This window comes from Oncorhynchus clarkii, chromosome 31 (genome assembly GCF_045791955.1).
Source record: "Oncorhynchus clarkii lewisi isolate Uvic-CL-2024 chromosome 31, UVic_Ocla_1.0, whole genome shotgun sequence".
NCBI classification, from domain to species: domain Eukaryota; kingdom Metazoa; phylum Chordata; class Actinopteri; order Salmoniformes; family Salmonidae; genus Oncorhynchus; species Oncorhynchus clarkii.
Window position 1 is genome coordinate 32,072,032 of NC_092177.1, and position 124,108 is coordinate 32,196,139.

The window sequence follows — 124,108 nt, forward strand, 5'->3', positions numbered from 1 at the left end:
CATTTACTGCACCTTTCCCCGCATTTGTTGATAATGAAATCTGATAGATGCCGTAACACGATAAGAATATTCCTAGAAAATGTGGGGTAGGTGCAAACATAAGACAAAACAATGACAAGGGTCTGAGTGAGGGGACTAACTGGTGTCTCCAAGTGGCCACACCCTCTCCAGAGTGTGCAGTTCCTGAGTCATTTCAATGCCCTTTTATGACTCAAAGAAGAGTCTTCAACTATAAGGTTATTTTTTTTAGTTTTCCTCGATGTGCCGTTGAGAAACTAGAACAAGTACACTTGCATCCCCGCCATCCCACAATTACCGTTGCCGTTTACGCAATCCAAACACGGTCCATAATAAATCACTATCTGAGTCAGCTGGGTATAACTTGGAAGCTCGTTCTATTGTCAACATGACTAGCGAGGTTATAAAATATGAGATATTACAGTGTTAGGCTTTCACAACGCAGTTCAGAGAAACGGGTCATCATTCGGTGTGCATAGAATGGAGTCATGAGTGCATTCAGGTGTGTGTGCCGCGGAAAAATGTTCTTCACAACGGGCAAGCATAGGCTCCTTCTGTTCAGAACAACCCAGGGTACGATAGCATGTCATCTTGTAACTGTGCATCAAACATAGTGATCACAAACGTTGACACGGTATATGACATGAGTTTTATGATAAGGAAATGTGAATTGCACATTTGGACTCACGGGGTGTTTGGATAGCTTGTATGACATCGACGTCTCATCTTTCAAAATACTCTGAGTCCTGTTCATTTACAGGCACTTCCCTCACTCAGACAACAAAACATTCGCTAAAGTTGCCCAATTAGCGGGAGGGATGTCGGCAACTTCTTGTCGCACGAGGTGCTGAAGTTCAGAGCGGCTGTCAGTCAAAACCCATACAGCGCTGTGAAGCACAGAGCCTGAGCACGTTACTGTACAGCCTCTGCCGTGAAGCACAGAGCCTGAGCACGTTACTGTACAGCCTCTGCGTTCCAATTTAGCCGCGTATCATTGCCCAAATCTGTCATTTTCAACCCGTGTACTGGTACGAGTGTAAAGGGCTACTCTACAGCTTACATTAGTATCTCTTTACAGTTGCTACATTTACACTGAGTGTCGTGTCAACCCCAGTGTGAGATGCAAACATGTTATCATGATACATTTATGAGAATGATGTTAAAGTCACATGGCCATGTCTGTACAGAAACCATATTCAAAATCAGCATCATAAATCATGCATAATATATATATATATATATATATATATATATATATATATATATATATATATATATATATATATATATATGTCGTATATACAGTATAACCTGAGCCAGGAGTATTTCCTATAGAGTTGTTCCTGGTAAGGAGATACTCCTAGCCGTAAGCATAGCACAGGATTGAAGGTATTACAGATGTATATCATCCACAGATCAGTAGACTACAGTATCATAACATGTCGAGTAAGAAAGAGGCATCATCGAGTTACTCCTTCACTCAGCCACTGACCACATACAGCACAGAGCTACAGATTCTAGAACGAGAACCAACTTCTCTACTGGCATAATAAATGGGTAGTAATGGCGATAGCAATGCAGTGGTCCCAGCAACAGGGCCTCACAGTACATCAATGGTTACAATGAGGTTTGTTTTATAAATTGGACTGCTGTCTTTTTCATAGTTTGCCTGCTTTCGGGACCGGAAGACAGTAGATGCCAGTAGAATGGGCAATAAGTAACGGAAGCGAGAGGGAGAGAATGTTAAAAAGAAAAAATGAAGATTGGTGAGAATGAGAGGACAACGGAGACAGAACGACAACAAAGGAGAAAAAGTAGTGGTTCATGTGAAGAAGCTGATGAGAGGCTGAAGAAACAGTCCCAGAGTTCCAGTGATACACACAGTCACAAACACCCACAGGAAGATCCTGTCAATCACCATGGCTACGTACTTCCAGTCATCTTCCACCTGGAGAGAGAGAGAGAGAGAGAGAGAGAGAGAGAGAGAGAGAGAGAGAGAGAGAGAGAGAGAGAGAGAGAGAGAGAGAGAGAGAGAGAGAGAGAGGGAGAGAGAGGGATAGAGAGAATAGAGCGAGAGAGAGAGAATAGAGTGAGAGAGAGAATATATATATATATAGAGAGAGAGAGAAGAGAGAGAGAGAAAGAGAATAGAGAGAGAGAGAGAGAGAGAGAGAGAGAGAGAGAGAGAGAGAGAGAATAGCGAAAGAATAGTGAAATAATAGAGAGAGAATACATATATAGAGAGAGAATATAGAGAATATATATATATATAGAGAGAGAGAGAGAGAGAATATAGAGTGAGAGAGAGAGAATATAGAGAAAATAGAGAGAGAGAGAATATAGAGAGTATATATAGAGAGAGAGAATAGAGAGAGAGAGGAGAGAATAGAGAGAGAATATAGAGAAAATAGAGAGAGAGAGAGAGAGAATATAGAGAGTATATATATAGAGAGAGAATAGAGAGAGAGGAGAGAATAGAGAGAGAATAGAGAGAGAGAGAGAGAGAATAGAGAGAGAGAGAGAGAGAGAGAGAGAGAGAATAGAGCGAGAGAGAGAGAGAGAGAGAGAGAGAATAGAGCGAGAGAGAGAGAATAGAGCGAGAGAGAGAATATATATATATATAGAGAGAGAGAGAGAGAGAAGAGAGAGAGATAAAGATAATAGAGAGAAGAGAGAGAGAGAGAGGGAGAGAGAGAGAGAATAGCGAAAGAATAGCGAAAGAATAGAGAGAGAATACATATATAGAGAGATAATATAGAGAATATATATATATATATATATATATATATATATATATATAGAGAGAGAGAGAGAGAGAGAGAGAATATAGAGTGAGAGAGAGAGAATATAGAGAAAATAGAGAGAGAGAGAGAATATAGAGAGTATATATATAGAGAGAGAATAGAGAGAGAGAGGAGAGAATAGAGAGAGAGAGAGAGAATAGAGAGAGAGAGAATAGAGAGAGAGAATAGAGCACGAGAGAGAGAGAGAGAGAATATATATATATATAGAGAGAGAGAGAAGAGAGAGAGAGAAAGAGAATAGAGAGAAGAGAGAGAGAGAGAGAGAGAGAGGAAGAGAGAGAGAGGAGAGATAGAGAGAGAGAGAGAGAATAGAGAGAGAGAGAGAGAGAGAGAGAGAGAGAGAGAGAGAGAGAGAGAGGAGAGAATAGAGAGGGGAGAAGGAGCTCGTCAGAAGACAGGGAAGCACACAGGTCATTGAAGTCTATTGGAAATATCGTAAGACAAAGAAGGAAAGTGATCTGAGGAAAGGGTTGAAGGTTCAAACGGGTATTAATAAATGCACTCTCTCTCTCCTCTCTCTTTGTCTTCGACTTATTGTGAAAACACATCATTGACCTTCCTGAAAAGGCTGCGAGGACCACCATAAGATGTCGACACTCACCACGATGTGCATTCCACAAGAGAACGAGAGAGACCGAGGGAGACAGAGAGAGAGAAAAAGACCAGTATTCCTTGAGCCCCTAATAGCGTATTTACTGGGTCAGGCCAGGTATGTGTGTTACTTGACATGCATGTGTGTTCCAGGCGTGTGTTTTTTCCTGAAGCAACCTGCTGTGGTAATGCCATTGGGTGTACGGCTATTCTGTGTGCATCATTTCAATACTGAACTCAGGCCTTACTAAGAAAATGTATGACCATATTAGAGACACATATTTCCCTCAGATTTTACAGACCCACAAAGAACTTGAAAACAAACCCAATTTGGATAAACTCCCATATCTACTGGGAGAAATACCAGTGTGACATCACAGCAGCAAGATTTGTGACCTGTTGCCACAAGAAAAGGGCAACCAGTGAAGAACAAACACCATTGTAAATACAACCCATATTTATGTACATTTATTTTCCCTTTTGTAATTTAAATATTTGCACATCGTTACAACACTGTATATATGCATAATACAACCTTTGTAATGTCTTTATTCTTTTGGAACTTCTGTGAGTGTAATATTTACTGTTCATTTCTATTGTTTATTTCACTTTTGTTTATTATATATTTCACTTGCCGTGGCAATGTAAACATATGTTTTCCATGCCAATGAACTCCTTCAGTTGAAGTTGAAATTGAGAGAAGAGTACTAAAGCTTTTCTCACAAACAGCTTTACACTCCATGTACAAAGGGTTTGACAGTTTAGATGAAACCAGGTTGAAACCAGAACTAACTCCCCATGGAGGCTCTCTATCAGAGAATACACTGCCTCAGTTGGGTCTGTTTGTGTCACGCCTGCTCCCGCTCTCCCTCCCTGGCGCTCGAGGGCGCCAGGCTGCCCAGCACTACGCACACCTGCTTCCCTCGTCACGCTCATCAGCGCTTCATTGCACTCACTTGTGAGTCACTCACTGTTGTGCAGCGTGCGCCAGGTGATCTAGTTACAGTATGGAATCCTGCTAGATATCTTACAACTATTAAGTTAACTGTCTAAAATGTGTTAAATGCTCTGTAGTTGTGCATTTGGTTAGCTATCTAGCTAAGTGGTTAGCTTCTTCCAAAATCAAGCATTCACTTGGTCACAGCAGAGATTTCCCTCCTGAAGATCCTTGCTGGGTAATTTTACACTGCATAGCATTTCTCTGTAGTTACTATGTAATAACTTGGTAATAACCAATAACTGAAGAACAGATAACTCTGTAATAACTATGTAATAACAATAATTGAAGAACAGGTAACTGTAATAACTATGTAATAACCAATAGCTGAAGAACAGATAACTCTGTAATAACTATGTAATAGCAATATTTGAAGAACAGATAACTCTGTAAAAACTATGTAATAGCAATAATTGAAGAACAGGTAACTCTGTAATAACTATGTAATAACCAATAGCTGAAGAACAGATAAATCTAATAACGAGGTAATAACCAATAACTTTAATTGCTGTTTGATCTGGCTTTGGAATTTAGCGTTTTTACCAGCATCTTGGTTTTGTTTTCGCCCAATGTTTTTCGTTCAGCTTTTCGCGTTGGACTTTTTTACCTGCTTCACCATGCACCTGTCTGGTAAGGTTGAACACCACCTCTGCTACTCAGCTTCCCAACAAAAGATTCTCCCATTGGAAGCTGCACTGCTCCTTGGTTCCCACCTGGTGATCTGCTCCCTGTCTGCTCTGGCTTGTCTCCTGCTGTCTGGTACAGGTACCCCTGCCACAGAGTGTTCTGAACACTGATGTTAAACCTTCTGGTTATAAGCTTTTTCGGCAAGACAGATCTTCCAAAGGTGGTGGAGTAGCAATCTTTACCAAGGAGCACCTTCAGTGCTCGGTTGTCTCCACCAAGTCTATTAGATTTTCTGGCTTTAAGCATTAAGCTTTCAAATAGCTCTTTGTTGACTGTTGCTGGGTGCTATTGTCCTCCATCAGCACCGGCCTGTACTCTACCTACCCTAAACTCTCTCCTGACCCCTTACACTAAGTCTGAATTTGTCCTACTTGGTGACCTAAACTGGGACATGCTTAAAACCACCTAACCAAGTCTAAAAACAATGGGACTCCCTAAATCTCTCCCAGATGATTAATATTCCCACAAAGTAAAACTCCAAACACCCAGAAAAAGCTACTCTCCTTGATGTTATCCTCACAAATAATCCTGATAGGTATCAGTCTGTTGTTTTCTATAATGACCTTTCTGTTCGACCGTGATCTGGCAGAGTTAGTCCACCTCAAGGACACCATTAGGTGAATGGCTTGGCACACAAATATTCAGGTTTACTAGCTATCGTCCAGGGAAATGAGAAATAAGTGCACTCAGGCTATCTGGAAGGGAAAAGTTAGTTACTTTAAGAAGCAGTTCTCTCTCTGTGGGTCTAACCCCATGAAGTTCTGGAAAACGTTTTAAAGACCTGGAGAATAAACCCTCCTCCTCACAGCTGCCCATGTCCCTTAATGTTGATGATGTGGTTGTTATTGACAAGGAGCGTATGGCTGAGCTCTTTAATTACCACTTCATTAAGTCAGGATTTATATTTGGCTCAGCCATGCCTCCTTGCCCGTCCAACACTTCCTCATCTCCCACCCCTTCTAATGCGACTAGCCCTGATGCTCCTCCCTCTTTCCCCCCTGCCCGCTACACAGCTTCTCCCTACAGGTGGTCACTGAGTCTGAGGCCCTAAAGGAGCTCCTTAAACTTGACCCCCAAAAAACATATCTGGGTCAGATGCTTTATTTCCTTTCTTCTTTAAGGTTGCAGCCCCTATCTCTGGCCTTTTTAACTCTGCCTCTCCTCTCTGGGGAGGTTCCCAGTGCTTGGAAGGGAGCCATGGTGCATCAAGCTGTTATAGGCCAATTTCTATCTTGCCCTGTTTATCAAAAGTGTTGGAAAAACTTGACTGGCTTTCTTGATGTCTATAGTATTCTCTCTGGTATGCAATCTGGTTTCTGATCAGGTTGTGGATGTGTCACTGCAACCTTAAGGGTCCTAAATGATGTCACCGCTGCCCTTGATTCTAAGCAATGGTCTGCTGCTATTTTGATAGACTTTGCCAAAGCTTTTGGGTGGCTAAAGACTATTGGTGTCTCTGACGGGTTTTTGGCCTGGTTTGCTCTCAAAGACTGCAGTGTATGAAGTGTATGAAGTCAGAACACCTGCTTTCTCAGCCACTGCCTGTCACCAAAGGAGCACCCCAAGGCTTGATCCTAGGTCCCACACTTCTCAAATTACATCAACAACATAGCTCAGGCAATAGGAGGCTCTCTCATCCATTTATATGCAGATGATACAGTCTTATGCTCAGCTGGCCCCTCCCTGGATTTTGTGTTAGATGCTCTACAACAAATCTTTCTTACTGCCCAACAAGCTTTCTCTGCCCTTAACCTTGTTCTGAACACCTCAATGTGGTTCGGTAAGAAGAATCCTGTTAAAGGTCGCCAAAGCACACACATCCCTGGGTATTTCCTCTTTTCAGTTTGCTGCAGCTAGTGACTGGAAAGAGCTGCAAAACACAGTCGAACTGGACAGTTTTATCTCCATCTCTGCATTCAAAGACTCAATCATGGACACTCTTACTGACACTTGTGGCTGCTTCGAGTGACATTTCGTTGTCTCTACCTGTTCGTACCATGTTTGTGTTGCTACCAAGTTGTGCTGCTGCCATGTTGTGCTGCTACCATGTTGGGCTGCTACCGTGTTGTTTTCATGTTGTGTTGCTGCCATGCTGTGTTGTCATGTGTTGCTGCCATGCTGTGTTGTTGTCTTAGGACTCTCTTTATGTATTGTAGTGGTGTCTCTCTTGTCGTGATGTGTGTTTTGCCCTACTTTTAAATGTTTTATCCCAGCCCCCGCCCCCGCAGGAGACCTTTTGCCTCTTGGTAGGCCATCATTGTAGATAAGAATTTCTTCTTAATTGGCTTGCCTAGTTAAATAAATGTTAAATAAAAATGGACCAAATTTAAATAATAGGTAACTCTGTAATAACGATGTAATAACCACAAGGAAGAGAATTGAACTCTGTAAAACAATGTAATAACCCAAAGCGTCCTACCTCTTTGGCCTTGTTGCGTGTTCTCATGTTCTCAGCGATGTACTTGACACTCTCGATGGCCTGTTTGATCTCTGGTGACACCACGGAGAAGGCCACCACTGCGTTGACTTTGGGCGGGCTGCTGAGCGCTCGGGGCAGTTTGGATAGGTCCGGATCAGAGGGGGCAGGAGGGGGCACCACCGGGGGTATGGTGGGGATGGGCACCTCTTTCCCCTTACAGGCTAAATTCGGCTTGTTCTGCACTTCGCCGTACTCCACACAGTTCATCTCCCCCGCCTGCCCTGTTTCAGCGGTGACCGCACCCCTGTCCACCTGCACACACCCGCCCCCTATTCCTCCCCCAATGCTGTTCTTCCTCTTCTTCCCCGTTCCACTCGCCCCTCCTCCTACACCCCCATCTCCAATACTCCCACCTCCTGTTCCGTCTCCTCTCCCACTCCCCAAGGAGGAGGGGCAGCCCTGGTCTACAGGCCTCCTCATGAGCAGCACCTTGGGCAGCAACCCCAGGAACACAGACCGGACCCAGGCCGGCATGGTGTGGGTCATAGGCGTACGGTAGTGGACGTTCAGCACAAACACGGTGATGACGATGGAGAGGGTGACGAAGATCATGGTGAAGAGGAGGTACTCCCCGATGAGAGGGATGACCAGAGATGTAGACGGGATGGTCTCAGTGATGACCAGGAGGAACACAGTGAGGGACAGGAGGACAGAGATACAGAGGGTCACCTTCTCTCCACAGTCAGAGGGGAGGTAGAAGACGAGGACGGTGAGGAAGGAGATGAGGAGACAGGGGATGATGAGGTTGATGGTGTAGAAGAGAGGCAGGCGTCTGATGTAGAAAGAGTAGGTGATGTCTGGGTAGATCTCCTCACAGCAATTGTACTTGATGTCGTGCTTGTAGCCCGGCGCGTCGATGATCTCCCACTCGCCACTCTCCCAGAAGTCCTTGAGGTTCACCTATGGGGAGATAATAGAATGTCAACCATAAAGCAGAGCCAAAGGAGTTATATCCTAGAAGGAGATAAAGAAGGCTTCGACTGAGATTACGTCGTAAAAAACACCAGGAAGTAATTACGGTTGAAATTGACTAAGAAAACCATAAAGCCACATTGAATTAGCCAACAAATATAACCCATTAATTTAATGTGGCTAACTAGCTAGCAAACGAGTTAGTAAACTAACTAACCAGTGGGATTACTGACCTTTGACCCTATGAGCACTAGGTCAATCTTGGCCTTGTCGTAGGTCCAGGAGCCAAACTTCATGGAGCAGTTTTGGTAGTCGAAGGGGAAGTAGGTGATGTCCATGGGGCAGGAGGATTTAAAGATGGCGGGGGGGATCCAGGTGATGGTGCCGTCAAACTTCAGCAGAGCTTTGGTCTTGTCCTCAACCAGGAAATCTCCCACAGCACTGAAGAGAGATGAGATATGATAGCGTAGCATTTAGCACTGATGGTAAACAAAAAAAAAAACTGAAGAGGAGAAAATAGTTGATGGTTGGCATAGCATGTAGCAGCGAAGGCAAAAAAAAACACCCCCACAACTGGAGAGGAGATAATGGGTGATGGTTAGCCTAGCATTTAGCACTGATGGCTAAAAAGCAACAAGAGATCATAACATAACATGGGCTCAACTTTGATTTTAGAAGTGGGGGGGCATAATTAATATTATTCATATTTATTTTAATCCAGTTAAATAAACACTCCAAAAAGCCTACCCGACCACTTGAAGGCGTCTGCATGGTCCTAAAGCACACCGTTGCCTCGTTTTCTATCACATTACAATTATAAAACTGGTGGGGACAAAAATGCCCCCGTCCGTCCATCCCCCACCCGTCCCCAGTGATTGTTGTGCCCCTGCAAAATAATGTACAGAGTTAAGAGATTGAGCTCACTTGTTGTAGAGGACGATGTCCGGCCTCCATATCTTATTGGAGGGCACACGAATGAACTCAAGTCCGTCATACTCGATGGGAACCCATTTCAGTTTGTAGTCATTCCAGACCTGCAACAAAACATTTAACAGTGCTTCAACTGGGGTACTAAGGGGTATAGACTGAACTTCCTAGATCAGATAACTTGACTTACATGTCTCAGCCATAAATTGGTCTCCATAATCTGATTGACTTCATCCTGACAAGAGATTGAAAGAGTATGTACGTGATGTCATAGCCTGTAAGTAATTAGGTCAAATAAATAGGCAAAGTGATGTCCTTATTTGCTCCAGTAATGATGCAATAATGAGTCGTGAGTCTCACCACTTTGACCAGCTGGGATATGGAGACCTCAAACTCCACGGTGACAGGGTCAGAGACATTCTCCACGGGTCTGATGAACTGGTTGTATCGCCTGAATAAATTCCTGAACAGCCTGTCTTCCCCCTTAGATGACAGACAGCCTGAGAGGAGAGGGGGGAGGGAGTGAGAGTGGAAGTGAGAGAGAGAGAGAGAGAGAGAGAGAGAGAGAGAGAGAGAGAGAGAGAGAGAGACAGGGAGGAGAGGACAAAGATAATCTTCACTGGAGCCGTCCTTTTACAAAATAGTAGGGTGGCTTTTAAAATCATTACCATAAAGAGATTCTCCCTTGTCTGGCTTTAACGAAGAGGACTTTGAGGTGAACTTGAGTTTTTCATCACTTTGTCCACATTAAGGTTTTAATCAATGGCTCTTTGCTGCGGATGGAGAGAAACTAGAAGGTTGTGGCTGATTGAACTATGGTGTGTGAAGAGTCTCACATTGGAGCTGTTTCTACGTAGGAAGGCATGTGGAAGCTTTTAGCAAATCCCGCCAGACTGGAACGCAGTGTGTGTGTGTGTGTGTGTGTGTGTGTGTGTGTGTGTGTGTGTGTGTGTGTGTGCGTGTGTGCGTGTGTGCGTGCGTGCGTGCGTGCGTGCGTGTGTTGTCTACCCGACTCTATTAAATTCTGAGTGTACCTGGCAAAATAGGACTGAAGGTCATTTAGTGACCTGCAAAAAAAACTCACCCGCTGGTGACTTGGCTGCCGGGACGATGCATGGAACCCACGCCTGTCCGAGCAGAAAATCATGCCTCACTTGGGACATCCCTCCACCCCTCTCCACCCCCGCCTCGGCCCCGGCTTCAAAGGACACCAGTCTCTTAATTCCCCCCTCTCTCTCTCTCTCTCTGACCTTCACTCTTACTCTCTTCTTCTCAATTTCCTCTTCTTGCCCACCCACTCTCTTCCTTCATTCTTTTCCCTCTCTCTCTCTCCTTCCTTTCCGTCCATCTCTCTCATGGTTAATTGAACACAGCCTTTGAAAGATCACCAGTCTCTCTTCTCTCGCCCCAGTCTGCACACTCCAGAGTCAGCTGTCCGTCAGTCTGTCTTTCTGTTGCTGCACCAGTAGACAACTAACACCAGTAGAGCCTAGATACTGGGACCAGTGGACGTGAGCATCAGTGCATCACCCCTCCATTCTGTGACCAGAGAGTAGAGTGAAAACCAAATGGCTGAAAGCATTTATCGACTGAAAGTGAAAACAGGGCAAAAACAACACCAAGACATTTCCTGGTGTTAATTAATAAAATATGGTCTTTTAGGGGAACGCTTTTATCCAAGTCTTGCAGTAAACATGTATTTAGTGGGTTATATAATACAAGATCATTATAATACAGACAGGTATTGAACCCACAATGCTGCTTGTAGTGTTCCAACCAAATGAGAGCCAGATGTCTACTTTATCCAAACCAGTCAGATGTTCAGATCGCTCCTGAATGCCTCCTATTTAACTTAGAACCTTATTGACTAAGGAGTCCGTGGGAAATTCAGCTCAAAACAGTTGGTTTGAGAAGGGAGACCTAGAAGAGAACCGCCAGTTAAAACACACACCCACACACACTAACACACACACACACTCACCGTTCTGTACTCTACTGACTGAGCCAGTTACATACATTGCGTGGCCAAAAGTATGTGGACACCTGCTCGTCGAACATCTCGTTCCAAAACCATGGACATTAATATGGAGTTGGTCCCCCCCTTTGCTGCTATAACAGCCTCCACTCTTCTGGGAAGGCTTTCCACTAGATGTCGGAACATTGCTGCGGGGACTTGCTTCTATTCAGCCACAAGAGCATTAGTGAGGTCGGGCACTGATGTTGGGCGATAAGGCCTGGCTCGCAGTCGGTGTTCTAATTCATCCCAAAGGTGCTCAACAGGGTTGTGGTCAGGGCTCTGTGCAGGCCTTTCAAACCGATCTCAACAGACCATTTCTGTATGGACCTTGCTTTGTGCACACGGGGGCATTGTCATGCTGAAACAGGAAAGGGCCTTCCCCAAACTTTTGCCACAACGTTGGAAGCACAGATACGTCTAGAATGTCATTGTATGCTGTATCGTTAAGATTTTATTTCACTGGAACGAAGAGGCCTAGTATGAACCATGAAAAACAGCCCCAGACCATTATTCCTCCTCTACCAAACTTTACAGTTGGCACTATGCATTGGAGTAGGTAGCGTTCCCCTGGCATCCACCAAACCCAGATTTGTTCGTCGGACAGCCAGATGTTGAAGCGTGATTCATCACTCCAGAGAACGCATTTCCACTGATCCAGAGTCCAATGGCGGTGAGTTTTACACCACACCAGCCGACGCTTGTGGCTGCTCGGTCATGGAAACCCATTTCATGAAGCTCCCGACAAACAGTTATTGTGTTGACGTTGCTTCCAGAGGTAGTTTGGAACTCGGTGAGGACAGACAATGTTTACGCACTACGCGCGTCAGCACTTGGCGGTCCCGCTTTGTGGGCTTGTGTGGCCTACCACTTTGCGGCTGAGCTGTTGTTGCTCTTAGACATTTCCACTTCACAACAACAGCACTTACAGTTGACTGGGGCAGCTCTAGCAGGGCAGAAATTTGATGAACTGCCTTGTTGGGAAAGGTGGCATCCTATGATGGTGCCACGTTGAAAGTCACTGAGCTCTTCAGTAAGGCCATTCTACTGCCAATGTTTGTCTATGGAGATTGCATGGCTGTGTACTCGATTTTATACACCTGTCAGCAACGGGTGTGGCTGAAATAGCCGGATCCACTCAATTGAAGGGGTGTCCACATACTTTTATATATATAGTGTACCACTCAACATCTGCCGTACATTATCACACACACACGGGCCTGGAATTCGGATACACAACACACGATCCTTCAAACATGACCTGGCTCAAAACTGTCTTGACTTCTTGTACATCTTGAAAGGATGTTGAAGACGGTAGCAGATGACTTGGGGATTTCTCTTTGGCCAATGTGACTCTGGTGTGCTCAATGGTAACATGATGAGTAGAATTTCAACATGAGTCATCTCACTGATATCATTTTTACTCAAGATCTATTCCGTCCTTTTAGGTCATACAGTCCTCGTGCCAATGTCCATTAACAGATCACTTAATGGTTTTTTTAATGCATTTTTATATATGCCAAGCATACAGTGCCTTGCGAAAGAATTCGGCCCCCTTGAACTTTGCGAAGCCAGAAGAGGACTGGCCACCCCACATAGCCTGGTTCATCTCTAGGTTTCTTCCTAGGTTTTGGCCTTTCTAGGGAGTTTTTCCTAGCCACCGTGCTTCTACACCTGCATTGCTTGCTGTTTGGGGTTTTAGGCTGGGTTTCTGTACAGCACTTTGAGATATCAGCTGAGGTACGAAGGGCTATATAAATACATTTGATTTGATTTTGACTGTAAGTCACTCTAGATAAGAGCGTCTGCTAAACGACCAAAATGAAAATAGGCTCAAATGTCAAATGTGGCCAAATGTGGCTCAAACGTCTCCTCAAAACTTCTAACATTTTCCACAGCAGCCAGTCCCTAAAGCTCCATGTAAAAGTAATAAAGTCTGAAGAAGTTTGTACGGTCACAAAGTTTCCTGAGGTCACTTGAAGCGGCGCCGAGCGCTGCCGAGTCTTAGAGCTTAATGAAAAAGCCGCTCTCCAGAGAGAGCAAAGTGGACGGCTGTAATTTCTGCTTTCGCTACCTGCCGACGTTAAAACACAGCACTGGTCCCTGATTGGCTAAGCTCTGAGAACCTCGTTTAAATCCCTAATTGGGTAGGGGAAACGAGGGCAATTATAATCTGTTCATTAATTGGACCTTTTGTTCGCACTGAACAATAAAATTAATATATTTCCTCCGCTTCTTCCTTTCTCCCGCCCCCTTCATCCTTCTTCCTTTCTACCCCCCCCCCTTCATCCTTCTTCCTTTCTCCCCCCCCCCCCTCATCCTTCTTCCTTTCTCCCCCCCCTTCATCCTTCTTCCTTTCTCCCCCCCCTTCATCCTTCTTCCTTTCTCCCCCCCTTCATACTTCTTCCTTTCCCCCCCCCTCATCCTTCTTCCTTTCTCCCCCCCTTCATCCTTCTTCCTTTCTCCCCCCCTTCATCCTTCTTCCTTTCTCCCCCCCCCCCTCATACTTCTTCCTTCCCCCCCCCCTCATCCTTCTTCCTTTCTCCTCCCCTTCATCCTTCTTCCTCCCCCCCCCCCCCTCATCCTTCTTCCTTCCCCTCCCCCCCCCTCATCCTTCTTCCTTTCTCCCCCCATTCATCCTTCCTTCCTTAATCTCTGTGTGGATTGGAAGGTTTCTTACATCACGTAGACTTAACAATAGCCTCTCACTTGTTAACTTCTGGTAAAAATCACTGTGATAGAAACGGGCAGCCTTCCTATTAAACGTGGGTCAGTCAAGACGCAAGGGTGTGTGTTTGTGTGCTGTATGGAAACAGAAACACTCAGAAACAGAAGTGTAGATATGATTGAGGAAGAGCACTCCGAATCTCAGTCCAGATAAACTAAGACTAACCCTCAGAGGCAGCTCTTAGAAAACACTAAGTGGACACATAAAGGTCCGTTCAAACGGAGCACATAGATTTGCCGTTAAGAAGCCAAACAGTGTTCAACAATGTGTTAACAGAGCAGAGAGCTCTAGAGACCTGAAGCCTCATTGGCTGAGAGCCCTTTGATCAAGAGAGCGCTTGACAATGATCGACCACGAGGCATGAGACTGCGTATTGCACGCTCCCAAGGAACTAATTACGTCCAATAATAAGCTGAAGGCTGTGACTGGTCTGAGAGAGAGAGAGAGAGAGTTTGTGTGTGTGTGTGTGTGTGTGTGTGTGTGTGTGTGTGTGTGTGTGTGTGTGTGTGTGTGTGTGTGTGTGTGTGTGTGTGTGTGTGTGTGTGTGTGTGTGTGTGTGCGCTTGTGAGCGAGAGAGAGAGTGAGAGGGAGGGAGGGGATGGGAGAAAGACAGAGGGAGAGAGAGAGAGAAAGAAGAGAGGAGATAGCGTTTGTTGTCTTCAGAGTGTTACATTGGGTCTGTCTGGGACATGCTTTATGATTCACTAGAAGAATGAGTGTGACTAGTGGATGTTCGACCATCCAATCGAGCATAGTGTGCGCCTGCGTGTGTGTCTCAGCAAACGTGCGTGCGCACATTCACGCGTGTGGCCTCTCTGTCCATCCACACCCCTATATACCATACTCCCCATTCTGATCTCTGTTGCATGCAGAATGTCACAGTGAGGAACTGTTGCTGATGTCTGCTAGCCAACTATTTAGCAACCCTGCTAACTGAGGTCACCGGGAGTTTATAGCGTATCTCTAACAACAACAAAAACGCCATTTCCTGTCCCAAAACATTTTCACAGAACCTCTCACACTCCAACTGCCCCACGCCAGGGACACACACACTCAGAGACACGGACACAGCAGTTTACTTGGATGGGATTCCACAGGTACACTCTTAGAGAAAAAGGGTTCCAAAAGGGTTCGCTGTCCCCATAAGAGAACTCTTTTTGGTTCCAGGAAGAACCCTTTTGACTTCCATGTAGAACCCTCAGTGGGAAGGGTTCCACCTGTAACCAAAAAGGGTTCTTCAAAGGGTTCTCCTATGGGGACAGCCGAAGAATCCCTTTCAGGTTCTAGATAGCATATTTTTTTTTCTAAGAGTGTAATCTGGATAGTCTGAACTGCCCACACACAACAGCATCTACAGATTCCTTAAATGTGTGTAACATGAACGCACGCAGTGAGTATTGTTGAGTTGAATACACAGTGGCGTATGCATCATGATTCATAAATGTACGTATGCAGCCAAGTCGCGGTGATGCAGTTAGGAGTGGAGGTCGAGGTTGAGTTTCTCCGAACGTACTAAACATTCTGAATATGGAGTGAACTGAAGTAACATCCATAAAGGCATGCTGTGTCTATAAGCACCGAGGCCAGTATTGGCCACTTAGCTAAATGCATGGCTGCTAATGTTGGCCACAGTACAACTAGAAAGGACATTTGCACAATATGCATGAGATTTAACCGTTGGTCCACTTAACATTGCCCGTGCGTGTGTGTCTGCGTGTGTACGTGTGTGTGTGTGCATGTGTGTGCGTGTGTCTAAGACCAAAGGGTCGCTAATACACACACACACATAAACGCACACACAAACACACGTAGACACACACACACCATGAAAAGGCAGATTGGGCGGCAGTTTTACTGTAGGGGTTGTGGGAGAGGCACCACTGAGAAGCGCAGCACTGCTTTGCAAGTGTCCAGACATAGGACTGGGGCTGGATGTAAGGGTTTGGAGAAGGGTTGGTGAAGATGGACTGGGGCTGGATGTAAGGGTTTGGAGAAGGGTTGGTGAAGATGGACTGGGGCTGGATGTAAGGGTTTGGAGAAGGGTTGGTGAAGATGGACTGGGGCTGGATGTAAGGGTTTGGAGAAGGGTTGGTGAAGATGAAGCTATTTGATTTGGCCCATTGGAACCAACAGGCAGAACTTGCATCTGTGTATAGGCACTGTACTGCTTAAAATGCTACTATCAGGAGATTGCATGCACCTGCGTGTTAAAACAAAACTTGCTAGCAACCAAAAACCCACAAGAATAAACCAGCAGATCAGTTGATCTCATGTTACCGTGTCAAGCAAGTTTAATTCCAGACTGATTAATTCCACACACACACACATACACACACACACACACACACACACACAGCCAACACTGCTGTTCCATGTAAATAGAGACATTAAACACTGGACACTTCCCTTGACATTTTCTACAGTTATTCACATTGGTTATTCATATAGTGTATTCTCACATAGCTCATTCTATTATATATACTAATGTACATTCCATTTTTGTTACACTATTTATACCCACCACATATTTACCTACTGGATTCTTCATGGTAATAAATCTACTGCTGTATATATCAAAATAAAACAAAAACCTTATTTTTCAGACCCTCTACTATGAGACTTGAAATTGAGCTCAGGTGCATCCTGTTTACATTGATCATCCTTGAGACGTTTCTACAACTTGATTGGAGTCCACCTGTGGTAAATTCCATTGATTGGATATGATTTGGAAAGGAACACACATGACTATATGAGGTCCAACAGTTGACAGTGCATGTCAGAGCAAAAACCAAGCCATGAGGTCAAAGGGATTGTCCCTAGAGCTCCGAGACAGGATTGTGTCGAGGCACAGATCTGGGGAAGGGTACCAAAACATTTCTGCAGCATTGAGGTCCCCAAGAACACAGTGGCCTCCATAATTCTTAAATGGAAGAAGTTTGGAACCACCAAGACTCTTCTTGGAGCTGGCCGCCCGGCCAAACTCAACAATCGGGGGAGAAAGGTCTTGGTCAGGGAGGTGACCAAGAACCCGATGGTCACTCTGACAGCTTCAGAGTTCCTCTGTGGAGATGGAAGAACCTTCCAGAAGGACAACCATCTCTGCAGCACTCCACCAATCAGGCCTTTATGGTAGAGTGGCCAGACAGAAGCCACTCCTCATTAAAAAAGCACATGAGAGCCAAAGGCACCTAAAGAACTAAAGAACTCTCAGACATGAGAAACAAGATTCTCTGGTCTGATGAAACCAAGATTGAACTCTTTGGCCTGAATGCCAAGTGTCACGTCTGGAAGAAGCCTGGCACCATCCTTATGGTGGAGCATGGTGGTGGCAGCATCATGCTGTGGGGATGTTTTTCAGTAGCAGAAACTGGGAGACTAGTCAGGATCAAGGGAAAGATGAACGGCGCAAAGTACAGAGATCCTTGATGAAAACCTGCTCCAGAGCGTTCAGGACCTCAGACTGGGGCAAAGATTCACCTTCCAACAGGACAACGATTCTAAGCAGACAGCCAAGACAACACAGGAGCTTCGGGACTAGTCTCTGAATGTCCTTGAGTGGCCCAGCCAGAGCCCGAACTTGAACCTTATCAAACATCTCTGGAGAGACCTGAAAATAGCTGTGCAGCGACGCTCCCCATCCAATCTCGCAGAGCTTTAGAGGATCTGCAGAGATCCTGGGAGAAAGAATGGGAGAAACTCCCCAAATACAGGTGTGCCAAGCTTGTAGTGTCATACCCAAGAGGACTTGAGGCTGCAAAGTACTGAGTAAATGGTCTGAATACTTATATAAAATGTAATATTTCCATTTTTTATTATTAATAAATTTGCAAACATTTCTAGAAACCTGTTATTGCTTTGTCATTATGGGATATTTTGTATAGATTGATGAAGGAAAAAAAAGATTGAATACATTTTAGAATAAGGCTGTAATGTAACAAAATGTTGAAAAAGTCAAGGGGTCTGAATACTTTCCAAATGCACTGTATGTTGGTCTTTATATGCATACCTTGCATTAAGATCGAATATAGTGTTATTTGGGTTGTTAATTGGATTCATTCTGACATTCTTGATTTCTTGTTTCTAGTTTTTGAATCTTTATTACTTGTTTACTTGTTTGAAATGTTACTGCGCTGTTAGGAGCTAGTAACACAAGCACAAGCTGCACCTGTTATAACATCTGCTAAACTGTGTATGTGACCAATAAACTTAGATTTGATTTAATATCGATCTATAAGGAACATTGAGAATCACAAGGCTGGTAATTCATCTGAAATAGTTCATACCTAAAATACCAAAAATGAATTAATTCCTGAGAAATAACTTTACTTCCGTAGTACTGAAGGATTAACAAATAGTTAAATCACTCCTTAGTCTGCTTGATTACTATGTTTATTTCCACAGAGAGAGAGGCAGTCAGAGGGGAGAGGAAGAGAGAGAGAGGAGGGGAGAGGTAGGCAGAGGGGGGAGGAAGAGAGATAGAGGAGGGGAGAGGTAGTCAGAGGGGAGAGGAAGAAAAAGGGGAGAGGTAGGCAGAGGGGGAGGAAGAGAGAGAGGGGAGAGGAGAGGTAGGCAGAGGGGGAGGAAGAGAGAGAGGACAGGAGAGGTAGGCAGAGGGGGAAGAAGAGAGAGAGGAGGGGAGAGTTAGGCAGAGGGGGAAGAAGAGAGAGAGGAGGGGAGAGGTAGGCAGAGGGGGGAGGAAGAGAGAGAGAGGAGGGGAGAGGTAGGCAGAGTGGGGAGGAAGAGAGAGAGGAGGGGAGAGGTAGGCAGAGGGGGAAGAAGAGCGAGAGGAGGGGAGAGGTAGGCAGAGGGGGAAGAAGAGAGAGAGGAGGAGAGAGGTAGGCAGAGGGGGAAGAAGAGAGAGAGGAGGGGAGAGGTAGGCAGAGGGGGGAGGAAGAGAGAGAGAGGAGGGGAGCGGTAGGCAGAGTGGGGAGGAAGAGAGAGAGGAGGGGAGAGGTAGGCAGAGGGGGAGGAAGAGAGAGAGGAGAGGAGAGGTAGGCAGAGGGGGGGGGGAGAGAGGAGGGGAGAGGTAGTCAGAGGGGAGAGAAAGAGAGAGAGGAGGGGAGAGGTAGGCAGCGGGGGGAGAGAGAGAGAGAGGAGGGGAGAGGAAGAGAGAGAGGAGGGGAGAGGTAGGCAGCGCAGGGAGAACGAGAGAGAGGAGGGGAGAGGTAGTCAGAGGGGACAGGAAAAGAGAGAGGAGAGGTAGGCAGCGGGGGGAGAAAGAGAGAGGGAGCGGGGAGAGGAAGAGAGAGACGAGGGGAGAGGTAGGCAGCGGGGGGGAGAAAGAGAGAGAGGAGGGGAGAGGTAGTCAGAGGGGAGAGAAAGAGAGAGAGGAGGGGAGAGGTAGGCAGCGGGGGGAGAGAGAGAGAGAGGACGGGAGAGGTAGTCAGAGGGGACAGGAAGAGAGAGAGGAGGGGAGAGGTAGTCAGAGGGGACAGGAAGAGAGAGAGGAGGGGAGAGGTAGTCAGAGGGGAGAGAAAGAGAGAGAGGAGGGGAGAGGTAGGCAGCGGGGAGAGAAAGAGAGAGAGGAGGGGAGAGGTAGTCAGAGGGGAGAGAAAGAGAGAGAGGAGGGGAGAGGTAGGCAGCGGGGGGAGAGAAAGAGAGAGAGGAGGGGAGAGGTAGGCAGCGGGGGGAGAGAGAGAGAGAGGAGGGGAGAGGTAGGCAGCGGGGGGAGGAAGAGAGAGAGGAGGGGAGAGGTAGTCAGAGGGGACAGGAAGAGAGAGAGGAGGGGAGAGGTAGGCAGCGGGGGGAGAGAGAGAGAGAGGAGGGGAGAGGTAGTCAGAGGGGACAGGAAGAGAGAGAGGAGGGGAGAGGTAGTCAGAGGGGACAGGAAGAGAGAGGAGAGGGGAGAGGTAGTCAGAGGGGACAGGAAGAGAGAGAGGAGAGGTAGGCAGTGGGGGGAGAGAGAGAGAGGAGGGGAGAGGTAGGGAGCGGGGAGAGGAAGAGAGAGAGAGGAGGGGAGAGGTAGGCAGCGGGGGGAGGAAGAGAGAGAGGAGGGGAGAGGTAGTCAGAGGGGAGAGGAAGAGAGAGAGGAGAGGTAGGCAGTGGGGGGAGAAAGAGAGAGAGAAGAGGGGAGAGGAAGAGAGAGAGGAGTGGAGAGGTAGTCAGAGGGGAGAGGAAGAGAGAGAGGAGGGGAAAGCCAGGCAGAGGGGAGAGGAAGAGAAAGAGAGGAGGGGAGAGGTAGGCAGCGCGGGGAGAAAGAGAGAGAGGAGGGGAGAGGTAGTCAGAGGGGACAGGAAGAGAGAGAGGAGAGGTAGGCAGTGGGGGGAGAAAGAGAGAGAGAGGAGGGGAGAGCCAGGCAGAGGGGAGAGGAAGAGAGAGAGGAGGGGAGACGTAGTCAGAAGGGAGAGGAAGAGAGAGGGGAGAGGTAGGCAGCGGGGGGAGAAAGAGAGAGAGAGGAGGGAAGAGGAAGAGAGAGAGAGGAGGGGAGAGGTAGGCAGAGGGGAGAGGAAGAGAGAGAGAGGAGGGGAGAGGTAGGCAGAGGGGAGAGGAAGAGAGAGAGAGGAGGGGAGAGGTAGGCAGCGGGGGGAGAAAGAGAGAGGTGGGGAGAGGTAGGCAGAGGGGAGAGGAAGAGAGAGAAAGGAGGGGAGAGGTGGGCAGAGGGGGGAGAAAGAGAGAGGTGGGGAGAGGTAGGCAGAGGGGAGAGGAAGAGAGAGAGAGGAGGGAAGAGGAAGAGAGAGAGAGGAGGGGAGAGGTAGGCAGAAGGGAGAGGAAGAGAGAGAGAGGAGGGGAGAGGTAGGCAGAGGGGGGAGAAAGAGAGAGGTGGGGAGAGGTAGGCAGCGGGGGGAGAAAGAGAGAGGAGGGGAGAGGTAGGCAGCGGGGGGAGAAAGAGAGAGAGAGGAGGGGAGAGGAAGAGAGAGAGAGGAGGGGAGAGGTAGTCAGAGGGGACAGGAAGAGAGAGAGGAGGGGAGAGGTAGGCAGCGGGGGGAGAGAGAGAGAGAGGAGGGGAGAGGTAGTCAGAGGGGACAGGAAGAGAGAGAGGAGGGGAGAGGTAGTCAGAGGGGACAGGAAGAGAGAGGAGAGGGGAGAGGTAGTCAGAGGGGACAGGAAGAGAGAGAGGAGAGGTAGGCAGTGGGGGGAGAGAGAGAGAGGAGGGGAGAGGTAGGGAGCGGGGAGAGGAAGAGAGAGAGAGGAGGGGAGAGGTAGGCAGCGGGGGGAGGAAGAGAGAGAGGAGGGGAGAGGTAGTCAGAGGGGAGAGGAAGAGAGAGAGGAGAGGTAGGCAGTGGGGGGAGAAAGAGAGAGAGAGGAGGGGAGAGGAAGAGAGAGAGGAGTGGAGAGGTAGTCAGAGGGGAGAGGAAGAGAGAGAGGAGGGGAAAGCCAGGCAGAGGGGAGAGGAAGAGAAGGAGGGGAGAGGTAGGCAGCGCGGGGAGAAAGAGAAAGAGGAGGGGAGAGGTAGTCAGAGGGGACAGGAAGAGAGAGAGGAGAGGTAGGCAGTGGGGGGAGAAAGAGAGAGAGAGGAGGGGAGAGCCAGGCAGAGGGGAGAGGAAGAGAGAGAGGAGGGGAGACGTAGTCAGAAGGGAGAGGAAGAGAGAGGGGAGAGGTAGGCAGCGGGGGGAGAAAGAGAGAGAGAGGAGGGAAGAGGAAGAGAGAGAGAGGAGGGGAGAGGTAGGCAGAGGGGAGAGGAAGAGAGAGAGAGGAGGGGAGAGGTAGGCAGAGGGGAGAGGAAGAGAGAGAGAGGAGGGGAGAGGTAGGCAGCGGGGGGAGAAAGAGAGAGGTGGGGAGAGGTAGGCAGAGGGGAGAGGAAGAGAGAGAAAGGAGGGGAGAGGTGGGCAGAGGGGGGAGAAAGAGAGAGGTGGGGAGAGGTAGGCAGAGGGGAGAGGAAGAGAGAGAGAGGAGGGAAGAGGAAGAGAGAGAGAGGAGGGGAGAGGTAGGCAGAAGGGAGAGGAAGAGAGAGAGAGGAGGGGAGAGGTAGGCAGAGGGGGGAGAAAGAGAGAGGTGGGGAGAGGTAGGCAGCGGGGGGAGAAAGAGAGAGGAGGGGAGAGGTAGGCAGCGGGGGGAGAAAGAGAGAGAGAGGAGGGGAGAGGAAGAGAGAGAGAGGAGGGGAGCGGTAGTCAGAGGGGACAGGAAGAGAGAGAGGAGGGGAGAGGTAGTCAGAGGGGACAGGAAGAGAGAGAGGAGGCGAGAGGTAGTCAGAGGGGACAGGAAGAGAGAGAGGAGAGGTAGGCAGTGGGGGGAGAGAGAGAGAGAGAGGAGGGGAGAGGTAGGGAGCGGGGAGAGGAAGAGAGAGAGGAGGGGAGAGGCAGGCAGCGGGGGGAGGAAGAGAGAGAGGAGGGGAGAGGTAGTCAGAGGGGAGAGGAAGAGAGAGAGGAGAGGTAGGCAGTGGGGGGAGAAAGAGAGAGAGAGGAGGGGAGAGGAAGAGAGAGAGGAGGGGAGAGGTAGTCAGAGGGGAGAGGAAGAGAGAGAGAGGAGGGGAGAGGTAGGCAGCGCGGGGAGAAAGAGAAAGAGGAGGGGAGAGGTAGTCAGAGGGGACAGGAAGAGAGAGAGGAGAGGTAGGCAGTGGGGGGAGAAAGAGAGAGAGAGAGGAGGGGAGAGCCAGGCAGAGGGGAGAGGAAGAGAGAGAGGAGGGGAGACGTAGTCAGAAGGGAGAGGAAGAGAGAGGGGAGAGGTAGGCAGCGGGGAGAGGAAGAGAGAGAGAGGAGGGGAGAGGTAGGCAGATGGGAGAGGAAGAGAGAGAGAGGATGGGAGAGGTAGGCAGCGGGGGGAGAAAGAGAGAGGTGGGGAGAGGTAGGCAGAGGGGAGAGGAAGAGAGAGAGGGGAGGGAAGAGGAAGCGAGAGAAAGGAGGGGAGAGGTAGGCAGAGGGGAGAGGAAGAGAGAGAAAGGAGGGGAGAGGTGGGCAGAGGGGGGAGAAAGAGAGAGGTGGGGAGAGGTAGGCAGAGGGGAGAGGAAGAGAGAGAGAGGAGGGAAGAGGAAGAGAGAGAGAGGAGGGGAGAGGTAGGCAGAGGGGAGAGGAAGAGAGAGAGAGGAGGGGAGAGGTAGGCAGAGGGGGGAGAAAGAGAGAGGTGGGGAGAGGTAGGCAGCGGGGGGAGAAAGAGAGAGGAGGGGAGAGGTAGGCAGCGGGGGGAGAAAGAGAGAGAGAGGAGGGGAGAGGAAGAGAGAGAGAGGAGGGGAGAGGTAGGCAGCAGGGGGAGAAAGAGAGAGGAGGAGAGAGGTAGGTACAGGGGAGAGGAAGAGAGAGAGGAGGGGAGAGGTAGACAGCAGGGGAGAAAGAGAGAGAGAGGAGAGGAGAGGAAGAGAGAGAGGAGGGGAGAGGTAGTCAGAGGGGAGAGGAAGAGAGAGAGGAGGGGAGAGGAAGAGAGAGAGAGGAGGGGAGAGGTAGTCAGAGGGGAGAGGAAGAGAGAGAGAGGAGGGGAGAGGTAGTCAGAGGGGAGAGGAAGAGAGAGAGAGGAGGGGAGAGGTAGGCAGAGGGGGGAGAAAGAGAGAGGAGGGGAGAGGTAGGCAGCGGGGGAGAAAGAGAGAGAGAGGAGGGGAGAGGAAGAGAGAGAGGAGGGGAGAGGTAGTCAGAGGGGAGAGGAAGAGAGAGAGGAGGGGACAGGTTGTCAGAGGGGACAGGAAGAGAGAGGAGAGGGGAGAGGTAGTCAGAGGGGACAGGAAGAGAGAGGAGAGGGGAGAGGTAGTCAGAGGGGACAGGAAGAGAGAGAGGAGAGGTAGGCAGTGGCGGGAGAGAGAGAGAGAGAGGAGGGGAGAGGTAGGGAGTGGGGAGAGGAAGAGAGAGAGAGGAGGGGAGAGGTAGGCAGCGGGGGGAGGAAGAGAGAGAGGAGGGGAGAGGTAGTCAGAGGGGAGAGGAAGAGAGAGAGGAGAGGTAGGCAGTGGGGGGAGAAAGAGAGAGAGAGGAGGGGAGAGGAAGAGAGAGAGGAGGGGAGAGGTAGTCAGAGGGGAGAGGAAGAGAGAGAGGAGGGGAAAGCCAGGCAGAGGGGAGAGGAAGAGAGAGAGAGGAGGGGAGAGGTAGGCAGCGCGGGGAGAAAGAGAAAGAGGAGGGGAGAGGTAGTCAGAGGGGACAGGAAGAGAGAGAGGAGAGGTAGGCAGTGGGGGGAGAAAGAGAGAGAGAGGAGGGGAGAGCCAGGCAGAGGGGAGAGGAAGAGAGAGAGGAGGGGAGACGTAGTCAGAAGGGAGAGGAAGAGAGAGGGGAGAGGTAGGCAGCGGGGGGAGAAAGAGAGAGAGAGGAGGGAAGAGGAAGAGAGAGAGAGGAGGGGAGAGGTAGGCAGAGAGGAGAGGAAGAGAGAGAGGAGGGGAGAGGTAGGCAGAGGGGAGAGGAAGAGAGAGAGAGGAGGGGAGAGGTAGGCAGCGGGGGGAGAAAGAGAGAGGTGGGGAGAGGTAGGCAGAGGGGAGAGGAAGAGAGAGAGAGGAGGGAAGAGGAAGCGAGAGAGAGGAGGGGAGAGGTAGGCAGAGGGGAGAGGAAGAGAGAGAAAGGAGGGGAGAGGTGGGCAGAGGGGGGAGAAAGAGAGAGGTGGGGAGAGGTAGGCAGAGGGGAGAGGAAGAGAGAGAGAGGAGGGAAGGGGAAGAGAGAGAGAGGAGGGGAGAGGTAGGCAGAGGGGAGAGGAAGAGAGAGAGAGGAGGGGAGAGGTAGGCAGAGGGGGGAGAAAGAGAGAGGTGGGGAGAGGTAGGCAGCGGGGGGAGAAAGAGAGAGAGAGGAGGGGAGAGGTAGGCAGCGGGGGGAGAAAGAGAGAGAGAGGAGGGGAGAGGAAGAGAGAGAGAGGAGGGGAGAGGTAGGCAGCAGGGGGAGAAAGAGAGAGGAGGAGAGAGGTAGGTAGAGGGGAGAGGAAGAGAGAGAGGAGGGGAGAGGTAGACAGCAGGGGAGAAAGAGAGAGAGAGGAGAGGAGAGGAAGAGAGAGAGGAGGGGAGAGGTAGTCAGAGGGGAGAGGAAGAGAGAGAGGAGGGGAGAGGTAGTCAGAGGGGAGAGGAAGAGAGAGAGAGAGGAGGGGAGAGGTAGTCAGAGGGGAGAGGAAGAGAGAGAGAGGAGGGGAGAGGTAGGTGTCCATGTTAATGTCAAACAGCACAAGTCACCCATACAGCACTGAAGATGAAAACCTACTCAAAAAGACTCATGAACACTTTCTCCTACTTTTACTTGTATTTACACTCCTCCAAAAGGGCTCTTCAGCTGTCCCCATATGATAACCCTTTTTGGTTCCAGGTAGAACCCTTTCGGAACCTTTTTCTAAGAGTGTATCTAAAAGTAAAAGCAGGAGACTTTTATTTTATTATTTTCAAAGGGTTCTCCTATAGGGACACCCGAATAGCCCTTTTAGTTTCGAGCACCTTCTTTGTAAGAGTGTAATCTGGATAATCTGATGCCAGGTGGATAGCCTAGAAACAGTATATTACCGTAAACCACTTGGCAAAGTTTAGAATAACACCATATCTGGCTTGCGCCCGCCCGTCTCACTAGAGAGAGTTGTGAGTCCCAGTCTCTCACAGGCTGCTACAGTGGGACCACAGACAGAAGGGGAAACCCAGACAAGCCACACGGGCTATAAAGCTGAAGCATCCGTTTAGAACGTTTTCTCATCACCAAATATGGTAGTGAGAGGAAGTCCAGTCACTGTTAGTGGGAGAGGATGGAACTAGGTAAAACTGGTCCGACATTCTACACATTCTTTCGATGAAACATCTGATCTCAATGCATTGTTATGTTCCCAAAACTAGAATCTGTTACAAACACAGCACTAAGTTTTATAGACTTGACGCTTTGCCAAAATGTCAAAATATTGCGTTGTTTAGGAGTGCAAGGTCGAATGCACAAGCCCACTACGCCAATACATGCTACAACGCGCCAATAGCATCTCGCAAGCTTGAGCTTGGCTTTGTCCATCTCCGTGCTTGTTCTGCCCACTATACGTAATTTGCTCCCACTGTAAACGACACAGATGAACTACGGTATCTTGAGTTAATTATAAATATCCTTGGTGGGACTGTAAAGCACTTAGCCCCTGTCCCCTGGGAAGTCTGCAGGGAGCCGGTTCGGGAACAGACACACACAGGATCAGAACGCCCTTAACCAACCCACGAGGATGAGGGCCTTGCAGGAAGGGTCTTACACACACACGCAGGGAGAAAGACACACAAACAACACAGTGAGAGATGGATAGAACCAGAACCAGCCCTGGGCACCGAGATGAGAACAAAGGACAGAACGCCGTGGCACGGGACAGAAGAGAACAGAGTGGAACAGCAGAATGACTAAACAGAACAGCAGAACACGATGGAACAACAAAGTTAGGGTAGAAGAGAACAGAACAGACATAGACCGATGGAATGCAGAGAGATCAAATGAGATGTAGGAGTACCTCACCCCAAACAGTCCAGATTACATGCACGTGTGAGTCCAACCACAGCTCTGAAATGGACCGTTATATTTAATTCAGGTATAGACAAACCCGTGTGTATGATGCACAATGTTCAAGGCTAGGGTCGACTACGTGCAACTTAGTTCGGTTTGGAAACATAACGCGTGAATGCGCGCGGTGCGGATGGGTTGTCTATGGTAGTTAGAGGGCTGACGTTGGCCTACTGTATAGTATATTAATGATGTGACATGTCACCAGCACTGCTCATCCCCTGGGACGACGATCCGTAGCCTTCACATACCGTTATATTATGCTTATCTGAATAGACTTTTGTAGCTTTTGTAGCCTATAACAAAATATATATTTAAGAGGTTTCAGTTTATTCTACAAGTTAGGCTATCACAGAATCGCACGCAAAGACAATTACTTCGTTTGAAAAGATAAAACATGCCAACACAGCCATCTTTACAATGTCCTATGGGACATGCTGCGGATTGAAAGACGGGGTTTCTAGTGCGTCGCACAATCAGAAAGAACACTCCAGCAACAACTTCAACTGTTTACAACAAGACAGAACACGCATAAATAGAATAAACAATCGATGTATCTGTGTACTGAATAGCCTATATTATACTGTGCGAAGTCTGCAGTGGCGCTCAGCTCTCTTCTGTTGCGAGTTGGTTCCGCTCTCTCCAAACTCTCCGACATCCCCACGTCTTCATAAAGCTTGTCTTACCTTGCGCTGTCAGGACCACCAGCAGAAGCACCACGGGGACTATTCCGGAAGGATTCATCTACACCTCGGTGCTCTGGGAATGTCTCGTATATAAAAAGTAGGACAATTTGGTAAACAGACTGCTGGAGTCGATTGGTAAAATTTAGAGCCGATATTTTTCTGGGCGCTGCGCGTGGGGAGGTTGATGTCAGCGCGCGCTCTCCGACATTGAGAACTTCGGTTGTCCCGCCCCCACCTCCGGCGCAACCTCACGCGCCCGTGTGTTTTATTCACGAGGTAGTAAGTATATATATAAACAGGTTATACAAACATGAAAAATAAAACCTACTATTGTTATCACAGGAGAGACCTAAGAAAAGTTACAACGGATCCAAACCCATTGTAGGCTACGGTTTAGGCTACTTGTCGTGCGGTGCGTTCCGACCGGATGGTTTTTCATCACTCAGTTAGGATGAACTGTTTCACTTATTCATGTTGTCTCGTGCCCGTTACCATGTCTCGGCAGGTACTCACTGCTCGACCTGGTTGATTCCCTCTATCTGAATCCAGGCTTCATCAGGACACCTGATCCGTGGAAACCAGGACACAGCCAAGGTAGGTCATGTCAGGTAACCTCCCTCTCTCTCGCTCTCTTTCTCTTTCTTGCCCTCTCATTGGTATAACACGGAGCGAGTAACCGAGAGGTATGGTCTCTGTGTTCGTCATGACTTGGCTGGTTAATTGGACAGTATAAATGTGCCTTCTAATTCTCCTGTTCCTCCTGCCAGCTAAATCAGATGACCTGGCCACAGAAAACATACCATAGAGTAAAGGGCACCATCATGTCGTCGTCGTCATCGTCCCCCCCCCCCCCCCCCCCCACTCTCTATGGTTTTTGTCTTAATCAGAGAGTAGATCTTTATATAGGTCTATGGATTAGATACAAACTCACTCATAGTATACTACATATTCACTCACATTACACACACACACACGCACACACAACTGACTGCTGGGCTGTAAATTACCTATTTAGACACGTAATTGATTTTGCACGCATAACAATGATCAGATAGCTAAATATATTACCTTGTAACTACTGACTAGTAGAGTACTGGAGGCTAACGCGGCTGCGCCGTATCTATCTCACTACTTACAGAGGCAAGGTGCAGTATATGCTGAATATGAGCTCCACTTTATACAGTCATACATATAAGCTTTAGTATTTCATACCACCTAATACACTACATGGCCAAAAGTATATGGACACCCATTCAGCTATTTCAGCCCCAACCGTTACTGACAGGTGTATAAAATTGAGCGCACAATCATGCAATCTCCATAAACAAACTTTAGCAGTAGAATGGTCCGTACTGAAGAGCTCAGTGACTTTCAGCGTGGCACCTTCATGCCAACTTTCCAGCAAGTCAGTTTGCCAAATTTCTGCCCTGCTAGAGCTGCCCTGGTCAACTGTAAGTGCTGTTATTGTGAAGTGGAAACGTCTAAGAGCAACAACGACTCAGCCGCGAAGTGGTAGGCCACACAAGCTTGCAGAACGGGACCTCCAAGTTCTGAAGAGCAAGGTGCGTGAAAAACATCTGTCCTCGGTTGCAACACCCGCTACCAAATTTAAAACTGTCTCTGGAGGCAACGTCAGCAAAATAACTGTTCGTCGGGAGCTTCATGAAATGGGTTTCCATGGCTGAGCAGCCACACACAAGACTAAGATCACCAGGCGCAATCCCAAGCATCGACTGGAGTGGTGTAAAGCTCGCCGCCATTGGACTCTGGAGCAGTGGAAACACCTTCTCTGGAGTGATGAATCACACTTCACCATCTGGCAGGCCGACGGACAAATCTGGGTTTGGCAGATGCCAGGAAAACGTTACCTGCCCGAATGCATAGTGCCAACTGTAAAGTTTGGTGGATTTCCTGTTTCACCATGACAATGCCCCCGTACACAAATCTAGGTCCATACAGAAATGGTTTGTTGAAATCGGTGTGGAAGAACTTGACTGGACTGCACAGAGCCCTGACCTCAACCCCATCAAACACCTTTGAGATGAATTGCAATGCCGACTGTGAGCCAGGTCTAATAGCCCAACATCAGTGCCCAACCTCACTAATTCTCGTGTGGCTGAATGGAAGCGAATCCCTGCAACACTTCCAACATTAGTGGAAAGCCTCCCAGAAGAGTGGATGGAGGCTGTTATAGCAGCAAAGGGGAAGGTTCAACTCCATATTAATGCCCATGATTTTGGAATGAGATTTTTGACGAGCCAGTGTTCACATACTTTTGGCCATGTGGCGTCTTCAATACGTAATCCTTTCACTCGGATGTATTTAGCCAGACTTTTAGCCAGACATTTTGAATTGTTTAGTTTTGTAGATGGTGGAGTAGTGGGGTATGTGTGCCTGTACTGACCTGCACTGTTGGAGGCAGCTAGCAGCAGGGTTGTTCCACAAAATGAGTTCCTTTTGCTTCCCTTTGATATTTTAAGTAGAAAAATTTAATTTTAAAAGCCTGTTTTATTAAATGAAGTGACATTTAATATAGATCACATGGAGAATTCAATAAATCCGATTGTTTTATATAAATAAAGACTTGCTAACGTGCCAAAATCCAGCATTTTGACAAATTTGTTTACATCCCTGTTAGTGAGCATTTCTCCTTTGCCAAGATAATTAATCCACCTGACAGGTGGGGCATATCAAGAAGCTGATTAAACAGCATGATCATTACACAGGTGCACCTTGTGCTGGGGACAATAAAAGGCCACTCTAAAATGTGCCGTTTTGTCACACAACACAATGCCACAGATGTCTCAGGTTTTGAGGGAGTATGCAATTGGCATGCTGAGTGCAGGAATGTCCACCAGAGCTGTTGCCAGATAATGTAAGGCTAATTTCTCTATCATAAGCCACCTCCAGTGTCATTTCAGAGAATATGGTAGTACCTCCAACCGGCCTCACAACCACAGACCACGTGTAACCATTCCTGCCCAGGATCTTCACATCCGGCTTCTTCACCTGCGGGATCGTCTGAGACCAGCCACCCAGACAGCTGATGAAACTGTGGGTTAGCACAACCAAAGAATTTCTGCACAAACTGTCAGAAACCATCTCTGGGAAGCTCATCTCCATGCTCGTCGTCCTCACCAGGGTCTGGACTAGACTGCAGTTTGGCGTCATAACGCACATCAGTGGGGAAATGCTTACCTTCGTTGGCCACTGGCACGCTGGAGAAGTGTGCTCTTCACGGATGGATCCTGGATTCATCTGTACCGGGCAGATGGTAGACGTATGGCGTCGTGTGGGGGAGCATTTTTCTGAGTGTCCCATGGTGGCAGTGGGGTTATGGTATGGGCAGGCATAAGCTACGGACAACGAACACAATTGCATTTTATCGATGGCAATTTTAATGCACAGAGATACCGTGATGAGATCCTGAGGCCCATTATCGTGCCATTCATCTGCCGCCATAACCTTATGTTTTAGCATGATAATGCACGGCCCCATGTCCCCAAGGATCTGTACATAATTCCTGGAAACTGAACATTTCCCAGCTCTTCCATGGCCTGTTGTCACGCCCTGACCATAGAGAGCCTTTTATTCTATGTTGGTTAGGTCAGGGTGTGACTAGGGTGGGTTATCTAGGTTATTGTATGTTTATGTTGGCCTGGTATGGTTCACGATCAGAGGCATCTGTTTATCATTGTCTCTGATTGGGGATCATATTTAGGCAGCCATTTCCGCCACTGTGTTTTGTGGGATCTTGTTTTTGGTTAGTTGCCTGTGAGCTTGCCATTTGCTGCACGTTTTGTTTGCTGTTTATTGTTTTTTGTGAGTTTCATCTGAATAAACATGTGGAACTCTACGTATGCTGCGCCTTGGTCCGACATTCATTATAACGATCGTGACACCTGTATCCAACTGCAACATGTCACCTATTGAGCATGTTTGTGATGCTCTGGATATACGTGTATGACAGTGTGTTCCAGTTCCCGACAATATCCAGCAACTTTGCACAGACATTGAAGAGGAGTAGGATAACTTTCCACAGGTCACAATCAACAGCCTGATCAACTCTATGAGAAGGGGATGTGTCGCGCTGCATGAGGCAAATGGTGGTCACACCAGATATGACTAGTTTTCTGATCCACGCCCCTAGCCTTTTTTTTAAAAGGTATCTGTGACCAACAGATGCATATCCCAGTCATGTGAAATCCATAGATTAAGGCCTAATGAATGTATTTAAATTGACTGATTTCCTTATATGAACTGTATCTTAGTGAAATATTAGAAATTGTTGCATATTGGGTTTATATTTAGATTTTAACCCACTCAACCCTAACATTTCTCCAAGTTTTCACTATAATTCTAAATCACTATTTATTTTGTTACTTTGACAAAGTAATTTCTGAAGATTATGATTTATGTCATGTTATTAGTGATTCATTTAAAAAAGAGACCTGTCCCTCATTAAGGCCAACCCTGTTATGTGAACTGAACTCTCCTTTTAATATGGTGAAACTATCCCTTTTGAGATATATTTTTCAAAAGAGACATTGTACATCTAATAGTCAGTCAAATCAGGTTAGCTGCTTCTACTCTTTTTGTCAATTATCTATGTTCACCAAGTTACACCTGATTGGTGGAATGACCCAGCAGCTGGGAGAGCAGAGGAAGTTTGTGTAAAGGAGGAGGTTTGTGTGAGTATATCTCCCCCACCATGCTGTCCTTTCCTCTCTAATCAGCTTACCTTTGCATAAATTCCTGCTATTACCCTGAGCTTGTAAATAAACTCAGTACACACACACACACACACACACACACACACACACACACACACACACACACACACACACACACACACACACACACACACACACACAACCACCGTGCACACACACAAACACACACAGCATGTCTACTCACAATAATATGTTAGGCTTATAAGATATTTATATATACAGTGCCTTGCGAAAGTATTCGGCCCCCTTGAACTTTGCAACCTTTTGCCACATTTCAGGCTTCAAACATAAAGATATTAAACTGTATTTTTTTGTGAAGAATCAACAACAAGTGGGACACAATCATGAAGTGGAACGACATTTATTGGATATTTCAAACGTTTTTAACAAATCAAAAACTGAAAAATTGGGCGTGCAAAATTATTCAGCCCCCTTAAGTTAATACTTTGTAGCGCCACCTTTTGCTGCGATTACAGCTGTAAGTCGCTTGGGGTATGTCTCTATCAGTTTTGCACATCGAAAGACTGACATTTTTTCCCATTCCTCCTTGCAAAACAGCTCGAGCTCAGTGAGGTTGAATGGAGAGCATTTATGAACAGCAGTTTTCAGTTCTTTCCACAGATTCTCGATTGGATTCAGGTCTGGACTTTGACTTGGCCATTCTAACACCTGGATATGTTTATTTTTGAACCATTCCATTGTAGATTTTGCTTTATGTTTTGGATCATTGTGTTGTTGGAAGACAAATCTCCGTCCCAGTCTCAGGTCTTTTGCAGACTCCATCAGGTTTTCTTCCAGAATGGTCCTGTATTTGGCTCCATCCATCTTCCCATCAATTTTAACCATCTTCCCTGTCCCTGCTGAAGAAAAGCAGGCCCAAACCATGATGCTGCCACCACCATGTTTGACAGTGGGGATGGTGTGTTCAGAGTGATGAGCTGTGTTGCTTTTACGCCAAACATAACGTTTTGCATTGTTGCCAAAAAGTTCAATTTTGGTTTCATCTGACCAGAGCACCTTCTTCCACATGTTTGGTGTGTCTCCCAGGTGGCTTGTGGCAAACTTTAAACAACACTTTTTATGGATATCTTTAAGAAATGGCTTTCTTCTTGCCACTCTTCCATAAAGGCCAGATTTGTGCAATATACGACTGATTGTTGTCCTATGGACAGAGTCTCCCACCTCAGCTGTAGATCTCTGCAGTTCATCCAGAGTGATCATGGGCCTCTTGGCTGCATCTCTGATCAGTCTTCTCCTTGTATGAGCTGAAAGTTTAGAGGGACGGCCAGGTCTTGGTAGATTTGCATTTCAATATTATCGCTTGCACAGTGCTCCTTGGGATGTTTAAAGCTTGGGAAATCTTTTTGTATCCAAATCCGGCTTTAAACCTCTTCACACCAGTATCTCGGACCTGCCTGGTGTGTTCCTTGTTCTTCATGATGCTCTCTGCGCTTTTAATGGACCTCTGAGACTATCACAGTGCAGGTGCATTTATACGGAGACTTGATTACACACAGGTGGATTGTATTTATCATCATTAGTCATTTAGGTCAACATTGGATCATTCAGAGATCCTCACTGAACTTCTGGAGAGAGTTTGCTGCACTGAAAGTAAAGGGGCTGAATAATTTTGCACGCCCAATTTTTCAGTTTTTAATTTGTTAAAAAAGTTTGAAATATCCAATAAATGTCATTCCACTTCATGATTGTGTTCCACGTTGTTGATTCTTCACAAAAAAATACAGTTTTATATCTTTATGTTTGAAGCCTGAAATGTGGCAAAAGGTCGCAAAGTTCAAGGGGGCCGAATACTTTCGCAAGGCACTGTACATGTATGTATTTGCTTATAAACATCAATGATTATATATCCTTGATTATTATAACAGTCAAGGATAATACTGAGGTTTATCTCTGACCTGTGCTGGAGTGGGTGTTCTGGACCCATGTGATGTTTGAATTGGTCATGGTCATAAGGTTCTGTTGGTCGGGTGGATTTGATGATAGACGATGGGTACGGAGCAGGGCTTCCTTGTGAACAACTGTTCCCCAGTCAGTGAGGGGCTCCACAACGAGGGGTTGAGACGCTGCTGGAATACAGCCCGTCAGTGTGCACTTCAAGACAACACACCCTGTTTTGAATTACAGTACAGCCAAGTCCTGACATGTGTACTGACTTCCCTCATCACTTCCGGTGAGGTTAGATGTAATACCAGACAACAGTCCATCTTTTCTTCCCAAATGGCACCCTGTTTCCTATAATAGTAGCGCACTACGTAGGGAATACGGTGCCATTTGGGGCGCACCCCTCCTCTATAATCCCTGTCTCCTCCTCCTCCTCCTCCTCATTCTCTCCATCTTTCCAACTCTCTGTGGGCTCTTGTGTGTCATTTACCAAGTACACTCTGTCAGCCTCTGTCCAGCCCGCCTCGGGCTGCCGTCTGTTTTTATCTACCATACATTTCAGAGTAAACACATTTCACGTCACATAAGTAACATGAAGGATGAACGACGCCTTTGCCAGGTAGTGATCAGACACACAGAGTTATTTACACTGTGGGTGGAAATGGAGAAGGCAAAGCGTTAGTCCTCTTCACAGTTTGTAGGGCATGCTCCTAAGCTTAAAGACAGAGAAAGTGCTCAATTCTTTGCGCTCAATAAGTTTCATTGTTGGGCGTTGTGTCAACTCTGGCCTTCACGGTTGGAGTCCTAAAGGGGTAAGGGATAAAGTGCTGTAGAGAAAATGAGAGAGAGAGAGGGGTAGACAGAGAGAGACTGAGACAGCGAGAGAAAGAGGGGGGGTAGACAGAGAGAGTGAGAAAGAAAGAAGCAGAGAGAGAGAGAGAAAGAGGGGGGTAGATAGAGAGTGAGAAAGAGCGAGAGAGAGAGAGACAGAGAGAGAGAAAGAGAGAGAGAGAGGGAGAGAGCGAGAGAGACCACCCACCCCACCATCAAATGTTAAAATGGATCCGAAAAGACTACACTTCCAGTACAAGAGAAAAAAAAAGAAAAAATAATAAAAACGTCTCAATGATTTTCTTCAATGTGACAGAGCGTCTATTTGTGGAGAGTTTCCTTGTATTCAGGCAGACTACAGAGTAACACTGAGAACTCTCTCTCTCCCACGGGCACTCTAACTGAGGATAAACACTGTCATCTCTCTTTCTCTCCCTCATGCTTGCTCTCTCACACAGCCACTCTCCATTTCTCCGCCTCTCATTCTGTAACTCTCTCCTTCTCTACCTCTCACTATTCTGCAACTCTCCATCTTTCACCTTCTTTTCCTTCTCATTTTCACCCCATCATTTAAGACAGCCCTGTGAGAGCTATCGCCACACAAGTATCCCATGTCTGTTTCATCTCCGTACTGAGCACAGGCACCAGGCAGAATGTACTGGAAGAGTCAAATTTCTTCAGTTCTATACGTTGAGATTATGTTCTTCAAAATCTCCCAGAAGGTTTAAATTAGAGCCCAACGTTACGGTTTTAGACCTGAATCTCATGTTCTGCTTAATGATCAACCTTAGAAAGAACCTTTCGTATCACTGACCATTAAATGCCTCGTGACAGTCATTGGCAATGAGAGGAACAGAATGTGTGTGTGTGTGTGTGTGTGTGTGTGTTTGCGTGCCAACATCAGATTGCTCTGTCTTTCTAAGACGAGGGTCAGCCTGTATTTACCCTATACACATTAGCTAAAGTACAACTCAGCGCTCCGAGCAGGCGAAAGAGACAGACACAAACAGAGACCAGGAACAAGAGTGTAGTGAGATGGAAAAGTACACAGGAAGATGGGTTAGTCAGGTTAGAGGAGCAGGACTGAGACCTTCCATAGAGGAAGTATAGTGGGTTTCCAATATCATCAGTATTCAACCCCCCCCCCGGGATTTTTTTCTCATTTTTTGTTGTGACAAAGTGGGATTGAAATGGATTTAGTTGGGATTTTTAGTCATTGAGATCTACACAAAATACTCTATAATGTCAAAGTGGGAAAGAAGTTCTACAAATTTGAGCAAATTAATAAAAATGTTCTAACTAAAATATACAGTAGTTGTTTCAAAAGTATTCACCCTTTTTGTTTAGGCCTAAATGAGTTCAGGAGTAAAATGCTGCCTAACAAATCACATAATAAGTTACATGGACTCACTCTGTGTGAAGTAATAGGGGCTGACGTGATTTCTGAATGACTGACCCTTCCTCTGTCCCCCGTATGGACAATATCTGTAAGGTCCCTCAGTCAAGTACTGCATTTTGAGCCCAGATTCAAGACGAAGGAGCTTTTCGAAAGCCTAATAAAGCAGGACAGTGATTGGTAGAACCGCTTTTGGAAGAAAGAGTTGTGTCACGCCCTGACTTTGGAGATCCTTTTTACGTCTCTATTTTGGTTTGGTCAGGGCGTGAGTTGGGGTGGGCATTTCTATGTTTTGTGTTTCTACGATTTTCTCTCTCTATGTTTTTGCCGGGTATGGTTCTCAATCAGGGACAGCTGTCTATCGTTGTCTCTGATTGGGAACCATACTTAGGTAGCCTTTTTCCCACCTGTGTTTTGTAGGAAGTTGACTTTCTTTATGGCACTTAGCCTTAAGCGTCAGCGGTTTTGTTTTGTAGTGTGGATTGTTTTGTTCGGCGTCTTTTTCTTCATTAAAGAACATGTACGCTGACCACGCTGCACCTTGGTCCGCTCCTTTCATCAGCCGTGACAAGTTCTTGGATTATTCTTTGAAAAGCAAGAGGGGTTCTACATAGAACCTTATGTAATATTTCCCAGCATGCTCTATTGCAGAATTATTTTCAGAATTGTTGTTTTAATGTTTTTTTTTTTTTTTTACATGTACATTGATTGGTTGATAGATTTCATGCTACACAAATATACATAACAATGTGTTTTTAACTAAACTAATCTGTTAGGAAATGCACCTGTTACTTATTACACCCAGTACTGAGACAGTTGTTCCAATTTGAATACTGAGTCCAACCAATGACCACTTCCCTACCCTGGTTGGAAATCCTGACTCTGTCTGGATTTGAATTACACCTAACTTTACACATCACTTTTATGGAGGTTTCTAGGTGAACCATATAATGAGGGTTCTATGAAGAAACTTACATGGATGGTTCTAGATAGAGCCCTCTCCAAAGGGTTCTACCTGGCACCAAAAAGGGTTCCCCAATGGGAGAAAAACCAAAGAACCATTTATGGTTAGAACTTTTCTTTTTCTAAGTGTACAATGTATATTCAGTGTGGGTCCGTGCGCGTCCGTGTGGTTCAGTGTGGGTCCGTGTGGGGCAGCTGGTATCAGGATACTACGCGAGGTGACATCCCAATGCTTATATTTTCATGCGGCGAAACCGAGAAAACACACACTCTACCTCTCCCTCTGCACACACAGCCGGGCCCACACTCCACTATTGAAAAATAGACAGCTCAGACGCAGCAGAAGGACCCCGAGGGAAAGGGTGCGAGGGTGGGCAGAGATGGATAGAGAGGGAAAAGGGCAAAGGCATTTAGAGCAAGGAGCCTCACTGACAGGACTGTCCACACAAATATACACATCAGCACTCTGTCACACCCTGACCTTAGAGAGCTTTTTATGATTCGGGTGGGCATTCTATGTTCCTTTTTCTATGTTTTTGTATTTCTTTGTTTTGTGGTTCTCAATCAGGGACAGTTGTCTATCGTTGTCTCTGATTGGGAACCATACTTAGGTAGCTTTTTCCCACATGGTTTTTGTGGGTAGTTGTTTTCTGTTTAGTGTTTTGCACCTGACAGAACTGTTTCGGTTTCGGTTATTCACTTTGTTATTTTTGTCTAGTGTTCAGTTTAAATAATAAGTCATGAACACTTACCACGCTGAGCTTTGGTCCGGTTCCTCTTCATCTGACGACGAAATGAAAAATGGAAATAGAAATCCCTGTCCTACACAGGAAAATACACAGAGTGCACAAAACATGAACACAAAATATTGAAGTGCCTTTGAACGGGGTATGGTAGTAGGTGCCAGGCGCACCGGTTTGTGTCAAGGACTGCAGTTTTTCACGCTCAACAGGTTTCAATGTGTATCAAGACTTGTCCACCACCCTAAGGACATAAAGCCAACATGACACAACTGTGGGAAGCATCGGAGTCAACATGTAATATTAGGAAGGTGTTCCTAATGTTTTGTACACTCAGTGTAGTCTCCATGTTTATTCTCTAGAAGTACACTGGGAACCTCAAGACTCATTACTTTATTATACACAGTGAGTGGACAGCAAAGAGACAGAAGAGTGGCACAAAACAAAGAATAGAAAGAAGAAGGGAAGAGATTAAAAAGCAGAAGATGGGGTGAGGTTAAATAGCAGAAGATGGGGTGAGGTTAGCGGAAGACGGTTGGGAGAAGACAAAGGGAATAGAATTCCCCTGCAGCTGAAATATTCATACTCTTCCTATAATCTTGTAATGGGTATTATCTTCTATTTCCGTTACACCTACAATCACACACACACACACACACACACACACACACACACACACACACACACACACACACGTTTCCTGTCCCTCCTTACATCCAAGCCCAGTATCGGCTAAATTTGGACTCCTTCTTAAATAAGGCAATAACCGGGGGGAAAAATCGAGTTGCCCAGCGATACGCTTCCAGGCTGCTTCTCTCCAAAAATATCCCTCCATCTTTGGAGCGTTGTAACTATCTGCAGCCTAGTGCTGCCTAGTAATGTTAGCACATGAATAATATCTACAGCCTAGTGCTGCTGGGATCCAGCTAGGGTCCGCTCTAATCACACTCAAAAGACGCAACACAACTTACAAACATCAAGGCCGACATCGTAATGAAAGAAATCGGCTAAACAGCTGACCTGTAAATGCAAACACCGACAGACACATCAACAGAATACATTGAGATGAAAGGCATAAATCAGGTGTGATATTGCGTACATTCAACAAGGACGCATGGCAAATAAAAGCAAACTCGACCAAACGATGGCAAAATGAGGAAGTACAAAGTACTCTCTCCCACCCCCTTGGCCTCCCCTGCCACCCCACAGCCCAACCAGCCAACCTGTCACTCACATGCAGACCAGAGACCAGTGTTTATTCCCCAGTTATAATGCCTATAATGCTGAGCCATGCTGTTATGCGGCCTGCCTGTTGCCCACCAGCAAACAATGCAAATCCCTGGCTGTTCAAACCAGAGTTACCTGATAAAAGCCATCACTGCTAATTATACTGCTTTTTTCCTCTCTTTCACACACAACCCTCCTCCTCTTCCCTCGCTCCTCTCCTTTTCTCTTTCTCTGTTGCCTCTCTCTCGTTCTATCATCTCTATCTCGCTCACTCACCCTTTTCTCTCCCAACACTCCTCCAGCCTGTCTTTGCCCTTCTCTTCATGGCACTTACCCTCTCTCTCCCTCCTTCTCTCGTGGTGTGTTGTGTATCCTCTCAGTCCCCCAGTCTCACCTCCGGGACGATGTCAATGGCTGATGTGACCACTAGTTGGCAGTAGTAGATGTTCAATCTGTTAAAAAGTCAAAGTGCACCCTATGTATATTTGGTCGGTGCTATAGGATTGCACAGAACACGCCTTACCAGCAATAAAAATGTATTTGTGTTTGAGGCCATGGAGCGATCCCTCTCTCCCTCTCTCCCCAGGTTTCACCGTGATGGGAGATGGCAGGAAGGCAGAGGTAGATCGATGCCTTATGGCCCCAGCCGCTCAGCAGTTACACATGCAGTAATGCAGTAATGCACTTCATAAATATCGTCTCGAGAGCCGGAATGGCGGATATAAATTACCCAACCATGTCTAGTAGAGGAGGAGGAGTTCAACGAGGGTCGTTGGGGCCCATCGTTGTGGCTGTGAGTTACTCTTTACAGCAGGGGTGTCAAAACTCATTCCATGGAGGGCCTAGTGTCTGCCTTTTTTTGGTTGTTCCTTTCAATTGAGACAGACCACCAGGTGAGGGGAGTTCTTTACTAATTAGTGACCTTAATTCATCAGTCAAGTAGAAGGGAGCAACGAAAAGCTGCAGGCACTCGGCCCTCCGTGGAATGAGTTTGACACGTGTTCTACAGGGTTCAAGACGGGACATTTTGGTGTCAAGGTAAGAGAACTCTGTGCCCTAAATAAAATGGATAGAACCAAATACAATGCAATAAGAGTGTGTGTGCCTGAGTGAGTGTTTGTGTGTGTGTGTGTGTGTGTGTGTGTGTGTGTGTGTGCCTGAGTGAGTGTTTGTGTGTTTGTGAACCTACAGCTGTGGAGTATTGATCTCTGAGCAGTGTGAAATGGCCTGTGATGCTCATTGGTTGGTTGGAGATGCAGTGTGCTAAGGGCCTCTAGTCTTTATGACTCTTCTCATCTCCGCCGTCACGCTTACTGCTCATCTCTAGGCTCCAGACCGTAAAGTGTGTGTGTGTGTGTGTGTGTGTGTGTGTGTGTGTGTGTGTGTGTGTGTGTGTGTGTGTGTGTGTGTGTGTGTGTGTGTGTGTGTGTGTGTGTGTGTGTGTGTGTGTGTGTGTGTGTGTGTGCGTGCATGTGTGTGAGTGTGTGGGTACCCTGTCCCTGTCCTACCCTACCCTGCAGGGTACCCTGCAGATCTATTTTATATGTAATTTTGAATAGGTTCAGATTTCAAATGGAAGGCTGTAAGCTTACTGTCAGCTAATGCACAAACTGCAATTACTGATTCAAATATTTGGAGTATGTGTTTTGGATAACCCATTAGATAACCCATTAGATAACCCATTAGATAACCCATTGATCCCCCCAGCCACTCAGTTTATGGGAAGGCATGTAGACGTCACTCGGTTTCATTTATGAGTCGTACTAATGTGTGTGGTATTTATGGTAACAGGCCAACTTCATACAGAGACATAGGAAGAGACAGAGGCGTATCGAGGCCTACATACAAATGTCATCTACATCTGCATTGCTTGCTGTTTGGGGTTTTAGGCTGGGTTTCTGTATAAGCACTTTGTGACATCGGCTGATGAAAAAAGGGCTTTATAAATACATTTGATTGAGTGATTGAAATAGTTAAGCACTGGCCTCCCGAGTGGCGCAGTGGTCTATGGCACTGCATCGCAGTGCTAGCTGTGACGTTAGAGACTCTGGGTTCGAGTCCAGGCTCTGTCGCAGCCGGCCGCAACCGGGAGACCAATGGGGTGGTGGTCAATTGGCCCAGCGTCGTCTGGGTTAGAGAGGGTTTGGCCGGCAGGGATATCCTTGTCTCATCGTGCACTAGCGACTCCTGTGGCGGGCCGGGCGCCGTGCACGCTGACACGGTCGCCAGGTGTATGGTGTTTCCTCCAACCCATTGGTGCGGCTGTCTTTTGGTTTGGATGCGTTGGTTGGGTTGTGTTTCGGGGGACGCATGGCTCTCGACCTTTGCCTCTCCTGAGTCCATAGGGGAGTTGCAGTGATGAGACAAGACCGTAACTACTACCAATTGGGGAGAGAAAAAGGGGTGACTTTTTAAAAATGAAAATAAATAGTTAAGCACTGAATTAGTGACTTCCTCTCCAGAACAGAGAAACTTTGACAGATCCTTTAAAGACCAAATCTAACATTACACCAGCTGCTGCTTCCAAGTGCTGTGCTCCCGGAAGGGGGATTTTGAGTTGTTCCTCATTGTTAAGCGATTTTAAGGTAAAGAGTATTGTTTGTTGTGTGGTGTGGCAACATGGTGGCCAACACATTGTGTTTGGAATGCATTTCGTGCTGTGTACTCTTAAAGCGGAAGGCTACGTTTTATATTTGCCTAGAGCTTTAGTATTTAATAGTTGTACTTATTGTGATTAACTTTACAACTTTTGTGACGCTTCCTCACGTTTGTTGTGTTAGTTTGCTGTGTATCCACTGAACCTAAACTGAGTGCTGGGTATTCACTGAACCTAACCTGAGTGCTGTGTATCCACTGAACCTAACCTGAGTGCTGTGTATTCACTGAACCTAACCTGAGTGCTGTGTATTCACTGAACCTAACCTGAGTGCTGTGTATTCACTGAACCTAACCTGAGTGCTGTGTATTCACTGAACCTAACCTGAGTGCTGTGTATTCACTGAACCTAACCTGAGTGCTGTGTATTCACTGGAACTCTAGAAGTGTGCTGTGTATTCACTGGAACTCTATAAGTGTGCTTTGTATTCACTGGAACTCTAGAAGTGTGCTGTGTATTCACTGGAACTCTAGAAGTGTGCTGTGTATTCACTGAACCTAACCTGAGTGCTGTGTATTCACTGAACCTAACCTGAGTGCTGTGTATTCACTGGAACTCTAGAAGTGTGCTGTGTATTCACTGAACCTAACCTGAGTGCTGTGTATTCACTGAGCCTAACCTGAGTGCTGTGTATTCACTGAACCTAACCTGAGTGCTGTGTATTCACTGGAACTCTAGAAGTGTGCTGTGTATTCACTGAACCTAACCTGAGTGCTGTGTATTCACTGAACCTAACCTGAGTGCTGTGTATTCACTGGAACTCTAGAAGTGTGCTGTGTATTCACTGGAACTCTAGAAGTGTGCTGTGTATTCACTGGAACTCTAGAAGTGTGCTGTGTATTCACTGGAACTCTAGAAGTGTGCTGTGTATTCACTGGAACTCTAGAAGTGTGCTGTGTATTCACTGGAACTCTAGAAGTGTGCTGTGTATTCACTGGAACTCTAGAATTGTGCTGTGTATTCACTGAACCTAACCTGAGTGCTGTGTATTCACTGGAACTCTAGAAGTGTGCTGTGTTATACCTATTTTATTTTGTGTATTTGACCCACGCGACTTAAATGCAATATGTCTACTTGTGCATAGTAATTTTGGGCTCCTGCTTCCTTTTTATTAAAACTGTAATAACCGTGTAATAACGTGTAATAGCCGTGTAATAAACTACATATTTCGTAATTGTGTGATTCCATGGCCTCGTGCCCAGTTCAAGTCTACATTGGCTCTTGCAACCTGTGGGCATAACGTGTGTAAGCATGAGTTAGGCAGAGAGTCTCATCCCTGCCATCTTAACCAAACATGAAGGGTCGTGACCCCAGAGAATACTTTCTAATGAAGTCTTTATCCCAAGCCCCGGACAATTCAGAGAAGAGACAAGCCACCCACAGCTATGCATTCCAGAAACGTACTACCTTCCGTCTGACGACATCGAAGATGCCAACTGCTCTGACAATTTGCTTAATTCTGTGAGTCATCAATCGGAAAATAAAGCCACTGAGGTTCATTTCGGAGAAAGAAATACCTCAAGGATATTGTTTGTCATATGGTCTGTCAGCTTCAATGAGGTTGTAAGTCCAATGCATGTTAACAAACTAGCCATATCTTTGGTCTTAGTGTTATGTAAAAACCCTGGTGAGAAAAGGGTAAACAGCAGTATGTGACGTTATGTGAAACAGAATTATTATTGTCTTTAAATAGGCCAGGGGTACTCAAATACTATTTATTTTTTTATTTAACCTTTATTTAACCTTTATTTAACCTTTATTTAACTAGGCAAGTCTATTTGAGAAGGTCCGGTCACACAAATGTCCTAGGAGGCAAAGGTCTGGATGGATAATGCCATTTATCGGCGTAGCAACAAACCCCCATCTCGCAACCCATGCGACACCAAACTGTTCACACCTCTCTTGTTGGCAGAGTGAGAACAAAAATCCCACAAATGCCACGGAGCAACGGGAGACGTTGGCCGTTTTGAAGCTCATTTCCTGCTAGTCGACACATTGTCCATGTCTTACGTGTGTTCATATGATCGTAGGAGCCGAATCCCGACCCCGAGCGCCATGCTTGCCATGCTCTACCAACTGAGCCACACAGAACCACATCCCAGAATCTCATCCCGTTATTTCCTTTTATTGATCTCTTTGACATGACATCAGCATCGTCACTTCCTGTAATTAAGCGAAACAGGTCACATCACTGGCCAGTGGGAATGAAAATACATGTCCCCTTCTTTTCACTGATGAAAATAAATACATGAAATGAGAACGAAACCTGCGCTTAACTTGAAATGTGTAAAGTACGCCTTCCATTGGCTAGCAGTGACAGAGTGGGCATACTGTATGACCGTGACAACAAAGAGTTTCACAGACTTGGGTAAAAGATTTCTGAAAAATACAAAGCAATGTTTACACCGCTCTGGAAGATTGCTAGTGCAGAGCCAAACGCTGTTCAGTTTGACCGGTTTGTTTATGGGGTATCTGTGTATAAAATACTGTACATATTGCTGCTGGTTCCCTGGCAACCGTTGTGCGATTGAACACTGCTTTGACAAAACCAGCGTACTGTACCTTTAAGAGATGCAAACCTGAGGGACAACAATTGTATGGTCATTTTGGGTTTACTTTACAGCTAGCTTTCCATTGGTCCCTCCCTCCTTCCAAACATAAGAACAACCATTTTGAACATAACATAAACCGGACAGCTTAAAAGGAAATTAATTGCTTTGAAAGTCCAAGTGACTGACCACCTGGGGCCAGAAACAGTCCCAAATACTGTACAGTAGTACTCACTCAACACCTTGTAGCGTGACGGGAGACAGTCAAGGCTTCCCCTTTCACAGCAAACTAACAAGCCTGCTGGCGTTCCTGTCTAAAGAAATGCGTCTCTCCGTCTCTGTCTGAAGGCAAGCGTTATGTACGTGTGTCTGTCTGTGCTGGATGAGGACACACGGAGAGACTAGCGGCTTTGTTGTCGTCTTCGTGCCAGTGTCAGACTCGTCGTGTGTGTGTGTGTGTGTGTGTGTGTGTGTGTGTGTGTGTGTGTGTGTGTGTGTGTGTGTGTGTGTGTGTGTGTGTGTGTGTGTGCGTGTGTGTGTGTGCGTATCTTTGGGCTCAGCAAATGATTCAGGAACAGTGCAGAAAATATTGTCTCCTCTCCTTATCAAATGAAATACAGATAGAAAATAAAAAAACAAATACCCTTATTCGGCATGCGAGGCCCGACACCGTCTGGTTGCAACAACCAATGAGTTGTGAATTAATTAAACTCAGGCTGAACTAGAAAAGAGTTGAACGAGTTGTAACAGGAGTTGAATCAAAGCAGTTGAATCAAAGCAGGGTGGAGGAGAATCAATACAGAGGAAGAAGGAGAGTCCTATCCTGAGTGGTTCCTGTCCTTTTGACCTTCTGTGGGTGACAGAGGGGGAGGAGAGGATAGAGGGATGGACTGATGTGGGGATGACAGTTATGAGGGGTGGGGTCGCTTTGTTTCATGGACAATGTTATAGTTCATTCAATTTACAAAATGACATATTGATGTCCTTACCCTGTAAACAGTCTATGGACAAGGTATGACAGCAATCCATGATTTGGTTTAATTCCAATGGCACTGTTTCTAAAGGCTAATGTTTTAGCATTTGTAGCACAAATCCTAATATCGGTACCATGACTTGAATGGGATTTGTGCTACAAATGCTAAATTATTAGCATTTAGAAACAGTGCCAGTGAAACTAAACCAAAGAATGGATTGCTGTCATACCTTGTCCATAGACTGTTTACAGGGTAAGGAAACCAACGTGTAATTTTGTAATTTGGATGAACTATCCCTTTAAGAGGGAGGATGAGGGGCGTTGGTTGGTGTTGTGGGGCGGGTGTGCTGTGTGTGCGTACAGTATGTGAGTGTGTCAAAATGACACAGTTCTGTTTCAAGGTGTTGGTAAGTAGCTGTTTCCCTCGAGGTGTTTTTTCCCCATGAGGGTGTTGGGGGGGGGGGCGTCAGGGTCATGTTTCAGGTCAAAGGTCGTAGGTCAGTTCTGCTCCAGGTCATCTGCAGTGGGTGTGTTGTAGCTCTGAAAGAGGGGCTGCATGAACAGCCCCAACGTCCCGGTGATGCACACAAACACAAATATCCACAGGAACAGCCGGTCTATCACCATGGCAACGTACTTCCAGTCCTCGATGACCTGTGGCAGGAAACAAAAAGAGCGGTCCACGATTTCAGATTTGGAAGACAACAGAAGCACAACAATATTGTGTCAAAACTATTGAAAGGGCTCCGAGTGAATAGACATACAAACTGTCAGAGATACAACGTGATGTACTATATCCGCTGTAAATGTCACCTCAGCTCATATCATCTCAAGGCTATTGCTCCTCACACACACACACACACACACACTCACCCCCTCATCGTTATCCTCGATCTTCATCTTCTCGGCGACGTAGCGCACCCCGTCCACTGCCTCCTCCACATCTGCGTGACACTTCACCGTCATCCTCTTCCTGAACTCTGTATTCTCTGACAGGTCACTGATCTTCCAGCCGTAGCGCTTGGCCGACTCCTCGTTCACATAGAAGGAGTCAGCGCTGCCCATCCCAGACCCCCCTGCCACCCCCATCCCCCCCGCGGCCACCGCCACCGCCCCGTCTCTCAGCTTCAGGTCGGAGTAGGAACGCCGCTGATGCTTCTGGCGGAACCTCTCCCGGATGTTGGAGCTGCCCGGCCGACGCATGAACAGGAAGGAGGGGAGGCGGTGCAGGAAGAGGCGTTTAACCCAGCGGGGCATGGTGTGTGTGGAGGGCGTGCGGTGGTGCACGTTGAGCACACACACACTGGTGACGATGGAGAAGGTGACCAGCACCATGGCAAACATCAGATACTTCCCTATGAGAGGGACAGCCAGGGACGTAGGCGGAACGATCTTGGAGATCAGCAGCAGGAACACAGTGAGGGCCAGGAGGACCGAGATACAGAGAGTCATCTTCTCTCCACAGTCAGACGGCAGGTAGAACACCAGGATGGCCAGAGAGGTGATCAGCACACAGGGGATGATGAGGTTGATGGTGTAGAACAGTGGCTTGCGCTTGATGATGAAGTCATAGGTGATGTCCAGGTAGGTGATGTCAGAGGGGTCTTCGTTCTTGCGTCCCGGCAGAGACACGATGTCCCACTCGCCGCTGGGCTTGAAGTCGTCGCGGCTGGCGAAGTCGCTGAGCAGGATCAGGTCGATCTCCGTGTGGTCGTAGGTCCAGGACCGGAATTTGAGCGTGCAGTTCTGCTGGTCGAAGGGGAAGTCGCGGACCTCGATCTTGCAGGCCGACTTGTAGATGGCGGGGGGCAGCCAGTACACCTCTCCATTGTTGGAGACCAACGCGTTGGAGTAGAATGACACCTCGTAGTTCCCATCCGCACTGAGGTGAAGACAAGACAGAAAGGAGTCAGAAGCAGCACATGTACACAGACACATATTAGAAGGATACTTTTTTTTTTTAAATACACTTAACTTGCACTTGACCCCCCCACCTCCCCTCCTAGCTCTGACTCTACTGACAGCTACGTTATTGAGGAAAAATGTACTTTCTATGCGGTTGTCCCACCTAGCTATCTTAAGATGAACGCACCAACCATAAGTCGCTCTGGATACGAGCGTCTGCTAAATGACTAAAGTGTCAATGTGAAATGAGACCTGGTAGTTCCTATCAGCGTTTACAAGACAGGAGAGCACGGGGAGAGAGAGAGGAGAGGGGTCAGAGACACCGCACAGATACATGCGTAGAAGTCGTCTGTTCAACACACACGATGAAACACACGTGAACAGTACCCACTATAACACAGACCACTCAAAAAGACAAAGGAACACAAAGTTGAGAGACAACGGGTGGGAGGGTGGATGCCAGCGTTAGATTAAGACACACACAGGAAGAGAGAGAGAGAGATGTTAAGTGGTGTTGTCGACTGGGCATTTGGGTTGTTGTGCTTGGGGACAAGGGACACAGGCGGTGACAGGGGGGGGGAACTGCGTCAGACAGGCCTGAATCTGCGGAGGTTTCGATTTTAGATTCTCACCAGGCTGCAGGTGTTTTGCATTATACATTAAAGTGTTGTCAATTATAGAGCAGGTCAGGAGGAATCCAGCCATCACACTGCTCTGCTCCTAACAACACACACACACACAAACCAAATACTCCTCTATAGTCTCCTCGTGTTCTAAATATACAGCTGCTTAAAAGTCTCTATATAGCTCTATATACAAACAACTATAGCTCTATACCAAAACAACAACAGCTCTCTACTCAAACAACTATAGCTGTATAAACAAACAACTATAGCTCTATACCAAAACAACTATAGCTCTATAAACACACAACTATAGCTGTATACACAAACAACTATAGCTGTATAAACAAACAACTATAGCTCTATACCAAAACAACTATAGCTCTATAAACACACAACTATAGCTGTATACACAAACAACTATAGCGCTATACCAAAACAACTATAGCTCTATAAACAAATAACTATAGCTCTATACCAAAACAACTATAGCTCTATACCAAAACAACAACAGCTCTCTACTCAAACAACTATAGCTCTATACACAAACAACTATAGCTCTATACACAAACAACTATAGCTCTATACACAAACAACTATAGCTCTACACCGAAACAACTATAGCTCTACACCGAAACAACTATAGCTCTACACCGAAACAACTATAGCTCTACACCGAAACAACTATAGCTCTATACACAAACAACTATAGCTCTTTACCCAAACAACTAACAACTATTTAGCCAGCGCTGTACCAACTTGCATACCACTGCTGGTTTGCTTCTGAAGCTAAGCAGGGTTGGTTCTGGTCAGTCCCTGGATGGGAGACCCGATGCTGCTGGAAGTGGTGTTGGAGGGCCAGTAGGAGGCACTCTTTCCTCTGGTCTAAAAAATGCCCCAGGGCAGTGATTGGGGACACTGCCCTGTGTAGGGTGCTGTCTTTCTGATGGGATGTTAAATGGGTGTTCTGACTCTCTGAGGTCATTAAAAGATCCCATGGCACTTATCGTAAGAGTAGGGGTGTTAACCCTCATGTCCTGGCTAAATTCCCAATCTGGTCACCTAAGAATCCTCAGTTTACAATTGGCTCATTCTCCCCTGTAACCAATCCCCAGGTCATTGCTGTAAATGAGAATGCGTTCTCAGTCAACTTACCTGGAAAAGTAACGGATATTTAAAAAAAATATAGCTCTATACCCAAACAACTATAGCTCTACTCACAAAGCTCTATATGAAAACAACTACAGCTCTATGCCCAAATAACAAGCTCTTTAAACAAACAGCTATAGCTCTATTCCCAAAAAACTAGCTAGATACACAAACAACTATAGCGCTCTATCCAAAAAACTACAGCTCTATACCCAAACAACTACAGCTCTACACTCAAATAACTATAGCTCTGTACACAAACAACTATAGCTCTATACCCAAATAACAAGCTCTATTCCCAAAAAACAAATATAGCTCTTTACCTAAACAACTATAGATCTAGAAATATATACCGAAACAACTATAGAGCTACAAATATATATCTCTATACCTAAACAACTATAGATCTAGAAATGTACATCTCTATACCTAAACAACTATAGCTCTACACCCAAACAACTAGCTCTACACCCAGACAACTATAGCTCTATACCCAAACAACTATAGCTCTATACCAAAACAACTATAGCTCGACACCCAAACAACTATAGCTCGACACCCAAACAAATACAGCTCTCTACTCAAATAACTATAGCTCTATACCAAAACAACTACAGCTCTATACCAAAACAACTATAGCTCTAAACCAAAACAACTATAGCTCGACACCCAAACAACTAGCTCTACACCCAGACAACTATAGCTCTATACCCAAACAACTATAGCTCTATACCAAAACAACTATAGCTCGACACCCAAACAACTACAGCTCTCTACTCAAATAACTATGGCTCTATACCAAAACAACTACAGCTCTATACCAAAACAACTATAGCTCTAAACCAAAACAACTATAGCTCTATACCCAAACAACTACAGCTCTATACCCAAACAACTATCTCTATACCCAAATAACTGTAGCTCTACACCCAAATAACTATCGCTCTACACCCAAACAACTGTAGCTCTACTCCCAAACAACTATAGCTCTACACCCAAACAACTATAGCTCTACACCCAAATAACTATAGCTCTACACCCAAACAACTGTAGCTCTATACCCAAATAACTATAGCTCTACACCCAAACAACTGTAGCTCTACTCCCAAACAACTATAGCTCTACACCCAAACAACTGTAGCTCTACTCCCAAACAACTGTAGCTCTACTCCCAAACAACTGTAACTCTACACCCAAACCACCTGACCTGGCCCGTGATCACACTCATCACACAGGCATTTCATAATCCAAATCTCCTTTCTACAGATTTCACAGTGCACATCTGTCCCCTCTCTCTAAGCCCTCATATCTGTCTCCTGTTCCCGCCCTTCAAATTGTTATAGTAAGCACATCTTTACTTTAGCTGCTGCTATTACCACCTCCACCTTTCTCATGATGGGACTGTAAGCCCACACTTCAATCAAGGTGTTACCAAGCTTTTCCTTTCACTCATTATCCTGATGCCAAGTGACAAGTATGAGGAGATTATTCAGGGACGACATCACTTCAATGATTGCTAGATAGTTTGTGCCTGTATTTATATGTAGACTACGTGTGCCTTTTTCAAATGGATGTGGTTCTGTCCTTGAGCTGTCCTTGTCTATTAACGTTCTGTATTTGTCACACCCTGATCTGTTTCACTTGTCTTTGTGCTTGTCTGCACCCCCCTCCAGGTGTCGACAATCTTCCCCATTATCCCCTGTGTATTTATACCTGTGTTCTCTGTTTGTCTGTTGCCAGTTTCATTTTGTTTCGTGAAACCTACCAGCATTTGGTCCCCTGCTCCTGTCTGTTCTTGCTCCTGTTTTCTAGTCCTTCCCGGTTTTGACCGTCCTGCCTGCCCTGACCCTGCCTGCCGTTCTATACCTTGCCCCACCTCACTGGATTATTGACCCCTGCCTGCCCTGACCCTCAGACTGCCTGCCATTCTGGACCTTTTGCACACTCTCTGGATTACTGACCTCTGCCTGCCTTTGACCTGTCTTTTGCCTGTCCCTGTACTAGAAATAAATGTTTGTTTCTTCGACACTATCTGCATTTGGGTCATACCTGAAACCTGATAGTACGAACTGGCCCTGATGGACCCAGCACACTTGGACCAGCTCCGCAACGCACTCTCCTCCCAAGGAGCCACCATTGAAAGGCACGGGGAGTTGCTTCGTGGTCTCATGGAAGGGTTCCAGACCTTGGCCAAACGATATGACCGAGCGTTTAACACATTGCTGGAGCAATTCCGTGGGTTGTCGGTTGTGGTCTCCCAGCCTACCCCAGTGTCCCGAGAATCCCGCTTACCTCCTCCGGTACGCTACGCTGGGGATTACAGAACCTGCCAGGATTTTCTCTCCCAGTGCTCCCTCATTTTTGAGCTGCAGCCCTCTTCGTTCCCCTCGGACCACTCGAGGATAGCGTACATCATAATGCTGATGTCCGGGAGGGCACTCGCATGGGCCACGGCAGTATGGGAGCAACAATCCACCATCTGCCTCAGTCTGGAGGAGTTTGTGGAGGAGGTTTGGAAGGTGTTTGATTTTCCATTGTCCGGGAGATAGGCTGCTCGCAAGCTGCTCCAGCTACGTCAAGACTCCCATAGTGTGGCAGACTACGCAGTGGATTTCCGCATGTTGGCAGCTGAGAGTGCTTGGAACCCAGAAGCGCTATTCTACATGTTCCTACGCGGAGTATCGGTGGAAGTAAAGGACGAGCTTGCAGCCAGGGAACTACCGACGGATCTCGACTCGCTCATCACCTTTACCGGATCGATGGGCGACTATGGGAACGAAGGAAAGAGAGGAGATTCGATTTCACTTGCTCATCCAAGGATTCCACCTCACCTCCGAGGTATACCGGAAGTCCCTGACGGCTCCGTTGCCGAAAGTTTCACACTAAGAGCTGACTGTACTGAGCGACTACTGGTCATTTCGTCTCCACCTGTCCACTAAAAGACCAGGCTCACCGGTAGGAGCGAGTACTCTGGTGGGCCATACAGAGAACTTTTCCTCTCCCCTTACTTGCATCCCTTTTCATGCCATGTTGCTGTGTTGGAACCAGTAGAAATCTCTGGGGGGGGATCTGATCTGTTTCACCTGTCTTTGTGCTTGTCTCCACCCCCCTCCAGGTGTCGCCCATCTTCCCCATTATCCCCTGTGTATTTATACCTGTGTTCTCTGTTTGTCTGTTGCCAGTTCATTTTGTTTCGTGAAACCTACCAGCGTTAGGTCCCTCTCTCCTGTCTGTTCTTGCTCCTGTTTTCTAGTCCTTCCCGGTTTTGACCGTCCTGCCTGCCCTGACCCTGCCTGCCGTTCTATACCTTGCCTCTCCCCTTACTCGCATCCCTTTTCATGCCATGTTGCTGTGTTGGAACCAGTAGAAATCTCTTCAGGGACTCATCGACTCTGGGGCCGATGAGAGCTTTATGGATGCTACTCTGGCTTCCGAGCTGGATATCCCCACTCAGCCACTCTCCATTCCCATGGACATTAGAGCACTGGACGGGCGCTCTATAGGCCGGGTCACCCACAATACCATCCCTATCAACCTACGCCTGTCAGGGAACCACAGCGAGACGATCCAGTTCCTGCTCATTAAGTCTCCTCAGGTTCCTGTGGAATTGGCATTCTCCTGGCTCCAGCAATACAATCCCCCCATTGACTGGTCTGCCGGTGCCATCATGGGCTGGAGCCCATTCTGCCACGCCCATTGCCTGAAGTCAGTGTAGCCTGCCCCGGGACTTCTTCCTGGGGGCTCGGAAGTTTCCCCGGACCCATCCGCCATTCCGGCGAAGTACCAGGACCTCCACGAGATGTTCAGTAAGGCCCGGGTCACCGCCGCACTGACCATATGACTGTGGGATTGACCTTCTCCCAGGCACCACTCCGCCCCGGGGACAACTGTACTCTCTGTCGGGTCCGGAGACCAAGGCTATGGAGACCTACATTGAGGACTCCGCTGGCGAAGGGGTCTTCTTTATGGAGAAGAAGGACAAAACCCTGCGCCTGTGCATCAACTACCGAGGTCTGAACGACATTACAGTGAAGAACCGCTACCCGCTACCTCTCATCTCCTCACCCTCAAGCCACTCCAGGGGGCCACCGTGTGTTCTAAGCTGGACCTACGGAATGCCTACCACCTGGTGCGGATACGGGAAGGGGACGAGTGGAAGACTGCCTTCAACACGGCCAGCGTCCACAACGAGTATCTGGTCATGCCATTTGGCCTTACCAACGCCCCTGCTGTGTTCCAGGCTCGGGTTAATGATGTTCTCCATGACATGTTGAACCGGTTTGTCTTCATCTACCTTGATGACATCCTCATCTTCTCCTACTCCACCCAAGAACACATGCTCCACGTCCGTCAGGTTCTCCAATTTCTCCTGGAGAACCAGCTTTTTGTAAAAGCAGAGAAGTGCGAATTCCATTGCTCCACCATCCCCTTTCTCGGTCACATCATCGCTGCAGGGAGTGTACAGATGGATCCCGGGAAGATGAGAGCGGTGGATTGGCCCCAGCCTACGTCCAGAGTGCAGCTGCAATGTTTCCTGGGCTTCTCCAACTTTTATTGCCGCCTTAACTGGAGCTACAGCACCCTGGCTTCCCCCCTGTCTGCACTCACCTCTCCCAAAGTTCCGTTCACATGGTCCCCAGCTGCTGACCGGGCATTTCGGGATCTCAAACACCGCTTCACCACTGCACCCATCTTGGTTTCTTCCTGACCCGTCCCACCAGTTTGTGGTGGAGGCCGATGCTTCGGATGTCGGAGTGGCGGCTGTCCAGTCCCAGCGATCTGCCCTGGACCTCAAGTTACATCCCTGTGCCTTCTTCTCCCCCCGCCTCAACACTACGGAGAGGAACTACAATGTGGGGAATCGTGAGCTTCTCACGGTGAAGGAGTGGGGAGTGGGGGCACTGGCTGGAGAGGGCGGAACATCCTTTCATTGTGTAGACCGACCACAAGAACCTGGAATATCGCACCGCCACGCGCCTCAATTCCAAGCAAGCTAGGTGGGCCCTAGTGTTCACCCAGTTCAACTTCTCCCTCTCATATTGGCTGGGATCCAAGCATTTCAAGCTGGATGCACTGTCACGCCGCTATAGCCCCACGGCTACTACCCCGGAACCTGAGACCATCCTTCCCACCTCGTGCCTGGCGACGGCACTCAGCTGGGGAATAGGGAAGTAGGTTCATGAGGCACAGCTTTCTCAGCAGAACCGCAGGGAGGGCCCAGATAACCGGATGTTCGTTCCTGATGCGGTCCGCTCCTCAGTCCTGGAGTAGGCCCACTCCTCCAGGCTTGCCTGCCACCCATGCTCCCTTGGACCTTGGCTTTTGTGCGACACCGCTTTTGGTGGCCAACCATGGTTCCTGATGTCTCAGCATTTGTTGCCACTTGCACGGTCTGTGCACAGAACAAGACTCTTCTGCAAGCTCCGGCTGGTCTCCTCCAACATCTGCCTGTCCCTCACCGTCCCTGGTCTCACATCTCCCTGGACGTTGTCACGTGTCTCCCCCCGTCTGATGGCAACACCGCCATCCTTACCGTAGTGGATCGGTTTTCCAAAGCCGCCCACTTCATTCCTCTCCCCAAGCTACCCTCTGTCAAAGAGACGGCCCAGCTCATGGTTCAGCATGTCGTCCGGATCCATGGACTGCCAGTGGACATGGTCTCTGACCGGGGTCCTCAGTTCTCATCCCGGATCTGGAAGGCGTTCTGCACACTCATTAGGTCGTCGCCAGCCTGTCCTCCGGGTTCCACCCCCAGTCCATGGCCAGTCGGAGTGAGCCAACCAGAACCTAGAAACTACTCTGCGCTACCTGGTCTCCACCAAACCCAACCACCCGGAGCCAGTAGCTTGTGTGGGTCGAATACGCCCGCAACACTGTTCCGACCCTCCTCAAGACCACCTCCAGGTATCGACGACAAGCAGACTGCCATCCCAACTTCCGTGCGTCCAGAGTTAAACCCATGTCTCACAGCCCTTTGTCTCCTGTTTCTAGCTCATACCCGAAACCTGATAGTATTATGTCATGTTTTGTGTGGACCCCAGGAAGAGTAGCTCCTGCTTTCCCAACAGCTAATGGGGATCCTAATAAAATACCAAAAAACAACACTTGTATTGAGCAATTATATAGTTTGAAATGAATATAAACACACCCATAGTGTCTGAGCTATCGATATGGATCATATTCACATAGCACACTGCTCACTCACTTGTTGTAGAGGACGATGTCAGGCAGCCAGATGTGTTGAGACGGGAGGCGAACCTTCTTAATGCCCTCATACTCTTCTGGGTCCCACACCAACCTGTAGTCATTCCATACCTGAGTCAGCCAGCAGTTGGTGGTCATGATCTGTTCTCTTTCATTCTGTAACAGACACACAGACATGGAGAGAAAAGCATGAGAGAGAATGAGAGAGTGTGTGGTGTGTGTGTGTGTGTGTGTGTGTGTGTGTGTGTGTGTGTGTGTGTGTGTGTGTGTGTGTGTGTGTGTGTGTGTGTGTGTGTGTGTGTGTGTGTGTGTGTGTGTGTGTGTGTGTGCTCACCACATTAATGAGCTGGGCTAGGGACACCTGTATATGGATGGTGACCTGTTGGCTCTTGTTGACAGCAGGTCTGATCAGTTTGTTGTAGCGCTCTGGAGACAGCAGGTGGGTCACCAGTCGCTCCTCTATCTCCGCACCCAAGGCAGCTACACACACACACACAGAGAGGGAGAGAGAGATAAAACGATGTAACAACTGGCAGATAAGGCGTGCAAAAATTAAAATGAACCTTTATTAAGACAACATACCATGTTGTTGCCCCACACCCACATTTGATGCTCAGTGATTCAAGTGTCCCAGTCTGTGTCTGCCGGGTGAACTTTCCAAGTGGACTCTAAGCCAAATACATAGAGAGCAGCACCCCAAAACACCATTGACAGTATATATCCCTACTGGCCTAATGTCATCATCACTGGTTTGTGTACAACTCATCAGATCCCCATTATAGTACATCATCATATTGAACTAATGACCTCTCTATAAATTCATACTGAAGACTTATTACCGTTTCATTTTGCCCTATAAAACAAACCCTGCTAGTTCATATTCATACTCATAGTACATATTTAAACTGAGTGGACAAAACACTAGGAACACCTGCTCTTTCTATGACATAGACTGACCAGGTGAATACAGAAGAAAGCTATGATCCCTTATTGATCAGTGTAGATGAAGGGGAGGAGCATTTCTAAGCCTTGAGACAATTGAGACATGGACTGTGTATATTGAACTTTAAAAACTCTTATATAGTTCATTCTACAACTACCCTTCTACTTGATATTTGTACTACACTGAACTAAAATATAAACGCAACATGTAAAGTGTTGGTCCCATGTTTCATGTGCTGAAATAAAATATTCCAGAAATGTTCCATTCGCACAAAAAGCTTGTTTCTCTCAAATGTTGCCCACAAATTTGTTTACTTCCCTGTTAGTGAGCAGCATGATCATTACACAGGTGCACCTTGTGCTGGGGACAATAAAAGGCCACTCTAAAATGTGAAGTTTTGTCACACAACACAATACCAAACATGTCTCAAGTTTTGAAGGAGCATGCAATTAGAATGCTGACTGCAGGAATATCCAGCAGAGCTGTTGCCAGAGAATTGAATGTAACTTCTCTACCAAGAGCCGTCTCCAACGTAATTTTGAGAATTTGGCAGTACGTCCAACCGACCTCACAACCGCAGACCATGTGTAACCACGCCAGCCCAGGACCTCCACATCCGGCTTCTTCACCTGCGTGATAGTCTGAGACCAGCCACCAGGACAGATTATGAAACTGAGGAGTATTTCAGTGTGTAATAAAGCCCTTTTGTACGGCCTCCCGGGTGGTGCAGTTGTCTACGGCACTGCATCGCAGTGCTAGCTGTGCCACCAGAGATTCTGGGTTAGAGCCCAGGCTCTGTCGCAGCTGCCGCGACCGGGAGGCCCATGGGGCGGCGCACAATTGGCCCAGCGGTGTCCGGGTTAGGGAAGGTTTGGCCGGCAGGGATATCCTTGTCTCATTGTGCACTAGCGACTCCTGTGGCGGACCGGGCGCAGTGCACACTGACACGGTCGCCAGGTGTACAGTGTTTCCTCCGACACATTGGTGCGGCTGGCTTCTGGGTTGGATGGGCATTGTATCAAGAAGTAGTGCGGCTTGGTTGGGTTGTGTTTCGGAGGACGCATGGCTCTTCACCTTCACCTCTCCCGAGTTCGTACGGGAGTTGCAGCGATGAGACAAGACCGTAACTACTACCACGAAATTAGGTGAAAAAAATACAAAATAAAGCCCTTTTGTGAGGAAAAAAATAATTCTGATTGGCAGGGCCTAGCTCCCCAGTGGGTGGGCCTATGCCCTCCCAGGCCCACCCATGGCTGAACCCCTGCCCAGTCATGTGAAATCCATAGATTATGGCCTAATGAATTTATTTCAATGAACTGATTTCCTTATGAACTGTAACTCGTTGAAATAGTAAAATCGTTGAAATAGTTGCATGTTGCGTTTATATTTTTGTTCATATCACCAAGTCCATATTCATAATGCCCTGGTATCATCCTCACTGTGCATATCTTTACATAACACAGCCTAACAGAGTCTAAGCCTTCCACAGAGGACTGTCATTTAGCAGTGAGCCAGTGAGCCACAACATTAGACGATGCAGTCCACAGCTGACTCACAGGGTTTCATGGGTTTCTGAACTAACTGCCTCTTGATTAGCATAATTGGATGCTTGATTAGTGGACACACACACACAAACGCACCCTCGTACACAAAAACACACATCAGACACGCACACATATACACACGCAGTGTTTAGTGAAGTGAGATTTCAATCTTGCACAGAGCGAAGATCCTTCTAATTTGGACTGCAGGGTCGTGGGATGTTCTCATCGCCTGTTGCCGCTGCAATGAGTATGCAATATGCAACATCCCTCCAGAGATGTGTGTGTACATTATATAGTCTCTGATCTGACAAACATTTGTGACGTGACTGTGTCTTTACTGACGGTCCGATACACCCACCTACACACACACACACACACACACACACACACACACACACCGTCTAAACCCCCACAGTCCAGTGGCTGCCGTATGATGGGGAGTTGAGGTTATGGTTTTCTCCAGTTGACTGGATTAGCCACATGGTTCACGTCAGCTCACTGTGTTCCACTCACCCGTTCCCCTCCATTAGGCTATTCTCACCCCTGTAATGCACTTCAAATGATAGCACCGTTTACATTTTTGTGATTTACAGTAGCAGACGCTCTTATCCAGAGTGACTTGCAGTTAGTGCATTCTTCTTAAGGTAGCTAGTTGAAACAGTCACGTCACAGTACTAGTGAGCAATTAGTGAGGTTTAAAAAAAAGACAAGTGTGGGGCGGGGCGGAGGAGGCATCTGAGAGGTATTGACATGATGCTGATACACACAGGAGGCATCTGAGAGGTGTTCACATGATGCTGATACACACAGGAGGCATCTGAGAGGTGTTGACATGATGCTGATACACACAGGAGGCATCTGAGAGGTGTTCACATGATGCTGATACACACAGGAGGCATCTGAGAGGTGTTCACATGATGCTGATACACACAGGAGGCATCTGAGAGGTGTTGACATGATGCTGATACACACAGGAGGCATCTGAGAGGTGTTCACATGATGCTGATACACACAGGAGGCATCTGAGAGGTGTTGATATGATGCTGATACACACAGGAGGCATCTGAGAGGTGTTCACATGATGCTGATACACACAGGAGGCATCTGAGAGGTGTTGACATGATGCTGATACACACAGGAGGCATCTGAGAGGTGTTGACATGATGCTGATACACACAGGAGGCATCTGAGAGGTGTTGACATGATGCTGATACACACAGGAGGCATCTGAGAGGTGTTGACATGATGCTGATACACACAGGAGGCATCTGAGAGGTGTTCACATGATGCTGATACACACAGGAGGCATCTGAGAGGTGTTGACATGATGCTGATACACACAGGAGGCATCTGAGAGGTGTTGACATGATGCTGATACACACAGGAGGCATCTGAGAGGTGTTGACATGATGCTGATACACACAGGAGGCATCTGAGAGGTGTTGACATGATGCTGATACACACAGGAGGCATCTGAGAGGTGTTGACATGATGATACACACAGGAGGCATCTGAGAGGTGTTGACATAATGCTGATACACACAGGAGGCATCTGAGAGGTGTTGACATGATGCTGATACACACAGGAGGCATCTGAGAGGTGTTGACATGATGCTGATACACACAGGAGGCATCTGAGAGGTGTTGACATGATGCTTATACACACAGGAGGCATCTGAGAGGTGTTGACATGATGCTGATACACACAGGAGGCATCTGAGAGGTGTTCACATGATGCTGATACACACAGGAGGCATCTGAGAGGTGTTCACATGATGCTGATACACACAGGAGGCATCTGAGAGGTGTTGACATGATGCTGATACCCACAGGAGGCATCTGAGAGGTGTTGACATGATGCTGATACACACAGGAGGCATCTGAGAGGTGTTGACATGATGCTGATACACACAGGAGGCATCTGAGAGGTGTTGACATGATGATACACACAGGAGGCATCTGAGAGGTGTTGACATGATGCTTATACACACAGGAGGCATCTGAGAGGTGTTGACATGATGATACACACAGGAGGCATCTGAGAGGTGTTGACATGATGCTGATACACACAGGAGGCATCTGAGAGGTGTTGACATGATGCTGATACACACAGGAGGCATCTGAGAGGTGTTGACATGATGCTGATACACACAGGAGGCATCTGAGAGGTGTTCACATGATGCTGATACACACAGGAGGCATCTGAGAGGTGTTGACATGATGCTGATACACACAGGAGGCATCTGAGAGGTGTTGACATGATGATACACACAGGAGGCATCTGAGAGGTGTTGACATGATGCTGATACACACAGGAGGCATCTGAGAGGTGTTGACATGATGCTGATACACACAGGAGGCATCCGGAGAGAGGTGTGGTACTGTCGATGAACAATCAGCCAGGATTAGACAAACAGACAGAGACAGAGACAGAGAGAGAGAGAGAGAGAGAGAGAGAGAGAGAGAGAGAGAGAGAGAGCAGTGAGGGTTGAGGGGAATAGAGCTCAGTACAACATAGAGTTGAGATTTGGAGACACAGAGACATGGAAACAATGAGCAGATTAGGATAGTCATTTGATTGGATTATGTTGCCTTCGTTTACAGTCTCTTTCCAGGAACACCATTTGATTCCTAAGATTCAGTGAATCAGGATGAAACCCTGTTAACCTTTTCTCCGTTCAGAGAAGTGAGCGGTGGGCAGTAACATCCATACTGCAGACCTCCAGGCAGTGAAGTAGGTTGTCAGGGACCTCAGATGACCTACTGATGAACACTCCCCCACTGAGACCAGCAAACTGGCACCCGATTTCCTACACTCTTTAGCTGTCCCCATTAGGAGAACCCTTTTTTGTTCCAGTTAGAACTCTTTTGGGTTCCATGTAGAACCCCCTGTGGGGAGGAAACCAAAAGGGTAATACCTGGAACCAAAAGGGTTCTACCTTTATTCAAAAACGGCTGTTCAAAGGGTTCTCCTATGGGGACAGCCGAAGAACCCTCATTGGATAGTGTATATAGTGCACTACTGTTGACCAGGGCCTTTAGGGCTCTATAGGTTGAGATGCAGCCCAGACCACACATCAAATACTTCAGACTCTTACACATACACACAGGTCTTTACTTTAAACCTAAACAGGACACACAGGTCTTTACTTTAAACCTAAACAGGACACACAGGTCTTTACTTTAAACCTAAACAGGACACACAGGTCTTTACTTTAAACCTAAACAGGACACACAGGTCTTTACTTTAAACCTAAACAGGACACACAGGTCTTTACTTTAAACCTAAACAGGACACACAGGTCTTTACTTTAAACCGAAACAGGACACACAGGTCTTTACTTTAAACCTAAACAGGACACACAGGTCTTTACTTTAAACCTAAACAGGACACACAGGTCTTTATTTTAAACCTAAACAGGACACACAGCTCTCTACATCTAAACAGGAAACACGGCTCTATACATCTAAACAGGACACACGGCTCTCTACATCTAAACAGGAAACACGGCTCTCTACATCTAAACAGGAAACACGGCTCTCTACATCTAAACAGGACACACAGGTCTTTATTTTAAACCTAAACAGGACACACAGCTCTCTACATCTAAACAGGAAACACGGCTCTCTACATCTAAACAGGAAACACGGCTCTCTACATCTAAACAGGACACACGGCGCTCTACATCTAAACAGGAAACACGGCTCTCTACATCTAAACAGGAAACACGGCTCTCTACATCTAAACAGGAAACACGGCTCTCTACATCTAAACAGGACACACAGGTCTTTACTTTAAACCTAAACAGGACACACGGCTCTGTACATCTAAACAGGACACACGGCTCTCTACATCTAAACAGGAAACACGGCTCTCTACATCTAAACAGGACACACAGCTGTCTACATCTAAACAGGACACACGGCTCTCTACATCTAAACAGGAAACACGGCTCTCTACATCTAAACAGGACACACGGCTCTCTACATCTAAACAGGAAACACGGCTCTCTACATCTAAACAGGAAACACGGCTCTCTACATCTAAACAGGACACACGGCTCTCTACATCTAAACAGGACACACAGGTCTTCACTTTAAACCTAAACAGGACACACGGCTCTGTACATCTAAACAGGACACACGGCTCTCTACATCTAAACAGGAAACACGGCTCTCTACATCTAAACAGGACACACAGCTGTCTACATCTAAACAGGACACACGGCTCTCTACATCTAAACAGGAAACACGGCTCTCTACATCTAAACAGGACACACGGCTCTCTACATCTAAACAGGAAACACGGCTCTCTACATCTAAACAGGAAACACGGCTCTCTACATCTAAACAGGACACACGGCTCTCTACATCTAAACAGGACACACAGGTCTTCACTTTAAACCTAAACAGGACACACGGCTCTCTACATCTAAACAGGACACACAGCTCTCTAACCCCAATGATTCTTATAATCCTCCTCCTCCTCTTCCTCCACCTCCTCTTTCTCCTCCTCCTCCCCCTCCTCTTCCTCCACCCCCTCTTCTTTCTCCTCCCCCTCCCCCTCCTCCTCCTCCTCCTCCTCCTCCTCCTTTTCCTCCTCCTTCTCCTCCACCTTGCTGCACTCTAACTGCTTCAATAATTAATCTGTACTCAAATATAAACAGCATCCTCTCACATGCAGAAAGCCTGAAACTCAAATATTTTACTGTGACTCTTTTATTTCCTACCGGCCAAAACAACAACAGTCTCTTCCGCAACGCACAAACACACCTTGGTTATACTTCAGACAAATGATCAAAATAATCTGTTTCTTCATGGGCAGAAGAAGTATCCAGTGTGTAAACGATTTAATGACCCATGGTGGTGATATTGCCTTGTCAGGGTCAACCACTTCAGCCTTCCCTTCCACTGTGTCTGCCTCTACCCTGCACCTACATCTACCAGAAATCAGCTATATACAGTATATTCAGTATGAGACTCTGGTTATGATGTATAAGATACTATATCTGTAGCTGCCTATGGTTGCCTGTTTCGGTTAACCTGTTTCGGTTAACCTGTTTTTGCTGCTCTGACTGTGAATCTTGTAATGGTGGTAATTGTGCTGACTGTGATCATTGTTGTAACTGTGCAGGCCGTGTTTGAACTCTTGTTGTTGCTGGTGGTGTGTGTGTGTGTGTGTGTGTGTGTGTGTGTGTGTGTGTGTGTGTGTGTGTGTGTGTGTGTGTGTGTGTGTGTGTGTGTGTGTGTGTGTGTGTATGCTCTGCTCCCAGTCTCAGGGGCACTTGTGTTCCAGCTGACAGGCAACATTACACTCCCACGCTGTGAATAACTACACCCTCACGGAACACCCTGCCGCACTTCTTCACATCAGCCCTCCTCCAGCCTGCTCTCCTCCCTCAACTCCCCTCCTCTCTTCCATTTCCCTCAGGCACGTGCACAGACACAAGTCTTTGTGACGTCGTCAAGTTCGCCACAACCCGCCCAGTCCTGTCCGTTGGTCTGCCCTGTACAGAGATTGCATGCGCCCGGTTGTGCCTTTTCCCCAGTATGCCCTGTACAGAGATTGCGCGAGCCCAGTTTCCAAACATGCATGGCTTAAGTTGCGTTCACTGGTCCAGTGTGTGTAGCAGGCTACCTAGTTCAAATATCAACAGTATTGCCACAGCAGAATAACACTTGATTTCCATCATCAATATTGGGTCTGCTTGGCTGATACGCGCATCAGAGAGAGATGCAGAGTGACATAGAGAGGAGAGGTTGCATCTGCAACCCTCCGACCCAGCTACATCCCTTCCTGTCGGGGGTTTCACATGTGTGTCAGGGCAGCAGAAACACAGCTAGTCTAGACCCTAGCTAACCGCAGGCTATCAGCCAACCAGGCTGAATATATATGATGATGTATATCAAGTGTTATCAAGTGTTGATCAAATGGTATGCTGCTGTGGCAGTACTGTTATATTTAAACTACGACATGATCCACACAAGCCACTATCCAGACGTATACCAGTTAAAAGATGATTCATATTATATGGTTTAAAAGCATTTAAAACAAGTCACAATCGGTAAAAAATAAATGGGGGGTGCTGAGAGGTGCCCTTTTTTCATTTTGAGCACCTGCCCCCTGAATGGTCTGTGCACGGCCCTGTTTTTCCTCCTCCCATCTCCTCTCTTCCCTTGCTCTCCTCTCTCCTCCCATCTCCTCTCTTCCCTTGCTCTCCTCTCTCCTCCCATCTCCTCTCTTCCCTTGCTCTCCTCTCTCCTCCCATCTCCTCTCTTCCCTTGCTCTCCTCTCTCCTCCCCCTCCTCTCTTCCCTTGCTCTCCTCTCTCCTCCCCCTCCTCTCTTCCCTTGCTCTCCTCTCTCCTCCCCCTCCTCTCTTCCCTTGCTCCTCTCTCCTCCCCCTCCTCTCTTCCCTTGCTCTCCTCTCTCCTCCCCCTCCTCTCTTCCCTTGCTCCTCTCTCCTCCCCATCCTCTCTTCCCTTGCTCTTCTCTCTCCTCCCCCTCCTCTCTTCCCTTGCTCTTCTCTCTCCTCCACCTCCTCTCTTCCCTTGCTCCTCTCTCCTCCCCCTCCTCTCTTCCCTTGCTCCTCTCTCCTCCCCCTCCTCTCTTCCCTTGCTCTCCTCTCTCCTCCCCTCCTCTCTTCCCTTGCTATCCTCTCTCCTCCCCCTCCTCTCTTCCCTTGCTCTCCTCTCTCCTCCCCCTCCTCTCTTCCCTTGCTCCTCTCTCCTCCCCTTCCTCTCTTCCCTTGCTCTCCTCTCTCCTCCCCCTCCTCTCTTCCCTTGCTCCTCTCTTCCCTTGCTCCTCTCTCCTCCCCCTCCTCTCTTCCCTTGCTCTTCTCTCTCCTCCACCTCCTCTCTTCCCTTGCTCCTCTCTCCTCCCCCTCCTCTCTTCCCTTGCTACTCTCTCCTCCCCCTCCTCTCTTCCCTTGCTCTCCTCTCTCCTCCCCTCCTCTCTTCCCTTGCGCTCCTCTCCTCCTCCTCCTCCTCTCTCTCCCTTGCTCTCCTCTCTCCTCCCATCTCCTCTCTTCCCTTGCTCTCCTCTCTCCTCCCCCTCCTCTCTTCCCTTGCTCTCCTCTCTCCTCCCATCTCTTTTCTTCCCTTGCTCTCCTCTCTCCTCCCCCTCCTCTCTTCCCTTGCTCTCCTCTCTCCTCCCCCTCCTCTCTTCCCTTGCTCTCCTCTCTCCTCCCCCTCCTCTCTTCCCTTGCTCTCCTCTCTCCTCCCCCTCCTCTCTTCCCTTGCTCTCCTCTCTCCTCCCATCTCCTCTCTTCCCTTGCTCTCCTCTCTCCTCCCCCTCCTCTCTTCCCTTGCTCTCCTCTCTCCTCCCCCTCCTCTCTTCCCTTGCTCTCCTCTCATCTCCTCTCTTCCCTTGCTCTCCTCTCTCCTCCCCCTCCTCTCTTCCTTTGCTCTCCTCTTTCCTCCCATCTCATCTCTTCCCTTGCTCTCCTCTCTCCTCCCCCTCCTCTCTTCCCTTGCTCTCCTCTCTCCTCCCCCTCCTCTCTTCCCTTGCTCTCCTCTTTCCTCTCCCTCCTCTCTTCCCTTGCTCTTCCTCTCCTCCCCCTCCTCTCTTCCCTTGCTCTCCTCTCTCCTCCCCCTCCTCTCTTCCCTTTCTCTCCTCTCTCCTCCCCCTCCTCGCTTCCCTTGCTCTCCTCTCTCCTATCTTCCCTTGCTCTCCTCTTTCCTCCCCCTCCTCTCTTCCCTTGCTCTTCCTCTCCTCTCTTTCTTTGTCCCCCTCTGCTCCGCTCTCCACTCTCGTTTCCAGCGACAGTAACAGGTTACAAGTGCAGGTCGAGCGGAACAAAGGCAGGTGAGGGAGAGTGGTTTTCTTCTGTTCTCCTTTCCCTGTCTGTCATTCTCACATCAACTAATGTGGCCATGGGAAGGAGCGGGAGTAGAGCCTGGTTTCTAAAACCAACTGATGCAACTCCTGCTGCTGGCTCTCACAGAACGTCATCTACATAAGAGACCACTCTACTTCTCTCTCTCTTTCTCTTTCTTTTTCTCTCTTCCTCGCTCTCTCGTTCTCTGATTTCTCTCTCTCTCTCCCTCTATCGTATGTTTTTCTGCTCTCTGAAAATGGTCACCTGATTAACCAGGGAAGTATTCTATTCTTTGGGGTGGGTGTGCATGCGTGCATTAAGCTAAAGACTGCTAGCGTGTGATTCCCTCTCCTGCACTCCTGGGCATTGAGAACCAGTGAACAAACAAGAGATCTAATCAGAGTTAGCTTTAGCACGTGTTAGCACACCAGCACTATAGGCTACCACTACAGCATGCAGCTGCTACTGGGGGAGAGAGGGGTTAGAGGAGGAGGGAGGGAGAGAGAGAGAGAGAGAGAGAGAGAGAGGATGGAGGTAGAGACAGACAGATGAAAAGAAAAGAGTATGTGAACGAGAGAGTTGCAGCCAAACAGAAAGATAGTGAGTAAAAGAGACTAATCTTTACAACCCTCCAAACTTTACAGGCACCCCCTCCCCCTCCAAAAGAGAGAGAGAGAGAGTGCAAGACAGTGAGCGCACGAAGCTAAACTCTACAGAGGCGGTTGCCAGATTGAGTGGTTTCCAGACAGAGTGAGACAAGAGGTGACAGTGACACAGTCACGCTATGTTGTCTCCCGAGACAGCTCTCGGAGAACAGGCTGAGCATCCAGTCTGCATGTGCTCACTACATGTCCTCAGGAGGAAGATAAGGGAAGTTGAGAAAACATTCACAGGGTGACCACTCATTAGGCCTATCTGAGAATCCAAGTATCTAATCTTGGGAGACTTGTGCTTTTGGAGTGAAACAGTATTTTCCAACAGCCCCAGTGTTCACCACCAGCTTAGAGTAGATTGAGTTGAATATCATGACTAAATTGAAATGTAGGCCTATCCTAATTCAGCACCTTGGACAGCGTCTGTAAAAGTGGCCCTTATTCAGCACCTTGGACAGCGTCCTTAAAAGAGCCCGTATTCAGCACCTTGGATAGCGTTGGTAAAAGGGGCAGAAATTCAGCACCATGGACTGCATTGGCATACTATTAAAGATGTGACGCACCGACATATCTACAATGTAGAGGTAAGTCAAAGGAACGTATTTTAATTCCTCTTTGGGTTTGAGTAAAACGTATATATTCCAAATCAAGGGTGGAAAGGCACCTTGATGTCCTAATCATCATCAGCAGTGAACCATTAAGCACAATTAGCCATTATGAAATCATAAAAGCCTAATCAAGCAGGTTTATTTGGCATTGTGTGTGTTCAATTAGACACAACATTTAAATGGCTGTCATAAAATACCTATATTGTCAAAAGATTTCAAAGAAGTGTTATGATGAGTCAGTTTGATCATTTCTACAATTCGGCCAAAAGATTTAAACCTTAGGCCTGTTAGCTTCAAGCCTAATAAAGATGAATACTGTGTGTGAAATTCGGAGACCTCTCTCTGGGCCTGTGTGTGTATGTCACACATTGCTGCGCAGTGCATAACAGCCAGCGTGTATGTTGTGTAAAAAGCGAGCACGTTAGTTAACGGAGCCGTTAAAATCACGTGTCTAAACACAATCTGACGCACCGAATACCTGCAATACGTCCCCCCACTGGTCTGTCCGTTGAAAATATATAATGTTATCAAAGCAGGGAAATAATTGTAACATCATCATAATTTACAACAGTAGGCTAGCCTCTCATATAAACAACTATTAACATAACACCCGTTACGCATAGCCTAGGTGCTATCCAGACAGGAATTCGAATATTTGTCTTTGACTTTTTTATGTCTTGATATTCAAACCAAATTATGAATAATTAGAATCGTTAAAAATAGGCTGCCCCCATCCTGTAAGGACCATGGATATGCAGGATGTGTCGCGGCCGAATCACAATATGAAGAGCCACGGTAAGCTATAGTTATGGTCCAGTCTAAGTATACCCAGGGTACCCTGGGGGTCCCGGTCCCGCACAGGGCCGAGTAGATTTAGAGAGATTACTCACTTGCCAAGGTGAGAACCAGGAGAGCGAGCGCTGCTGTCACCGGGTCTGCCATCGCCTCTCGCTCCCTCCACTGCGACCGACAACCCGAAAACTTGGAGATGTACGAGTTGTCTGTTTCCCCCCTTTTCGCCCTCAGTGTGAAAATGAAAAATAATACCAGAGACAGCACACACCAGCGCGCGGTAAGAGGGTGACTTAAAGTGTCATTATAAGTCGTTGGTATCCGACGATGTCCGTTGGTTTGATAAAGGGAGAGGCTTCAAATCTCGTTACGAGGCGAGGAGAAGATTGTTCACTCTTCCCAGATGCGAAGGCTTGTTTCTGTCACAACGCGTCTGAGTGGGGCTATGCGTCCGACCCCACCAGGAACTGTGAGCGCACAGCAAACCGGGGGCGCAGAAAATGTTTCCCTAGTTTGACTTGAATATTAAAACGTTATTTTCCCTGAAATATGGCGGCTATGGAGATGAATGACCAGTTACTGGAGATAGGGTAGTCCTGTAGATGAATGATTAAAGGGGTCGTCCTCACTTTGCCCTGCCCGCCTGGTGCGCTCTCCGTCGGGCGGCGATAGGTTCCGGTCTCCATATATCGCTCAGTTTTGATCTACACGGAGACATTTGTGACAACAAACATGAAGCAATTACAGTAGAGATCCCCGAGGCGGTCGTTCGGGAAAGCCTTTCAGACATAGGCTGCATTTACTTATTTTAATTGAAGGGGGATTAATCGTTGGAAAAACAAATGTTGGTTTAAATTAAACCCCTTCTCCATGGGGCGCCACTCCAATAACATAAAATACGGCTTTTAATCTGACAAATAAAATAACAACTTTTTCTTTTCAGGCTTCCAAGCAGTCATCACCATAACGCATGATCATGACAGAGACAAAAAGTTGCCCCTAAAGATTTAAATAGAGCGAGATTGATAGCCCATGCAGAATAACTATGTGGGCACCATGATGCCCGATATCAACGTTATCTGCATTAAAAATATTAGACCCGGCGAATGAGTGCGTCAATGGGCAGGGCTTTGGCTTTGCGGAAGAATCATCAACCCATCACAGAAATATCAGATACATTCATGAAGGGTTATCTAAATAAATAAAAAAGTGGATATTCCAAGGGCCATTTAGAGTGCTGGTTGAAAAGTTGACTCACTCTGGTCGAAATGTCAACTGCCACTTTGGACAAGGTCTGCATTGTAGTATATCACACAAGTGGATGTGCCCTAACCACGCTGCAAAGCATACAGTGACACATACACATTGGATATACCACACGTAATAATTATACTCTAAAATTGTCGGGCCCACTTCACTCAAGCCAATTATGAGTGTAGTGATGGCTGAACGCCTCATGACTGACTGAGTATGCTGTACGGTGAAGAGTGAGATGTCAATGCTGAAACCATGCGAAGCGTTTCATTTCATTACCCGAGAATTAACACAACTTCAGCCTCGCACTGCGGCCTCAGCTGGTAAGGCACTAAGTAATAACTATGGAGTGAGATTATGCAATTAACTCTGCATGAACTTAATTAAACACGGTTTAGTCGAGACCCGTGCTAAACCGTGCTAACTTCCCAGGGATATTTCTGTAGAGTGGAAAGAAGGGAGGAGGAAGATGAATAGTTAGCGAGGAATTGAGAGAAGAGAAACAGCTACACACTCCTCTCGTCAACTCCAACCCTACACCCACACAACACACACATTCACAGGACAACAGTATATATTTACTTTAAAGCAGTATATCTCAGCGCAACGTGAAGTGAGCATGACATAGCAGAGACACATCAAATGAGCATGTATCATTATACTTGCCCCCCCTTCACTCCTGGTCACCCCAACTCACTGGAAAAAATAAATAATGACCATTAGGCCTGCTCCTAAAAGCTGTGATGTGGTGGGTGGAGGGAGGGAGGTGGAGGGCTGAGGATGGAGGGTGGAGAGAGAGTGGAAAATGCATGAAATCTAATCAGAGCTACTTAGAGATCACTGACGGCTGTGCCACAGGACACTGAGACCAGATCCCTGAGAGGAGCAGCCCCCAACTACAAGAAAACAAACAAAACACTCTAAATCCCTATCACTTTGTCCTCCTCACGGGATCAGCCATGACGTGTGGCAATTGCAATATAATGACCACTTATCCACACAGCTTCTACTAGTAGTTCAACACCAGCGCCAAACTCTCTCCTCAGCCACGTCGACACCTTCCCCACCAACCTACCCATAGCAGTATGTACCTTTCTGTCTCTTGCCATTCTCCTCTCCCCCTGACCCACACCTCTCTCCTCTCTTCTCCCCTGACTCCATTCCCCTTTTAACCCACGCTTCTCTACCCATTCATTTGTCACACTGTTGGCTTGCTTGTAGGTTTCAGTCCTGTTTCTTTACCTTCATGTGCTCATCGACCAAGCCGTTGTGTAGGAGGCGATTCCCATTGAAATTCAGTTGGTGTATGCGTAATATAATAAATTCATATAACTGTGGGACATTTGTGTTCCCATATGACAGGCAGGGACAGGGCATTCCCTAATTCCAGGCTGGTGGTCTGTTACAACCAGACACTGTCCTACTCTGATGACTACAATTCACCCTGATGGTTCAGTCTCTGGACAGGACCTCATACACTCATACCCCTGACAAATACTATACTCTTCTTCTCTTCTTTCTCTACACTTCATGTATTTTCTCCCCCTCTGTCTTTTCTCCATCTCCCTTCCCCTTCTCTCCTCTGCATATATCACCCTTCCCCCTCTCTCTTCTCTCCTTTGCAAATCTCACCCTCTCTCCTCTCTCCTCCGCATATCTCACCCTCTCTCCTCTCTCCTCTCTCCTCTGCATATCTCACCCTCTCTCCTATCTCCTCTGCATATTTCCCCCTCTCTCCTATCTCCTCTGCATATCTCACCCTCTCTTCTCTCTCCTCTGCACATATCACCCTCTATCCTCTGCATGTCTCCTCCTCTCTCCTCTGCATATCTCCCCCTCTCTCCTCCCTCCTCTGCATATTTCCCCCTCTCCCCTCTCTCCTCTGCATGTCTCCTCCTCTCTCCTCTCTCCTCTGCATATCTCCCCCTCTCTCCTCCCTCCTCTGCATATTTCCCCGTCTCTCCTCTCTCCTCTGCATGTCTCCCCCTCTCTCCTCTGCATATCTCACCCTCTCTCCTCTCTCCTCTGCATATATCACCCTCTCTCCTCTGCATGTCTCCTCCTCTCTCCTCTGCATATATCACCCTCTCTCCTCTCTCCTCTGCATATATCACCCTCTCTCCTCTCTCCTCTCTCCTCTGCATATATCACCCTCTCTCCTCTCTCCTCTGCATATATCACCATCTCTCCTCTGCATGTCTCCCCCTCTCTCCTCTGCATATATCACCATCTCTCCTCTGCATGTCTCCTCCTCTCTCCTCTGCATATATCACCCTCTCTCCTCTCTCCTCTGCATATATCACCCTCTCTCCTCTCTCCTCTGCATATATCTCCCTCTCTCCTCTCTCCTCTGCTTATATCACCCTCTCTTCTCTTTCCTCTGCATATCTCCTCTGCATATATCACCCTCTCTCCTCTCTCCTCTCTCCTCTGCATATCACCCTCTCTCCTATCTTCTCTGCATATCTCACCCTATCTCGTCTCTCCTCTGCATGTCTCCTCCTCTCTCCTCTGCATATATCACCCTCTCTTCTCTCTCCTCTGCATATATCACCCTCTCTTCTCTCTCTTCTGCATATCTCACCCTCTCTCCTCTCTCCTCTCTCCTCTGCATATATCACCCTCTCTCCTCTCTCCTCTCTCCTCTCTCCTCTGCATATACAGTGCCTTGCGAAAGTATTCGGCCCCCTTGAACTTTGCGACCTTTTGCCACATTTCAGGCTTCAAACATAAAGATATAAAACTGTATTTTTTTGTGAATAATCAACAACAAGTGGGACACAATCATGAAGTGGAACGACATTTATTGGATATTTCAAACTTTTTTAACAAATCAAAAACAGAAAAATTGGGCGTGCAAAATTATTCAGCCCCCTTAAGTTAATACTTTGTAGCGCCACCTTTTGCTGCGATTACAGCTGTAAGTCGCTTGGGGTATGTCTCTATCAGTTTTGCACATCGAGAGACTGAAATTTTTTCCCATTCCTCCTTGCAAAACAGCTCGAGCTCAGTGAGGTTGGATGGAGAGCATTTGTGAACAGCAGTTTTCAGTTCTTTCCACAGATTCTCAATTGGATTCAGGTCTGGACTTTGACTTGGCCATTCTAACACCTGGATATGTTTATTTTTGAACCATTCCATTGTAGATTTTGCTTTATGTTTTGGATCATTGTCTTGTTGGAAGACAAATCTCCGTCCCAGTCTCAGGTCTTTTGCAGACTCCATCAGGTTTTCTTCCAGAATGGTCCTGTATTTGGCTCCATCCATCTTCCCATCAATTTTAACCATCTTCCCTGTCCCTGCTGAAGAAAAGCAGGCCCAAACCATGATGCTGCCACCACCATGTTTGACAGTGGGGATGGTGTGTTCAGCTGTGTTGCTTTTACGCCAAACATAACGTTTTGCATTGTTGCCAAAAAGTTCAATTTTGGTTTCATCTGACCAGAGCACCTTCTTCCACATGTTTGGTGTGTCTCCCAGGTGGCTTGTGGCAAACTTTAAACTACACTTTTTATGGATATCTTTAAGAAATGGCTTTCTTCTTGCCACTCTTCCATAAAGGCCAGATTTGTGCAATATATGACTGATTGTTGTCCTATGGACAGAGTCTCCCACCTCAGCTGTAGATCTCTGCAGTTCATCCAGAGTGATCATGGGCATCTCTGATCAGTCTTCTCCTTGTATGAGCTGAAAGTTTAGCGGGACGGCCAGGTCTTGGTAGATTTGCAGTGGTCTGATACTCCTTCCATTTCAATATTATCGCTTGCACAGTGCTCCTTGGGATGTTTAAAGCTTGGGAAATCTTTTGGTATCCAAATCCGGCTTTAAACTTCTTCACAACAGTATCTCGGACCTGCCTGGTGTGTTCCTTGTTCTTCATGATGCTCTCTGCGCTTTTAACGGACCTCTGAGACTTTCACAGTGCAGGTGCATTTATTCGGAGACTTGATTACACACAGGTGGATTGTATTTATCATCATTAGTCATTTAGGTCAACATTGGATCATTCAGAGATCCTCACTGAACTTCTGGAGAGAGTTTGCTGCACTGAAAGTAAAGGGGCTGAATAATTTTGCACGCCCAATTTTTCAGTTTTTGATTTGTTAAAAAAGTTTGAAATATCCAATAAATGTCGTTCCACTTCATGATTGTGTCCCACTTGTTGTTGATTCTTCACAAAAAAATACAGGTTTATATCTTTATGTTTGAAGCCTGAAATGTGGCAAAAGGTCGCAAAGTTCAAGGGGGCCGAATACTTTCGCAAGGCACTGTATCACCCTTCCCACTCTCTTTTCTGAATATCTCACCCTCTATCCTCTCTCCTCTGCATATCTCACCCTGTCTCCTCTGCATATCTCACCCTCTCTCCTCTGCATATTTCACCCTCTCTCCTCTGCATATCTCACCCTCTCTCCTCTCTCCTCTGCATGTCTCCCCCTCTCTCCTCTGCATATCTCACCCTCTCTCCTCTCTCCTCTGCATATCTCACCCTCTCTCCTATCTCTTCTGCATATCTCACCCTCTCTCCTCTCTCCTCTGCATGTCTCCTCCTCTCTCCTCTCTCCTCTGCATGTCTCCTCCTCTCTCCTCTCTCCTCTGCATATATCCCCCTCTCTCCTCCCTCCTCTGCATATTTCCCCCTCTCCTCTCTCCTCTGCATGTCTCCCCCTCTCTCCTCTCTCCGCTGCATATCTCACCCTCTCTCCGCTGCATATCTCCCCCTCTCTCCTCCCTCCTCTGCATATCTCCCCCCCTCTCCTCTCTCCGCTGCATATCTCACCCTCTCTCCTCTGCATATCTCCCCCCTCTCCTCTCTCCGCTGCATATCTCACCCTCTCTCCTCCCTCCTCTGCATATCTCCCCCCTCTCCTCCCTCCTCTGCATATTTCCCCCTCTCTCCTCCGCATATGTCTCCCTCTCCATCTTCTCCCTCTTTTCCACCCCCTTTTCCTCCTTTCTCTCTCTCCTCTTCTCTCTTCGTCTCTCCCTTCCTCCTCACCCCCCCCCCCCTCTGTAATAAGCATGTCTACTGTGTCTCTGGTCAGAGCTGTCTCAGTGGGATCCAGTGTTGTCTGTGTGACCAAGAGTCTCTTCATGTCATATGTAATAGTACCCTGCAGTATTCAATCGAACTACGCTGTGATCTTGATAGTCATACATGCACTAACATATAAACACCATGACAGGCTTGCGCATGCCAGCAGAATATATGATATAGTCATGCCCTCACTGTCCAGGCCTGTATAGCATAGAAACATTAATGTGTTGTCCAAGCCTGTATAGACACATGAATGTGTTGTCAAGGCCTGTATAGAAACATTGTGTTGTCCAGGCCTGTATAGAAACATTGTGTTGTCAAGGCCTGTATAGAAACATTGTGTTGTCAAGGCCTGTATAGAAACATTGTGTTGTCAAGGCCTGTATAGAAACATTAATGTGTTGTCTAGGCCTGTATAGTATTGAAAGATGATTGTGTTGCCCAGGCCTGTATAGTATAGAAACATTAATGTGTTGTCTAGGCCTGTATAGTATAGAATCATGAATGTGTTGTCTAGGCCTGTATAGAATCATGAATGTGTTGTCCAGGCCTGTATAGAAACATGAATGTGTTGTCTAGGCCTGTATAGTATAGAGACATTAATGTGTTGTCTAGGCCTGTATAGTATAGAAACATTAATGTGTTGTCTAGGCCTGTATAGAAACATGAATGTGTTGTCTAGGCCTGTATAGTATAGAAACATTAATGTGTTGTCCAGGCCTGTATAGTATAGAAACATGCATGTGTTGTCCAGGCCTGTATAGAAACATTAATGTGTTGTCTAGGCCTGTATAGAAACATGAATGTGTTGTCCAGGCCTGTATAGTATAGAAACATGCATGTGTTGTCCAGGCCTGTATAGAAACATTAATGTGTTGTCTAGGCCTGTATAGAAACATGAATGTGTTGTCCAGGCCTGTATAGAAACATGAATGTGTTGTCCAGGCCTGTATAGTATAGAAACATGAATGTGTTGTCCAGGCCTGTATAGTATAGAAACATTAATGTGTTGTCCAGGCCTGTATAGAATAGAAACATGAATGTGTTGTCCAGGCCTGTATAGTATAGAAACATTAATGTGTTGTCTAGGACTGTATAGAAACATTAATGTGTGGTCTAGGCCTGTATAGAAACATGAATGTGTTGTCCAGGCCTGTATAGTATAGAAACATGAATGTGTTGTCCAGGCCTGTATAGTATAGAAACATGAATGTGTTGTCCAGGCCTGTATAGTATAGAAACATTAATGTGTTGTCCAGGCCTGTATAGTATAGAAACATGAATGAGTTGTCTAGGCCTGTATAGAATAGAAACATGAATGTGTTGTCCAGGCCTGTATAGTATAGAAACATTAATGTGTTGTCCAGGCCTGTATAGTATAGAAACATGAATGTGTTGTCCAGGCCTGTATAGTATAGAAACATTAATGTGTTGTCCAGGCCTGTATAGTATAGAAACATGAATGAGTTGTCTAGGCCTGTATAGAATAGAAACATGAATGTGTTGTCTAGGCCTGTATAGTATAGAAACATTAATGTGTTGTCTAGACCTGTATAGTATAGAAACATTAATGTTTTGTCTAGGCCTGTATAGTATAGAAACATTAATGTGTTGTCTAGGCCTGTATAGTATAGAAACATAAATGTGTTGTCCAGGCCTGTATAGTATAGAAACATGAATGTGTTGTCTAGGCCTGTATAGTATAGAAACATGAATGTGTTGTCCAGGCCTGTATAGTATAGAAACATTAATGTGTTGTCTAGGCCTGTATAATATAGAAACATGAATGTGTTGTCCAGGCCTGTATAGAAACATTAATGTGTTGTCTACGCCTGTATAGAAACATGAATGTGTTGTCTAGGCCTGTATAGTATAGAAACATTAATGTGTTGTCTAGGCCTGTATAGTATAGAAACATGAATGTGTTGTCCAGGCCTGTATAGAAACATTAATGTGTTGTCTAGGCCTGTATAGAAACATTAATGTGTTGTCTAGGCCTGTATAGTATAGAAACATTCATGTGTTGTCCAGGCCTGTATAGTATAGAAACATGCATGTGTTGTCCAGGCCTGTATAGAAACATTAATGTGTTGTCTAGGCCTGTATAGAAACATGAATGTGTTGTCCAGGCCTGTATAGTATAGAAACATGCATGTGTTGTCCAGGCCTGTATAGAAACATTAATGTGTTGTCTAGGCCTGTATAGAAATATGAATGTGTTGTCCAGGCCTGTATAGAAACATGAATGTGTTGTCCAGGCCTGTATAGTATAGAAACATGAATGTGTTGTCCAGGCCTGTATAGTATAGAAACATTAATGTGTTGTCCAGGCCTGTATAGAATAGAAACATGAATGTGTTGTCCAGGCCTGTATAGTATAGAAACATTAATGTGTTGTCTAGGCCTGTATAGAAACATTAATGTGTTGTCTAGGCCTGTATAGAAACATTAATGTGTTGTCCAGGCCTGTATAGTATAGAAACATGAATGTGTTGTCCAGGCCTGTATAGTATAGAAACATGAATGTGTTGTCCAGGCCTGTATAGTATAGAAACATTAATGTGTTGTCCAGGCCTGTATAGAATAGAAACATGAATGTGTTGTCCAGGCCTGTATAGTATAGAAACATTAATGTGTTGTCCAGGCCTGTTTAGAAACATTAATGTGTTGTCTAGGCCTGTATAGAAACATTAATGTGTTGTCTAGACCTGTATAGTATAGAAACATTAATGTGTTGTCTAGGCCTGTATAGTATAGAAACATAAATGTGTTGTCCAGGCCTGTATAGTATAGAAACATGAATGTGTTGTCTAGGCCTGTATAGTATAGAAACATGAATGTGTTGTCCAGGCCTGTATAGTATAGAAACATTAATGTGTTGTCTAGGCCTGTATAATATAGAAACATGAATGTGTTGTCCAGGCCTGTATAGAAACATTCATGTGTTGTCTACGCCTGTATAGAAACATGAATGTGTTGTCTAGGCCTGTATAGTATAGAAACATTAATGTGTTGTCTAGGCCTGTATAGTATAGAAACATGAATGTGTTGTCCAGGCCTGTATAGAAACATTAATGTGTTGTCTAGGCCTGTATAGAAACATGAATGTGTTGTCTAGGCCTGTATAGAAACATTAATGTGTTGTCTAGGCCTGTATAGAAACATTAATGTGTTGTCTAGGCCTGTATAGAAACATTAATGTGTTGTCTAGGCCTGTATAGAAACATTAATGTGTTGTCTAGGCCTGTATAGTATAGAAACATTAATGTTTTGTTGTCTAGGCCTGTATAGTATAGAAACATGAATGTGTTGTCATGAATGTGTTGTCCAGGCCTGTATAGTATAGAAACATTAATGTGTTGTCTAGGCCTGTATAGTATAGAAACATGAATGTGTTGTCCAGGCCTGTATAGAAACAGTAATGTGTTGTCTAGGCCTGTATAGAAACATGAATGTGTTGTCTAGGCCTGTATAGTATAGAAACATTAATGTGTTTTCTAGGCCTGTATAGTATAGAAACATTAATGTGTTTGTCTAGGCCTGTATAGTATAGAAACATGAATGTGTTTGTCTAGGCCTGTATAGTATAGAATCATGAATGTGTTGTCTAGGCCTGTATAGAAACATGAATGTGTTGTCTAGGCCTGTATAGAAACATGAATGTGTTGTCTAGGCCTGTATAGAAACATGAATGTGTTGTCCAGGCCTGTATAGGCCTGTAAACATGAATGTGTTGTCCAGGCCTGTATAGAAACATGAATGTGTTGTCCAGGCTTGTATAGTATAGAAACATGAATGTGTTGTCTAGGCCTGTATAGGAATGAAACATGAATGTGTTGTCAAGGCCTGTATAGTATAGAAACATTAATGTGTTGTCTAGGCCTGTAGGCCTGTATAGAAACATTAATTTGTTTGTCTAGGCCTGTATAGTATAGAAACATGAATGTGTTGTCTAGGCCTGTATAGAAACATGAATGTGTTGTCCAGGCCTGTATAGTATAGAAACATTAATGTGTTGTCTGTGTATAGTATAGAAACATTGTCCAGGCTTGTATAGTATAGATAGACATGAATGTGTTGTCTAGGCCTGTATAGGAATGAAACATGAATGTGTTGTCAAGGCCTGTATAGTATAGAAACATTAATGTGTTGTCTAGGCCTGTATAGTATAGAAACATGAATGTGTTGTCCAGGCCTGTATAGTATAGAAACATGAATGTGTTGTCTAGGCCTGTATAGTATAGAAACATTAATGTGTTGTCTAGGCCTGTATAGTATAGAAACATGAATGTGTTGTCTAGGCCTGTATAGTATAGAAACATGAATGTGTTGTCCAGGCCTGTATAGTATAGAAACATTAATGTGTTGTCTAGGCCTGTATAGTATAGAAACATTCATGTGTTGTCTAGGCCTGTATAGTATAGAAACATAAATGTGTTGTCTAGGCCTGTATAGTATAGAAACATGAATGTGTTGTCCAGGCCTGTATAGTATAGAAACATGAATGTGTTGTCCAGGCCTGTATAGTATAGAATCATGAATGTGTTGTCTAGGCCTGTATAGTTTAGAAACATTAATGTGTTGTCTAGGCCTGTATAGTATAGAAACATTATTGTGTTGTCTAGGCCTGTATAGAATAGAAACATGAATGTGTTGTCCAGGCCTGTATAGTATAGAAACATGAATGTTTTGTCCAGGCCTGTACAGTATAGAAACATGAATGTGTTGTCTAGGCCTGTATAGTATAGAAACATTAATGTGTTGTCCAGGCCTGTATAGAAACATTAATGTGTTGTCCAGGCCTGTATATAAACATTAATGTGTTGTCTAGGCCTGTATAGTATAGAAACATTAATGTGTTGTCCAGGCCTGTATAGAAACATTAATGTGTTGTCCAGGCCTGTATATAAACATTAATGTGTTGTCTAGGCCTGTATAGTATAGAAACATTAATGTGTTGTCTAGGCCTGTACAGTATAGAAACATTAATGTGTTGTCTAGGCCTGTATAGTATAGAAACATTAATGTGTTGTCCAGGCCTGTATAGAAACATTAATGTGTTGTCTAGGCCTGTATAGTATAGAAACATGAATGTGTTGTCCAGGCCTGTATAGAAACATGAATGTGTTGTCTAGGCCTGTATAGAAACATTAATGTGTTGTCCAGGCCTGTATAGAAACATTAATGTGTTGTCTAAGCCTGTATAGTAAAGAAACATTAATGTGTTGTCCAGGACTGTATAGTATAGAAACATGAATGTGTTGTCCAGGCCTGTATAGTATAGAAACATTAATGTGTTGTCTAGGCCTGTATAGTATAGAAACATGAATGTGTTGTCTAGGCCTGTATAGAAACATTATTGTGTTGTCCAGGTTTGTATAGTATAGAAACATTAATGTGTTGTCCAGGCCTGTATAGTATAGAAACATTAATGTGTTGTCCAGGCCTGTATAGTATAGAAACATGAATGTGTTGTCTAGGCCTGTATAGTATAGAAACATTAATGTGTTGCCCAGGCCTGTATAGTATAGAAACATGAATGTGTTGTCCAGGCCTGTATAGAATCATGAATGTGTTGTCCAGGCCTGTATAGTATAGAAACATGAATGTGTTGTCCAGGCCTGTATAGTATAGAAACATGAATGTGTTGTCCAGGCCTGTATAGTATAGAAACATGAATGTGTTGTCTAGGCCTGTATAGTATAGAAACATGAATGTGTTGTCCAGGCCTGTATAGTATAGAAACATGAATGTTTTGTCCAGGCCTGTATAGAATCGTGAATGTGTTGTCCAGGCCTGTATAGTATAGAAACATGAATGTGTTGTCCAGGCCTGTATAGAATCATTAATGTGTTGTCCAGGCCTGTATAGTATCGAAACATGAATGTGTTTTCTAGGCCTGTTTAGTATAGAAACATTAATGTGTTTTCCAGGCCTGTATAGTATAGAATCATTCATGTGTTGTCTAAGCCTGTATAGTATAGAATCATTAATGTGTTGTCCAGGCCTGTATAGTATAGAATCATTCATGTGTTGTCTAAGCCTGTATAGTATAGAAACATGAATGTGTTGTCAAGGCCTGCATAGTATAGAAACATTAATGTGTTGTCTAGGCCTGTATAGTATAGAAACATTAATGTTTTGTCCAGGCCTGTATAGTATAGAAACATGAATGTGTTGTCCAGGCCTGTATAGAATCATTAATGTGTTGTTCAGGCCTGTATAGTATAGAAACATTATTGTGTTGTCTAGGCCTGTATAGAAACATTAATGTGTTGTCTAGGCCTGTATAGAAACATTAATGTGTTGTCTAGGCCTGTATAGAAACATGATTGTGTTGTCCAGGCCTGTATAGAAACATGAATGTGTTGTCCAGGCCTGTATAGTATAGAAACATTATTGTGTTGTCTAGGCCTGTATAGAAACATGAATGTGTTGTCCAGGCCTGTATAGAAACATTAATGTGTTGTCTAGGCCTGTATAGTATAGAAACATTATTGTGTTGTCCAGGCCTGTATAGTATAGAAACATGAATGTGTTGTCCAGGCCTGTATAGTATAGAAACATGAATGTGTTGTCTAGGCCTGTATAGTATAGAAACATGAATGTGTTGTCCAGGCCTGTATAGTATAGAAACATGAATGTTTTGTCCAGGCCTGTATAGAATCGTGAATGTGTTGTCCAGGCCTGTATAGTATAGAAACATGAATGTGTTGTCCAGGCCTGTATAGAATCATTAATGTGTTGTCCAGGCCTGTATAGTATCGAAACATGAATGTGTTTTCTAGGCCTGTTTAGTATAGAAACATTAATGTGTTGTCTAGGCCTGTATAGTATAGAAACATTAATGTTTTGTCCAGGCCTGTATAGTATAGAAACATGAATGTGTTGTCCAGGCCTGTATAGAATCATTAATGTGTTGTTCAGGCCTGTATAGTATAGAAACATTATTGTGTTGTCTAGGCCTGTATAGAAACATTAATGTGTTGTCAAGGCCTGTATAGAAACATTCATGTGTTGTCTAGGCCTGTATAGAAACATTAATGTGTTGTCTAGGCCTGTATAGAAACATGATTGTGTTGTCCAGGCCTGTATAGAAACATGAATGTGTTGTCCAGGCCTGTATAGTATAGAAACATTATTGTGTTGTCTAGGCCTGTATAGAAACATGAATGTGTTGTCCAGGCCTGTATAGAAACATTAATGTGTTGTCTAGGCCTGTATAGTATAGAAACATTATTGTGTTGTCCAGGCCTGTATAGTATAGAAACATGATTGTGTTGTCCAGGCCTGTATAGTATAGAAACATTATTGTGTTGTCCAGGCCTGTATAGTATAGAAACATGATTGTGTTGTCCAGGCCTGTATAGAAACATTAATGTGTTGTCTAGGCCTATATAGTATAGAAACATTAATGAGTTGTCCAGGCCTGTATAGAAACATTAATGTGTTGTCCAGGCCTGTATAGAAACATTGTGTTGTCCAGGCCTGTATAGACACATTGTGTTGTCCAGGCCTGTATAGAAACATTAATGTGTTGTCCAGGCCTGTATAGCATAGAAACATTAATGTGTCGTCTAGGCCTGTATAGAAACATTAATGTGTTGTCTAGGCCTGTATAGTATAGAAACATTATTGTGTTGTCTAGGCCTGTATAGAAACATTAATGTGTTGTCTAGGCCTGTATAGTATAGAAACATTAATGTGTTGTCCAGGCCTGTATAGTATAGAAACATTAATGTGTTGTCTAGGCCTGTATAGTATAGAAACAATAATGTGTTGTCTAGGCCTGTATAGTATAGAAACATTCATGTGTTGTCTAGGCCTGTATAGTATAGAAACATTAATGTGTTGTCTAGGCCTGTATAGCATAGAAACATTAATGTCTTGTCCAGGCCTGTATAGTATAGAAACATTAATGTGTTGTCTAGGCCTGTATAGTATAGAAACATTAATGTGTTGTCTAGGCCTGTATAGTATAGAAACAATATTGTGTTGTCTAGGCCTGTATAGTATAGAAACATTATTGTGTTGTCTAGGCCTGTATAGTATAGAAACGTTAATGTGTTGTCTAGACCTGTATAGTATAGAAACATGAATGTGTTGTCCAGGCCTGTATAGTATAGAAACATTACTGTGTTGTCTAGGCCTGTATAGAAACATTATTGTGTTGTCTAGGCCTGTATATAAACATTAATGTGTTGTCCAGGCCTGTATAGTATAGAAACATTACTGTGTTGTCTAGGCCTGTATAGAAACATTAATGTGTTGTCTAGGCCTGTATAGTATAGAAACATTATTGTGTTGTCCAGGCCTGTATAGTATAGAAACATGATTGTGTTGTCCAGGCCTGTATAGTATAGAAACATTATTGTGTTGTCCAGGCCTGTATAGTATAGAAACATGTTTGTGTTGTCCAGGCCTGTATAGAAACATTAATGTGTTGTCTAGGCCTATATAGTATAGAAACATTAATGAGTTGTCCAGGCCTGTATAGAAACATTAATGTGTTGTCCAGGCCTGTATAGAAACATTGTGTTGTCCAGGCCTGTATAGAAACATTAATGTGTTGTCCAGGCCTGTATAGCATAGAAACATTAATGTGTCGTCTAGGCCTGTATAGAAACATTAATGTGTTGTCTAGGCCTGTATAGTATAGAAACATTATTGTGTTTTCCAGGCTTGTATATGATCATTAATGTGTTGTCCAGGCCTGTATAGAAACATTAATGTGTTGTCTATGCCTGTATAGCATAGAAACATTAATGTGTCGTCTAGGCCTGTATAGAAACATTAATGTGTTGTCCAGGCCTGTATAGAAACATTAATGTGTCGTCTAGGCCTGTATAGTATAGAAACATGAATGTGTTGTCCAGGCCTGTATAAAAACATTGTGTTGTCCAGGCCTGTATAGAATAGAAACATTAATGCGTCGTCTAGGCCTGTATAGAAACGTTAATGTTTTGTCTAGGCCTGTATAGTATAGAAACATTAATGTGTTGTCTAGGCCTGTATAGAAACATGAATGTGTTGTCCAGCCCTGTACTGAAACATTGTGTTATCCGGGCCTTTATAGAAACATGAATGTGTTGTCCAGGCCTGTACTGAAACATTGTGTTGTCCGGGCCTTTATAGAAACATGAATGTGTTGTCCAGGCCTGTATAGAAACATGAATGTGTTGTCCAGGCTTGTATAGAAACATGAATGTGTTGTCCAGGCTTGTATAGAAACATGAATGTGTTGTCCAGGCTTGTATAACAACATTGTGTTGTCCAGGCCTGTATAGAAACATGAATGTGTTGTCTAGGCCTGTATAGAAACATTAATGTGTTGTCTACGCCTGTATAAAAACATTGTGTTGTCCAGGCCTGTATAGAAACATGAATGTGTTGTCTAGGCCTGTATAAAAACATTGTGTTGTCCAGGCTTGTATAGAAACATTAATGTGTTGTCTAGGCCTGTATAGAAACAGTAATGTGTTGTCTAGGCCTGTATAAAAACATTGTGTTGTCCAGGCCTGTATAGAAACATTAATGTGTTGTCCAGGCCTTTATAAAAACATTGTGTTGTCCAGGCCTGTATATTATAGAAACATGAATGTGTTGTCCAGGCCTGTATAAAAACATTGTGTTGTCCAGGCTTGTATAGACACATTAATGTGTTGTCTAGGCCTGTATAGAAACATTAATGTGTTGTCTAGGCCTGTATAGTATAGAAACATGAATGTGTTGTCCAGGCCTGTATAGAAACATTAATGTGTTGTCCAGGCCTGTATAGTATAGAAACATTAATGTGTTGTCTAGGCCTGTATAGTATAGAAACATTAACGTGTTGTCTAGGCCTGTATAGAAACATTAATGTGTTGTCTAGGCCTGTATAGAAACATTCATGTGTTGTCTAGGCCTGTATAGAAACATTAATGTGTTGTCTAGAACTGTATAGAAATATTAATGTGTTGTCTAGGCCTGTATATAAACATTGTGTTGTCCAGGCCTGTATAGAAACATTAATGTGTTGTCCAGGCCTGTATAGTATAGAAACATTAATGTGTTGTTTAGGCCTGTATAGTATAGAAACATTAATGTGTTGTTTAGGCCTGTATAGTATAGAAACATTAATGTGTTGTCTAGGCCTGTATAGTATAGAAACATTAATGTGTTGTCTAGGCCTGTATAAAAACATTGTGTTGTCCAGGCCTGTATAGAAACATGAATGTGTTGTCCAGGCTTGTATAGAAACATTAATGTGTTGTCTAGGCCTGTATAGTATAGAAACATTATTGTGTTGTCTAGGCCTGTATAGAAACATTAATGTGTTGTCCAGGCCTGTATAGTATAGAAACATTATTGTGTTGTCTAGGCCTGTATAGTATAGAAACATTATTGTGTTATCTAGGCCTGTATAGTATAGAAACATTATTGTGTTGCCTAGGCCTGTATAGTATAGAAACATTATTGTGTTGTCTAGGCCTGTATAGTATAGAAACATTATTGTGTTGTCTAGGCCTGTATAGAAACATTAATGTGTTGTCTAGGCCTGTATAGTATAGAAACATTAATGTGTTGTCCAGGCCTGTATAGTATAGAAACATGAATGTGTTGTCTAGGCCTGTATAGAAACATGAATGTGTTGTCCAGGCCTGTATAGTATAGAAACATTATTGTGTTGTCTAGGCCTGTATAGAAACATGAACGTGTTGTCTAGGCCTGTATAGAAACATTATTGTGTTGTCTAGGCCTGTATAGAAACATTGTGTTGTCCAGGCCTGTATAGTATAGAAACATGAATGTGTTGTCTAAGCCTGTATAGAAACATTAATGTGTTGTCTAGGCCTGTATAGTATAGAAACATTAACGAGTTGTCCAGGCCTGGATAGAAACATTAATGTGTTGTCCAGGCCTGTATAGAAACATTAATGTGTTGTCTAGGCCTGTATAGTATAGAAACATTAATGTGTTGTCCAGGCCTGTATAGTATAGAAACATTAATGTGTTGTCTAGGCCTGTATAGTATAGAAACATGAATGTGTTGTCCAGGCCTGTATAGTATAGAAACATTAATGTGTTGTCTAGGCCTGTATAGTATAGAAACATTAATGTGTTGTCTAGGCCTGTATAGTATAGAAACATTATTGTGTTGTCTAGGCCTGTATAGTATAGAAACATGAATGTGTTGTCCATGTCTGTATAGAAACATTAATGTGTTGTCTAGGCCTGTATAGTATAGAAACATTAATGTGTTGTCTAGGCCTGTATAGTATAGAAACATGAATGTGTTGTCTAGGCCTGTATAGTATAGAAACATTAATGTGTTGTCTAGGCCTGTATAGTATAGAAACATTATTGTGTTGTCTAGGCCTGTATAGAAACATTAATGTGTTGTCTAGGCCTGTATAGTATAGAAACATGAATGAGTTGTCTAGGCCTGTATAGTATAGAAACATGAATGTGTTGTCCAGGCCTGTATAGTATAGAAACATTAATGTGTTGTCTAGGCCTGTATAGTATAGAAACATGAATGTGTTGTCCAGGCCTGTATAGAAACAGTAATGTGTTGTCTAGGCCTGTATAGAAACATGAATGTGTTGTCTAGGCCTGTATAGTATAGAAACATTAATGTGTTTTCTAGGCCTGTATAGTATAGAAACATTAATGTTTTGTCTAGGCCTGTATAGTATAGAATCATGAATGTGTTGTCTAGGCCTGTATAGAAACATGAATGTGTTGTCTAGGCCTGTATAGAAACATGAATGTGTTGTCTAGGCCTGTATAGAAACATGAATGTGTTGTCCAGGCCTGTATAGAAACATTAATGTGTTGTCCAGGCCTGTATAGAAACATTAATGTGTTGTCTAGGCCTGTATAGAAACATGAATGTGTTGTCCAGGCCTGTATAGAAACATGAATGTGTTGTCCAGGCTTGTATAGTATAGAAACATGAATGTGTTGTCTAGGCCTGTATAGGAATGAAACATGAATGTGTTGTCAAGGCCTGTATAGTATAGAAACATTAATGTGTTGTCTAGGCCTGTATAGTATAGAAACATGAATGTGTTGTCTAGGCCTGTATAGTATAGAAACATTAATGTGTTGTCTAGGCCTGTATAGTATAGAAACATGAATGTGTTGTCTAGGCCTGTATAGTATAGAAACATGAATGTGTTGTCCAGGCCTGTATAGTATAGAAACATTAATGTGTTGTCTAGGCCTGTATAGTATAGAAACATGAATGTGTTGTCTAGGCCTGTATAGTATAGAAACATGAATGTGTTGTCCAGGCCTGTATAGTATAGAAACATTAATGTGTTGTCTAGGCCTGTATAGTATAGAAACATTCATGTGTTGTCTAGGCCTGTATAGTATAGAAACATAAATGTGTTGTCAAGGCCTGTATAGTATAGAAACATTAATGTGTTGTCTAGGCCTGTATAGTATAGAAACATGAATGTGTTGTCTAGGCCTGTATAGTATAGAAACATGAATGTGTTGTCTAGGCCTGTATAGTATAGAAACATGAATGTGTTGTCCAGGCCTGTATAGTATAGAAACATTAATGTGTTGTCCAGGCTTGTATAGTATAGAAACATGAATGTGTTGTCTAGGCCTGTATAGGAATGAAACATGAATGTGTTGTCAAGGCCTGTATAGTATAGAAACATTAATGTGTTGTCTAGGCCTGTATAGTATAGAAACATGAATGTGTTGTCTAGGCCTGTATAGTATAGAAACATTAATGTGTTGTCTAGGCCTGTATAGTATAGAAACATGAATGTGTTGTCTAGGCCTGTATAGTATAGAAACATGAATGTGTTGTCCAGGCCTGTATAGTATAGAAACATTAATGTGTTGTCTAGGCCTGTATAGTATAGAAACATTCATGTGTTGTCTAGGCCTGTATAGTATAGAAACATAAATGTGTTGTCTAGGCCTGTATAGTATAGAAACATGAATGTGTTGTCCAGGCCTGTATAGTATAGAAACATGAATGTGTTGTCCAGGCCTGTATAGTATAGAATCATGAATGTGTTGTCTAGGCCTGTATAGTTTAGAAACATTAATGTGTTGTCTAGGCCTGTATAGTATAGAAACATTATTGTGTTGTCTAGGCCTGTATAGAATAGAAACATGAATGTGTTGTCCAGGCCTGTATAGTATAGAAACATGAATGTTTTGTCTAGGCCTGTATAGTATAGAAACATTAATGTGTTGTCCAGGCCTGTATAGAAACATTAATGTGTTGTCCAGGCCTGTATATAAACATTAATGTGTTGTCTAGGCCTGTATAGTATAGAAACATTAATGTGTTGTCTAGGCCTGTACAGTATAGAAACATTAATGTGTTGTCTAGGCCTGTATAGTATAGAAACATTAATGTGTTGTCCAGGCCTGTATAGAAACATTAATGTGTTGTCTAGGCCTGTATAGTATAGAAACATGAATGTGTTGTCCAGGCCTGTATAGAAACATGAATGTGTTGTCTAGGCCTGTATAGAAACATTAATGTGTTGTCCAGGCCTGTATAGAAACATTAATGTGTTGTCTAAGCCTGTATAGTAAAGAAACATTAATGTGTTGTCCAGGACTGTATAGTATAGAAACATGAATGTGTTGTCCAGGCCTGTATAGTATAGAAACATTAATGTGTTGTCTAGGCCTGTATAGTATAGAAACATGAATGTGTTGTCTAGGCCTGTATAGAAACATTATTGTGTTGTCCAGGTTTGTATAGTATAGAAACATTAATGTGTTGTCCAGGCCTGTATAGTATAGAAACATTAATGTGTTGTCCAGGCCTGTATAGTATAGAAACATGAATGTGTTGTCTAGGCCTGTATAGTATAGAAACATTAATGTGTTGCCCAGGCCTGTATAGTATAGAAACCAGGCCTGTATAGTATAGAAACATGAATGTGTTGTCCAGGCCTGTATAGAATCATGAATGTGTTGTCCAGGCCTGTATAGTATAGAAACATGAATGTGTTGTCCAGGCCTGTATAGTATAGAAACATGAATGTGTTGTCCAGGCCTGTATAGTATAGAAACATGAATGTGTTGTCTAGGCCTGTATAGTATAGAAACATGAATGTGTTGTCCAGGCCTGTATAGTATAGAAACATGAATGTTTTGTCCAGGCCTGTATAGAATCGTGAATGTGTTGTCCAGGCCTGTATAGTATAGAAACATGAATGTGTTGTCCAGGCCTGTATAGAATCATTAATGTGTTGTCCAGGCCTGTATAGTATCGAAACATGAATGTGTTTTCTAGGCCTGTTTAGTATAGAAACATTAATGTGTTGTCCAGGCCTGTATAGTATAGAATCATTCATGTGTTGTCTAAGCCTGTATAGTATAGAATCATTAATGTGTTGTCCAGGCCTGTATAGAAACATGAATGTGTTGTCAAGGCCTGCATAGTATAGAAACATTAATGTGTTGTCTAGGCCTGTATAGTATAGAAACATTAATGTTTTGTCCAGGCCTGTATAGTATAGAAACATGAATGTGTTGTCCAGGCCTGTATAGAATCATTAATGTGTTGTTCAGGCCTGTATAGTATAGAAACATTATTGTGTTGTCTAGGCCTGTATAGAAACATTAATGTGTTGTCTAGGCCTGTATAGAAACATTAATGTGTTGTCTAGGCCTGTATAGAAACATGATTGTGTTGTCCAGGCCTGTATAGAAACATGAATGTGTTGTCCAGGCCTGTATAGTATAGAAACATTATTGTGTTGTCTAGGCCTGTATAGAAACATGAATGTGTTGTCCAGGCCTGTATAGAAACATTAATGTGTTGTCTAGGCCTGTATAGTATAGAAACATTATTGTGTTGTCCAGGCCTGTATAGTATAGAAACATGAATGTGTTGTCCAGGCCTGTATAGTATAGAAACATGAATGTGTTGTCTAGGCCTGTATAGTATAGAAACATGAATGTGTTGTCCAGGCCTGTATAGTATAGAAACATGAATGTTTTGTCCAGGCCTGTATAGAATCGTGAATGTGTTGTCCAGGCCTGTATAGTATAGAAACATGAATGTGTTGTCCAGGCCTGTATAGAATCATTAATGTGTTGTCCAGGCCTGTATAGTATCGAAACATGAATGTGTTTTCTAGGCCTGTTTAGTATAGAAACATTAATGTGTTGTCTAGGCCTGTATAGTATAGAAACATTAATGTTTTGTCCAGGCCTGTATAGTATAGAAACATGAATGTGTTGTCCAGGCCTGTATAGAATCATTAATGTGTTGTTCAGGCCTGTATAGTATAGAAACATTATTGTGTTGTCTAGGCCTGTATAGAAACATTAATGTGTTGTCAAGGCCTGTATAGAAACATTCATGTGTTGTCTAGGCCTGTATAGAAACATTAATGTGTTGTCTAGGCCTGTATAGAAACATGCCTGTATAGAAACATGAATGTGTTGTCCAGGCCTGTATAGTATAGAAACATTATTGTGTTGTCTAGGCCTGTATAGAAACATGAATGTGTTGTCCAGGCCTGTATAGAAACATAATGTGTTGTCAGGCCTGTATAGTATAGAAACATGATTGTGTTGTCCATGTATAGTTGTCCAGGCCTGTATAGTATATAGAAACATTATTGTGTTGTCTAGGCCTAGGCCTGTATAGAAACATTAATGTGTTGTCTAGGCCTGTATAGTATAGAAACATTATTGTGTTTTCCAGGCTTGTATATGATCATTAATGTGTTGTCCAGGCCTGTATAGAAACATTAATGTGTTGTCTATGCCTGTATAGCATAGAAACATTAATGTGTCGTCTAGGCCTGTATAGAAACATTAATGTGTTGTCCAGGCCTGTATAGAAACATTAATGTGTCGTCTAGGCCTGTATAGTATAGAAACATGAATGTGTTGTCCAGGCCTGTATAAAAACATTGTGTTGTCCAGGCCTGTATAGAATAGAAACATTAATGCGTCGTCTAGGCCTGTATAGAAACGTTAATGTTTTGTCTAGGCCTGTATAGTATAGAAACATTAATGTGTTGTCTAGGCCTGTATAGAAACATGAATGTGTTGTCCAGCCCTGTACTGAAACATTGTGTTATCCGGGCCTTTATAGAAACATGAATGTGTTGTCCAGGCCTGTACTGAAACATTGTGTTGTCCAGGCCTTTATAGAAACATGAATGTGTTGTCTAGGCCTGTATAGTATAGAAACATGAATGTGTTGTCCAGGCCTGTATAGAAACATGAATGTGTTGTCCAGGCTTGTATAGAAACATGAATGTGTTGTCCAGGCTTGTATAGAAACATGAATGTGTTGTCCAGGCTTGTATAACAACATTGTGTTGTCCAGGCCTGTATAGAAACATGAATGTGTTGTCTAGGCCTGTATAGAAACATTAATGTGTTGTCTACGCCTGTATAAAAACATTGTGTTGTCCAGGCCTGTATAGAAACATGAATGTGTTGTCTAGGCCTGTATAAAAACATTGTGTTGTCCAGGCTTGTATAGAAACATTAATGTGTTGTCTAGGCCTGTATAGAAACAGTAATGTGTTGTCTAGGCCTGTATAAAAACATTGTGTTGTCCAGGCCTGTATAGAAACATTAATGTGTTGTCCAGGCCTTTATAAAAACATTGTGTTGTCCAGGCCTGTATATTATAGAAACATGAATGTGTTGTCCAGGCCTGTATAAAAACATTGTGTTGTCCAGGCTTGTATAGACACATTAATGTGTTGTCTAGGCCTGTATAGAAACATTAATGTGTTGTCTAGGCCTGTATAGTATAGAAACATGAATGTGTTGTCCAGGCCTGTATAGAAACATTAATGTGTTGTCCAGGCCTGTATAGTATAGAAACATTAATGTGTTGTCTAGGCCTGTATAGTATAGAAACATTAACGTGTTGTCTAGGCCTGTATAGAAACATTAATGTGTTGTCTAGGCCTGTATAGAAACATTCATGTGTTGTCTAGGCCTGTATATAAACATTGTGTTGTCCAGGCCTGTATAGAAACATTAATGTGTTGTCCAGGCCTGTATAGTATAGAAACATTAATGTGTTGTTTAGGCCTGTATAGTATAGAAACATTAATGTGTTGTTTAGGCCTGTATAGTATAGAAACATTAATGTGTTGTCTAGGCCTGTATAGTATAGAAACATTAATGTGTTGTCTAGGCCTGTATAAAAACATTGTGTTGTCCAGGCCTGTATAGAAACATGAATGTGTTGTCCAGGCTTGTATAGAAACATTAATGTGTTGTCTAGGCCTGTATAGTATAGAAACATTATTGTGTTGTCTAGGCCTGTATAGAAACATTAATGTGTTGTCCAGGCCTGTATAGTATAGAAACATTATTGTGTTGTCTAGGCCTGTATAGTATAGAAACATTATTGTGTTATCTAGGCCTGTATAGTATAGAAACATTATTGTGTTGCCTAGGCCTGTATAGTATAGAAACATTATTGTGTTGTCTAGGCCTGTATAGTATAGAAACATTATTGTGTTGTCTAGGCCTGTATAGAAACATTAATGTGTTGTCTAGGCCTGTATAGTATAGAAACATTAATGTGTTGTCCAGGCCTGTATAGTATAGAAACATGAATGTGTTGTCTAGGCCTGTATAGAAACATGAATGTGTTGTCCAGGCCTGTATAGTATAGAAACATTATTGTGTTGTCTAGGCCTGTATAGAAACATGAACGTGTTGTCTAGGCCTGTATAGAAACATTATTGTGTTGTCTAGGCCTGTATAGAAACATTGTGTTGTCCAGGCCTGTATAGTATAGAAACATGAATGTGTTGTCTAAGCCTGTATAGAAACATTAATGTGTTGTCTAGGCCTGTATAGTATAGAAACATTAACGAGTTGTCCAGGCCTGGATAGAAACATTAATGTGTTGTCCAGGCCTGTATAGAAACATTAATGTGTTGTCTAGGCCTGTATAGTATAGAAACATTAATGTGTTGTCCAGGCCTGTATAGTATAGAAACATTATATGTGTTGTCTAGGCCTGTATAGTATAGAAACATGAATGTGTTGTCCAGGCCTGTATAGTATAGAAACATTAATGTGTTGTCTAGGCCTGTATAGTATAGAAACATTAATGTGTTGTCTAGGCCTGTATAGTATAGAAACATTATTGTGTTGTCTAGGCCTGTATAGTATAGAAACATGAATGTGTTGTCCATGTCTGTATAGAAACATTAATGTGTTGTCTAGGCCTGTATAGTATAGAAACATTAATGTGTTGTCTAGGCCTGTATAGTATAGAAACATGAATGTGTTGTCTAGGCCTGTATAGTATAGAACATTAATGTGTTGTCTAGGCCTGTATAGTATAGAAACATTATTGTGTTGTCTAGGCCTGTATAGAAACATTAATGTGTTGTCTAGGCCTGTATAGTATAGAAACATGAATGTGTTGTCTAGGCCTGTATAGTATAGAAACATGAATGTGTTGTCTAGGCCTGTATAGTATAGAAACATGAATGTGTTGTCTAGGCCTGTATAGAAACATGAATGTGTTGTCCAGGCCTGTATAGTATAGAAACATTATTGTGTTGTCTAGGCCTGTATAGAAACATGAACGTGTTGTCTAGGCCTGTATAGAAACATTATTGTGTTGTCTAGGCCTGTATAGAAACATTGTGTTGTCCAGGCCTGTATAGTATAGAAACATGAATGTGTTGTCTAAGCCTGTATAGAAACATTAATGTGTTGTCTAGGCCTGTATAGTATAGAAACATTAACGAGTTGTCCAGGCCTGGATAGAAACATGAATGTGTTGTCCAGGCCTGTATAGAAACATTAATGTGTTGTCTAGGCCTGTATAGTATAGAAACATTAATGTGTTGTCTAGGCCTGTATAGTATAGAAACATTAATGTGTTGTCCAGGCCTGTATAGTATAGAAACATTAATGTGTTGTCCAGGCCTGTATAGTATAGAAACATTAATGTGTTGTCTAGGCCTGTATAGTATAGAAACATTAATGTGTTGTCTAGGCCTGTATAGTATAGAAACATTAATGTGTTGTCTAGGCCTGTATAGTATAGAAACATTATTGTGTTGTCTAGAAACATGCCTGTATAGTATAGAAACATGAATGTGTTGTCCATGTCTGTAATGTGTTGTCTAGGCCTGTATAGTATAGAAACATTAATGTGTTGTCTAGGCCTGTATAGTATAGAAACATGAATGTGTTGTCTAGGCCTGTATAGTATAGAAACATTAATGTGTTGTCTAGGCCTGTATAGTATAGAAACTAGGCCTGTATAGTATAGAAACATTAATTGTGTTGTCTAGGCCTGTATAGAAACATTAATGTGTTGTCTAGGCCTGTATAGTATAGAAACATTAATGTGTTGTCCAGGCCTGTATAGTATAGAAACATTAATGTGTTGTCTAGGCCTGTATAGTATAGAAACAATAATGTGTTGTCTAGGCCTGTATAGTATAGAAACATTCATGTGTTGTCTAGGCCTGTATAGTATAGAAACATTAATGTGTTGTCTAGGCCTGTATAGCATTAATGTGTGTATAGCCTGTATAGAAACATTAATGTGTTGTCCATAGGAAACATTAATGTGTTGTCTGGCCTGTATAGTATAGAAACATTAATGTGTTGTCTAGGCCTGTATAGTATAGAAACATTAATGTGTTGTCTAGGCCTGTATAGTATAGAAACAATATTGTGTTGTCTAGGCCTGTATAGTATAGAAACATTATTGTGTTGTCTAGGCCTGTATAGTATAGAAACGTTAATGTGTTGTCTAGACCTGTATAGTATAGAAACATGAATGTGTTGTCCAGGCCTGTATAGTATAGAAACATTACTGTGTTGTCTAGGCCTGTATAGAAACATTATTGTGTTGTCTAGGCCTGTATATAAACATTAATGTGTTGTCTAGGCCTGTATAGAAACATTAATGTGTTGTCTAGGCCTGTATAGTATAGAAACATTAATGTGTTGTCCAGGCCTGTATAGAAACATGAATGTGTTGTCTAGGCCTGTATAGTATAGAAACATTAATGTGTTGTCTAGGCCTGTATAGTATAGAAACATTAATGTGTTGTCTAGGCCTATATAGTATAGAAACATTAATGTGTTGTCTAGGCCTGTATAGTATAGAAACATTAATGTGTTGTCTAGGCCTATATAGTATAGAAACATTAATGTGTTGTCTAGGCCTGTATAGTATAGAAACATTAATGTGTTGTCTAGGCCTGTATAGTATAGAAACATTAATGTGTTGTCCAGGCCTGTATAGAAACATGAATGTGTTGTCTAGGCCTGTATAGTATAGAAACATTAATGTGTTGTCTAGGCCTGTATAGTATAGAAACATGAATGTGTTGTCTAGGCCTGTATAGTATAGAAACATTGTTGTCTAGGCCTGTATAGTATAGAAACATGAGTGTGTTGTCTAGGCCTGTATAGTATAGAAACATTAATGTGTTGTCTAGGCCTGTATAGTATAGAAACATTAATGTGTTGTCTAGGCCTGTATAGTATAGAAACATGAGTGTGTTGTCTAGGCCTGTATAGTATATAAACATGAGTGTGTTGTCCAGGCCTGTATAGTATAGAAACCAGGCCTGTATAGAAACATGAATGTGTTGTCTAGGCCTGTATAGTATAGAAACATTAATGTGTTGTCTAGGCCTGTATAGTATAGAAACATGAATGTGTTGTCTAGGCCTGTATAGTATAGAAAATTAATGTGTTGTCTAGGCCTGTATAGTATAGAAACATGAATGTGTTGTCTAGGCCTGTATAGTATAGAAACATTAATGTGTTGTCTAGGCCTGTATAGTATAGAAACATTAATGTGTTGTCTAGGCCTGTATAGTATAGAAACATGAGTGTGTTGTCTAGGCCTGTATAGTATATAAACATGAGTGTGTTGTCCAGGCCTGTATAGTATAGAAACATGAGTGTGTTGTCCAGGCCTGTATAGTATAGAAACATTAATGTGTTGTCTAGGCCTGTATAGTATAGAAACATGAGAGTGTTGTTTAGGCCTGTATAGTATAGAGACATAAGTGTGTTGTTTAGGCCTGTATAGTATAGAAACATTATTGTGTTGTCTAGGCCTGTATAGTATAGAAACATGAGTGTGTTGTCTAGGCCTGTATAGTATAGAAACATGAGTGTGTTGTCTAGGCCTGTATAGTATAGAAACATGAGTGTGTTGTCAAGGCCTGATAAGAAACATTAAAATGTTGCCCTGGCTTTTATAGAAACATGAATGTGTTGTCTAGGCCTGTATAGAAACATGAATGTGTTGTCTAGGCCTGTATAGAAACATTAATGTGTTGTCCTGGCTTGTATAGAAACATGAATGTGTTGTCTAGGCCTGTATAGAAACATTAATGTGTTGTCTAGGCCTGTATAGTATAGTCCAGGCCTGTATAGTATAGAAACATGAATGTGTTGTCCAGGCCTGTATAGTATAGAAACATGAATGTGTTGTCTAGGCCTGTATAGTATAGAAACATTAATGTGTTGTCCAGGCCTGTATAGTATAGAAACATGAATGTGTTGTCCAGGCCTGTATAGCCTGTATAGAAACATTAATGTGTTGTCTAGGCCTGTATAGTATAGAAACATGAATGTGTTGTCCAGGCCTGTATAGTATAGAAACATGAATGTGTTGTCCAGGCCTGTATAGAATCGTGAATGTGTTGTCCAGGCCTGTATAGTATAGAAACATGAATGTGTTGTCCAGGCCTGTATAGTATAGAAACATGAATGTGTTGTCCAGGCCTGTATAGTATAGAAACATGAATGTGTTGTCTAGGCCTGTATAGTATAGAAACATTAATGTGTTGTCCAGGCCTGTATAGTATAGAAACATGAATGTGTTGTCCAGGCCGGTATAGAATCGTGAATGTGTTGTCCAGGCCTGTATAGAAACATGAATGTGTTGTCAAGGCCTGTATAGTATAGAAACATTATTGTGTTGTCTAGGCCTGTATAGAAACATTAATGTGTTGTCAAGGCCTGTATAGAAACAGTAATGTGTTGTCTAGGCCTGTATAGAATCATTAATGTGTTATCTAGGCCTGTATAGAAACATGATTGTGTTGTCCAGGCCTGTATAGAAACATGAATGTGTTGTCCAGGCCTGTATAGTATAGAAACATTAATGTGTTGTCTAGGCCTGTATAGAAACATGAATGTGTTGTCCAGGCCTGTATAGAAACATTAATGTGTTGTCTAGGCCTGTATAGTATAGAAATATTATTGTGTTGTCCAGGCCTGTATAGTATAGAAACATGATTGTGTTGTCCAGGCCTGTATAGTATAGAAACATTATTGTGTTGTCCAGGCCTGTATAGTATAGAAACATGATTGTGTTGTCCAGGCCTGAATAGAAACATTCATGTGTTGTCTAGGCCTATATAGTATAGAAACATTAATGTGTTGTCCAGGCCTGTATAGAAACATTAATGTGTTGTCTAGGCCTGTATAGAAACATTAATGTGTTGTCTAGGCCTGTATAGAAACATTAATGTGTTGTCTAGGCCTATATAGTATAGAAACATTAATGTGTTGTCTAGGCCTGTATAGAAACATTAATGTGTTGTCTAGGCCTGTATAGTATAGAAACATTGTGTTGTCCAGGCCTGTATAGAAACATTAATGTGTTGTCCAGGCCTGTATAGCATAGAAACATTAATGTGTCGTCTAGGCCTGTATAGAAACATGAATGTGTTGTCTAGGACTGTATAGTATAGAAACATTATTGTGTTTTCCAGGCTTGTATATGATCATTAATGTGTTGTCCAGGCCTGTATAGAAACATTAATGTGTTGTCTATGCCTGTATAGCATAGAAACATTAATGTGTCGTCTAGGCCTGTATAGAAACATTAATGTGTTGTCCAGGCCTGTATAGAAACATTAATGTGTCGTCTAGGCCTGTATAGTATAGAAACATTAATGTGTTGTCCAGGCCTGTATAAAAACATTGTGTTGTCCAGGCCTGTATAGAATAGAAACATTAATGCATCGTCTAGGCCTGTATAGAAGCGTTAATGTTTTGTCTAGGCCTGTATAGTATAGAAACATTAATGTGTTGTCTAGGCCTGTATAGAAACATGAATGTGTTGTCCAGCCCTGTACTGAAACATTGTGTTATCCGGGCATTTATAGAAACATGAATGTGTTGTCCAGGCCTGTATAGTACAGAAACATGAATGTGTTGTCCAGGCCTGCACAGTATAGAAACATTAACGTGTTGTCTAGGCCTGTATAGTATAGAAACATTAATGTGTTGTCTAGGCCTGTATAGAAACATGAATGTGTTGTCCAGCCCTGTACTGAAACATTGTGTTGTCCGGGCCTTTATAGAAACATGAATGTGTTGTCCAGGCCTGTATAGTATAGAAACATTCATGTGTTGTCTAGGCCTGTATAGTATAGAAACATTAATGTGTTGTCCAGGCCTGTATAGAAACATGAATGTGTTGTCTAGGCCTGTATAGTATAGAAACATTAATGTGTTGTCCAGGCCTGTATAGAAACATGAATGTGTTGTCCAGGCCTGTATAGTATAGAAACATTAATGTGTTGTCCAGGCCTGTATAGAAACATGAATGTGTTGTCTAGGCCTGTATAGTATAGAAACATTAATGTGTTGTCTAGGCCTGTATAGTATAGAAACATGAATGTGTTGTCCAGGCCTGTATAGAAACATGAATGTGTTGTCCAGGCCTGTATAGTATAGAAACATGAATGTGTTGTCCAGGCCTGTATAGTATAGAAACATGAGTGTGTTGTCTAGGCCTGTATAGAAACATGATTGTGTTGTCTAGGCCTGTATAGTATAGAAACATTAATGTGTTGTCTAGGCCTGTATAGTATAGAAACATTAATGTGTTGTCCAGGCCTGTATAGTATAGAAACATTCATGTGTTGTCCAGGCCTGTATAGAAACATGAATGTGTTGTCCAGGCTTGTATAGAAACATGAATGTGTTGTCCAGGCTTGTATAGAAACATGCATGTGTTGTCCAGGCTTGTATAACAACATTGTGTTGTCCAGGCCTGTATAGAAACATTAATGTGTTGTCTAGGCCTGTATAGAAACATTAATGTGTTGTCTAGGCCTGTATAAAAACATTGTGTTGTCCAGGCCTGTATAGAAACATGAATGTGTTGTCTAGGCCTGTATAAAAACATTGTGTTTTCCAGGCTTGTATAGAAACATTAATGTGTTGTCTAGGCCTGATAGAAACATTAATGTGTTGTCTAGGCCTGTATAAAAACATTTTGTTGTCCAGGCCTGTATAGAAACATGAATGTGTTGTCCAGGCCTGTATAAAAACATTGTGTTGTCCAGGCCTGTATAGAAACATGAATGTGTTGTCTAGGCCTGTATAAAAACATTGTGTTGTCCAGGCCTGTATAGAAACATGAATGTGTTGTCTAGGCCTGTATAGAAACATTAATGTGTTGTCCAGGCCTGTATAGAAACATGAATGTGTTGTCCAGGCCTGTATAAAAACATTGTGTTGTCCAGGCTTGTATAGAAACATTAATGTGTTGTCTAGGCCTGTATAGAAACATTAATGTGTTGTCTAGGCCTGTATAGAAACATGAATGTGTTGTCCAGGCCTGTATAAAAACATTGTGTTGTCCAGGCTTGTATAGAAACATTAATGTGTTGTCTAGGCCTGTATAGAAACATGAATGTGTTGTCTAGGCCTGTATAGTATAGAAACATGAATGTGTTGTCCAGGCCTGTATAGAAACATTAATGTGTTGTCCAGGCCTGTATAGTACAGAAACATTAATGTGTTGTCTATGCCTGTATAGTATAGAAACATTAACGTGTTGTCTAGGCCTGTATAGTATAGAAACATTGTGTTGTCCAGGCTTGTATAGAAACATTAATGTGTTGTCTAGGCCTGTATAGAAACATTAATGTGTTGTCTAGGCCTGTATAGTATAGAAACATTAATGTGTTGTCTAGGCCTGTATAGAAACATTAATGTGTTGTCTAGGCCTGTATAGTATAGAAACATTAATGTGTTGTCCAGGCCTGTATAGAAACATTAATGTGTTGTCTAGGCCTGTATAGTATAGAAACATTATTGTGTTGTCTAGGCCTGTATAGAATAGAAACATTAATGTGTTGTCTAGGCCTGTATAGTATAGAAACATTAATGTGTTGTCTAGGCCTGTATAGTATAGAAACATTAATGTGTTGTCTAGGCCTGTATAGTATAGAAACATTAATGTGTTGTCTAGGCCTGTATAGTATAAAAACATTGTGTTGTCCAGGCCTGTATAGTATAGAAACATTAATGTGTTGTCCAGGCCTGTATAGAAACATTAATGTGTTGTCCAGGCCTGTATAGTATAGAAACATTAATGTGTTGTCTAGGCCTGTATAGTATAGAAACATTAATGTGTTGTCTAGGCCTGTATAGTATAGAAACATTAATGTGTTGTCTAGGCCTGTATAGTATAGAAACATTAATGTGTTGTCTAGGCCTGTATAGTATAGAAACATTAATGTGTTGTCTAGGCCTGTATAGTATAAAAACATTGTGTTGTCTAGGCCTGTATAGAAACATTAATGTGTTGTCCAGGCCTGTATAGTATAGAAACATTAATGTGTTGTCCAGGCCTGTATAGTATAGAAACATTAATGTGTTGTCCAGGCCTGTATAGTATAGAAACATTAATGTGTTGTCTAGGCCTGTATAGTATAGAAACATTAATGTGTTGTCCAGGCCTGTATAGAAACATTAATGTGTTGTCTAGGCCTGTATAGTATAGAAACATTGTGTTGTCCAGGCCTGTATAGTATAAAAACATTGTGTTGTCCAGGCCTGTATAGTATAGAAACATGAATGTGTTGTCCAGGCCTGTATAGTATAGAAACATTAATGTGTTGTCTAGGCCTGTATAGTATAAAAACATTGTGTTGTCCAGGCCTGTATAGTTTAAAAACATTGTGTTGTCTAGGCCTGTATAGAAACATTAATGTGTTGTCTAGGCCTGTATAGAAACATTAATGTGTTGTCTAGGCCTGTATAGTATAAAAACATTGTGTTGTCCAGGCCTGTATAGAAACATGAATGTGTTGTCTAGGCCTGTATAGTATAGAAACATGAATGTGTTGTCTAGGCCTGTATAGTATAAAAACATTGTGTTGTCTAGGCCTGTATAGTATAGAAACATGAATGTGTTGTCTAGGCCTGTATAGTATAGAAACATGAATGTGTTGTCTAGGCCTGTATAGTATAGAAACATGAATGTGTTGTCTAGGCCTGTATAGTATAGAAACATGAATGTGTTGTCTAGGCCTGTATAGTATAAAAACATTGTGTTGTCTAGGCCTGTATAGTATAGAAACATGAATGTGTTGTCTAGGCCTGTATAGTATAGAAACATGAATGTGTTGTCTAGGCCTGTATAGTATAGAAACATGAATGTGTTGTCTAGGCCTGTATAGTATATAAACATTAATGTGTTGTCCAGGCCTGTATAGAAACATTAATGTGTTGTCTAGGCCTGTATAGTATAAAAACATTGTGTTGTCTAGGCCTGTATAGTATAGAAACATGAATGTGTTGTCCAGGCCTGTATAGAAACATTAATGTGTTGTCTAGGCCTGTATAGTATAAAAACATTGTGTTGTCTAGGCCTGTATAGAAACATTAATGTGTTGTCCAGGCCTGTATAGAAACATTAATGTGTTGTCTAGGCCTGTATAGTATAAAAACATTGTGTTGTCCAGGCCTGTATAGAAACATGAATGTGTTGTCTAGGCCTGTATAGTATAAAAACATTGTGTTGTCCAGGCCTGTATAGAAACATGAATGTGTTGTCTAGGCCTGTATAGTATAGAAACATTAATGTGTTGTCCAGGCCTGTATAGTATATAAACATGAATGTGTTGTCTAGGCCTGTATAGAAACATGAATGTGTTGTCTAGGCCTGTATAGTATAAAAACATTGTGTTGTCCAGGCCTGTATAGAAACATGAATGTGTTGTCTAGGCCTGTATAGTATAAAAACATTGTGTTGTCCAGGCCTGTATAGAAACATGAATGTGTTGTCTAGGCCTGTATAGTATAGAAACATTAATGTGTTGTCTAGGCCTGTATATAAACATTAATGTGTTGTCCAGGCCTGTATAGAAACATTAATGTGTTGTCTAGGCCTGTATAGTATAAAAACATTGTGTTGTCTAGGCCTGTATAGTATAGAAACATTAATGTGTTGTCTAGGCCTGTATAGTATAGAAACATTAATGTGTTGTCTAGGCCTGTATAGTATAGAAACATTGTGTTGTCCAGGCCTGTATAGTATAAAAACATTGTGTTGTCCAGGCCTGTATAGTATAGAAACATGAATGTGTTGTCTAGGCCTATATAGTATAGAAACATTGTGTTGTCCAGGCCTGTATAGTATAAAAACATTGTGTTGTCCAGGCCTGTATATAAACATTAATGTGTTGTCCAGGCCTGTATAGTATAAAAACATTGTGTTGTCTAGGCCTGTATAGTATAGAAACATTAATGTGTTGTCTAGGCCTGTATAGTATAAAAACATTGTGTTGTCCAGGCCTGTATATAAACATTAATGTGTTGTCTAGGCCTGTATAGTATAGAAACATTGTGTTGTCCAGGCCTGTATAGTATAAAAACATTGTGTTGTCCAGGCCTGTATATAAACATTAATGTGTTGTCTAGGCCTGTATAGTATAGAAACATTGTGTTGTCCAGGCCTGTATAGTATAAAAACATTGTGTTGTCCAGGCCTGTATATAAACATTAATGTGTTGTCCAGGCCTGTATAGTATAAAAACATTGTGTTGTCTAGGCCTGTATAGTATAGAAACATTAATGTGTTGTCTAGGCCTGTATAGTATAAAAACATTGTGTTGTCTAGGCCTGTATAGTATAGAAACATGAATGTGTTGTCCAGGCCTGTATAGAAACATTAATGTGTTGTCTAGGCCTGTATAGTATAAAAACATTGTGTAGAAACATTAATGTGTTGTCTAGGCCTGTAGGTGTTGTCCAGGCCTGTATAGAAACATTAATGTGTTGTCTAGGCCTGTATAGTATAGAAACATTAATGTGTTGTCTAGGCCTGTATAGAAATATTAATGTGTTGTCTAGGCCTGTATATAAACATTGTGTTGTCCAGGCCTGTATAGAAACATTAATGTGTTGTCCAGGCCTGTATAGTATAGAAACATTAATGTGTTGTTTAGGCCTGTATAGTATAGAAACATTAATGTGTTGTTTAGGCCTGTATAGTATAGAAACATTAACGTGTTGTCTAGGCCTGTATAGTATAGAAACATTAATGTGTTGTCTAGGCCTGTAAAAAAACATTGTGTTGTCCAGGCCTGTATAGAAACATGAATGTGTTGTCCAGGCTTGTATAGAAACATTAATGTGTTGTCTAGGCCTGTATAGTATAGAAACATTATTGTGTTGTCTAGGCCTGTATAGAAACATTAATGTGTTGTCCAGGCCTGTATAGTATAGAAACATTATTTTGTTGTCTAGGCCTGTATAGTATAGAAACATTATTGTGTTATCTAGGCCTGTATAGTATAGAAACATTATTGTGTTGTCTAGGCCTGTATAGTATAGAAACATTATTGTGTTGTCTAGGCCTGTATAGCATAGAAACATTATTGTGTTGTTTAGGCATGCATAGAAACATTAATGTGTTGTCCAGGCCTGTATAGTATAGAAACATGAATGTGTTGTCTAGGCCTGTATAGTATAGAAACATGAATGTGTTGTCTAGGCCTGTATAGAAACATGAATGTGTTGTCCAGGCCTGTATAGTATAGAAACATTATTGTGTTGTCTAGGCCTGTATAGAAACATGAACGTGTTGTCCAGGCCTGTATAGAAACATTATTGTGTTGTCTAGGCCTGTATAGAAACATTGTGTTGTCCAGGCCTGTATAGTATAGAAACATGAATGTGTTGTCTAGGCCTGTATAGAAACATTAATGTGTTGTCTAGGCCTGTATAGTATAGAAACATTAACGAGTTGTCCAGGCCTGTATAGAAACATTAATGTGTTGTCCAGGCCTGTATAGAAACATTAATGTGTTGTCTAGGCCTGTATAGTATAGAAACATTAATATGTTGTCCAGGCCTGTATAGTATAGAAACATTAATGTGTTGTCTAGGCCTGTATAGTATAGAAACATGAATGTGTTGTCCATGTCTGTATAGAAACATTAATGTGTTGTCTAGGCCTGTATAGTATAGAAACATTAATGTGTTGTCTAGGCCTGTATAGTATAGAAACATTAATGTGTTGTCTAGGCCTGTATAGTATAGAAACATTAATGTGTTGTCTAGGCCTGTATAGTATAGAAACATTATTGTGTTGTCTAGGCCTGTATAGAAACATTAATGTGTTGTCCAGGCCTGTATAGTATAGAAACATTAATGTGTTGTCTAGGCCTGTATAGTATAGAAACATTATTGTGTTGTCTAGGCCTGTATAGAAACATTAATGTGTTGTCTAGGCCTGTATAGTATAGAAACATTAATGTGTTGTCTAGGTCCTGTATAGAAACATTAATGTGTTGTCCAGGCCTGTATAGAAACATTATTGTGTTGTCTAGGCCTGTATAGTATAGAAACATTAATGTGTTGTCTAGGCCTGTATAGTATAGAAACATTAATGTGTTGTCTAGGCCTGTATAGTATAGAAACATTATTGTGTTGTCTAGGCCTGTATAGAAACATTAATGTGTTGTCCAGACCTGTATAGTATAGAAACATTAATATGTTGTCTAGGCCTGTATAGTATAGAAACATTATTGTGTTGTCTAGGCCTGTATAGAAACATTAATGTGTTGTCTAGGCCTGTATAGTATAGAAACATTATTGTGTTGTCTAGGCCTGTATAGAAACATTAATGTGTTGTCCAGGCCTGTATAGTATAGAAACATTAATGTGTTGTCTAGGCCTGTATAGTATAGAAACATTATTGTGTTGTCTAGGCCTGTATAGAAACATTAATGTGTTGTCTAGGCCTGTATAGTATAGAAACATTAATGTGTTGTCTAGGCCTGTATAGTATAGAAACATTAATGTGTTGTCTAGGCCTGTATAGTATAGAAACATTAATGTGTTGTCTAGGCCTGTATAGTATAGAAACATTAATGTGTTGTCTAGGCCTGTATAGAAACATTAATGTGTTGTCCAGGCCTGTATAGTATAGAAACATTAATGTGTTGTCTAGGCCTGTATAGTATAGAAACATTATTGTGTTGTCTAGGCCTGTATAGAAACATTAATGTGTTGTCTAGGCCTGTATAGTATAGAAACATTAATGTGTTGTCTAGGTCCTGTATAGAAACATTAATGTGTTGTCCAGGCCTGTATAGAAACATTATTGTGTTGTCTAGGCCTGTATAGTATAGAAACATTAATGTGTTGTCTAGGCCTGTATAGTATAGAAACATTAATGTGTTGTCTAGGCCTGTATAGTATAGAAACATTATTGTGTTGTCTAGGCCTGTATAGAAACATTAATGTGTTGTCCAGACCTGTATAGTATAGAAACATTAATATGTTGTCTAGGCCTGTATAGTATAGAAACATTATTGTGTTGTCTAGGCCTGTATAGAAACATTAATGTGTTGTCTAGGCCTGTATAGTATAGAAACATTAATGTGTTGTCCAGGCCTGTATAGTATAGAAACATTAATGTGTTGTCTAGGCCTGTATAGTATAGAAACATTAATGTGTTGTCTAGGCCTGTATAGTATAGAAACATTAATGTGTTGTCTAGGCCTGTATAGTATAGAAACATTCATGTGTTGTCTAGGCCTGTATAGTATAGAAACATTAATGTGTTGTCTAGGCCTGTATAGTATAGAAACATTCATGTGTTGTCTAGGCCTGTATAGTATAGAAACATTAATGTGTTGTCCAGGCCTGTATAGTATAGAAACATTAATGTGTTGTCTAGGCCTGTATAGTATAGAAACATTAATGTGTTGTCTAGGCCTTTATTTTATAGAAACATTATTGTGTTGTCTAGGCCTGTATAGTATAGAAACATTATTGTGTTGTCTAGGCCTGTATAGTATAGAAACATTAATGTGTTGTCCAGGCCTGTATAGTATAGAAACATTACTGTGTTTTCTAGGCCTGTATAGAAACATTATTGTGTTGTCTAGGCCTGTATAGAAACATGAATGTGTTGTCTAGGCCTGTATAGTATAGAAACATTAATGTGTTGTCTAGGTCTGTATAGTATAGAAACATGAATGTGTTGTCTAGGCCTGTATAGTATAGAAACATGAATGTGTTGTCTAGGCCTGTATAGTATAGAAACATTAATGTGTTGTCCAGGCCTGTATAGTATAGAAACATTAATGTGTTGTCCAGGCCTGTATAGAAACATGAATGTGTTGTCCAGGCCTGTATATAAACATTGTGTTGTCCAGGCCTGTATAGTATAGAAACATTAGTGTTGTCCAGGCCTGTATAGTATAGAAACATTAATGTGTTGTCTAGGCCTGTATAGTATAGAAACATTAATGTGTTGTCTAGGCCTGTATATAAACATTGTGTTGTCCAGGCCTGTATAGAAACATTAATGTGTTGTCCAGGCCTGTATAGTATAGAAACATTAATGTGTTGTCTAGGCCTGTATAGTATAGAAACATGAATGTGTTGTCTAGGCCTGTATAGTATAGAAACATTAATGTGTTGTCCAGGCCTGTATAGAAACAATAATGTGTTGTCTAGGCCTGTATAGTATAGAAACATGAATGTGTTGTCTAGGCCTGTATAGTATAGAAACATGAGTGTGTTGTCTAGGCCTGTATAGTATAGAAACATGAATGTGTTGTCTAGGCCTGTATTGTATAGAAACATTAATGTGTTGTCTAGGCCTGTATAGTATAGAAACATGAGTGTGTTGTCCAGGCCTGTATAGTATAGAAACATTAATGTGTTGTCCAGGCCTGTATAGAAACATGAATGTGTTGTCTAGGCCTGTATAGAATAGAAACGTGAATGTGTTGTCTAGGCCTGTATAGTATAGAAACATGAGTGTGTTGTCTAGGCCTGTATAGTATAGAAACATGAATGTGTTGTCTAGGCCTGTATAGTATAGAAGCATTAATGTGTTGTCTAGGCCTGTATAGTATAGAAACATGAGTGTGTTGTCCAGGCCTGTATAGTATAGAAACATGAGTGTGTTGTCCAGGCCTGTATAGTATAGAAACATTAATGTGTTGTCTAGGCCTGTATAGTATAGAAACATGAGTGTGTTGTCTAGGCCTGTATAGTATAGAAACATGAGTGTGTTGTCTAGGCCTGTATAGTATAGAAACATGAGTGTGTTGTCAAGGCCTGATAAGAAACATTAAAATTTTGTCCTGGCTTGTATAGAAACATGAATGTGTTGTCTAGGCCTGTATAGAAACATGAATGTGTTGTCTAGGCCTGTATAGAAACATTAATGTGTTGTCCTGGCTTGTATAGAAACATGAATGTGTTGTCTAGGCCTGTATAGAAACATTAATGTGTTGTCCAGGCCTGTATAGAAACATTAATGTTTTGTCCAGGCCTGTATAGAAACATGAATGTTTTGTCCAGGCCTGTATAGAAACATGAATGTGTTGTCCAGGCTTGTATAGAAACAATAATGTTTTGTCTAGGTCTTTATAGTATAGAAACATTAATGTGTTGTCCTGGCTTGTATAGAAACATTCATGTGTTGTCCAGGCCTGTATAGAAACATTAATGTGTTGTCCAGGCCTGTATAGTATAGAAACATTAATGTGTTGTCTAGGTGCCATGTGTTCTCACAGTGCCATCCCTTTGGTCACCAAAGCCCCATATACTACCCACCACTGCGACCTGTATGCTCTCATTGGCTGGTCCTCGCTACATATTTGTCGCCAAACCTACTGGCTCCAGGTTATCTACAAGTCTTTGCTAGGTAAAGCTCTGCCTTATCTCATATCACTGGTCACCATAACAACACCCACCCGTAGCACGCGCTCCAGCAGGTATATTTCACTGGTCATCCCCAAAGCCAACACCCCCTTTGGCCACCTTTCCTTGCAGTTCTCTGCTCCCGATGACAGGAAAGATATGCAAAAATCACTGAAGTTGGAGGCTTATAGTAAAAAAATTAAGAAAACCCCTTGAATAATAAGTAGGTGTGTCCAAACTTTTGACTGGTACTGTAGATTACCCCCAAAATAAAAACTAGACAGTTAAAACATTGTCACGGAGAAAAGCACCAGGAATGCATAGCTCTAACTCAGAATTCTATTTAACATTGTGGGACTAGTAGTACCCATATTTACCCAGATGACAACACATTTCACTCAATTCGGTGCTTCTCAGTTCCATGTATTAAACTTATCTCAGTTATATAAATACCAGGACAATCTGGAGAGTCCACTGCTGACTCCAGACCCATACATTTTATAAATTGCGACAATAAAAGAACTCATAAGCAATAGAAAGCAAGCGTTTTAAAAGACAATTAAACAGGGCTTATTAAAAATAGACAATAGACAAATAAAGTGTAATGTTTCAATGTAATACCGTTCCATGTGCTATTTCATAGTTTTGATGTCTTCACTATTATTCTACAATGTAGAAAATAGTAAAAATAAAGAAAAACTCTTGAATGAGGTGTTTCCAAACTTTTGACTGGTGCTATAAATATTTATATATATTACACACACATTCAAATACAAAAACACAGTCATGAGAAGCACAAATAGAACATCACAAATCACCTAGTTAAAAAGTTACATTCCTCCACAAATAAGTCCCCAATCAACACCTTAAATTGCCTGTACTGCACTAGAACATCAAGATGAAATGTATTTTAGATTTTGTTCCAGCATTACGGTGCATTAAAACTAAAAGCAGATTTACCTAGCTCAGTGGAGAGAGTTAACCAATCCTGTGAATGGGTTAGGCAACTCAGGTGTCGATACTTCAACAGCAAAGTTAGACAAGACGGAAGTTTATGAAGTAGGGCTTTGTAAACCAAAAGGAAGTCATGTGGAGATCTATGGGTCTTTAGCGAAGTCCAGCCAACCTTTTTATACGGGATGCGGTGATGAGTATCACAACGGTTAAGTTGAGTTGATTGGCTACAGGCAACTTCTAACTGCTACGTGTCCTTTACAGTGGGGCAAAAAAGTATTTAGTCAGCCACCAATTGTGCAAGTTCTCCCACTTAAAAAGATGAGAGAGGCCTGTAATTTTCATCATAGGTACACTTCAACTATGACAGACAAAATGAGGGGGAAAAAAACAGAAAATCACATTGTAGGATTTTTAATTAATTAATTTGCAAATGATGGTGGAAAATAAGTATTTTGTCACCTACAAACAAGCAAGATTTCTGGCTCTCACAGACCTGTAACTTCTTCTTTAAGAGGCTCCTCTGTCCTCCACTCGTTACCTGTATTAATGGCACCTGTTTGAACTTGTTATCAGTATAAAAGACACCTGTCCACAACCTCAAACAGTCACACTCCAAACTCCACTATGGCCAAGACCAAAGAGCTGTCAAAGGACACCAGAAACAAAATTGTAGACCTGCACCAGGCTGGGAAGACTGAATCTGCAATAGGTAAGCAGCTTGGTATGAAGAAATCAACTGTGGGAGTAATTATTAGGAAATGGAAGACATACAAGACCACTGATAATCTCCCTCGGTCTGGGGCTCCACACAAGATCTCACCCCGTCGGGTCAAAATGATCACAAGAACGGTGAGCAAAAATCTCAGAACCACACGGGGGGACCTAGTGAATGACCTGCAGAGAGCTGGGACCAAAGTAACAAAGCCTACCATCAGTAACACACTACGCCGCCAGGGACTCAAATCCTGCAGTGCCAGACGTGTCCCCCTGCTTAAGCGGGTACATGTCCAGGCCCGTCTGAAGTTTGCTAGAGAGCATTTGGATGATCCAGAAGAAGATTGGGAGAATGTCATATGGTCAGATGAAATCAAAATATAACTTTTTTGTAAAAACTCAACTCGTCGTGTTTGGAGGACAAAGAATGCTGAGTTGCATCCAAAGAACACCATACCTACTGTGAAGCATGGGGGTGGAAACATCATGCTTTGGGGCTGTTTTTCTGCAAAGGGACCAGGACAACTGATCCGTGTAAAGAAAATAATGAATGGGGCCATGTATCGTGAGATTTTGAGTGAAAACTTCCTTCCATCAGCAAGGGCATTGAAGATGAAACGTGGCTGGGTCTTTCAGCATGACAATGATTCCAAACACACCACCCGGGCAACGAAGGAGTGGCTTCGTAAGAAGCATTTCAAGGTCCTGGAGTGGCCTAGCCAGTCTCCAGATCTCAACCCCATAGAAAATCTTTGGAGGGAGTTGAAAGTCCGTGTTGCCCAGCAACAGCCCCAAAACATCACTGCTCTAGAGGAGATCTGCATGGAGGAATGGGCCAAAATACCAGCAACAATGTGTGAAAACCTTGTGAAGACTTACAGAAAACGTTTGACCTCTGTCATTGCCAACAATGGGTTTATAACAAAGTATTGAGAAACTTTTGTTATTGACCAAATACTTATTTTCCACCATCATTTGCAAATAAATTCATTAAAAATCCTACAATGTGATTTTCTGGATTTCTTTCTCTCATTTTGTCTGTCATAGTTGAAGTGTACCTATGGTGAAAATTACAGGCCTCTCTCATCTTTTTAAGTAGGAGAACTTGCACAATTGGTGGCTGACTAAATACTTTTTTGCCCCACTGTATGTTGGGTTAGTGTGTACTGTGTGCTTAGTTATTATATTCCTACAGGGAACACTGGGCCTGAGTCTTATAGGGATCATTGTGTTGTCTGTTGTTGATTCCTGTAGGGAGGAGGTGTGTCCTGAACACGGTTATGTCACCAGGATTCGTACTGTGTTCAACCCTACCCAGACAGTTACACACCTGACTCAGACTGCGCCATGACCCAGCGACAACACTGTGTCCACGCACGCACTCGCGCACGCACGCACGCACACACACACACACACACAAACCTTGTCCCTAAGCACCTTGTCCCTAACACCATCTCAAGCAAACACACACACACACATTTTCTCGAACACACATTCTAATGCATCAACATCTCGCAGATAGACACACACACACACTGTGCACTGTCCTTACAGACCCTCTCAAACGTGCACACAGATGGTCATTACTTTTTTGTTCTCCTCTGAGACTTCTGCTTTCTCTTTCCTCACATTCTCCTTTTCTATTTTTCCATCGTTGTTCTTGCTGTTTCTGTTTTCATCTCTCTAACAGACTATGACCAGTACAGGCCACTGGCGTCCACAGATGCCTGTTTACAGTGGCCGGCGTCAAACTGACCGATAATAGCGAATCGATGCCGACAGGACAAAAAGACACGTTGCGTGTCCTGTCGGCATTGCTGCATCCTATGACTCAGCCCAGCCAGGTCACCCATGATACACGTCGGTATTCGACGTCCATCCATGTCTGAGTACGTTGGGAACCAGCCACTTGGGTCAACAGTGAGCGCTGCTACCTTCAAGTAGGTTTTGATAGGGTGTTGTGGATGGCGATGGGTGTAGGCATCTGTCTCTCCCTCAAAAAGTTGCATATTTTTGTTTTAAGCCTATCCCAAACCAAACCCTTACCTTAAACATTGAGAGTTAATGCCTAACCTTAAGAATTCAGAGTTAATGCCTCAATTTAACCCTAACCTTAAAAATTCCGAGTTAATTCCTAAACATTTTTGGAACAACTTCGAAATTTGAAGTTTGAGAAACATGGGTGAACGTCTATTCTGACTTGAGTCTGTGAGAGCTTGTTGCTCAGCCAGCATCCTTAAGATGCTGGACACTGTATCACAGGCGCTAAGATTTAGAACCAATGCAAGACCACTCCCCCGTCCCTGTGATCTATACGACATGATGAAGTGGCCTTTTCGTCCTACCAGAAGGCTGAAGCATTGCTACATCTTTGTGGGCAAAGCATTTCTTGTACTATTGCCCTCGTATCTGTGATCCTCACTTACAAGGTCATCACAGACCTACAGTCTCCGCGCTCAACCGCTACGATCGTTCACGGTTCTGATCGTTCACGGTTCCGAAGGACAGGACGGTACCAGGAAAAAGGTCATTCCCCTATAGTTCTACTTCGTCTTAGAACGAGCTGCAAAACAGTTTAGAACTGGAGGAGAGGGTATCGTTTGTTGAGTTTAAAGCTCTGGTAGAGGACAATGCTTGTGATTGTTTTTAAAGTATTGTATTGTGGCCTTTGTATAAACACGCTGACTACTTCCTGCTGACCTCTTGGCCAGGTCCCAATCGTAAAAGAGGTTTCTTAGCTCATAGGTATTTTCCTGGTAAATAATACACCCTACTGCATCTACCACGAACATCTCCCTCTCTGCTCTCAAAAACCGCCTCCTTCTCTCACACGCACGCGCACACACACACACACACACACGCACACGCACACACACACACACACACACACACACACACACACACAGAGGACCCTCTCCAAGTCTAAATAATCCGTCTGGTTTTTGTCTGTGTGCCACCAGGCGTGTGTTCTGATGCACTATCCTGTTATTTCATGGTGTCCTTTCCTCTACCCCTCTACTGGGAGACCCTGGAAGCTTATAATTCAAATGAAGATCATTAACTAACTACTTTAGGCCATTCCATAACTTGTTTATAACATGCAGTCATAACTTCTAAATGACTAATAAAATGAAGTTGGTCCGGGAACACTTGGGAGGGAGGCTAAACCAGTTTCATTTAAACATGTCAAAGAAGGTTGATAAGGTCATAGAAGTATTTAACCTTGAAGTTCAAATTATGGCTCTCTGGCTCAGTGGAGTCTGAGATCGCCCTGCAGGGCTTGAGTTGAGAAGTAAAGCTCAAGGTTTTAAAACTCGGATTATTACTGGTCCCACTGACTGGATCAATGCCCGTTCCCCAGCACAGGCCCAACAAGGAAAACAGATGCACCTCAATATGTTGAAAACAACCATAGATCATAGAGAGAGGAGTGCAGGCAGAGCACATCATATAAACACATTAACACTTGAAGCAAAGCCTACTCCGATAACATTAGCAATGAGACAGAGAGAAAGCAGAGGAGACAAAGACAACGATAAGAGGATTCTCAGGGGAGGAGAGAGGGTGGGAAAGTTCTACAGATACAGGTTCAGAGGGAGAATGGAGGAGATGGGTAGAGAGAGATATATATCACATGCTGTATCCTCACTGTTAGGGATGCAGTCCAGCTCTCTCCCAATATTATTTATTAATTCCTCTGTTCCTCAAGAATTACCTCCCTTAAATGTCCTATAAACCCACTTACAGCAGCCATCCTACTGGCTAGTGCATCTGTATCTATCATTTAACTTACCATATACAATTCTAGATTCTGGACGGAATTATTTCAGAATCCCCCTACATTCCCCAGGTCAAGTTGATGAGCTCCAGACAGTCTACAAGGTCAATTTTTGTATTATTTTATTCTTGGGGATCAATAAAAAGGTCAATATTATGAGGGAAACCAACACTGTGAGGGGAAACCAACACTGTGAGGGGAAACCAACACTGTGAGGGGAAACCAACAATGAGAGGGGAAACCAACACTGTGAGGGGAAACCAACACTGTGAGGGGAAACCAACACTGTGAGGGGAAACCAACACTGTGAGGGGAAACCAACACTGTGAGGGGAAACCAACACTGTGAGGGGAAACCAACACTGTGAGGGGAAACCAACACTGTGAGGGGAAACCAACACTGTGAGGGGAAACCAACAATGAGAGGGGAAACCAACAATGAGAGGGGAAACCAACACTGTGAGGGGAAACCAACACTGTGAGGGGAAACCAACACTGTGAGGGGAAACCAACACTGTGAGGGGAAACCAACACTGTGAGGGGAAACCAACACTGTGAGGGGAAACCAACACTGTGAGGGGAAACCAACACTGTGAGGGGAAACCAACACTGTGAGGGGAAACCAACACTGTGAGGGGAAACCAACACTGTGAGGGGAAACCAACACTGTGAGGGGAAACCAACACTGTGAGGGGAAACCAGCACTGTGAGGGGAAACCAACACTGTGAGGGGAAACCAACACTGTGAGGGGAAACCAACACTGTGAGGGGAAACCAACACTGTGAGGGGAAACCAACACTGTGAGGGAAAACCAACAGTGTGAGGGAAACCAACAGTGTGAGGGAAACTAACAGTGTAAAGGAAACCAACAGTGTGAGGGGAAACCAACACTGTGAGGGGAAACCAACACTGTGAGGGGAAACCAACACTGTGAGGGGAAACCAACACTGTGAGGGGAAACCAGCACTGTGAGGGGAAACCAGCACTGTGAGGGGAAACCAGCACTGTGAGGGGAAACCAGCACTGTGAGGGGAAACCAACACTGTGAGGGGAAACCAACACTGTGAGGGGAAACCAGCACTGTGAGGGGAAACCAGCACTGTGAGGGGAAACCAGCACTGCGAGGGGAAACCAGCACTGCGAGGGGAAACCAGCACTGCGAGGGGAAACCAACATTGCGAGGGGAAATCAACATTGCGAGGGAAACCAACACTGTGAGGGGAAACCAACATTGCGAGGGAAACCAACACTGTGAGGGGAAACCAACACTGTGAGGGGAAACCAGCACTGTGAGGGGAAACCAGCACTGTGAGGGGAAACCAACACTGTGAGGGGAAACCAACACTGTGAGGGGAAACCAGCACTGTGAGGGGAAACCAGCACTGTGAGGGGAAACCAGCACTGCGAGGGGAAACCAGCACTGCGAGGGGAAACCAACATTGCGAGGGGAAATCAACATTGTGAGGGAAACCAACACTGCGAGGGGAAATCAACATTGTGAGGGAAACCAACACTGTGAGGGGAAATCAACATTGCGAGGGAAACCAACACTGTGAGGGGAAACCAACACTGTGAGGGGAAACCAACACTGTGAGGGGAAACCAACACTGTGAGGGGAAACCAACACTGTGAGGGGAAACCAACACTGTGAGGGGAAACCAACAATGAGAGGGGAAACCAACACTGTGAGGGGAAACCAACACTGTGAGGGGAAACCAACACTGTGAGGGGAAACCAACACTGTGAGGGGAAACCAACACTGTGAGGGGAAACCAACACTGTGAGGGGAAACCAACACTGTGAGGGGAAACCAACACTGTGAGGGGAAACCAACACTGTGAGGGGAAACCAACAATGAGAGGGGAAACCAACACTGTGAGGGGAAACCAACACTGTGAGGGGAAACCAACACTGTGAGGGGAAACCAACACTGTGAGGGGAAACCAACACTGTGAGGGGAAACCAACACTGTGAGGGGAAACCAACACTGTGAGGGGAAACCAACACTGTGAGGGGAAACCAGCACTGTGAGGGGAAACCAACACTGTGAGGGGAAACCAACACTGTGAGGGGAAACCAACACTGTGAGGGGAAACCAACACTGTGAGGGGAAACCAACACTGTGAGGGGAAACCAGCACTGTGAGGGGAAACCAACACTGTGAGGGGAAACCAACACTGTGAGGGGAAACCAACAGTGTGAGGGAAAACCAACAGTGTGAGGGAAACCAACAGTGTGAGGGAAACTAACAGTGTAAAGGAAACCAACAGTGTGAGGGGAAACCAACACTGTGAGGGGAAACCAACACTGTGAGGGGAAACCAACACTGTGAGGGGAAACCAGCACTGTGAGGGGAAACCAGCACTGTGAGGGGAAACCAACACTGTGAGGGGAAACCAACACTGTGAGGGGAAACCAGCACTGTGAGGGGAAACCAGCACTGTGAGGGGAAACCAGCACTGCGAGGGGAAACCAGCACTGCGAGGGGAAACCAGCACTGCGAGGGGAAACCAGCACTGCGAGGGGAAACCAGCACTGCGAGGGGAAACCAGCACTGCGAGGGGAAACCAACATTGCGAGGGGAAATCAACATTGCGAGGGAAACCAACACTGTGAGGGGAAATCAACATTGCGAGGGAAACCAACACTGTGAGGGGAAACCAGCACTGTGAGGGGAAACCAACACTGTGAGGGGAAACCAGCACTGTGAGGGGAAACCAGCACTGTGAGGGGAAACCAACACTGTGAGGGGAAACCAACACTGTGGAAAGTTATTTCACTTATATAAGTTATATTCAGCCCCTGTATTTGAATGTTGTCATTAAGAAACGTGTATCTGCTTCGTGCTGATCAGCCCCGTTATAAGGATCGGCTCTCCTCTTCATCCTTCTCCTCCTCTTCTGCACGTGATTACACATATGAATCAGCATTATTTCAACCCAACACACACACACACGCGCACACACTTTGCTCTATCCCATTTCAGTTATGCCCTTCTGCTCCTCACGAATCACTGGCAGGACATTCCAAATACCCAGAAAGACAGAGCGAGGGAGAGAGTTGAGAAAGAAGGGTAAAAAAGGAGTATTAAGGTTGGATATGAAGATAAAGCCAATTGGTTCTTCACTCAAATTAGTGAACATGAGCATTAAGGCATAGACACTTCATTAGCAGAGAAAGACGGGGGAAGAGAGAGAGGAGAGGGGGGGAGAAAGAGGGGGAGAAAGAAGAATAAGAGGTTGTTTAATTCCTCCTGAGCCCTCAGACTTATGGTCAGGGGTCGACTGAAGGAACATGAGAAAAACAGACAGTGAATCATTTCAACACAGATAGGTCATAACACATACAGACACACACACACACAGTGCGTACCTTCTGTCACTGTGTTTGGCCTTCTGTCACTGTAATCAGTTCAGAGTTTCACTGCTTGAAACACGAAAACCCTCTGGCTGAGCAGAGATTCAACATGACTAACTACACACACACACACACACACACACACACACACACACACACACACACACACACACACACACACACACACACACACACACACATACACACACGACTGTGCCAAGATAAGGTGTGACACGTGATGATGTGCCTCATGCTTTAGGCTTCTGGCCTTTTGCTGCACCTGCTCTCCTGAGTGTGTGTGCGTGTGCGTGTCTGTGTGTGTGTGCGTGCGTGTGTGTGTGTGTCTGTGTGCGTGTGCGTGTGTGTCTGTGTGTGTGTGTCTGTGTGACTGTGTGTGTGTGTGTGTCTGCGTGTGTGCGTGCGTGTCTGTCCTTGTTTGATATTATTTACTTGGCTCATCGCTCTCTAACGACTTTTGTAGACCATAATAATGCAAACACAATTGTGTTACAGAAAGCCAAACCGCCTCCTTAGCTGGACCCAAACACATTTTGCATGACAGATAGTCTGGAGCCTCCAAAAATAACATGAATAAAACCAAAATGTTACATTTGTTTTTGTTGGTCCAAAAAAATCTTTAAAGCAAGCCTACAGCTACCGAAGCAAAGCATAACATATTTTGATTGACGCTAGTGTCATGACTTTGGCCTGGGGGCTAGGTTTATGACAGTCAAAAATACATCTTCCCCAATTTTTCCTCACTCTACCATACTGAGGTTACATTTGCAAAACCCTTGGTTAACATAGAGATTCTGGGAACATCAGAAGGTGGGGGGAAATGAACTATATTCTGGCAATGCGACCAATTTAACATATGCGGTGGTACTGAATGAATATGATGTCAGTTCGGTTGTCATCTGAGACATTCTCATCAATGATAAGATGACACACTCTACAGTGGAAAGTCTACACATCAGAGTTATCAGATTCACATGGAATTGTTGTTCAATTTAAATGTTTGAATATGAAATTATTCGTGATGGGATGAAATGTGATTTTAGCTTCTAAAATGTGAAATTTGGGTTTTCATAAGACATAAGACAGACTCAATCAGTGGCCCGACCCTGTGAAGGGACATGGGTTATAAAACTTTTCAAACACGCCCTCCTCTCCCTTCCTATATAAGCCCTTGACGACAATATAACCTCCTGTTCCGAGGCCGTGAGGATGACGGTCCTATGTCAGAATGGTTCAGATAATAACTACAGAACGAAGCCAACATCAGCGTGAGCTTTGGTTGCGAATGATATGAACTTTGAACTCTTATTCACTACAAAAGTGATACCTCCTAGCTGTTGAGTTAGCAACAGCAGATGCAAAAGCAGGTTAGGAAGGAACAGACAGAGTATCCCGTCTATCACACAACGACGTTACTACAACGTATTCAATTGACAACCAGAGACATTTTTCAAAGGACTCGGTTGGGCAACACGGCCATCCATCTACCACTAACTTGCAGCTCAGAGTAAATATTTATTGCATTTTCCTTTTCCAAATGGCCGGTAATTTAGAACGCATAAAATACTGTATTTACGATAGCACAGCTTCTTCCCTTTGTTCCTCAGTCTTCCTGCTCTTTCACTCAAACCCAGCCCCTTTTCTTTTGTGTAACAAGCTGTCATATCTGTTCCGCCCACTAGCGACGTTTTCCTTTATGACGTAATTTGTAATCAAGTTATGATTTAATTATGTGTATGTGTAATTCTGTGTGATTAGTTAGGTATTTAGTAAATCAATTATTAAACCCAATTTTGTATTGCTGATTCAAATTGTTAGCCAGGGTTCGTGCAGATAACCAAGAATTTACAACTTTCAGATGAGACTGAATTAAGATGGCGATTAATATTGACTGCTATTGATGTAAAATATTACTAGGTCTTTAAGAGTTTATTCGGGAAGATAACAGCTCTATAAATATTATTTCGTGGTGCCCGACTCTCTAGTTAATTACATTTACATGATTAGCTCAATCAGGTAATATTAATTACTGAGAAATTATTTTATAGAATAACATGTCATATCACTTAATCCGGCATAGCCAAAGACACGACACTAGCAATAACCCTATCACACATGATTGAACTAATATCAATGACATAGTGTGTATCACACAGTCACACGTACACAAACACAGTTCAGATTTTCGCCATATGTGTCACTTGAAATCAGTGGAGGCTGGTGGGAGGAGCTGTAGGAGGACGGGCTCATTGTAATGGCTGGAATGGAATACATGGAATAAAGTCAAACATGTGGTTTCCATATGTTTGATACTGATACACAGTACACCATGAGTACAGATCAGATGCCACACACACACACACACACAACAGAATCCTCATTGAAACACACATGGTGGATAACTACAAACACACATCGCAAACCACACACAAATATGAAATGCACACAATACAAAAGGAAAATAGGATTATGAGAGAGAGAGGGAGAGAGAGAGAGAGAGAGACAGTGTCAGAGAGAGAGAGAGAGAGAGAGAGAGAGAGAGAGAGAGAGAGAGAGAGAGAGACAGTGTCAGAGAGAGAGAGAGAGAGAGAGAGAGTGTCAGAGAGAGAGAGAGAGACAGTGTCAGAGAGAGAGTGTCAGAGAGAGAGAGAGAGAGAGAGAGAGAGAGAGAGAGAGTCAGAGAGAGAGAGAGAGAGAGAGAGAGAGAGAGAGAGAGAGAGAGAGAGAGCAAACAAAACCACCCAAGGACTATTACCATCATCCAGAAACACACATTCATCCAGTCAGCAGAGGGATTTTACTGCTGTTTTGAACAGAAGGAAAAGACAAAAGTGTTGAAACGAGAGTGAGACAAAGCGGTGAAACAAAACAGGCAGAAACAAAAGCCTAGCCGGGCCCATTGTGGACCCCAGGGGGAAGCTGATGGAATACCTCTCTATTCTCTCTCAGCCTGGCGAGGTGGAATCAGCACAAACGTCTCACCCTGTCATTTTGGGTTTTTGAGTCCCGTGCCTTGGAATGGAGAAGCCTTAAGACGCGTTTCTCCTGTGGAAAGAGATTCCTGAACACGGATTCATGCGGATGCAACACAGAACACACAGCCATACTGTGTACAGTTTGATGTGCTACGTTTGCCTTGCCTTGCACTGCAGCAAAATGCGTCAAATGGAGAGACTTCCCCCAACTTTCCCTCCACCGCAAGCCCCTGTGCTTCTCCTTGCTTGCTCTCTTCAGCAAGAGACTGGGAGCAGAGCATGCATGAGCACGCACACACACACACACACACACACACACACACACACACACACACCTTGTGTGCTGGGGGGGGGACAATGATAGTCTGTGACAGCTCAGAACATGATGACATGGCCAGCAGTCACAGCACATGCAGTGTGGGAAATCCCCATGAAGTACATATAACAAACAGAAGACCAGAAATCCCCAAAAGGTCAAATGCTATTTATATGAGGTTTAGGGTTAAGGTTAGAATTAGGTTTAGGGGCAGGAGCTAGGGTTAGTTTTAGGGTTAGGTTTTTGAGTTATGGGTAGGGGTTAGGTAAAATAGGATTTTGAATGGGACCGAATTGTCTGTCCCCACAAGGTTAGTTATACAAGACTGTGTGTGTGTGCGTGCGTGACAACGTACCAAGCCGCGTGTAAGTGAATCGGGCAGAGCTTGGCGCCTCGGCTACTTTCTAAAGTGGAAGGATGGATATTCCATGTACCATGTCAATCTGGGACACTTTGCATAGAAATACTTTCCACAGAAATACACACATACAGGCAGCAGGATTCTCATAGAGAGAAAAATAGATGGGAGAGGGAATAAGGAGGGGGGGAAAGAGTGAGAAACACCTTATAGAGGGACTAAGAGGGAATTGAATGGAGAGAGGTAAGATGTCTGGTTAGACTGTAAACTCTCCTTCCAGACTCACATTAAACATCTCCAATCCAAAATTAAATCTAGAATCTGCTTCCTATTTCGCAACAAAGCATCCTTCACTCATGCTGCCAAACATACCCTCGTAAAACTGACCATCCTACCGATCCTCGACTTAGGAGATGTCATTTACAAAATAGCCTCCAACACTCTACTCAGCAAATTGGATGCAGTCTATCACAGTGCCACCAGTTTTGTCGCCAAAGCCCCATATACTACCCGCCACTGTGACCTGTATGCTCTCGTTGGCTGGCCATCGCTTCATACTCGTCGCCAAACCCACTGGCTCCAGGTCATCTACAACAAGTCTCTGCAAGGTAAAGCCCCGCCTTATCTCAGCTCACTGGTCACCATAGCAGCACCCACCCGTAGTACGCGCTCAAGCAGGTATCACTCACTGGTCACCCCCAAAGCCAATTCTTCCTTTGGCTGCCTCTCCTTCCAGTTCTCTGCTGCCAATGACTGGAACGAACTGCAAAAATCTCTGAAGCTGGAGACTCATATCTCCCTCACTAGCTTTAAGCACCAGCTGTCAGAGCAGCTCACAGATCACTGCACCTGTACATAGCTCATAGGTAAATAGCCCATCTAATCTACCTCATCCCCATACTGTATTTATTTATTTATCTTGCTCCTTTGCACCCCAGTATCTCTACTTGCACATTCATCTTCTGCACACCCTACCACTCCAGTGTTGAATTGCTATATTGTAATTACTTCGCCACCATGGCCTATTTATTGCCTTACCTCTCTTATCCTACCTCATTTACACATGCTGTATATAGATTTTTCTACTGTATTATTGATTGTATGTTTGTTTATTCCATGTGTAACTCTGTGTGTTGTTGTGTGTCAAACTGCTTTGCTTTATCTTGGCCAGGTCTCAGTTGCCAATAAGAACTTGTTTTCAACTAGTCTACCTGGTTAAATAAAAAATAAATAAAATAAATAAAATATGGATAGAAGAGGGACAGAGAGAGAGAGAAGGATTCAGCTCGTTTGGGTATAATAGAACACTCGTAAGAGTTTGTCTAGCGTGATATGAATCAGGAGTCCAAGACCCCCTCAGTGGCTTGGCACCCTCATGGCATTGTTAGTACCCCCCTAACAGTGCCCGAGGGTCTGCCATATGGAGTACTGTGACGTCACACCACATCTTGAAATCCAGCGTGACAGCAACAGTTGACATCAGTTACTGTACTTAGAATGAACGTTTCCTTCTTTGGGTAGACGCACACACACACACTCCAATATTTACAGGCTCAACCAAATGTATAGCATAGTATGGCATAAAGAGACCAATCTATGACATAGGAAATAGACAGAGACAGGAAAAGTGTTTGTGTGAGGGACCAACCGAGGAATCCGAGGTCGTTCCGTTCATGTGTCTTCAAATAAGCACAACTCCGCCGCTCCTCTCCCCTACAACAAATCCAAGCGCAGCCCTGAGGACATGCCACCAATCAAGAAACAGCTAGAGGATTTACAGCAAATCAGTGAACAGCTTTAGGAGAGCCAACCAACCAGAGATTCAAAGCCAAAATCTTATGAGTTGGACCGGTAATTGGAAGCTGCAAGTTAAACTAATGTTCATTTCTCCATGTGTGACACGGAGAAAATGTATGTGTGGCAATGCTGCGATGGCGCATCAGTTTGAAGGACAACATTATGTGTGTCTGTATCTGTCTGTGTGTGTGGCTGAATCTGAATGAGAGAGAGAGAGAGAGAGAGAGAGAGAGAGAGAGAGAGAGAGAGAGAGAGACAGAGAGAGAGAGAGAGAGAAAGCGAGAGAGAGAGAGAGAGAGAGAGAGAGAGAGAGAGAGAGAGAGAGAAAGCGAGAGAGAGAGAGAAAGCGAGAGAGAGAGAGAGAAAGCGAGAGAGAGAAAGCGAGAGAGAGTGGGAGAGGATGTGAAACATAGTGCTCAGTGAATTCAATCAGCTTTAACTGGAGAGAGGCAGAAAGGCAGAAATCCCATATCTCTTCCATTTCATTACTCTGCGAGGGGTGGAGGATGGTTTGGAGGAGGGGATGATGGGGGATGGGTGGTGGTCTCAGTGGAGGAAAGAGGAAAAGAGAGGTATTTAGGGTGAAGGACGTGGGAAGGGTTGCCTCTCCTCTGCTTAATGTTCTGAGTCATCATTTAGACCAAAGGGCATCTGATTCAATTAAACTTGAACTCCCAAAATAAACTCTCGGATTCGCTCTCTTTCATCTCTCTTGGTTTCTCACGCTTCTGTCACACACAGACACACACACACACACACTCTCTCGCACTCCCGCTTCGCTGTTCGGTAATCAACTGTCAATGTAATACCGCGGCATAATTAGTGAAAGTGGTACAGTTGATAGAATGTTAATCTGCTGATAGAATCCTCATATTTAGACCCGGTTCTGGTCAGGGCTGAGATGCATCTCTCTGTTTATAGAAATAAACATGCTGTTATCATTGACTCTCTCTCCATCCACAACTGCCCTCTATCTCTAACTGCCCACTCACTCCCCCTCTCTCTACCCTCCCTCTGCACATTCCACGACACAAGGCAAGTGTCGCCTGTGTGTTTAGGTCCGCGTCTGCATCTGCGAGCCCAGTGGAATGTGCGGCGGGTCAGATGAATCCCGACAGTATCTCTGTAACAGACAGTTGTGAGCTCCGGTTCCAAAACAGGCCCAACGCACCAGTGTGGCGTGAAGAGACAATGTGCAGAACGGATCTCGTTAACTCTCCATACATCAGGTTACTTCGACTCGGGGCATGAAGTGTGGAATAATAACCGTCTCTCTCTCTCTCTCTGACTCTCTCCTCAGAATCCACATCAGGTTTTTTTTTACCCTAACACTATACAGATAACTCAAATTGTGATGATTAGTTGATTATTTGAATCAGCTGTGTAGTGTTAGCGTGCATCCTTTGGGGTCCCGAGCACCGAGTTTGGGAAACGCTGCTGTAGCTGCTGTGTAGCTGCTGCATGAATCAGACAAAATATGAGGAGTAAAACATTTTAAAAGTGAGGCAGGCAGAGAGAGAGAAAACAATGAGGCAGGCAGAGAGAGAGAAAACAATGAGGCAGGCAGAGAGAGAGAAAACAATGAGGCAGGCAGAGAGAGAGAAAACAATGAGGCAGGCAGAGAGAGAGAAAACAATGAGGCAGGCAGAGAGAGAGAAAACAATGAGGCAGGCAGAGAGAGAAAACAATGAGGCAGGCAGAGAGAGAGAAAACAATGAGGCAGGCAGAGAGAGAGAAAACAATGAGGCAGGCAGAGAGAGAAAACAATGAGGCAGGCAGAGAGAGAGAAAACAATGAGGCAGGCAGAGAGAGAAAAAACAATGAGGCAGGCAGAGAGAGAGAAAACAATGAGGCAGGCAGAGAGAGAGAAAACAATGAGGCAGGCAGAGAGAGAGAAAACAATGAGGCAGGCAGAGAGAGAAAACAATGAGGCAGGCAGAGAGAGAGAAAACAATGAGGCAGGCAGAGAGAGAGAAAACAATGAGGCAGGCAGAGAGAGAGAAAACAATGAGGCAGGCAGAGAGAGAGAAAACAATGAGGCAGGCAGAGAGAGAGAAAACAATGAGGCAGGCAGAGAGAGAAAACAATGAGGCAGGAGAGAGAGAGAAAACAATGAGGCAGGCAGAGAGAGAGAAAACAATGAGGCAGGCAGAGAGAGAAAACAATGAGGCAGGCAGAGAGAGAAAACAATGAGGCAGGCAGAGAGAGAAAACAATGAGGCAGGCAGAGAGAGAAACAATGAGGCAGGCAGAGAGAGAAAACAATGAGGCAGGCAGAGAGAGAGAGAAAACAATGAGGCAGGCAGAGAGAGAAAACAATGAGGCAGCAGGGTGAAAGCAAGACAAATGGAGAGGGAGAATAACGAGAGTGGAAGAGAACTAGAAGATAGAGAAGGAAGAGAGAGAGAGTAAATGTCTGCAATGAACGAGACTAAAATAAGTGAAAGTAATCCTGTATGGTCACATTATGCAGGTCAGAGGGCACATTGCCTGGAGACGGTCTGCCGAGAGACACTCAATGGACAATCAGACTACAACCCCCTCCATGTGATGTAGCTAACAGGCGTGCGCTAGGTAACTAACACCACAACGATGTACTGTATATCAACCCTGGATTGCTGATGCTCTGCATTGGCCATTGAGTCTTTGAAGCCACTGGTCGGTTCTATCGGGCACTCCCCATTAGAGGCAATCCTCCATAGGAACGAATGGAATTCTACAGTATTTCAATGACAGTACAAAATAACATGTATTTAAGTATGTTGTACCTCTTCATTTTTCTTTTTTTGCTCACAATTTAAAGTATGCATTAAGGTATCTGTAATAAATAAATGTGGCAAAAATGTTATGTAGACATTAAAAGTCTATAACTTCAAATATTTTTACAATGGAGGCACAGTAGCATCGACATAGCGCCCCCTATCAGTCATCCAGTGTGCATATCAATCATTGGTTCACACTAGTTATTGTGATGATCATTGCACGTCTCATAGGCCAGACGAACTGTACTATTCCTTAAAATGTCAAACGCATATCCTATCCTGCCTTCGAGGACTTGTTCATTCTCGTCTCCTGGGACAAATTTGATCTAGTGCCAAATCCTTAACAAACCCCTAAACTTATAACTGGAAGGGTTACTGATCTGAGGATTTTAACATTATCACCACCATTGGTCAATTGTACACAAGGTCCAACCGAAATTTGATTTCAGCTTTTAACCCAA

At 44.1% G+C, this 124,108-nt stretch overlaps 2 protein-coding genes across 2 annotated transcripts; both read right to left on the minus strand.

Annotated features, from left to right (window-relative positions):
- Positions 1–1,363: 1,363 nt before the first annotated feature.
- Positions 1,364–27,328, minus strand: LOC139390995 (neuronal acetylcholine receptor subunit alpha-3-like). The gene is made up of 7 exons (XM_071138449.1): positions 27,176–27,328; positions 9,776–9,915; positions 9,606–9,650; positions 9,413–9,522; positions 8,722–8,929; positions 7,517–8,476; positions 1,364–1,966 (listed from the first exon to the last, which is right to left on the minus strand). Exons 1-7 carry the CDS (start codon positions 27,231–27,233, stop codon positions 1,841–1,843), a joined length of 1,647 nt encoding a protein of 548 aa, XP_070994550.1. The 5' UTR covers positions 27,234–27,328; the 3' UTR covers positions 1,364–1,840.
- Positions 27,329–45,608: 18,280 nt separating this feature from the next.
- Positions 45,609–67,909, minus strand: LOC139390427 (neuronal acetylcholine receptor subunit beta-2-like). Its single transcript, XM_071137547.1, has 5 exons — positions 67,483–67,909; positions 55,361–55,506; positions 55,028–55,182; positions 46,019–47,027; positions 45,609–45,799 (listed from the first exon to the last, which is right to left on the minus strand). Exons 1-5 carry the CDS (start codon positions 67,532–67,534, stop codon positions 45,644–45,646), a joined length of 1,518 nt encoding a protein of 505 aa, XP_070993648.1. The 5' UTR covers positions 67,535–67,909; the 3' UTR covers positions 45,609–45,643.
- Between the last annotated feature and the right edge of the window lie 56,199 nt (positions 67,910–124,108).

Coding starts and splice junctions, on each gene's coding strand:
- LOC139390427 (XM_071137547.1), bottom strand. CDS start 67,534: ATGGCAGACCCGGTGACAGCAGCGCTCGCTCTCCTGGTTCTCACCTTG. Junction 55,183..55,360: donor TAGCCCAGCTCATTAATGTG/GTGAGCACACAC, acceptor TGTCTGTTACAG/AATGAAAGAGAACAGATCAT. Junction 45,800..46,018: donor TCGAGGATAACGATGAGGGG/GTGAGTGTGTGT, acceptor TTCCTGCCACAG/GTCATCGAGGACTGGAAGTA.
- LOC139390995 (XM_071138449.1), bottom strand. CDS start 27,233: ATGAATCCTTCCGGAATAGTCCCCGTGGTGCTTCTGCTGGTGGTCCTG. Junction 8,477..8,721: donor TAGTGCTCATAGGGTCAAAG/GTCAGTAATCCC, acceptor ATCTCCCCATAG/GTGAACCTCAAGGACTTCTG. Junction 1,967..7,516: donor CACGCAACAAGGCCAAAGAG/GTAGGACGCTTT, acceptor CTCTCTCTCCAG/GTGGAAGATGACTGGAAGTA.